The sequence below is a fragment of the Haemaphysalis longicornis genome, unplaced genomic scaffold (genome assembly GCF_048455015.1).
Source record: "Haemaphysalis longicornis isolate Haplotype H1 unplaced genomic scaffold, Haemaphysalis longicornis Haplotype H1 scaffold_43, whole genome shotgun sequence".
NCBI classification, from domain to species: Eukaryota; Metazoa; Arthropoda; class Arachnida; order Ixodida; family Ixodidae; genus Haemaphysalis; species Haemaphysalis longicornis.
Genome location: NW_027526371.1, coordinates 76,782 through 217,167, shown reverse-complemented (window position 1 = coordinate 217,167; position 140,386 = coordinate 76,782). Strand labels below are relative to the sequence as shown.

General features: G+C 45.9%; 2 protein-coding genes and 1 non-coding gene across 3 annotated transcripts; 2 read left to right on the top strand and 1 right to left on the bottom strand.

Moving 5' to 3' along the window:
* Positions 1-46,160: 46,160 nt before the first annotated feature.
* Positions 46,161-88,498, top strand: LOC144137644 (uncharacterized). The gene is made up of 7 exons (XM_077669583.1): positions 46,161-46,257; positions 62,329-62,389; positions 74,301-74,494; positions 76,346-76,423; positions 80,173-80,304; positions 85,255-85,368; positions 88,237-88,498. Exons 2-7 carry the CDS (start codon positions 62,329-62,331, stop codon positions 88,369-88,371), a joined length of 714 nt encoding a protein of 237 aa, XP_077525709.1. The 5' UTR covers positions 46,161-46,257; the 3' UTR covers positions 88,372-88,498.
* On the top strand, positions 49,875-49,946 carry Trnar-ucu (transfer RNA arginine (anticodon UCU)). The gene has a single exon. It is a non-coding gene; the product is annotated as a tRNA-Arg (tRNA).
* A 39,278-nt stretch (positions 88,499-127,776) lies between the features above and the next one.
* LOC144137625 (uncharacterized) lies at positions 127,777-132,453 on the bottom strand. Its single transcript, XM_077669567.1, has 2 exons — positions 131,059-132,453; positions 127,777-128,037 (listed from the first exon to the last, which is right to left on the bottom strand). The coding sequence occupies exons 1-2, from the start codon at positions 132,451-132,453 to the stop codon at positions 127,777-127,779; spliced, it is 1,656 nt and encodes a 551-aa protein (XP_077525693.1).
* Between the last annotated feature and the right edge of the window lie 7,933 nt (positions 132,454-140,386).

Here is a 140,386-nt window from a genome sequence, read left to right as displayed (position 1 = left end):
AAATTCAGACCATTGTCTAGTATGCATAGCATTGTTAAGCCGCTTGTCGAGAGTGTGAATTATTCCCAGCAATATACTGCCATGAGTAGCGAACGAGGTCGGAATATTGAATTATTTGTGCTATTCCGTTTATTTTCGCCAGTGATGTCAAAAAAAAATTAAGTTATTAGGAAGCTTCACTTCGTTAATTATGCTCTTTTTTCTAAAGCCGCTAGGCGTATTCCAAAATCAGTCTATTTACGCTATTTCTATTCCTATTTTGCACGTCCTTTCGCAGAATTTTTTTTTGTTTATTCTTTGTTTTTTGTTGGGGGGGATGCATAAGATGCATATTTTTTATTTTGTCGGATCAATTTTGTGAAAATTTTGTTTTCCATTTTTCTTATTTCTTAGTTTTTCGAATTTTGTCCACCCAATAATATCTAGTTTCGCTATATTCTTCTGAATGTGACATTCCCTTTAGGTATTATTAAATATTTCTCTTAGCTGTGCAAGCGCGATCAGTGTTTAGAAAATATTTTTACCGCCTGCTATAGCGCCAAAAGGGAGGGTCTGTATTTGGGGTTCAATTGGCAGTATTTGCGGATTCCCCGATAAACATTCTTTCGCAGATGTTTTTTTAACAGCCCAGCTGTTGTTGCTGGCCGTAATGTGTGCGGTGTCAAAAAAAACCTGGCGTCATAGTGTTACTTTCGCCGTTTACTTCGATCGTGAGCAGGCACTTTAATCGGAGCCCCCGCTGTCGTCCAGACTTGCGGGTGGCGCTCGCGAGAAATACCAAGAAAGTTGCTTTTCCTGCCACCCAACACCACTTCGAAAGCGCAGCCGCTTGATTTGGGGATAATAGGTGCCTTTAAGGCACCCTATAGGCCCCGCGTTGTGGAGCGCTTGGTCATAGCTGTTCACCGCCCGGCAGCCAACTTGCCGCTTCGAGATTCGCTCTATTCGGCTGTAGAGATAAAGGAGGCTGCCTGGTCGGAGGTGGCAGTCACTTGCGTGCGGAATTGTTTTCGCAAGGCCGGCTTCGTCGACGCACAACCTGAAGCCGAGCCTGACGCTTTCAATGGTAAGACCGGCGGCGATTTGTGGCAGCAAGTCATCGACTCCGACATGGTGGCCATGACCTCGGCTGGGACGATTTCGTTTGGGCCGATGAAGATGCTGACACTGCGGAACCATGCACGGACGAGGGTATCGTTAAGAAGTGCGAAGGAATCGTTAATGTTAGTTGTTAATGAAGCAATGCAGAGGAATAGGACGCGAACGACGACGAAACTTCTGAGCCTGCTCCTATAAGCGCGCCTGTTTCAATAGGCTACATAGGGGACCTTAAACAACTTGTTTACGCCAACTGCCTCGGCGAAGATCACGCGGCTGCTCTAAATAAACTACAGATCGCCCTAATCAAGTCTTCATCGCAGAAACAAACAGCCATCACGGACTTGTTTGCGAAAAAATAAATTGGTTTTTTACATTTTGACAAGGACTGCTTTAGTATTCGCACAAATCAGTGTTCGTTATAATCGCCTGCTCTGCTGGACTAACTGGCCAAAAAATTGAAGATGACGACTATTAAAGTAGCGCTTAAGGTTTTAAATTAAAACGGAAAGGAAAACTAAAGAAGTCATAAAAGGAAATAAAACGATAAACTTGTCGACATCGCCTTTTGTAGGCAGTTTCTAGGGATATAAAACTACCACTTAAAATACGCTTTTAGTGCCTTTAGTTATTTTTAAAGTTCATACACTTGTCTACGACGATATATTACGTCCTTGGATCGCCTAACGTTTCGGGCGAGTTGCTTATGCGATAGCAATCAATTCCTCTGCACTTGGTTTTATAACAGTTTTTTTAATCATAGGAACCAAATAAAGTGCCGCGGGAATTTTGGCTCTCACTTCTTTTACTGGTCTTTTGGACCACAAAATAGTCACTGAAATCTGTTCGCCAATGTGCGCGTTGACAATTTCTACCATGGGTGAACACAAACAATAGTGCAGTCTATTTTTTATGCATGAAGAAATGTGTGAGAGGCAAGCATCTACGCTTTGCTACCTTTTCAAAAAGATCTCTACCGATATAGCTTCTGAACAAAGCTTAAACGTGAGACTGTGTCTCCTGATGTTTTCACCTCAGGAGCATACATTTAGTTTTGAATATGAAATTTTTAAAACATTCATTATTATAAACCTTTCTCGCAAAAGGTTCAGCGGAAATTGTTTCCTTCGCTACCCTGTGCTGACAGAAAGAACAAAATGCAAATGCAGAAGGTTACCTAAAACCAGGTTGAACTGTGCTCTCCGGGGACACACATGCTGCTTGGCCAAAAAAATAACCACCAACTGCCCAAGGCAGAGGATGACGCAACATCTTTCACCAAGCAAGGTACTTGGATCGATATACAGCACAAAACACGCCGTTACGTTGAAGAAGATTTTTGACACTATTTATAAGATGCAGCCAGACAGTCAGTATTACGTCGATTGGAGGACGTTCGTTTTGTCTAAGTCGGTTTCAGCACCGACCAGCTTTCACAACTCATATATCTTACTTGTCTATCAGAAAGCATAGCGTAAGAATCACCTAAGGAATTTACCCGTATTCTCGCTGTCGTTTTAACCGTACTGTATTGATGTCCTGCTCAGAAACGCAACCATCAGGGTGGCTGAATGGAGAGCTCACCACGAGCCAGTTTTTCTGCATGGGTGTGGCACTGGGAGTACACTGCTACTTCAAGAACTTTATAATGCGTCCGAGGCAATGACTCTGTCTACCACAACTGCTATACTGAGATATTTGTTGCCAAGAAGCGGCATTAGGAGCACAAACCACCTAACCCAAATTATTTCTACCGTGTTCTATGATTTTACAGAACGGTTTTTGTGGCCAAGGTCAGGAATCATGCAGGATTTGGAATATTGTATTCGCTCAGCACTTCCACGTTACCTCTTATTACTGAGTGAGTGAGTAAACCGGAAAACAGTAATACGAGTACTCTAACCATAAAAACGGGTCGGAGACTAAGATGCCTTAGCTTCCTGCGAATTCGGGGACCAATGGAGCTGTAAACGTTATTATACAAAAGACGTGCAGACCTTATTGCATTACATGTTTTCACTCAGTAACGACACCAACAATGTCTTTTTTACTTGTATTTTGCTGATAAATCTAGCTGATCAACCTAGTCCTAACTGCAGACACATTGCTTGATAATGTAAAATTGTTGCAATTGCAATCCTAGGTGGTCGGATCGGCCTGTTCCCTGCCGCATAGCATGCCAAAAGCTCCAAACACGAAATGATTGTACTAACACCTTTTTTAAGTGCCACCGACATTGTGAGACAACGGCAGTACGGACAATGATTTGACCCCACGGTTCGCAGCCCACGCCACACGGGGGAGGCACTGCGTTCTTTCGTCGCCATCTCTGCCCCGTCGGCCTCGCACCGGTTTTCGCCCTTGGGCTCCAGAATTACGTGTCCACTAATCCTCCTACCCAAAACCCTCTCAACCAAAGGGCAAGAGCCTAGAAAAACCTGCAAATAGGCGTTCCAAACAAGTAAAAAATACAGGACGCAAATACATTTATAGGACGCAGGGTAGAAGCAAGTAGAACTACAGGCCAAAAGTCTCAGTCTTGCGGTGTGCACAAACACGCTGTAAGGTACACGAAGAAGAAAGAGTAGAAAAATACGCGTACGAGCGGTAGAATTACTTGCTTCAATGCGTTTCAACATTTGGGACTGTGCTAACAGCACATCCTTAAACGAACACCAAGCAATAAGTATTTCGTTTCTTCTTACGCCTTGCATGGATTATCAGAAATTCGCACTTAAATTGTAGTGTTCCACCAAGCCAATGAAAATAATGTGCCAATTGTTTACAAAGTTGTTTTTTCTCTAGTTGACGCCAATAGTTCCGGGTAAATGACCTGCGTCATTTACTCTGAGGGACGCCGATTTGTATGACATATTCTCGGAATATAAAACTGCACCGTTTGCCATTATTTTGAATGCGTCAGCATGTGACTCAGCATAACAAGTCTGCTCGAAACGTTCATCTGTTCCATAACATTTCTCCTGTAAACAAAAGCTACTCTCAAGGTCTGGGAGGAAACAATGTATGGCGCCACAAATCTATGCAAAAAGTGTCTCTTTAAAATGTTCGCTTTTGTTGGAGCAGCTTATACAAGTTGGTGTTTTATGTGCACAACCCCAAGCTTCCACCGCAAAGAACTAGCAAATGAACTTAGTTTTGCGCTCTTAGTCTTAGTCAATTTCTTGGTCTCTTGGTAAATTTTACGTTGAAATTTACTATTTAAAGCAAGGTTGCCATTCCAGGAAAGAAAGGAACGGACACGGCGAACGGAAAGATATGGGCCTTCAATGCTTGGTGATTGTTTATACTTCAGAGAACGGATAGTTGAGATAGTTGTATCTGATTCATAGTTAAAGTGCAGACAGAGGACACGCAAGACAACACGAGCCCTTTTATCTGTTTTGACTACCTGCTATCAAGAAAACAAGAACTGAAAAAGTGGATAAGGGCAAATCCAAGGGGCGCAGAATACACCAGTATTTACGAAACAAAAAGAATATAGTCGAACTTAAAGGCCGATAACGGCTATGGACATTGAGGATACGGCGACAACCTCGACCATCTAAGTGTCCGATCTGACTCTAGTTTTGGAGCTGTGGTCACTGACGCCAGGTGCCTTCGGCTCTTTTATACAGAACGACTTGGAAGTGGTGACTAGTGAAAGCAAGTGCAGCTGGTGACTAAGATCAGAGAAATCACACTGATGAAATAAACGGGCCTTGTTGCATAAAACCTTTCAATGGACAAAGGTTTTCGAAATTTAGGCAGTGGTTGCTAACAGGTAAAACTGAGAACAATAAAATCAAATCTGATGGTTCCTTCAACCGAATATTCTCACTTTAACGTACTGTATTGGTAAATATTACGCTGTTTAGCCCTCTAGACGTTAGAACATCCTCAAAACAAAACATATTGGCCGTAACAAGCGCGCTTAACTGGATAGGCGTTTAAAAACATGCTGGATATTTTTCGGACAAAACTTTACCATGCAAAAAACGAATTTTATGCGAAGAAATAATGGACACTTTGTGTCTAGAATGTCAGCAAAAGTTGCATAAACTACCTTAGTGAATGTATATTTTCTTGTTGCTGTTACGCTAAGACATTCTTGCAGTTTAACATTTTAGAGTAAGGCTATTCATGGCTACGGCATCATGCCTTTGTATCAGCTATGTGAACGCTCAGGTCTCAAATTAGATGCAAAATCGTTTTCTTTTAAGCAAGTCATTTTACGCCTCATACCTTGTATGTGCACTTTGAGTAGATTATTTATCAATAGGGGTAATATTGATTGGACATCAGTAGGCTCTCATGTAAATAATAAACGTTTCTCAGCGATTTTAGACCTTGCGATACACGTAAGCCACATCTACGTTCTCCCCACCCTTTTATTTGTGAAGTTCCTGGCGCTTTCCTATCTACTCTTGAACGCTCATGGCAATCACTGGCTGTCTCCCTCACGAACCGCCCAAATACAGGTTGCCCAGGAAGCCCTGTACGCATGTGTAAACTATATCCGCCCGAACATTCAACGCTACGTGAAGCCAGTGATTTGAAGACTACGATTAGGACCTGGACACAGATCCTTTGGACAATAAAGACCCTCTCCCTCCATCTATTTCTGTATTTTTATCTATCTTCATTTATCTCCTCTTCCTCTCTCTCTTCTCTCTCTCTCTCTCTCTCTCTCTCTCTCTCTCTCTCTCTCTCTCTCTCTCTCTCTCTCTCTCTCTCTCTCTCTCTCTCTCTCTCTCTGTCTGTCTCTCTTTCACTCTATCTGCCTCTCAAGGTCTTCGGAGATGAGGTCCCACCTTGAAGGGGAATTGCCCTTTTTCATTTTGAATTTCAGTTCTCTTGCGTCGTCGTAATGGGTGGGCTACACGCACGCGCGGCTCTAGGTTGGCTCGCCATCCACCTTCATTGAGCAAACTGGCTGATAATTTCTCCGTAGCATTTCATTTGCTATGCGCGTATTTATCCATGGAATTGCTAGGGCCTCAGTCGTCGGTTGCGCTGGAGCGAATAGAAGCCAAGGCGACACCTAATTATTTGGAGACCGGCGCAGGTAGCTACTACCTGGTCTCGAATGGGGTAGGTGCATCGAGATCCCCTTCACGCGAAACCGGCTATGACAGTATCTTAATACCTGCAGCCAGCAAAGTGTAGCATTGATAACGTAACGGAAGAAACAGCAAAAGATCACCAAAATTTTGAAAAGAGTATGAAAAGACCATTTAAAAGGCAAAATAGTACAGTAACGACAGGTAGACTGTAGAGAAACGTAACAGCCAATACGCCTGCGTGCCCAGATTTTCTGCTGGATAAATCAAATAAAACAGATCGGGATGTGGCCTGCCAAGAAGGCCATGCCAGCTACCTGAAGAATGTGCTTGGTCAAAGCTTGGTTTATACAAAGGTATATCTTCCATTGTACCCATGTAATTCAATCCAATTTCCCAGTTTGTGCACACACATTAAAACAGAGGATATTTAAGCACTTATGTACTGAACCCGAAAACAATGTCTAATTGCCGACTGCATATAAAGGTATTGTGGGCATTATTATTTTTTTTTGCATTGAAAGGAACAGAAGTAGCTGCAGCGCTACCAGTAAGTGCGCCAGTAGGTCGCGGAGATTTTGCTTTTGAATGTTGCACAGCTCCCTGAGGAACGAGGAGTCGCGTAACAATTTTTTTCAGGGAAATGAAATTAAAAAAAGCTTTAGCTGTAAGGTTAACTTAGGCTAGCTTAGGTCTAGATTGGCTTAAGGTTCGGTTGACAATAAGATAGCTTAGGTCGAGTTAGATATGCTTAGGTTTGTTTCATCCCAGCTATTTAGGGTGCTTGGGGTGCGGCGGAACGACCTGCAAACAAACTCTCCCTCAACACACTGCTTAAGTGAAAATCTCGGCGCAAGCATAGTGTCACACGTCACAGCCTCCCTAGAATCAGGGTTTTGCGTGGCTGGAGTGCAACCCCCTACTCACGTTCCATCAGGTTGAGGTGTCGAACAACACGTATTGTTCGCCAATTTTTAAGTTTAGATCCATTATTCTCATAAATTTGCGAAGTGGGCAAATCGTCTGTCAAAGCACCTGATGTCTGTCTAATTCCAAAAATGTGCACGTTAACGAAGAAGGGAGCAACAGCGACAAGTTTTTTTTTTAATTGTGAACTTCAGTCCATCAAACAAGTATTATGTACGAATTACTGTCCTGACCGACAGCTGCAGATGCTACTGGCCGGTCAAATATCAATATTACGAGCAATTCACAATCAATCAGGGGCCAGAGCGTGAAGGACTGAAGAAAAGTTGAGATATAAAAAGACTACTTATCATACAACTTTAACTGTACATATTCACAGCAATCAAGAAAAAGACATGGCCCTAAACAAGAAAATTCACGTAACAAGAGTTTCAGATATAACTTTGCTAGACTTGTAATACTGTTTATAATCATTTTAAAGTTCTGGATATTTTCACCGGTATTCGTAGATGGTTTTATACTTTCACTTACCTGAACTCGATTAGGCGTGCACCATATATTGTCACGGACAACCGAATGCAATAAACCAAACAACGTTTATTAGGGGCGAACTTGTGCCCAAAGCAAGACAAAAAGAACCAGCGTGGCGTTCACGTTGCGGAGCACTGCCGAACTGCACCCGCGTGATCCTCCTCTTCTTTTTCTTTTTCTCGACATCTCAGCGCGTGCTCACGCGACCTCCTTCGTCTCCGAGCGCTCGCGACCGCTGCGAGACTAGGAGCGCACGTGCAGGTGCGACTCGCATTGCGTCAGTGCATGTGGCAATACTCCCCTTCCCAAAAAGAGGCATCGGCTCGATGCCTCGGATACACAAAAGGCCATAATGGACAGCACATTACTAAACACCGGCGGGGGAACAAGGTGAGTGAAAACTGAAGGGAAGAGGGTTTGGAGTCATTATCCTATACAACACAAAAGTGGCAGTCCTATTCCAGGAAAAAAAAAAAAAACTGGAATTCACTTGTTCAGCAGAAAAAGTTTCACACTGTAGTAAAGTACACGTCACCGGCTGCCGGGTGGACTAGCGCGAAAAGTACGGTTTCATTCGCACCACGTGAACTATTTCACTTCGCGGTTTGCGCCTAGTTCGCACAGTCCCGTCTGGAATAACCTCATAGTTTATATCGCTGAGACGTCGCAGCACCTTGTAAGGTCCAAAATAGCGGTGCAGTAGCTTTTCTGAAAGGCCTGGGCGGCGGATTGGAGTCCAGATCAAGACGTGATCACCTGGGCTGTAGTTTACCTCCCGGCGATGCGAGTTATAGCGCGTCGTATCGGTCACTTGCTGGCGGTGGATGTGAAGTCGGGCCAGCTGGCGGGCTTCTTCTGCACGCTGGGTGAACAGTTCAGCTTCTGTATCGATTTCCTCGTCACTGTCGTATGGTAGCATCGCGTCCAGCATCGTTCGAGCCTCACGGCCGTAAACTAAGCGAAACGGAGTAAAGCGGGTGGTTTCTTGGGTTGCAGTATTATAGGCGAACGTCACGTAGGGTAAAACTTCGTCCCATGTTTTATGCTGGACGTCGACATACATGGAAATCATGTCGGCAATAGTCTTGTTCAGCCTTTCCGTCAACCCGTTTGTTTGGGGGTGGTAGGCTGTCGTTTTACGGTGGGTCGTGTGACTTAGTCGGAGGGCATCTTGCATCAGTTTCGCCGTGAAGGCTGCTCCCCTGTCCGTGATTACCTTTGATGGGGCACCGTGTTGAAGCACAACGTTATGTAGAAAAAAACTCGCTACTTCGCTGGCAGTACCTTTAGGTAGCGCTTTTGTCACGGCGTAACGTGTCAAATAGTCTGTCGCCACAACAATCCATTTTTTTCCTGATGAAGACAGAGGGAAAGGTCCTAGTAGGTCCAAGCCTATGTGGTCGAAAGGTGCTGCAGGTGGGGAAATGGGGTGCAAGTAACCCGCAGGTTTTAATGGAGGAGTTTTCCTGCGTTGGCATTGACGGCATGTCTTCACGTAACGCTTGACGCATGCCGCAAGTTTTGGCCAATGATATTTCTGGCGGACTCTCGAGAGAGTTCTCGTAAACCCCAGATGACCCGACGTGGGTTCATCGTGGCAGGCATACAGGACCTCGTCGCGCAGGTCTTTTGGCACGACCAGGAGATAGGGTATGTCACTGTCTTCCGTGTTCTTCTTGTAAAGAACGCCGTTCCGTAAGCAGAACAAATGCACTCCTCGCGCAAGGTGTCGCGGTAAGGTGTCATTTCTGCTTTCCAGGTGGTCGATAATGGCTCGAAGCTCAGTGTCGTCTCGCTGCCTCGTTGCCATATCAGAGGAGCTTATGGCACCCAGGAAAGCACTGTCTTCATCAGCATCCTCACAGGCCTGTTCGAGAGGCGCCCGGGATAGGCAGTCAGCGTCTTGGTGTTTGCGACCAGATTTATAAACGATGGTCAAATCAAACTCCTGCAGTCGTAAACTCCAGCGAGCCAGGCGGCCTGATGGATCCCTGAGATTTGCTAACCAGCAAAGGGAATGATGGTCCGTGATCACTTTAAATGGCCTGCCGTAAAGATAGGGGCGAAATTTCGTAATTGCCCACACGACTGCGAGGCACTCCTTTTCGGTTGTGGAGTAGTTTGACTCGGCACGCGAAAGGGTACGGCTCGCGTAAGCTATTACTCTTTCATGGCCTTCTTGCCGTTGCACGACCACAGCACCCACTCCGATGTTGCTGGCGTCCGTGTGAAGCTCAGTCTCTGCGTCTTCGTCAAAATGCGCCAGCACAGGAGCTGACTGCATACGTCGGCGCAACTCGTTGAAGGCTTCCTGCTGCTCATCTCGCCAACAAAACGGAACGTCGTCTCTTGTTAGCCTGGTAAGTGGCTCAGCAATTTTGGAGAATCCCTCAATAAACCGGCGGTAGTAGGCGCAGAGGCCAAGAAAACGCCGGACAGCCTTTTTATCTCGAGGTGCGGTAAAAGAGGCAACGGCAGCTGTTTTTTCTGGGTCTGGTCGTATCCCTTCGGCGCTGACGATATGTCCCAGGAACTTAAGCTCTGTGAATCAAAAGTGGCATTTTTCGGGTTTTAGCGAAAGGCCGGCCTTGCACACTGCCTCGAGCACTTGTCTCAGCCGGGAGAGGTGATCCTCAAACGTTGTGGAAAAAACTACGACGTCGTCTAAATACACAAGGCATGTCTGCCACTTGAGACCCGTGAGTACAGTGTCCATCATTCTTTGAAATGTGGCTCAACCAGTCTTCGGCGTCTTCAAAAAGATCGCCGTGGAAAGCTTGTGGCGTTCGTGGCTGATGAAGGACGAACTGACCTTGCGCGCTGCTACCGGTGGTCATGGTGGCCGAGCTGAGTGTATGTGCCTTCGCTCCCCTTGTTGCGGCGGGTAGAAGCCCGAACTCGGGTGTGGCACCTTGAAGCCGGCGACTGCTCCGCTGATGGACGGGCGTCAACTCGTTGGCTGTAGTCGGGCGTCCGGTAGGGCTGTCGTCTCGGGGCATGCAGGGGCTTTACAGGAGTCTACCCCGCACCTCCACCACAATTGTCACGGACAACCGAATGCAATAAACCAAACAACGTTTATTAGGGGCGAACTTGTGCCCAAAGCAAGACAAAAAGAACCAGCGTGGCGTTCACGTTGCGGAGCACTGCCGAACTGCACCCGCGTGATCCTCCTCTTCTTTTTCTTTTTCTCGACATCTCAGCGCGTGCTCACGCGACCTCCTTCGTCTCCGAGCGCTCGCGACCGCTGCGAGACTAGGAGCGCACGTGCAGGTGCGACTCGCATTGCGTCAGTGCATGTGGCAATATGTTCTTACATTTTGGGAGGTTAAAAGTTCAATTGGAGGTTTTCCTTGTACTACGAAAAGGTAAGGCGAAAGGGCTTAACGGAAGGGGAGAATTGGTGTTTAATATATTGTTGATCAAGGGCACAATTTTGTTGTTCCCCAATGATAAAAACGATAGCAAATGATTATCATGAAAATCGTAGCTGCTGTGATGATTTGAATTACTAGTCATGGTGGTCAATGCTTGTTTTGGCATACGAATTAAAGGCGATAGCTAGGTCTGATATGTTTGCTACCAAGATTCACCTCATTAACTGATATGTGAAAGACAAACGGCTAGGAGAGGGAGCGTTGTACTTTAGACGTAAAATAATATGTCGCCTTAAAGAGCGCGTGGCCTCCAAAAGCTACTTTTTTGGGGTACGTTAATAATATGTTCTGTCTAATGTAGATGTCAATCAAAAATCTAAAGTATTTGAAATACGGCACTTGCTGTATTAACAAGCTACCGAGAATACGTGTACGTGTAAATGAATTGTTGGTGGCTTGTACCTGGAGGGAAAAATTACGTACTTAGTTTTGTCTACATGAAGTATTAAGCGGTTTTCTAAAAACCAAGACAGTAAGTTTTTCAGCTGCCTCGTTATTCTGCTTTTAATTACCGGAAGACATGCTCCCGTAACAACAATAGCGGAATCATCTGCATGCATTATTAATTGTGAAGAGTGAACAACATTTGCGAGATCGTTCTTATAAAGTGAAAACAATATGGGACTCATAACGGAGCCCCATGGTGCCCCACGCGTTATGTCTTTCCGTCGCATATGGACCCATTAATAAGTAGCCTTTGCTTTTGGGAGGATAAATAGTTACGAAAGAATTTACGTCAACTCTCTGTAAAGCCATACCATATTCGGCTTCGCAGTAAAAAGGCCACTCCGCCACCGCACGTAGAGCTCCGGCTAGGCAGCGATAACATTTTGTAGCCCTGCATAAAATCATATTCCCCTCCCTTTAACCATAATTCTGTTGCGGCAATCACGTGATATCGGAAATAAAATTGTGCCAGCTACGCCAGCAAATTATCAGAATTTTTGCGAACACTTCTATCGTCGCAATGTAGAATAGATAAATCTTCAAGCGCAAGCCTGGCTTGCTTTGTTTCGTAAATGGTATCAGCCATCTCATTACAAAACTCTGTTCTGGACTTCTGCGCATGTCACTTGAAGTACTTCTGTTTTCTCTGCTTTCCGCATTAGAATTTTTCCGCCGGAAATCCAAGCATATTTCCAGTTTGTTTCTCGTTTCGCTGCTAGAATCTTTCCTAGAAGTAGCTTATTCCCCGGGAAGAGATATTCACTTATAAATATAGGATCATTTTCCTGAATTCCCCGCACAGGTGTATTTAGCCGGAACTTCTTGGCTGCCACCAGGACACAGTTTCCGTCCTTAAGGGAGGCAAAATTCGCAATGATAGTGAATTTGCTGTTATCATATTTTTATTTTGTTTTTACTTTTGTTCTACGCTACAATCTGCGGACACAGAACAGATTGGCGGGACCTAGTCTGTAACTTTGCAGAGCCGCGTACATATCCCCTTGGACCCCACGTCGTCTGTTGTATTCATTTTCTGTTTACTGTTCGACCATTATGTGCTCAACCAGACAATTGCGACAACGGCACCATATTGACGACATGGGGAACTTGAAGCTTTCGACTTAAAACTTGTACCTAACGCTTGTCCGGTATTCCCACAATTGCACACTGCACGCTGACTTCTTCACAGGCAAGTACTCCCGTAATACACACCAAACACAATCGACTGCACTTTAAATTTTCTAGTTTCACACGTGCCACGCACCTTCATTGATCCTCTTAAGCCGCGAGCTATGCCACCTGTGCCCAGCCCTTTAGCCGCTTTCCTTTCTCTTTTTTACTCCTGCTACTTTGCCTGAGCCACCAACCTTATAACAATAAAGTTTCTTCCTTGCTTTCTTCCGCTCCCGAGCCATGCACTACGGGGTCAGCCTCAAGGAACAGCATCAACCCTACCACGTCACTGCTCGTAGCCATCGTCGCCTGCAGTGTGGAATCTTTTACCAGCACCTACGATGAGCAAGAGGCCACGCCGGTGCACAAAATAACTGCAGGCATCGGACTTTGGCTTGGTATTTTTACGTTGAACGCTTACCAAAATGTCTCGTATTTAGCCCACACTCATCATTTCATCGCTCTACACTGATTCTTCCTCCGCGTGGAATTCGGGAATATTCATGTTTAATTTTCCTATCTATCACCTCACTCTCCAAAGTTGTGGTAACTCTAGGACATTGCAAATGACTTCTTCCTCTCGTAGCTGTCCCTAAATAAATTATGCTTAGTAACAAGACGATGGCCGGCGAGCTGCTATAGGAAGTGACAACAGTACCAGGCCATTCGGAGTAGTAGTACAACACCAGCCAATCACAAATTCACCGTCCTCCCAAATTACTGGGTGCATACTGTGCATTTGTTCCTTTACCGCATGCCTCAAAGAATGTTGCACTGCCTGGAAGACGCGTAAAAAGTTGCTGCAGAATTAGCTGTGGCTCAAAAACTGAATGTTGTCAGAATGTCTTGCATGCTGTGCGGCCAGGCCGCCAAATAGGCTTACACTGAGTTAGACTGAACCCTTCGCAAGGGTCATTTCCTGGTTCCTTTGTAGAGCTTTTGCAGGAACCAAATAGTTGAACGACCCTTTTCCAGGCACCACCGTGATCACGTCACTCCGGCTGCCATGCCGCGCATAAAAGTCCCCCCTACGGCCGCGCCCCACCCACCGGCATAGATTGTACCATGCAGCACCCAGGAGCAGCAGCAGCAACAGCGTGAGCGGCATCGCAGGAATCCAGCGTAGGCGCCACTTACATTCTCACAATAATATAAGTTAGGGAAGACACTGGCGCTCGTGGCTGTGCGAGCCTCCGAATGATGGCTTTTCCTTCCATAGAGGCGGCCATGCCTGAATGACGTGTGATATTTTAACTTGGCGTGACCCAGCCGTGATCTTGAGTTGACTGAAAGTAATTTATTTGAAATGCAAAAGCTCCAACTAATGTTGATAAGTGTATATTTCATTATTTTATTTTATTTTATTTTATTTTATTTTATTTTATTTATTCAATACTGCCAGCCGCCCTTTGGCAGCCAGATCAAGGAGTGGTACAGTGCAGAGTACGAACACAGAGTTTACACGCGACCAGTAACAAGCCCGCGGTTCACGGGGAAGCAATAATGCAGTAGGCTTACAGAGTGTTACAACACACAAGCGCACGCAATCAGTACACGGCCCACGATTCGCAAAGCCGCATTACTTCTCGTTATAAATGAAATGCCTACATGAATATACAATAGTATAATAGTCCCGTAAACAGTGTGTGCTTTACGGCAATTTTATATTGGAGTTTGGAAACATCCCTGTATTAGACAGGAAGAAATTTTTGAACTGTATAGGAGGTATTCACTGATCCCGATCCCCCAGGTGGCGCATGTTTCGGATCGGCTTCTTCGCCCTATTTTTGGACCAGTGCGTCCACTGTGAAATTTGGAGATACCAACAGTAGTTAAAACCCAGTGCCAGGAGTTGCAAGATGTGACAGCGTGAACACGCGTCGAGTGGCCACGCCGAATCAACCGCAAAACTTGGATCTGCCTGCGAGCTAGTACAAAATCTGCGGAAAGCAGTTCATTTTTTTGTGGGTGCTTTAGTGTGCGTGGGTGTTAAATGTGTGCCGGAATTATGCCCCTCGTCCTCATGCGGAGCTTGAAGCACACGCAAGATTAGCGGTGCGAATGTACCGCTATGCATCCGCGGGCGGCACAACAGCGTGGTTGTTCCGTCAAAAACACGTACCGCAAAGTTCCGAGAGAACGCCCTCTCCCTAAACATCACCCATCCCCTTTTAGGAGTAAAACATTGAAGGTACTAAAACATCCCAACGATCACCCACCCCCTTTTATCGCGCAAGCTTAGACGCCTTCAAAAGCCCGTTAAGCCCCCTTCGCGAAAACGTCCCACTTCCGCGAACACCGCCGGTGTCTGGGATTTCAACAAAAGGGGTGCACCGTGTCCAGCTTGTAGGGGCGAAGCCCTTCAAGAGCTGTGGCTGTTGGCGCCTTCTGTCGTCGTCATCGTCGTAATCGTCATCTCATGTGGTAATGGCGCTAAACACCGGAAAACGTATTTACGCCTCGCGCTAGAGCGTAACGTGTATAAAAAAACACCGCGACACTCGTTTGCGCCTCGCGCTAGAGCACTTCGCAACGGGTACTAAAAAGATACTAGGAAGCTCGTTTACGCCTCGCGTTAGAACGTAACGCATACTAAAAAAATACCAGGACACTCATTTACGCCTCGCCCTGGAGCGCTTCGTAATGCGTACTAAAAAACACCGGGACATTCGTTTACGCCTCGCGCAAGAGGGCTTCGTGTTTTGTGGTTCACGCATATTGTTTCATTTTTTTTTTCATTCGCCTTTTCTTTTACCGTGGTGTTATTATTTATTTGTTTTCCGTTATTCATCCTATTTTTTCTGCAGCATTTCTGAAGTGCTTTTTCAGGTATTTCGGCAGTTCTGGAGCGCTTCGTGAAGGCTGTAGTATTAATTATATAAAGTAAATAAATAAACACCAGAGTCTTTTATAGCAAAGCTGTTTACCTCTACCTCCGAACGGTTTCACCTCCGTTGGCAAAAACACTAAAGCGCCAAGAATAGACTCATACACGGCATGCTTCGCCCCTCCCCAGGTGTCATGTCCCTAGAAATGGCCTGGGATTTTTTATGGGCGAAGCCCTTAAGGGGTTGGGGATGTTGGCGTCTCCTGTCGTCGCTGTCGTAATCGTCGGTTCATATCGTCACTGTTGTAACCCACCGGGAAACTCGTTTACGCCTCGCGCTAGAACGTAACGCGTAATAAAAAACACCGGCACACTCGTTTTTGCCTCGCGATGGAGCGCTTCGAAACGCGTACTAAAAACACCGGGACACTCAATTACCCCTCGCGCTAGAGAGCTTCGTTCTTGAAAGGCAACAGACTTTTACAGCAAAGCTGCATACCTTTACCCCCCAATGGTTTCATCTCCGTTTGTGAAAACGCCAAGGCGCCAAGAATAAACTTATACACTGTATGCTTCACCCCTTCCCAGGTTTCACGTTAGTGAAGATGGCCCGGGATTTTCTTGCTTTCTATAGCCGCCGTTTTTGTTGGCAGTGCGGCCACTTTTACGGGCGAAGCCCCTTAGGGGCTGGGGCTGTTGGCGTCTCCTGTCGTTGTCGTTGTCATAATCATCGTCATAATTCTCGTCTCATGTAGTCACGGTACTAAAAGGGCGGAAACTCGCTTATGCCTCGCGCTAGAACGTAACGAGTACTAAAAACAACCGGAACATTCATTTACGCCTTTCGCTGGAACGCTCCGTAATGCGTACTAAAAAAACACCGGGACACTCGTTTGTGCCTCGCGCTAGAGAGCTTCGTGCTTCAAAGACTAGAGGCTCGTTCAGCAAAGCTGCATACCTCTACCCCAACGGTTTCATCTCCGTTCGCAAAAACGCCAAGGCGACAAGAATACACTTATACACTGTATGCTTTGCCGTTCCCCACTCTTCAGGTTCGTAGAGATGGCTCGTAGAGTTTTCAGGTTCGTAGAGTTTTTTTTGTAGATTTTGGAATCTGACCCAAAAGTTCTTCCAGCGCGTATTTTTCACTTGACATCTCTGTAGTTTGGGCGGACATTTTTTTCGGAAATTTACGGGAACGCTTGTCAAAACAGGGCATTGATTGAACAGCGCCAAGCCGGAACGAAGATAAGAGTAACAAACACGGGCTCTGTGGTCTCAGGAGTTCACATTATGCTCGCTGGAGTTCACATAAAGAGTTCCAGTTTCACCTGGAACTCTTGGAACGCGGCTGTTGCCGCGTTCATTTTGCCAACGCGCTTTCACAGCGCCCGGGCTTGTTCCTCTTCACTTTGTCCCGTCCGAGCGCTATTCAATACATGCAATGAGCCAATTAAAACCGCCACAAACCTTCGTGTCAAAACATCAAAACAGCGCGTGATACCTTTCAGTGGTGTGTGTACACAACCTGCAATTGAGCGGTTCATATTGTCCAAGAAAAAAATTGCTACTGCTAATAAGGTCTGCGAGTCCGTAGAGTAAAAAAACTAGCATAAATATCTCATGCACAGTAGCCTAAGATGCCCTTGCTAATCCATCAGCTTTAACTAAAAAGATTTTGTGAATGGTACCTTGCATTTCGCTGTGTACCTCATTTATGTTGATGCATAAGTTTAAGTAAGTAGGGGGGTCGTTTATAGTTTTTTTTTATTTGATTTGATTTGATTTTTATTTCTTGGCAAATACCCAGGGGAGGCTGAGACTACAGGCGAACGTGGCCTGACAGAGGCCTCAGCCACCCGATTTACAGCGTACATAACAACACGTCTGTTCACAAATTTAAGCATGCTAGCACAATCGTAATAGAGAAATAGCACAAAGCAGTCATTACTACAATTCTGATGTATTATACAAAGCAAAGGTCTGAAACTCACAAAGGTATCACAATGTACGCATAAACGCAGTAATTCGTACGCATGAACTTTCATCAGTTACACTACTATGTCACAATTACGTATTAATATGCATATTTTTGTTTGTAATTGTTTTTAATTTCTACCTTTAGGGGAACATGTAGACATATACTTCGAACGCTTAATTATACATCAGTATTGCAAGCGTTTTGCTTAAGTAACACTTCTTTGACCTGTTTTTGAAACGTAAGTTCACTGGCGTCGAAGTTTAATTTTTCTCCTAATTTATTTAATATTTCAGTTGACTGGTACAGAAAAGACTGCTCACCATAGTTCGTTCTTACTTTTGGAGTGTGCCGTATTGTATGGCTGAGATGGTAGCCAGACGTTTTATTGTTAACTTGATTGTGGGCCTTTTGCTTATAAATGGTGTGCAGAACCTTCATGTAATAGATTTGGTCAGCTCGAAGCATTGAATATACTTTAAATAAAGGACTTGTCCTCAAATCTGCATAACAGCCACGATAATCTAAATATATGCGCAAAATTCTATTTTGCAACACGATGAGCCTGTTATAATTAGTTTTAGTTGTGGTCCCCCACACCAAAATCCCATAGCATAGTTTGGAATAAATAAGAGCATTGTATAAGTTTTGTTTCAACCATAGTGGTATCAAATAGCCAATTTTATATGTGAGACCTATACTTTTAGAGAGTTCGGAGGACAGGTGAGCAACATGCGTATTCTACGAAAGTTGTTCTTGAAACCAAACACCTAAGAACTGTTCTGTCACTCGGTTTAACTTGATTCCGTTGAATATAATGGGGATTTCTTTCTCGACATTTTTATTGTACGGCTTAAATATCATGTAAGTGGTCTTTGTACCGTTAAGTTGCAATTTATTATCTAATATCCAATTTGATAATTGTTCCAAGCAAACATTTATCATTGAGTAAAGTTTAATTACATTATCAGATGTGAAGAAAACGTTAGTTTGTTGGTTTTAGTACTAGTAGCCATGGGACCATAAGGCAAACATTGTAAAAAACTCCCACCTGAAGGGGAAGTGTTCTACGGTGCTATTTAAAACATTGTAAAGAACTCCCACCTGAAGGGGAAGTGTTCTACAGCGCTAAATAAAATATCGTAAAAAGCTCGCACTTGAAGGTGAAGTGTTTTACAGTGCTCATTAAAAACATTGTAAAAACTCCCACCTGAAGGGGAAGTGTTCTACAGTGTTAATTAGGCAGAACTGTCCACTTGTGCACGCCGGCCACCGTACAAGATGAACGAGGCGGACACCGACTGGGCTCCATCCTTGCACCTTTGGTATAGGGGAGTCACTGACGCCAATGCTGCGGCATCTATGTAAGGTTGCTTGTGATGGTGAATGCTAGACTTCATTTGGTGTGTGGGTTATCATCATGCTACCGCTCTAAATTTAATCACACTGACTACATTGTCGCTGTCCAAATAAAATACCAGCTAAAATTTTGTTTATGTTCTGTGCCCCGATTTTTGCCTGATATGATATCTACAGATGTTAAATGTGGCTAACGAAATCTGTAACAGGTAAATATGGTAAATATGTATATACGGTAACTAAACGTGCCTAATACGTTAACTAAAGTTACCCCCTTTTTCTGCTTCAGACATATGAGAAGGCACCAGCGATCCAAAAAGGCGGCGAAGCCCCTTGGAAAGCTCGACCACACACTCCTGATGAAGCTGGCAGCTCACTGCACAGGGTGCAATCCCCAGAGAGCTTGACTGATTCACAGCAAGAAGAAAATGAAGAACCAGAAGCATCTGTGGCTGAGCGCATTAAAGGTATTCATGGTAAACTACAACGCAAACAACCAGATACAAAAGGAAGGTACACAGGGCAAGTGCCTAGTCTCAACAGAAAAGTTAGGGATCGAGTATTCTATTTGTACTAAAAGCAATCATCACTCGGCAAATGGGCATGGCTAGGCCGAAAGACACGAGTAAACAATACAAGGAAAATAAAGAGAAATATATATATCATGCTAACACATAAAATACATGACCTAATTGGCCCAAGTATGTTTTATAGCTCTGGTGACTTTTCCAGGAAGCCAGTTTCTGCTTGTCAAAGGGGGAAAGATGGCTTACCAATGCTCGCGTTCTTCATTCGGTGAATGGAAAAGGCCTCTGCAATTTCGGTGTTTTTGTTATCGATGGCGTGGTAGTACCTCCGTGTTGCACGATACTGGCTCGCTGTTATACTTCGTGTTGTTTGATCACTTATAGACAAAACGTTTGGGCGTCTCAAGCATAGAAAAGCAAGTGCTGTAATACAAGCTGCTTCCACAAAACCGAATGATGGTGACCAAAGCCATAAAAACGTCTGTGTCGGGAAGTGCAACTGTGTCGGAAATGTTCAGCTTAAAATGTAGGGTAAGAATATCAACAATTCCCTATAACACTGCTGTTTTCCCCTTTTTGCAGGCGAAGCTGACTTCTTACAAATGGCCGAACTGACCATGGCCAAAATTGAGCTTCTCAAAAAAACAACGAGCAAAGCCACATGCAGAAGACTGTCGGCAGGTATCAGATGACGTAAAGCACGCAAAAATAAAACGAAGACATTGTAAGTTTTTTACGCAGCAGAACCTCTTTTTTGCCTTCTTTGATCTGCTAAAGGGTGGTGCGCATCACTTCAGCAGCAACTGCGTGACTTAGTTCTAGTAGATGATGGTGTTCTTGATGTGCATCCGGCTGAACTCGCCCCTGCAGGATCTGGCCTACAAGTACTCGTCGTTGTATACTTAACGTAACATGCTCTATATGTGATGGCAGAAATTGATTGTATTATGCACGTACGCTTTTCCTTAAACTCGCAGGGTGCACTTGAGTTTGCTTATGTGATATGAGTGTAAAACACTTATTTATAAGTGTAAAACACTTATGTAAAACACTTATTCTGTCAGCCTCTGATACAGCCGTCGTCTTCAATGGCAGATCCCTGGGTGGTTATGGGGGAATATTGGTATGTTGGCGTTGCAGCAAAATGTGATCGCTTTCCTGGACCTAATAAATGCCAGAACGAGATTTTGCATAGGCTTTATTCCCTTGTGCGCAGTGAACAATGCTTTCTTCTATTGAAAAGCTTGGAGATACAAACAAGCCATGCTCGTCAGAGTGGACGCTTTTGTAAGGGAGGGCTGCTGCTGGTGGAGAGATTCGGCAGGAGGATAGACACAGCAGTGACCGTGTGGCTAAAATCATGAAGTGGGTACAGATGCAGCCCCAGAACAAATACCGTTACATAAAAACACGGTACCGATTGGCACCTCTGCTGTAGTATCTGAACGATTCAAGTAAAACATTCCAGGTGAATTCATGGTTTCACCAGCATTATATGTGACCGGCTTTATTTCAAGGCTCACTTTATCCCTAAATGAAAGCGAGGTCACCTCAGGAAATCAACCACCTTCTATAAATTTACGAATGCCTGTGTGATTCAATCAGTAAAATAGAGCAAACTTCTATTCAAGGAAGCATTCAGGAATAACAATGAGGGGAAGGACAGACATATCCAGCCTTATGGTGGTGCTCTGTTAAACAACCCATTTCAAAACATGCACCCAGTTGGCAGCGGTATACCAGATGCGGCCTTTAAGGTGGGATTGTTTTTGCGCACATGACATTTTCAAGATTTGTGTCGACAGACCAATTAATTGTCCTCAGCCTTTGGCGGTAAGCCATGTACTCAAAAATAAATACCATTAGGCAGGAATCGGCTTTTGCAGATATTAGTGAGCTTGACTTGATAGATGATGCTTCCCCGAATTCAGGTTCTGTTTTTCCAAAAGAAGCACGAAAGCGTAATGCTTAACAAAAGTTCTTAGAGTGAATTTTTAGGGGCAATAACTGCATTCCAAGAAACACGAGGGCACATACGTACTTCTACAATATTTCCGTCCGAGTTTTTCCAAGCACTGAGGTGATACCTTGTAAGGGCTCAAAAAATTTCAAAGACATTCAGCCCTGGAAACGTACATAACAAGCGTACTTGAAAATTCATCGTCAGTCAGTAGTGATGGTCGCAGCACCGCTATACTTTACACTGATAAACATATATAGAATGACGCGGGTGGTCGGTTGTGCCGGATCGGTGTGACCTAGCAAACCTAGTGTCCTCAACACCAAACGCGAAAATGACTGACTGCAGTTTCAGTGTCGACACGTCGTCATCGGAATCTTCTAGTACTAATTACCAGATAGGCAGCGTCATCGCAATTAATCCATGGTCCGAGGACACCCAGAATTCCTAAAGGTTCTGAACGCGAAAGCATAAATGCTTATTTAAACACCTTAGATAATTTGCTTTCGGCATGTGTCCACAAGGGCTTTGTCGTTTAGCCGCTTGGTACCTGCACAATTTGGTTGGCCATCCGGTTTCGCCACACGCTGTTGAAAGGTTTTCTCGTAAGCGTATCACCGCTTCTGGTTTTTGTTTGCTGATATCGTTGTTTATTGCTTCATTCGGAAATATTCACTGCAGATAATACTGTGCGCGGACATACGGCACACGTTCACAAAACGCACGAGGGTATTACAGGGGGTTGAATAGTATCGGAGAGGAACAAGTATATATGGCAAGTCCATAGTGTGTAGCGCCGCATAGCAGAAGTCAGTGATGTCGAGTGAGGGCATGTGTTATTGAAGCCCTCACGCTTGAAAGACAAAAAGAGCAGGATTATTAAGTTGGAATGAATGAATGAATGAAATCTCCAATTGACACAAGTGCTGTTAGGGCACTCGCTCAGTGGAGCAGATTCCTATTCCGTGGGTACTCTGGTTGTGGCTATTCGCGAGGGCTCTGGCCTGACGCGCTGCGCTGCTCTCCTACAAGGAGGGTGTACACCCGCCTGAGGCCCCTGTTGTGTGCCACACGTCATGTGGCTTCGAACAAAAGCATGCGGCACTGTAACGTGCCTATTGGGCACCCGATGACAAGCCGACCTAACTGTCCACTTTATAGAGCATTGTCATAAATCAGCACCTATAGCTTGACATACAATGAGTGTCACGTTTCTTGAGACCTAGTAAGACTGAAGGTAAGCATACGTAGTGTAAACGCTGAAAATATTTGTAACCGGATACCCCCTCAGAAAGACTAGTGTAATGCTGACAACTCCCTTGTAAGCGCATCCCCAGTGTTTTCACTGTAACGTCGACAAACCAAAACGCTAAAACGTGGATAGCCAATCATTGGCACTGTGAATGGTATGGCAGCTGGCGTAACAAATTAACGTCCGTACCACTAATTCATCTGGTGCCGCTAGGGTATTTCGAGTTCAAACTGCTACCGCAACTGTCGTAAAAACTTTAAAGAAGGACATCATATCACATCTCAGCCAACCGAACTGCCTGATACACCATTTTCTTACTCCATAGATCACGATATGTCCTTTACGTCGGTAGTCTGAACATAGCCTTAACATACACAAGAAAAACTAGCACACCGCCATTTACTCCAAGAAGGCAATGATGATGTTTGCTACCGTAAGACGTTGCGACAGATTCATACCTTGTCCTTGTCTCCCAACATACATAGCCACAATTCTCAAAAGCTATTCGACGCAGTGGGCCAGTAAGGTAATCTCGACTACAAGTATTCTGAATTTCGACTAAACAAGTATTCTGAAGTGGCCTAAAATTTTAATTAAACAATTGCTTTAATTCAACGATGTCCAAAGAAATATCGCAATCAATCTGAAACATGTGTTTTGAATGCAGAACAAAACCAAAAACATTGATATTTATAATTATGCGCTATTTTATATTAACACAGGAATCATCCTAAATAGAGGGTGATTTTACTGGGAAGGGTAAATGCAGCTAGCTGAAACTGAGCTAGCTGCATTGAAAAGACCAATACGAAGAGTTGCCGCTGAGTTCACTTCGATAATTTCTCTCAATTATTTTCGTCTTACTGCGCATTTTCTGAGCCTGTCAGCAAGTTATGCAGTATTTAGAGCGCCAGATATTCTTCTTTTGACGGGCGCGGCTTCCTTTTGTCACCGAAAACGTCGTTCACGGAACAACCGCCTGATGAATAATCAGGCCCAAGCATGGAGACGGGTTCCCCCGCCGCTTCGCTGTTCGCAGCCTCTTCCGAACCAAATGCAGCTACAACAAGCCTCTGCACCACCCAACTTGGGTCGTCGCTTCCCGCGGGACAAGTGCGCCCTGTGATGAATCCCGCTGATCAACCTATGCCGCATGACACGGATAACATGTCATAACTCACCGACTCTGCTTCCGAAACTGTCATCTACGTTAGTGACTCCAATCAGGTAGCAGAAAAAACTGAGCTATTTCAGCCCGTGCAATCCCCGAAGCGCTGCCGTGCATCTAAACGTACCTACCGACCTCTTGATCTCAGCACAATGGCGAGTTCCTTGAGACAAGGTATCGTCGTAGTCATAAAGTCAGTATATGCTTCCAAACTTATTACGCGGTGCAATCCCCTTGCTGGCAAAGACCGACTGGAATCACTGGCTCCCAGCTGCGTGCTTCCCGCCCAATCCCACACATGAAAATAGTGACCACGGTTCCCGGAAAAACACGCAAGGGGCATATTCCCCTGCTGCTCTACGGCTTTTTGCTCTTGAATCATTCTACACCACATATGGAGAACATACACACATGTACACTGAAGGATCGGTTTTATCCACATTGTCCACTATCGCGGTAAGCGTATCTTCATCACGCCCCACCCTCAGTGCCATGCTCAGCCATAAAACATCATCTATGGCTACCGAACTTGAAGCTCTGCGTCTGGCCTTGGCGAACATTATTCAGAAGCCGGCACGCATGTGGGTCATCTTCACAAACTCTCGGGCTGCACGGCAATGTCGGGCGTCTTTTCCGAAAGACCAGCTTGTACTTGATGTACAAGCTTTGCATCTTCGAGCTGTGCACGCGCACCATCAAACAGCACTCCAGTGGCTCCCTGACTATTGTGGGATAACTGGAAATGTGAAAGTGGACGTTGCAGCCTCCACAGCGCATGACCAACGTAGATCAAAATTACCGGTACCATTTTCTAGAAAAGCTGATTGAGCACTTGCATCCAACGTGACATGAAAGCTTTCAGCAATCGATTTGGACTGACTTATCCCGTCATTACGCGGCCCTCTGCTCTATCGAGCAGCATTGTAATTTTAAGATGCTAGTTGGACTATCCAAGCATGATGAAGCTGTACTCCACCGTATGCTGTTGAATGCCGCTTACACGCGATACTTTTGTTACAAGATCCACAAATCCACCTCACCTGCATTCCCACAGTGTGATATGCGTGAAGATCTGCTACGCCTCATTTGTGATTGTGCGCGATTCAGAACACAAAAGGTCTTTCTCGCAGCGTCTCTGAGCCAGCCGCCATCGGTAGAACTAGAACTGGGGGGCGAATTAGGTCCTAAGAATTCTTCCAAGCGCGTTCCTCGTTCTACAGAAGCCTTTTAGGCATACCTAAAAGGCAACAGGCACAAATAGTCAAAATCATATCTGTTCCCCTTCATTAAAATCATCATTGTCATCGCTTTCATCTGGCGTAACAAGCCAGGCCGCTTCGCTCGGCCGACATCGCTAGTTTTAAATAAATATCGTTCTCCCTCTCTCTCATTGGTTATTTTTTGTTGGGCGTGCTACAGTTATCTAGTCTTTCGAATGATGTCTTTCGCCTATTACTTTTAGCTAGTTGTACTTTTATTAGCTTGCAAAATAATGAGCCATATCATTAGCATGTAGGTTTCACAACAAACACCCGGAAGAGGCTTCCGAAATAGGTGTTAAGAAATAAAGATGCGCAGGCGGGGGGGCGACAGTAGGAGAAGAAGAAGAGGATCGGGGGCGCTCACTGCCTGGGTAATCGACTCCATCACCGTATCGGAAGCCAGACGCTGGTCTTCTTTCGTTACACATTTTCTGGTGCTGAAACCTGGGAACTGGAGGCACGAGCGAATCTACGTTCGACGGCGCAGCGGCTCCGAGGCACGCGAGGCTTGGATACCTTCGTACTGCTTTATCCTGGAAGCCTTGCCCTCGGCCGCCGCCCCTTTCGGCTCGTGCCCGAGCCCGCCCTTGACCCCTAGTATTCGAAACCCTAGCGTCTTGCTTCATCGGCTGGTGCCATGGATGATCCTCGTATTCGCCGAGATTTCCTGCGAGTGACCATCTCCGGGACCATGGCAGTCCTCGACGCCTTGCTGCGGAGCCAGGCAGCAACGGCCCTTGACAGACAAAATGTCCTCGACCTCATCTTGCGTGACCAGGTGATCCTTCACCAACTCGACGCTCAAGTTCAGGAGAACCTGACGGATGAAGAATTTGATACTGACGTTTTGGAAGCGATTGATTACGACGAGCGTATCTGCGCCCAGCGAACGCGCGTGCGCTTCTCCGCGAACCAAGACTCTTCCGCAAGCCCCGTTCTTCAACCTCAGGCGGCTCTGTTTACTACCCGCATCATCGCAACCTCGACTATTCGCTCGCGTCCCGAGGAGGCCCGGCGGACAATGGTCCCGGGTGACGTGCCGCCCGTACGGGAAATGACTGGTGCGCGGGTAGAACAGGGAAACGGCGACGGAGGCGCTTCGGCCTTTCAGAACGCCAAGCAAGACCCCGATGGGCTCAGCCCGGGAGAGTGGCTGCAGCGACCGCCCAACCCTGGTGTTGCCGAGATTTCCGAGTTGGTGAAATCTGAGGGAGCCTGCCGAGACCTCGCCGTCGCTGACACGACCATCGTTTCCGAGACGTCTGACCGGCCTTGCCGCAGCGCTGGCGTCACCGATGCGGCTCTCACGTCAGAGGCGTCATTACAGCCCTTCCGCAACCCTCGCATTCACGACTTGACTACCGCCACGGAGACGTCGGACCCGTTCTGCCACGGCCCTAGATTCGATGATGCGACTCTTGTTTCGGAGACCTCCGAGTTTCCCTGTTGCGACCCTTACGTCGGCGACGCATCTCTCTTTTCGCCAGCAGTTCAACAACCCGGTTACGAGTCAAATAAGTTTTCATTGTGTTCAGCAACAAAAACACCGTTCGTGAAGAAGATTGACTCGCGTCTGGGTATAACGAAGCGCCTGCTCCTCCGACGCTCCATGAGCGAGCTTCGACGCCGGAAGCGAGCTTCGGCCACGCTTGTCAAGGCCCGGTGGGGAGGTATCCTCGTGGCGAAGCAGAACAGATGCTTTTATGGTGACTACCCCTTCTTCAGCAAGCGCAACTCGATTCGGGACGAGCCTTTATACCTTGTTGGGCACGGCGAGAGCGAAGTCCTATTGTTCGCAGAGATAACGGATACGCCGATCGAACACACCTACTTCCTCATGAAAGCAGTATCAGACGTGGAGGCGACGGCAATGCCATCACGCTACCGTGACGCTCTCTGGAAATTTGGCAGTATACATCAGCTGTTCCCGTTTGATCCTGGCGGCTGCCTGGCGACTGAAAAACAGGAGCATGGTCTCTCTTTCCGGTTGACCAATTCGCAATCCTCACTTTATCCCCTAAGTCACTTTGATCTAGCAACTCCGCAAGCGATCGTTGCCCGTGACATTGGCCATGGACCTGTACTGCCTCGCTCGAATGACAAGGCCATTTACCGAGATCGACGGCACCGAGACACCCAGCCGAAGGCTCCACTAGATCGCCCAGCCAGCCTACAAGCATCGCAGCTAAGAAATCATGCGCCGCTATGGAAGTCGAAAAACTGGTCGTAGTGGGGCCCAGACTTCGCCACTGACAGTGCCGCTGCCAGCTAGCTCCTGACCAACTTGGCGGCGGCGGGAGTATGTTAAGAAATAAAGATGCGCAGGCAGGGGGCGACAGTAGGAGAAGAAGAAGAGGAGGATCGGGGGCGCTCACTGCCTGGGTAATCGACTCCATCACCGTATAGGAAGCCAGACGCTGGTCTTCTTTCGTTACAATAGGTACACATGACATGAAAATGAAGTACGTCATTACTTAGAACAAGAGAACATTACATCTGTCTCAGGACCTTTAGATATGTTCTAGAGCTTCTACTTAAAATGGGCACGGCTTTTAGATCAGTCAGACCACCGCCTCTGTGCCACTTAGAAGCCGACTTCCCTTGTTTAAGAAGCATCAAGAGCACAAAACTGATCCGCAAAACAAGCAAAGTGAAAGATTCACCAATTTGGCTGGTGAGGGAAAAGAACCTTATGTGTGCCCCTTTTTGTTGTATTTCTACGTTGAGTTCATAAGTTGCAGGTCAAGTGAAAGTTGACCCCGAAAATTCGAGTGCTTCATATTTTCTTGAAGTACCTTCCGTCTGGAATTATTTTCTTTTAGTGCGAAGAAACGTCGGTGACAAAGTTGTAAGTTGCATCCCTAAAAACTGCCTGTCGGAAAATGGAAAGACAACAAGGGTAGTCTTGTTACATTATATTCGCGTCACAGAACAGCTATGTACACACAGTGTAGCTACGTGAAGTACTCGAGAAACTGTATTTTTATCCTGCATGTTTGCTGTAGTTCTGCATTTTGGCATGCATGTCGGTTTTTTGTTACTGAATCCTTTATATCAAACTAGATCTAACAGGAATGTAAAAATGGTAAATGAGACTTTAGATCCTCAAGTTGTTCATTACTGCAGCTTTTTCCACGTGCTCCAGAAACTGTTACCTGAAACCACAACATTTTTTAGCACTCCTGTGAATTTTCCTTTTCAGATGACATTAGCATGATCAAAATATGAATTTACCAGAGATAGGGCGCGCACGGTGCGATATACTGCTTACATTGTCACCGCTTTCATGGTGCTCGTGGCAGCAGCGGCGCTACCTACAATCGCTACATTGATTTGAACTTGTCAGAGTTTGTAAGGAGTTTTATTAATTCTATCCTACAAGTGGAGATACCAACTCGCTCCTATCGTTTTACCACTTTTCGTTCACCAATTTCGGACATCAGTGAGTCAGCCTAGTCACGTGAAATCGCTCCAGCAATTAGCAAAGCAGCGTGTAGGGCGGTAGTGTATGAAGTCTCAGCCTTCGGTTTACTGCCCAATAGCTCAGAATCCTCTGCAGCAAAACCCTACGGGACTGAAAAATATAGTGTGAAAGTCCTGGTGCGTACCTAGCCGCATGGGGGAACACAACGAATTAATTCAGATATCCTGGAGCTTTCTACCTATGTCTATGTATGTACACGTGTGTTTTAGATGTCGCACCATTCAAAATGCGGCTGCCCTGGCCGGGAATCAGACTCACGTGCCAGAGAAACACCACCGCTTAACAACCACAATCATCTATGAATTTTTTTATAAAGCAACACTGCAAATATGACTTATGTAATAATTTTTGGCCGTATGCTTGCATATTGTCTTGTTCTTGTTCAACAATGTTGACAAGTTTGAACATTGACAGCGGACTTGGACGTTTAGATTTTTCTGTGAGTATATAAGGCTATTGCACAGCTTCTATTTCACTTTCGAGTCACAAACTAAGAGACACACATACAGAAAAAAACAATTGCTGTGTTTAAGTAGCCCGAGAAAGACTATCGTATTTAACACAACACGCCAAAGAGGAGCACAGCGACGGAAGGGCACAGTCACAGAAGCGCACGCAACAAAAGAGTACAGCGCAAAAAGTGCACAGCGAGGAAAGTGCGCGCGACAGAAGAGCACACCGACAAAACAGCATGTGACAGAAGAGAACGCCGCAGAAGCAGAGCTCTGAAACAGTTGGGCGAGGTGGCGTAGCTAGGTAATTTGACACGCGCACCTATAGGTCTTGTGCCACCCCTTTCCCTGGTAGCCGGGATGGCGAGACTTTCGAGGGGGTCCACAATATTTATTTTCTGTTATTTGTTAATATTTTGTGGCTCTTAAAGAGGGGTATAAAGGGTCCTGTGTTAGGAGGCAGCATAGTAGCCACTACCGTAGAACCCCGATAATACGACTTCCGAGAGACCGCCAGAAAGCGTCGTATGACTGGGTCGCGGGTAAATGCCGGCCGAGTAGACAGTCACATACGACAGGCTGCCTGAGAACTTATTTAAACTACTAAATATAGCACGTTCTCGCGTCATTTGGGGTCCTTTATCTGGCATCCCAAGTTAAAAAAAAAGCAGTAACAGCCCCCTGTTCTGTGCCGGGCGCTCCTCCAGGTGGCGACACGGATCCCGCATACGTCTCCGTTCCTTCCTCGCCTAGCTGCCTTTTCCCCGCCCTCGGGCCGCTGCTCCGTGCCGGGAACTTGCGGAAGGGGGTGTGGTTTGACCTCTAGCTTTGAAAGTCAAAACTGCTCACCCCGTGAAGACTGCCCGAGGTAGCGTAGTTTAGCTTTCGCTGCAAAAAGGCTTTCGAATTAACAACACAGTAGGCAAACCTATGTCCTTGCGTGCTGCCACCAGCGGTGGTACTTTAACAGGGAGTAAAAAATGTTCTGGGAAACCATAAAGCCGGGAACACCTTTTGGGGCGTCCCCTTTTCACTTGTACATTTCGGATACACGCCACAGCATCCGCTTTTGCTCCATTCACTGCCGTTTGTTCCGCCTGCCATTATCGACAACTGGATATTAGCTGATCCCGGACGCAGAGTAAAGACTCGGTGAGCCGGCTTTCGCCGCCGTTGCTAGCAGTGGTGGTAGTGCCATGCCACTTTATGTAACAGTGAATTCAGGGTAGAGAGTGGCGGAGGCCCAAAGGGTCCCCATTACGTCCAGGCCTCTGGCAGTGACGGTTTCTTGGGTTGCCAGGTCCTAGCTCCTCAGAGCCTGCTCCTAGTTAGAGGGAAGTAAAAAGGGGAAGAGGATCGCGCGGACACCCACATAGGGAGCCGCAGAGTGTGTTCAGCGCGCCGCATGAGGGGCACTGAGGAGGGACGAATTGGTGTGGGTGGGTATGCACAAGGAGAGTGTGGTGCAGGAGTATGTGTTTTTCAGAGCCACCACACACGAGCGACCGGCGGGGTAAGTGAATGGTGCGGGGAGGTGGGTTTCTGTGGAGGAGGCGGTAATACAATAAACGCACGTTAATTCGAACTCGCTTAATTCGAACTTCCGGATAATTCGAACTCATGCCCCGGTCCCGGCACAGCCCTGTAAATTTCAATGGGGGAAACCTCCCGGTAATTCGAACGCGTCGGTATCCAGAATGGTTATTAGAACTGGGGTCCCCTGGTTTCCATCGCTCCTCGAAGACGGCCTAGAGTGATTGCAGTGTGTTGCAAATTCAAACCAAATGAAATTTACTTGAGATGCAAAACAACGAACCAAAAAAACAACGGCGTAGCGCGCGCTACGCTGCTCCGACGCCTTATTTTGCTTCCGCAGCGGGCGCCGCCGGCGCCAGTGCTCCGGCGCACGCCATTGCAGGTTTTTTTTGTGCCGCGGTCGTTGATCTGGGCCTGCGGTCACGTGGTGTGCGCAACAAGCGTGCAGTAACGCATATTTCGCGATAACCAATCCAGAGGTGGCTTCTTCGTGTACTGCCCGTGCAGTGTGGCGCGATTCTAATTGATTCTAGCGCCCGCCTACTAATTCGAACTACCCGCCGCGGTGGCTCAGTGGCTAAGGCGTTGCGCTGCTGAGCACGAGGTCGCGGGTTCGATTCCCGGCCGCGGCGGCCGCTTTTCTGATGGAGGCGAAAAGCAAAAACGCCCGTGTGTACGAGATTTCGGCGCACGATAAAGATCCCCAGGTGGTCAAAATTAATCCGGAGCCCTCCACTACGGCGCGCCTCATCGCCTGCGTTGCGTCGGCGCGTTAAACCCCACAATCAATCAACTAATTCGAACTCCGCTTAATCGAACAATTTTATGGTCCCTTTCGAGTTCGAATTGACGAAGTTTTACTGTAGTGAGTTATGTTCCTGCACGTGAGAACCGAGCGTGAATTGCGGTATGCCTTTTGTAGCCGTAAAAGAAACGGCAGCCCGGGATATCGAAGCTCGGGCATGCTGGTGTGCCGTCGCATTACAACCTACGCCTTTGTAACCTACAGCAGCATCATGGGGTGGGCCGGGGTATCATGAAGAAGTATTTTGAGGGACGCAACAGAAATGACGCCCTTTATGTAATCTCGTGCGACGATTTTGGAGTCAGATAAAATTATATCATCATCATCACCAGCCTATCTACGCCCACTGCAGGGCAAAGGCCCCTCCCATTATTCTCCAATTAGCCCGGTGCGGTGCAGCGGTGGCGTAGAGGTAGAGCTACCGCCTCGCGTGCAGAAAGACCGTGATTCGAATCCCGCTGCCGGACAATTCCCACCGGAAAAAAAACCGGGCATTCATGGAATTGCAGATGCGGGCTTCGGTTGCGGCCTGACACCGGCGACCATTCCCGGTAACGCACTCCCTCACCAGAGCAGGATTGGCCACCCTGGTGTAGTAACGGCCACAACCATAGAGTTTCATACTAATATACATTAGTATGAAACTCTATGGCCACAACCTCCCATGAATACGTCAACTAACCAATTAAAATGATATGGTGGCAGGTAAATGAGTAGGGACAAGGGTAATGGCCGCTTCCTCCGCAGTTACTGAAGAGGTGGTGATTGTAGCTGAGGCCTACGATATGTTTGCCAGGGAACTCCTGAGAGCGGAAAAAGTGACGTGACTTCCTTCACACTTCTCTGAAGGCGCAGGTGACCAGAGGGAATCCCTTAAGCTTTCTTTTTTCCGTGTACCGTAGACACTGGCAGCGCCACCTTTCGGTGGCTGCGGGAGTGCATCACAGCTGCTAGAGCCGAATCCTAGGCTCTATAGTTTCGCTGTGCGCTATACGTTTGTAACCGTCACCGGAAGGTCTGGGCTGTTGCAGTAATCGCCCGATGTGGGTCTCGATTCTCGACAGATTGAGCTAAACCAGAGCCTGGACGATAACTATTTCGGCAACACTACTTTACTCAAATCCCACAGATTATATTTCAATTTTCCTGTAATGCTGGCTAGAATTTACACAGGCCCCACATCTACCCACGGAATAGAAGTCCGCACGTAAGCATGTGTGCATTTCGGGGCAGGTTAGGTGCCTGTTTGTGTCAATTACGTGGTTGAACATTGTAAGCATGAAACTGAATACTGTGTCGAAAAGGCGTGGTCTAAATTCGGGCAACGTGGTCCCTTAAACACTCTACAAAAGGTATCCGAACATGTTCTCCCGTTTCACATCTTTGAAAGAAACTTAAAGTTTGAATTGTTTTGAAACTACTTCAAAGCCCCCTTTGATTTAGTTCAATAAACCGCAGTGGGATGAAAACGTTTCCTTATTAAGAGTACTTCCACCACCACATACAATTGTGTTCACACACTGTAATTTATTCATATATAAACACAGTATGCCGCGATTTTTTTTAATAATGCCGTATGTTTACCATAAACTGTCAGCATTATTCTGACGCCAACTAATGCAAACGAGTAGGGAATGAAACGCTCTGCCATGAAGACAAAGTGCTTCCATTGTGCTAGGCTGTATGTTTACGGTAACCATCACTCACACGGTTCATAGCGCGGCTTAAGAAAACAGTTTCCAACATCGCCCTAACAAAACAGCGCGGCCGGAAGGTGCTGCCTATATCTTCCTGGCGAACGATCAAAAGAAATGCTTCTAGAAGCAATTCCTAAAAAAACGAATACGTTCAAAAACTTCCAAGGGACTTTCTATTTTGGTAAAAGTCAGCCTATATCGCACACAGAAATGTCTTTCCGCGAAAGTGTTTGTGATAACTGGTACTGCCAACATCAAAGAGCCTCGAAGTAAAGCTTGGTGTGTGTAAAACTGCCTTTCTCACGTTGCTTTTTGCAATAAAGCATAAAAATTTATTCTTTTCATATTTTTTTTGCACAAACTGCAACCCCACTGATGCTGCCTCCGGAGTAGGTGGGACAGTGAAACACGCAGCAAGCCACATGCAAAGTGAGCAGAAGGAAAAGATGTAGCCATAAAAAAATTGCACCAATCCACCCTGTGGATGTGGTTGGAAAGCAAAGCTGTAAACGGCACCCCCAACAATTACCCATGCGACGTCATTTGAATTCACTCACGTTGCTCTAAAAGTAGTGACACCAGAGAGACGTGGCATGCACTTAACTACACCCTTTATTACATAAAAGATATGTCTAAAACAATGCACGATTAATGAACCGTAGTTAGTTCAGTCGTATTGGTGTAGCAGATGAGTGGAAACCTTTTTTTATAAAATTAAAGGAAGCTCAAACCCGATGTTAGACGATCTCCCTTCTCCGTCTCTGCCGCCGCGGACGGAGGCGACGAGATCGGCGGCATAGACGGAGGACGAGGAGCAAATACTTCTATTTGGATTTCTGAACGGCCCAGAGTGCGGCCCAGGGGAGTGGTTCCTTCTTCACTATATCCCATATTCAGTCCGCGCCGCAAGTGCTCTGTCCACCAGCTGACGCTGGGTAGGCAGAGAGGGGCTGGACAGCAGCATCTCCCATTGCTGTTGTTCGGTAGTTGACGGAAAGGGAGGAGGGTGCTCAGGGCTTAAGTCACACACCCCGATTACGTGGCGGAGTGCTAGTACGTCTGAGCAAAATTTACATTCAGCGTCGTAGCGATTCCGCTGCATTAGGTGAAGATATATCGGGTGTGGGAAGGAGCCGGATTGTATGAGCCGTGAAGTTGTTTGTTGTTCTCCGGACAGGTCAGGGTAAGGCGAAAGTAGGGTCTGTCTCTGAAGGCAATAATGCTTGGTTATGTACCTGAACAAAACACGCGGGTGACTGTCCTCGTGCAGCTCCATAGCACGGGAGGTGAATATTCAGGCTTGTTGGTGGGCGTATTCGGTGACCTCCATTGAAGCGTTAGCGGGTGTTTAGATGAGCTGCATGGAACAGTTTGGTGAGTGTTTCCAGCCCCCGCAGTGCAGGTCGGGACACTCAACCCGACTGGTTATTCCGGTAGGCTTTGGGAATCGGTGACTACCTTCCGAACCCCTTGTTCAGTGATAGCCAAGGCGATGGCTGCCTCTTCTGCTGCCGTCATGTTTTGGGTCTTGGGTGAGGCACATGCAAGGAGGTTGGTTCTGGAGGTAGCCATGATGATGGCGTACTGCTGCCCTGGATTTTGGGGGGGGGGGGGGGGGGGCCTGTGTAGATATGTGTAGATTTAAACTGGGAAACAGCGCTTTAAACGAGGACAGCGAAGAAGAAGACACATACACTAGCGGTGACTATCAACTGAGCAATATTTTATTGCTTGCGGAAATATAAAGGAAGAATGCAATGACGTCACATGCGTGAAAAATAAAAAACAAAAACAAAAACAAACTACAGGCGCATCTGCTATGCCAAGATAACTCGGAATTACATGTTCAAGTGCACAAGTTCTTTCTGATACAGAGCTACGGAAGGGGTGCTCACGCATTCTTCGCCACGCTGGGCGATCTGCCACGCCTCGTAGATTTCGCGTGCGCGTGTGTCGCGGAACCTCTTGGCAACCTTAGTGTCTTCCAAACGCGGGGAGCACTTACAGGCCTTGCAGGCCTTGCAGTGCGTTGCGAAGTTGCTTCCTGTGCCGGTTTTAAGAGAGTACGCATGCTCCCTTAGGCGCTCGTTCAGGCAACACCCGGTCTGCCCCACATACACACGACCACATGCTAGGGGCACCTCGTACACGACGCTGTCGCGGCAAGCCACGAAGCACTTCGCGTGCTTTGTCATGCATCGCACATTTGTGCGCCCAGGCGAGTTCACCTTAGCACACAAACTTCCAAGTTTTCTCGGGGCCGAGAACACTGTCCGCACACCTGCTTTTTGAGCGACCTTTTTGATCCGGTGGGATACCTTGTGGATGTACGGTATGACGCTTAGGGGCTTTTTCCGCTTGTCTTCTTGGATCTCGTGGATCGAGCGGACTTTCTTCCGAAGCGCTTCAGCAATTCCAAGGACCAAGTCCTGTGGGTAGCCTGCCGATCGCCACCGCTCCACTTCATGATCCCCACCGGGGGTGGTGTTGAGCGCTTGAGCCCGTGCTTTCGCCGATCATCGTCGTGTGAGGGGTTTATATTTCTAAGCAAAAGTGGAATCTTTAGTTCTTGTCGCCAAGACTTCGTGAGTACATCACGCGGAGTGACATTCTGTGCTGCCCAGCCAATCTGGGGATGAATGCGGCGACCCGCCGCACTTATTCTCATTCGGAGCTTCTGGTTACAGAGATGGCCCTCTATCAGTTCTTCCACCGTGTTGTGGCGCCCCGTGCTAAGTAGCCTCTCTGTGGACGCACTCATGGGAAGACCAATGGCCTGCTCAACCGCGTTTCTAATCATTATACAAAGCATCTTAATGTCCTTTTTACCGAGAAGAAGACAGAGGGTCCTCGAGAGGACAAAAGCTTGAATTAAGCGAAAGGTATCGGATTCCTTGAAGCCTCGCTTCTTGGTGGCGACTCGCCTGATCATGTGTATGATTTATTGATGCTGTGTTTGAGGCGCGGCAAGGATGTCGATGCTGGGGCTTGGAGTGATGGCCTGGCCATCAATGAGTATTTGAATGGGTTCCTTGATGGGTCGTTTGGTGTGAGGGCGGACGACAAGGAGCTGGGAGTTTTTACGTGAACACTAGAGGCCACAGGCTTTAGTACATTTCCGTACTAGAAGTGAAATTCCATGCGTTGGTGTGAGCTTCTTTCAATTTTTAATTCCGAGAACACGCAAAAGGCGCGCACAGGGCCACTAGACCTGCCGTGGGGGGAGCGCGCAGTGGTGTGAGAGGTCGCGTGACGCTATTACGTGGCGTTCAGCGAGAATGCAGGAGGTAAATCCGTAGATGTGTTTCATGAGTGGACCACTTTTCTTGTCCGTCTCCGCATGGGCTCGTGGCTAAATCCGTAATGTGACAGGTTCTCGCTATGATACTCTATTACTTCCAGGTTCGATTGCTGGCGGCGCCAGTAAATTATTTTATACGTTCGCGGGAGTTTTCTGTTGACACCAACGGTCGCGAAGAACCCTTGGGGGGTGAGGTAAAAAGCTTTGCTTTAAAAAGGTGTAATGATGGGAAAAAGGTGTGCTTGCGAACAAGCTAAAATGGATGCGAGGCTGCTTGATAGCATAAAATATGGGTGTGGACAGCGCAGCTACTCGTGGCAGTGTGGCTCCGAAGAGTGCGCAACGTGATATGCAGACACCTTCAACACGCCGGAGTGGCACTTGGACCACAAATGAACTGAGCAAGAAAACCAACTTGATGTACAAGGAGAACGAGTGTATACTTACCTTACAAATACATCTCTTTTTGCTTTTATAGCCATTTATAGCCACCGGAGGAAACTCCTCTGACATAGTTGGTGGGCTTGTCGCAAAAATAAAATATTTTAGCGCAATTTTTGAAATATGCATTTTAACGTCAGCATATGCTAGTCAGCTTGCGGATTTGCGAAAACTTTAATAGTGGGGCGCTGTGTGCAAAGTTCTGGGGTGAATATGTTCAACATGTGGTGAAACTTTATTAAAAACCAAACATCTATTCCAAACCCTTTCAACACCCTCCAAGAACGCTTTTCAGTATTTCACCATTCTTTTCCTTGTGCAAAACAGTGTTAGCAGAACAAGTAATGTGACCACCTTGCAACAGTTTCCACACCTTTTGAAAAGGACTAAAGTGCTAAAAGTGTAGCGTGCGTATTCAACCTATTCATTTTTAAATATCGACAAGAAACCGAGGTGGTACTCGGTAGTACTCGCTAGCCGACATGTTTCGGCGCTTTCCTTCCGCAGCAGCTTCTCTCTCTTGTTTTCTCTCTCTCACAAACTCAGGGTGCTTTTATCGACACAGCCAATATGCCTTGTTCGAGCGCCCCCCGAGCGCTCATCACATCCTCTTGTGTAATTTTAACAGTGGAGATGTTGCTTATGAGTGGCGCGTGACACGTAACGCGTTAAAACTACCAAGAAAAGGCCGAGCGCTCCTCAGCGCGCACCTCATGCTGACCGCCGACCGCCTTGGCATGCGCAGTGGCTTTAGCAAAAAAAAAGCTGGAGAAAAACCCCGAAGAGTGCCTCATGTTGCCTAGCAACCAACAATGCCACAGCAGGCGCAACACCTCCTCCACGGAAGCTCCACCCAACTCCGGGAACGCCGCGCATGCGTCGTGCACGTACGCACCGCCGCTGTGCCCCAGTTGTCGTGAAGCGCTACTCCGCATGTAATGCTTGGCATAATATACACGACGATATCGATGCAAATGGCGATGACTACGACGAGCACACTGAAAAGCGACGATGGAACATATCAATAAACAATTTCAAACTTGTGCAAATGCGTGGTCATTGGTCCTTCAGTGCTGACGTAGAAAAAATCCTGCATCTTCGCTATGGTTCAAGCTTTGCGTGACTTAGTGCAAGCTTCGCCAGCTTTTCTTTTTTTTACTAGCTCTGAGCGTCACCATGACGCCTCGCCAAGCACGTGCTTACCTTTTACCCGACGACGCTTAACGGGTTTCAGCGCTCACAGTGAAGCAATACGGGTTGCACGGACTTCTCAACGAGTTTTGGTGAATGTTGTGAGTTCTTGAAGAAACGGGCGCTTCGAAACACCTCGAATGCACGCCGTCTCACCGCATGCAGCCGTGGACGCATCCGCCGGCCGCGACCACACGATTCCTGACTGATGTGCCACTTCCGGCTGGCCGAAATTGTCGCCATTTCTTTAGTTTCGTTTTGAAATAGAGCAATTTTTTTATCTTTCTTTGCAATGCAGTGACACATATTTGGGCCTCCATATTTGGCACTTATAATTTTTTTAAAGAAATAGTACAGGGAAACAGTGAAATGAGGCGCCCGAGAAATTCGTTTCAGTTGGCCTTTATGCGAGCGCCGCAACGTTAAAAAATGCCGCGATCTAAATGAAGCCGGGCTACGAAATAAGCAAGGAGCCCGCCACACAATGTATAAAAGCACATCCCCTTTCATCCTCACCCCCTGCCTTCATTAGCATTAAGGTGAAGTCCGGGCAACATCTGAAGCCCTCCCTCGCCTCCACCTTTTTTCTAACCCTTACCACCCCGTTCCACGGCGGTCATGTGAGTGCACGACGCCGTGCGTCCACGTAGATACAGCTCACCTTTTCGCCACACTCGCATCTCATTTTTCGTTCAGCGTGGTTACGAAACTTCCATTACAAAGCAATCTTCACAACTAAAACAGCTAAATTAGTGCTCGCATGCGAGTGAGACTTTTACGCTCCATCGACTCTAAAGTGTAGGCCCACGACATCACAACATCTCACTGTTATTATAAATTTCTCGGGGCACTTAATTCTTCTTCCGTTCTTTGAAGGCCATAAGCTGGAGTTGGTATATTACCAATCCTAGGGAACATTCGGAGCTTCGTACAAAGAAGCAACGAATATGTATTATGTTAGCATTATAAAACGGGGATTACGGACACGTGATTCTTCGCCGGATCAAAATCGCTGTCTGAAGACCGCAGAGAACTGTGTGCCGACAGGTCCGAGTCTGTTTTATTGTAGCTTAGTAGAATCAGCATGGCACATACGCGGTGTAGCATTGATGTATCGGAAACCCCCATACTTTCACATTTGAAGCACGTCAGCACGTAGATGTTTACCTCAAAAATCATGTTCGCTGTTGCGCAGGCGGGGCTCACTGACATCTCGTCGCACATAAATGACAGAATGGCTGCACGAAAATGCGGGAGCATGTTCAAAGCACAACTTAATTAAGTAGAGAAATGAGGCAGGCACATCTGGCTGATGAAAATTAAAGAATAGGGAATGCTGACGTTCTTCTCGAGTATGAAGGAATAGATAAATGTGCTTCCGAGACGATGTTCGCTATTTTGCGGGAATAAAATATTGGTCACCCAGCGTCCGTGGCTTCTGGTTCCACCTCTACGGAGGTTTTTCCGGTTTTGCACGCAAGCATCTAAACTCTTGTAGCCATCTGCAGCTCACCAGGCCAGGTTTTCGCCTCAGTAGGCACATATGGCTTTCGCATTAAACTTTTGGACTATATTCCACGTTACCCAAATGAATATCTTCGCTCACTGATGCGCATTTCTCGCTGAACAATTATCTATTGCGCTCTTCATGAGGGGTTGCCAAGTTGCCAAGTTCCACTTGTGCCTGCAATATCAAAATTGAACTGCATGGTAGTAACAACTCCTCCGTTGTTGATTACTCTTCTCTGGGATATTCTGTAAGGTAAAAGTGTTTACTTCTGAGGTGAGAAACCACGGTTTGTCAATGCTTTACAGTACCCGCAGTTTGGGTATAATTGTCGACCTTTATACCGTTCCCAATAGCACTTCACCGCACTACTACCGCCAGAACTATCTGGGACCTTAAAGGGTGTTCTGTTTTCATTCTGATACCTTTAATGTAACAGAGAGGAAGTTGCAAAATGGGTTTAGCTCTTGTTCTTGAGAGACGCTGCAGTCTTGAAAAGATAAGTTACACTTACACAAGGCAAGCGCACTCGTCAAAAAAGATCAGTCGGTGACGACGGGATCGAGGGTAGTACAGTGCCGCCGACAAATGGCCGGTCGCGCCAGCGAAGCTTACGTGGACGACCCTCAGTAGAAAGAAGCCAGAACCTACAGCTTAGTTGTCCCCACATATGGTTGATAGAAACTGTACAGGTGAAGTATTTTATCCTTAGATCAGCGTATACCAACCGCTTTTAGTTACAGATGCCCTTAGACCGGAATGTTAGCAGTCAGGCAAGTCAGCAATTAAAACAAATGAGTCAATAAACAAATAATTATATCAATCATATCATGAACAAAATAAAGCTTAATTAACGGATATGTTTTTCAAAGTGTGTCAGTTCATGCTCTTTTGCGCTGTAGATGCTTCTTATGATATTTCAATTTCAGATCGCCCAACAAGACAGTTTCCGCGTTGTCTTCTGTATGAGGGTCTTCACTTTGGCCGTAAACATGCATTGTAAACATGCCTGAGTCACTGTCAGCTGACACAGTTCTGAAGAAACGACATTTCAAAAAGGACGTTCCGGCGAACACATTTTGTACAGAATCCTGCACAAAGGTCTGGATTAATTTGTCAAATGTTAATTATCGCCGTGCCGCAACCCACATGAGCGGCAGGAAAGTACGCAAAAGCAAGACACTGTCAGCGCGAGCGTCATTGCTGTCCTTCTATTCTTTGGCGAAAACAAATTGTCCGTTGTTTTCCACATGGAGGAATTCCGCCTCTTCAAGATCAGAAACCCGCAAGAGGCCGTTTTTTAGCAGTAGGAACATCCCTACTGACCAAAATATCCCAACATAATCAAGTGCAGAATTTAGTTCTCGAGATGCAAGAACACCTAAAGCGGAATATTGCAAAGACTTAAAAAATACACACGAAACCTAAGTCTGCTTCATGGAAAAAGAAGGACGCTTATGTTTGCTTATTGGTGCGTGAGTGTAGTATCCATAAACCGTTGAATGCATAAACCGCTATGCATCAACGGTTAAAGCATTAAATAAATTCAATGCTTAGCAAACAGGATGTATCCCGCATTCGATATTTTAAAGATGAATAACAGCAACCGACACTTTGGAGGCAAATTCAGAAGCGGCTTTGCTTTTCACCTTAGCTGATTACGGGTTGTCTGCGCCGCCGTGAGCATCGCCGCTGTACGACTCGATAATAATTAACTTCTCTAGCCAGCGTAAAAACAAGAAACTATTAGCGAGTTTAGCTAACATCGTACCATACCGATATATTCTAATCGATGTGAACTAAGCAATGAACATCTGAAGCCTTTGTTACAAATGGTCGTTTAATTAAAATCTCTGAGGCCTTGACTGCCCCTTATATTTCACAAATTGGCAGTAGGTTTCTCATCGCTTTACAAGAATATACACAACTATTGGCAATCTTTCTTCGGCTTGCATAACAAAAAGCACTTTACGGAAACTTCACACAGAAACTTTCCCTTGTTCGAACTATTTTGTTCTAAGAACTCAAAAGCAGAGAAGGGGGATCACTTTATCCTAATTACGAAGGCTGTGCATGGTTTTATAAAAGTGTGAACATTTTTTGCCATGTACCCCCCGCACAAATCATGTAAGCCTCTTATTTGCCCGCGAAACATCATTAGATACGTTAAGACTATCATTTCAGTGTAAGTTGAGATTATTGGCGGAATTTTAATTGAAGTGAATTGAAATTTAGTGACCAAGCGTGAATGGAAATATAAAGAACACATTAAATTTAAAAATACGAGAACAGAAAGAGAAATTTAATTTTGGTGTGGTATGCGCCGGCCTCACGAAATGAAGAAGAAATAAATTGAGTTACGTCGGTTATTTTGCTAGTTGGTGCAGATTCACCGACAGCGTTGATTTTCATTCAAGAAAAACTAAAAACTGAACAACTAACCAGATGAACAAAAACTTGTTAAAAGAGACAGGAAAATTTGCAATGCATTTGCAGAAAAAGGAACAATCATGGAAGTTAAAAAAATATGTAGTGTAAGTAGACAATATCAGTCAGGAAAAGGAACAATCAGAAGTGATAAAAAAACTTCAACAATATCTATAATGTACAGTGCCCTCACGTGATGGACGCAAAAGTAATAAACAGCCAAAAACAAATGAAAGCACAAAGAATAATAAAAAAGAATCATTTATGTAAGGCCCTGCACTTTTACAAAAGTGCAAAATTCACAATGTTAACAAATTTGTATTTCTTTTATTAGTATATGCTTACATCACAGTGTTTAAAAAAAAGAACTACGGACAATGTAGCCGAACGAGGCGCGCAGATGCCAAATTTGGCCGAATATGACCCAATGAGATTTCATTGGGTCATATTCGGCTAAATATGGCTTATTGATCCATATATTGCCGGAGCCATATTGAGCCAAACAGCTCAATATGGATTCTCAGAGTTAGATGGGCCTGTGAAGAACCCACAACAGGACAGGCAGAATAGGAATTCTTAAGCATTAGCAGACAAGTGTAGGCATACTTCTTCCTACCTGGTCAATGTGTTGTGCTAGACATCGTTTTCTTGTTATGAAAACGTTTTGACGGCGTATTTCATGCCGAACAACCTATAGGCCACGAAGAATTTGTTTCTTCACACTACTCACAATGCTAAAAAAATATTTTCAGGCAGATAATTAATTATACAAGTGCCGGTATGCGCACGTTTGCTTCTTTTTATAATCTGTATTTAAGCAATTGGTTGGCAAGAACTGCCTCACAGACATGTTTTGTTAAGTATTGGTGATATATTTACTACGACATGAACATATAATTCAACGGAAATAACTCTAATGATACCATACGGAAGGTTTCTAAATGCTTCAAGTCTTAGCGGATTATGGTACGCGATGTGAACCAACGCTCCCACTATCATAACTAACTTTGGGAGGGACACTGCAATAAATTAATCATTTTAAAGAGCTATGCAACCCGCCACGGTGGCTCAGTGGCTAAGGAGTTGCGCTGCTGAGCACGAGGTCGCGGGTTCGATTCCCGGCCGCAGCGGCCGCTTTTCTGATGGAGGCGAAAAGCAAAAACGCCCGTGTGTACGAGATTTCGGCGCACGTTAAAGATCCCCAGGTGATCAAAATTAATCCGGAGCCCTCCACTACGGCGCGCCTCATCGCCTGTGTTGCGTCGGCGCGTTAAACCCTACAACCAAAGAGCTATGCAGCAGTACGTGCCTACTTGTTGTATGCAGCAAACAATGAACAAGCATCACAACTCCGACGTTTTTAACGCTATTACAGCTCGCTTTCTGCGCACACTTTCATTCGTGCGCTGTATAACGAGGTCGTCTTAGTGACAATGGCAGTCAAGTGAAACCATTCATACGATATCATATGTAGTTGCTCAAGTCGTGGTTGTTGGTTCAGTTCAGAATCAACTTCCCTATGCCAACAACGGGAGAAAGGATTCTTCCAAAATTTCTAACCACTTCCGTTCAACGATTTTCCGCAACCAATTTTTCTCGCGTTATTCTTGTAAATTTATTTCTCTTTTAACCATGTACAACTTTTCATGCCGCCATTCTTTAAGTTTGGTGACCGTGATGTCAGTGCAGCACACCATATTTCGTGTCTATCTTTGTTTACTCCACTAAATTCAGCTTTGATGTCGTTTGCACAAGACTCCTGTCGGAATAATATTTACAGTTTCTCGTGTTACATTATTTCTTCGGCAGCTTTTAATTGCGAGATACCGTACGTCTACCTGTTTCGCCAGACAATTTGCGGAGCTTCTTTCACACCCTGTTCTGTGAAGCGTACTGAACCTTCCAGTTTATAATTCGTTTGCGTAAAGGCTGATCCGCAGCAGAGGAAGAAGGCGACGCCGTTATGCGACAGTCCAACGTTACACCTAAATGCGCGTATTATGCCTGCACAGGAGTTTACTTAGAATGCGTATATCATTGCAAGGCACGATGTAATTATCAGCTTCATGGTAACCTAGCATTTAGCTGAAACGTAGTTTGGTTAAGCCTAATATTCCGCGTTGAGGCCCAGCGTCGTAAATCCATGGTCATTGAAACAAGTATTCAGTCTACTTTTACTCTGGAAGGCAGTCAAGTTTGTGTGGCCTCAAATCTGAAGGTTAGGTCTAAGCAGGCGTGTACTCGACAGTGCCTGCTGTTAGTAAATTAAGTGCGCATGCTCGCTTTGGTGTATGGGCCACGGTAGTATCGGCCAAGTTGTAATAACGTAAACAGTACGGACAAGATGGTAAGGAAGAGGAATGATACTGATGATGAGAGCACGCAGTTGCAAACATAACATGTGTGACGGTTTGCGCTTAGTTACGTGGCCCTACGAGCCCATATTCACGTTGGTGTGAGGGTCGGTCCCACAAATGTGGAGGTCAGACCATCGTCCACATCGCCATCAGTGCTAAGAATAACACGTCCCAGAGTGTGATTCCACAATGCAGTAAAATCGTTCCAAGCAGGTGTCACAAACGCTGAGAAGGGAGAACTCAGGAAGAATGTTCAGAATGGTACCGTATAAACCCGCCTGTTGAGGTCTAACAGGCGCTTAAAGTACAATTTGTATGACGTTGCCTCGGATGTGGTAAGGTTCCACTCAACGGCTACCTACGTTGAGGCGAAACATAGTACAATAGGCCTTGCGTCAAACTTTGAGGTTGAAGGTCAGGAAGCTGCACCCTTTGGAAAACGTACGCAATGCTCTCAGTCTACGTACGTCGGCGGATACTGTTGAACAGCAAGGGCCGGAAGACGCCACGTTAGGCCAAGGCCGGCACATAGGAAAGCGAGCAATGCCAACAGAGCAGCCCATACCGTCTGTCGAAGATTGGCCAGTGCAATATAAGATGGCTAGCTTTCCTGTTCTCTAAATCTTCCTCGCCTACTCCGTAGGCAATCAAAATGTACCGCACCTACCGAGTAGCACATTAACGCTCTCATGTATTGGTCTACATTGTGTATTAAGCAATGTATGTTTCTTTCACGTATCTTGTTTTCTCTTAGTGCATATTTTTCTACGCTCCGAACTGATTTCATTTCCTTCTCCCTCTTATTGTTTCTGCGTACTTCTTCCCCCGTTTTCCTTTCTTTTTTCGCCCCACTATGTTCATTACATCTGAAGTAGCAAGCCCCGCCGGTTCTGGGGCCAACCTCTATAGTATTCATTAAAGCTTTCTCTCTCTCTCCAGGCGTCCTATTTTACACTGCCTATATTGCACATTGCTACCATGGCTGTAAAAGGCGGCAAGTTGTATCTCCATTATAAGTTGTTGCTGTTTCATTTTGCCTTTGCACAGATGCATAGTACGTGTTTGCTATAAGATGTTAGGAATTTCCCAGATAAAGTTATAGTGCGGTTACAAAAAAATTGTTTGGTTTAGAGGGGACCATGGCTTTCTTTATTTTTTAAATGTGTGAGATAACTTTCATTTTTTAAGCCGTGCCTCCTTAAAATCGGCGTTTAAGGGATCCTTCGTAACAGAATTACTCACCGTGGATAAATATTTAACAAATAATAAATAAATGGCAGTGAGCAAGCAACACCGGTTTAAACAACCTCGGCAAATCCTGAGTCAGACAAAAGAGTTAAACGAGCCGTTGTCCCTCACGCCGCGACAGCGTGATTTTGCCACGCACCAAGAAAGTGGTGCAGTTCCAAGAGTTTCCGCGTAGCAGTCACCTCAGAGTTCGTTTGGCTGTTTCGCGTTGAGTTGTATGTTGCGGGCAGTAACACAAGACATGCCGTATGCCTTCTTTGCGGGCACAACGGCGAGTCCACCCAGTCTATCTTAAAAAGAAAACCACGAGTGAAGGCAAGGTTCAGGCGCAGTCGTTGAAGAACACCCTCACTTTGCTTTTGTAGGCCTCGCGGAAATAGGAAATTGCACTGAGGGTCAATCGCATGGAGAGACAAGGGTATCAAGAGGGCCAGCTTTAGTTGCTCGTTTATTATACCCATTACGCTACTCCTGTTATACGCTCAAACTCTATTGTGGTTTTATAGTACATTTAATTTTACCAACTAGTCGCACCCTGCAGCGCAGCGCCATTATTTTGTTTCAAAATTGGGAGAAAGGTGACGTGAGCCATTAGGAAAACGGCGCATTTCCTAGAACCGTAAATAGAGACAAAACATCACGCTATTTTTAGAAATCTAAATATAATCTGTTTGGGGAAATTCAAACTTCTTTTTTTGTTGTTCGAATTCGAAGCACGACAGGACTTTTAAAGGCCCGCAATAAACAGCTCGGAACCACTTTTATGACGGGACGAGCCAAATAAACAGCTTCTTCACAGATTCAGGTAAGAATTTTGGAACTTTACGGCTCTTTTACTTTCCTTAGAATGATTCCTTCTTTGGGCGCCAAAGTTTACTTTGGAAAAAAAATGTGACCACAAATTTCCGTTTCTTACGGAATCTTTCATCCCAACAAACATTGTTATAACCCAGAAGACGCACTTAAACTTGTAATTTTCTTTACAACAACAATGTTCTTACACAAGTATGTAGCGGCAGCGCAACGAGTATTGCTATTTAGCGTTGTGGTGCTGAACTGTAAAGTGTTATACTGAGTGTCCACGCGACACTACAGTGTTGCAGATGACTGCTCAAGAATATAATCGTTTCTAGGACACACACTGTGCGATGAACAGGTCCTCTTGGAACGAAAACCTGAACAGGAGGATAAAATTGCGCCAACAACGTTAATCAACTTCAATGTATTTCCTTTCGAGAGTTCCTGTCGCCTATTGTAAGAATTGTTTACGGTGGCCGTCAATGCTTGTTATCCGCGTTCCTATCATATAGGTGACCCAATTATAATAAAGCACCAAACTTCACAAATGTCGGGTGCACAGCATAGGATTTCCCTTATTCTTTCAAAGATAACGTTATAGTAGCGGTGCTGACCTAAATATTTCTGCTGATACCTCGCAAGATTATGTAGTGTCAATTTTTTCTCAAACAGCAGCCCACCATGGCAATCGTAAATGAAGTTAGTATTATCAATAAATCAGCTGTATTAAGAACGCTTGCGAGAAGACAGAAAAATCGTTGACTGTGCGTATGCTCCCAACCTGTGCGTATGCTCCCAACCTGTCTGTACACTGAAGGAAACGAACTGTACAAACAAAAGTGCAGGCTTTTACTGTTTCACTTACCACAAAAGTAATAATCTGCATCACCTCGTTAACTCGAAGAAGTAACACCCGGGAAATATTTCGAGATGCGCGAATTTTTTAGATAAGCAAAGCTGCGCGAATTGTCTGAAATATTGAGTGCTTTGCAAAAAATGCTTCAGGAGATTTCTTTTTTGACTAAATCCTTATTTGTTACCTCTAATAGTCTTATTTCTTTATTTTATGGCATAAAGGTTTATAAAACCCTTCAATTTGCTGCTTAGTTTGATTTAAAAACTTATAGGTGGCGCTGGCTGCAACAGGAGTTCTCCGAGGAACGCCTGGGCTCCATATAATTTTTTCATGGCAAAATGAACCCGCGCTCTCAGTTGGGTTTTCCCACGCATGACACACCTCTATCACGGCCGTTTGATTGCGCGCACGGATCGAGCAGTTCTGCCTCTATCTTGTAGTACACTGGCCCTCTGCGCATGTCTCTGCCACCACATGACATGCCACAAGGTTGCTTGACGAAGTTTATATGCCCCTAGGCTGAGAGTTCACGTTCGGGGAAAACATCGTATTTGTGGTAGCGCGGTTAAACGAGTAAAAAATCGAGGGACATAGTCGTGGCAGCATCGCGTGAATCTTGTGAAGCGGTCCGCGGCGGCTTAATGTTTGTTCCACTCTCAATCAATATTTCGAGATATCCGCAGTTTGGCCAAAAAATACTTCGTAATAAAGGGCAACAAATACATAGGACGTGTAGGAAATGGTTCGGTGCCGCGCAAAATTTCCACTGAGCCGATTTTACGAGATATGCGAGTTCGAGTTAACGAGGTTTTAATATATATATAGTCTGAAAAGATAAAAACTTACACAGAGCGCGAAAAAAATAAGGTTAGTAGAGACAGAGACAAACGAGAAAGACGTAGAAAATAGAAAAACGTTTAAAAACGTTTACTGACGTTTCAGGGAAGGGAGTTCTCTCCCTGAAACGTCATTAAACTTTTTTCTATTTTCTACGTCTTTCTCGTTTGTCTCTGTCTCTACTAACCTTATATATATATATATATATATATATATATATGTCTCTACTAACCTTATATATATATATATATATATATATATATATATATATATATATATATATATATATATATATATATATATATATATATATATATATATATATATATAGAAAGAAAGAAACGCCGGCAGTCTACAACGCCAAAGAAGGCATAGGGGAGTGGTTAGACTATTTTTTTTACCGTTAGTGATGTTACATTATATATATATATTTTTTTATTACTATTAATTAGGTGAGAAAGAAAGAAAAACACGCGCCCAGAGTGGGGACCGAACCCACGCCTTTCGATTAGATCTCGAATGCCTTACCAATTCGGCTATCTGGGCGACTGTGTTCTGCTTCACTTTCTGGGCTATTTATATTTACTACAACTGTATCTGACGCTTGAGGGTGGTAGCCAGCGCCACTCAGACTACACGGGGAGAAGGGGACCTTCTTTTTTAACCCCCGGGGCGTGACGCGAACGTCTACAGCCTGTCATGGGCGGTCAACTGGCGGGAAACCCTCTTATGCTACCTTGGCATCAAGGCTGCCAGAACCGAGGCCCTCGCTAAGCTTTCGCACGATAATAGGGTTTGGAAATGAGGGGCTCGTTAGGAAATACAGAAAGAAACGCCGGCAGTCTACAACGCCAAAGAAGGCATAGGGGAGTGGTTAGACTATTTTTTTTACCGTTAGTGATGTTACATTATATATATATATATTTTTATTACTATTAATTAGGTGAGAAAGAAAGAAAAACACGCGCCCAGAGTGGGGACCGAACGCACGCCTTTCGATTAGATCTCGAATGCCTTACCAATTCGGCTATCTGGGCGACTGTGTTCTGCTTCACTTTCTGGGCTATTTATATTTACTACAACTGTATCTGACGCTTGAGGGTGGTAGCCAGCGCCACTCAGACTACACGGGGAGAAGCGGCGTTTCTTTCTGTATTTCCTAACGAGCCCCTCATTTCCAAACCCTATTATCGTGCGAAAGCTTAGTGAGGGCCTCGGTTCTGGCAGCCTTGATGCCAAGGTAGCATAAGAGGGTTTCCCGCCAGTTGACCGCCCATGACAGGCTGTAGACGTTCGCGTCACGCCCCGGGGGTTAAAAAAGAAGGTCCCCTTCTCCCCGTGTAGTCTGAGTGGCGCTGGCTACCACCCTCAAGCGTCAGATACAGTTGTAGTAAATATAAATAGCCCAGAAAGGGAAGCAGAACACAGTCGCCCAGATAGCCGAATTGGTAAGGCATTCGAGATCTAATCGAAAGGCGTGGGTGCGGTCCCCACTCTGGGCGCATGTTTTTCTTTCTTTCTCACATAATTAATAGTAATAAAAATATATATATATATATATATATATAATGTAACATCACTAACGGTAAAAAAAATAGTCTAACCACTCCCCTATGCCTTCTTTGGCGTTGTAGACTGCCGGCGTTTCTTTCTGTATTTCCTAACGAGCCCCTGATTTCCAAACCCTATTATCGTGCGAAAGCTTAGCGAGGGCCTCGGTTCTGGCAGCCTTGATGCCAAGGTAGCATAAGAGGGTTTCCCGCCAGTTGACCGCCCATGGCAGGCTGTAGACGTTCGCGTCACGCCCCGGGGGTTAAAAAAGAAGGTCCCCTTCTCCCCGTGTAGTCTGAGTGGCGCTGGCTACCACCCTCAAGCGTCAGATACAGTTGTAGTAAATATAAATAGCCCAGAAAGTGAAGCAGAACACAGTCGCCCAGATAGCCGAATTGGTAAGGCATTCGAGATCTAATCGAAAGGCGTGGGTTCGGTCCCCACTCTGGGCACGTGTTTTTCTTTCTTTCTCACCTAATTAATAGTAATAAAAATATATATATAGATATAATGTAACATCACTAACGGTAAAAAAAATAGTCTAACCACTCCCCTATGCCTTCTTTGGCGTTGTAGACTGCCGGCGTTTCTTTCTGTATTTCCTAACGAGCCCCTCATTTCCAAACCCTGTATATATATATATATATATATCACGCATCATTGAACCCATAAGGTTGTCTCGGTTTTCTTATCGCACAGGAGAAAACCTAACGCATGCAGAACCGTCCATACATTTGCGATGTCACGAGGCTCAACTTCAAGTCAATGTAACCAATTCGGTACCTCTTTAAAAGGTAAACGCCACCATCTTGAAAACATGCGGGGGAGCACCAAATTGAGGGTTTTGTGAAGAAAAAAAATTGACTCATTGCTAGTACATAATATATACGAGAGCTCCTCTAGTAGCACAGCTAATCTTCTGTCACTAGACAAGGTGCGTGCGTCGAACGTTGACAGGGCCAAGTTCTATTGGTGGCCTTTCCGGACCCAGGGATGCTTAGCACTCTCCGTTGTATCGGTGTTATGACCGCCGCCGTGCACAGGTGCTCTACAGCTGCTGGAGACTAAGCACCGAGAGTTGAGTTGATTAGTGATGGAAGGTGGCAGCCAACTACTACACCAGGGGGGCCAGATTCTTCTCTGATGAGGGAGTGATGTTTGTGTCCCTAAGACACTTCGTAGCATGGCTGAACCTTTCTGGTGTAGCCCTTAGGTATCCGGAATGATTGGTATTCCCGGAGCAGCTAGCACTCCATACTTGCATGGGTTGGGTACAGTGAGCCAGACGAAAAAGAGGTTATACGCGCGGTTCTGAAAGAACAAGCTATGGCGCTGGCTTACTGGTGAGATCCACTGACGTTCGGCTGTTGGAAAAGTAAGCAAAAATGGTAGTTTCAAGCTCAGCTGGCCAAAAAAGGCCGCTGATGTTATACTAGACTCCTTCCTCGCCTTTTAATACTTTACTAAGCCGAAAAACTGTTTTTGTGCGCTGCGCCAAAACGGCGGAAAAGTTAGGCCACCCTATGCTCTAAAGTTCGGAAACATTGTGACTGTTATGAATGCTGGGCCGGGCCACGTAGAAAGTCACGAGCCTGGACTACGTTCTCGCAAATGCACACACAACAAATAAATTAACGTGAGATACGTACAAAGCCGGAACAGACACTATCACACGAACGGACTAGATGCGGCAACACTCAAGTGCGGAAGATAGCAAAAAAAAGCCGCCAGTCGCGCGACGAGACGATCGCTGATGCGACGACGCGGAGACGTACTTCTCTGGCTGGCCATGGAGCAGGTTGCTGTAGTTGTTGAGGTGGTATCTCGCTGGCAGGGACGTGACGGTGGCTGATGGCTAGCGACGGCACGGAAGGCCTCGCCGTGGCCTGACGCCGAGGCCTTGCCGTGGCCTGCGCCACGGCGAGGCCTCGCTGCCCGCGCTCCACGCCACCGGAACATCGCTCACTCCGACGGGCGCAGCCCGTCTTGTCCCGTTGTCGGCCGTCGTCTCGTTGACAGCCCGAGTGGTGGCTCGGACGGAAGAGCCGGCGACGGTCCTCGGGCCTACACCGCGTGGGTGGCCGTCTTGCTGCCTCCGAGAACAAACAGCTTCTCTACCTCTTCTCCTTTCCTGCTGGCCCGTGGTCTTCGGCAAGCGCTACACCACTGGTTCGGCGGATTGGCCACGAGACTGCACTGGCCCTTAACTATACTGCCCCCCTCTTCAGAAAGTTCTTAGAAAGAACTATTCTAGAGAAGTTGTTGGTGGAGAGAGAGATAGAGTAAACGTTTATTAATACGACCCATGTCCGGGTCCGCGCTCTAGGAGGTTGAGATCAAACGACCTCCCCCCTGATGGTGAGCAGGTGCTGAAGTGGTGATGGAGTCAGTGTCGCAGAGGGGGACTGAACACCAATCCATCTCGAAAGAACAGGCATGTCGAAATCCATCTCGAAAGAACAGGCACTAGGTGCGTGTTCATAAAAAGTAAAAACAGTGCACGCACCAAAAATGCATGCAAGTCACTATAAAAAGTTCTCATGGCATAAAAACAGTTCATGCTGTTCATTCAAGCTAGCTCACAAGTACCGTTACGCATTAACTCGAAAATGTTCCTAGCTAACGAATGGGAACGTCTACTGCAGAAAATGCTTAAGTGCAAGAGCAAAAGAAAGCACACGGAGCTATATACATCGAGTAAATGGAGCTTTCAATAGCTCCCCGGTACCACACGAAGTACAACCGGTTATACCCAATTACAACAATTCAAAAACAGGCCAACCGGCAAAGAGAATTTTGTCCACACGAAGGTGGAGAGAAATCAACGGGAAAGACTTTCTTGCGACCCACCGCCAGGGGGACGACCCCGGGGGGACCCCTCTTGTCCCCCCTAGGAAAAAGCCGGATAGGGTGGGTTGCTGGAACGGGAACTTGGAAATCGGGATGGGTTATGGGAAAAAGGGTGGGAATGAGGGAAGCAATTTTGCCCCAATCCGTTTGTCTGACTCTCTTCCAAGACTGATTGCTCAGCGAGGGCATCAGACAGTGCCAATTGCCAAATATGCGGCCCCTGCCACGGGTTACCGCTCACCCATAGGGTCCGATAACTGGGCCCCAACTGTCGGAAACAGGAAGTACCCTATTTAGTGGCGACGGTCGGCCCCCCCCCCCCCCCCCCGACCCCCAGCTCTGCGGCCGATGCGTACTAACGTCCTCGATCAACTGTCCCGCACAAGGTACTCATGAATCACCAGTGAAGCTTTCCACTATACACGGGTACTTGCAACACCTGCTTTTCACGGTCTCCGGACACCAGAAGTTTGTACGTGAACGTTAACTGAAATCCATGTTGGCAAGCCAACCACGTTCGCAAGGGTCCCACAGGGCTGTTCTGCAAGCCCTTTTCTTATGTCCTCCTCTGTGCCTACTCTTTCGCTCAATGGAACAAGAGTCTTGTGGCATTGCCGCTGGGCTGGGCGGCTCGGCAGAGGAGATCGGTCCGGGCCTACTAGCCGTTATTAAGCCAGGAGAGTTTCCCCGGTCGGTGTACTAACCTCACCTTTCCTCGTTTTCCCCGTGCGGAACACCAAGTAGCTCCTGGTAGCACGTCCCGTGGCAGCCAGAGAAGATCAGTCTATAGGCCCCTCGCAGCAAGGTTACAGGGGGACGCGACCCCCCCCCCTCGGCCTCATACGGACTGTACAACATCTAGCCCCCATGACATTTGGTTACAGGGGTATGTCACTTCCCCCGACTTATAGCGATCAGGTCGCTGGCCCCGCCAAAGCTTGCGGTTACAAGGGTCGCCAGTCCCCCGGCCCGTAGCGGTTTCCCGAATTTAACCGGTATTCCCAATACAACGACTGTACGCTTGCGGCACTTGCTACTTTCGCAACTTGACTCGCCGGCCTCCTCCCACGCTGGATTACAGGGGTGCGTTACTTCCCCCAGCCAAAGAAAGTCATAGTTGATCGATCTCGACACGCTTTCCTGCTTCAATCGCATTGCCAAGTGCCGGGTTGACACCCGACCGCCCGACCTCCGCGTAGGACCTGATTCCAGTTGTACCAGGAACCTCCGCAGTGGCGGCCGTTTTGCACGCTCCCTGGGCAGGGATTGTGCGGCCTCCCCGATTCCTCGAGGAGGTCTCGTGGAATTACCGTACTTCCACGCTCTGGCCCCTATGACATTAGGTTACAAGGGTTTGTCACAACCCCCGGCCTGCAGACCAGTTCGCAAGTTCAACAGAACGAGCCCCAAGCTATGGTTACAGGGGTGTGCACGCCCCCGGCTCGGTACTGGTCTACCCATTGCTTCAGCAATGGTACGCCAACACTACGTGCGAACTGTACCGCTTGAGCGCAGTGATTACGTCGCAACATTGACCCGCTGGCTTCCTCTCACGCTGGATTACAGGGGCGCGTTACCTCCCCCAGCCTTTGGCCTCCTCCCACACTTGATTACAGCGGCTCGCTACTTCCCCTAGCCAAGAGAGTCATAGTTGCTCCACAAATACCATCTTTCGGGATAAAAGGGATCCTCTGAGGAACTCCCAGTGGCTCTGCACTCTCGCCCCCAAGACTGAAGGTTACAGGGGCTCATCAAGTTCCCTCGGTCAGCAGACCAGTTCGCATTAAAGGCCCCTTCCATGCTCCGGTTACAGAGGTTCGCTACACCTCCGGCCTCATTGTGTGTACCCATGCTTCAGCATGGCACGATAAAACGAACTGTACCGCATGTACCCCTATGACTTGGGTTACAAGGGCTCGTCACCTCCCTCGGCGAGCAGATCGGTTCGTGTTTATGGGCCCCTTCCTAGCTGCGGTTACAGGGGCTCGCCACTCCCCCGGCCTCATAGTAGCGCTCACATTGCTTCAGCAGCCGTGCGCCACTATAACACAAACTGTACCGCTTGGTGCAGTTGCACTTCGCAACATTGACCCCCCGGCCTCCACCACACTGGATTACAGGGGCGCGTTACCGCCCCCGGCCAAAGAGAATCATAGTTGATCCACAGAAATTTGCGACCGCAAATTTTGTTCGTATTACCATTCCAAGCACCAACCTCGGTAGCCACCCAGGCTGTCCGGGCCTGCGTCCGCATCACGCATCGGTGTTCTTGGAAGGCACTTGCCCTCAGAGTGCCTGGGAGTTGCTCAAGCTCCCATGGGCGTTGAATACCCAATACAGTGGGCCTGGCACACCACTGACTCCTGCCATTGCGACGGACCAAAGCAGGACAGCCGAAACCGACCGACACAGCCCAGTCCGCCGGCAGGGGGGGCCACGTGCAGGCCGGCAGTAAGATTTTCCCCCCAAGGAGCTATATACAGTCGGAAATCGTTATTCAGAGTCATTTCCATGTCCATGCATGCGTGTTTCCCGGAAAACCCTACGGTTTCCTAAGAAATTCAGCGCCTCTTCCGCGTCCGGCAGCATGACCCTCTGCTGTGAAACATCCCCTGATTTCATTTTCTGCGCCTCTTAGGAGCGTGTTTGTGTTCTGACGATCCGGTAAGAAAAGGCCTGTCTTGAACTCTTAGCAACATAATACGCTGTTTGCGCCTTTGTGGCCTTTTTCTTCATTTGTGCCTTCTTCTAACCGGATCGCGCAAGTGCTTGGGTAGAGGGGTTTTAAGCTGAATGACACTTTGCGCCGAAAGGTGAATAGCGGTTGTTGGTCCTGCGTAACAGATGTCCAACCTCACACTCCTACGGAGTAATGAGCCTGTTGAAAATCTCGCCGCTTGGCGCGTCACATGACATTTGTTCTTCCGGATCAACTTAAGCAGACATCTATTCTCGCAACGTTTAACAATCTCATGACACTCTCGCTGTTGGGATAGGCTGCTATGCGGTGCACAGACAGATGCTTCCGGGGACAAATGCATCGAAGACTTTTCCGGCTCTTTCGTTTCCGCGATAGCGGTTGTGAGAACGGGAACGTCTCACTGATGGTTGGGAGTCCTTTTTCACTGTTGGCTATAAGGCCACTGTTGGAATTCGTTTCTCGAATAAACGAACCCTGCACCGTGTCGGCTTCAGCACCTTCTACATTCTCGCCGTGAGTTTAAGATGCTTGTAAATCAAGCTCTCTTTGTGCAGGCACTGGGTTGCTAGGTTCGAAGCCTGGCACATGTACGGGGGGAAGAGGTAGCTCGTTAGGACGAACGAGACATGTGCGTGCTTCCAGAGCGGCGATCTGCTTCTTGCGGGCGGCTGTCCTTCGTTCATCCTCGTCCTTCCTCTTCTCATACTCCCTGAATGCCTCCCTTTGCTCTTCATCCTTCCTTTTCTCATATTGCCCCGCGACCTCTTCTTTGGGCAAAGCACTTTGTCCTAGTACAGCAACATCGACACCTGGCCTCTCTGTTCAGAGCTAACTCCGCTTGAAGTTTCTCGCGCTCGGAGTCGAAGTACTTCCGAAGCTCTTCTCCGGTCAAGCCTAGCCCCTGTCCGGCTTTCATTATTTTTTCCATTCCGGCTATGTACATTTTGGTGTATGGCTAAATGCGAACAGAAACAATAGCAAGGATCCTCTCTACAGATGTTAAAATGCGGATTCTGGCAGGCTAGCCACTTTTGTTATGAATGTTGGACCGGACTGCGTAGAAAGTCACGAGCCTCGACTACGCTTTCGCACATGCACACACAACAAATATATTAACGTGAGATACGTACAAAGCCGGAACAGACACTATAGCACACGAACGGACTAAATGCGGGAACACTCAAGTGCGGAAGATAGTAAACAAAGTCATGTAGAAAGTCATGCGCTCACAGCCGCCGATCGCGCGACGAGACGATCGCTGATGCGGTGACACGGAGACGTACAGTCGGTAAAAGGCTTGTCTATAACACAGCATTCGTACTCTCAGCCCTATCCTGCCTTGCCGGAGCGGGATTTGAATAAAACTACTGCGGAATTCTGAAGTCCTAGCCCGTCGCTTTTGCCTCCGACATGTTTGGAACGAGTATATTTCGGCAGTTTTCGGATGTAGCTGGTTGAAGTTGAAATCGCTGTTATAGACAAGCATTTTACCGACTGTACTTCTCTGGCTGGCCACGGAGCAGGTTGCTGTAGTCGTTGAGGTGGTATCTCGCTGGCAGGGACGTGACGGTGGCTGATGGCTGGCGATGGGACGGAAGAGGCTGCCTCCGAGAAGGAACAGCTTCTCTACCTCTTTTTCCGCAAGCGCTACACCACTGGTTCGGCGGATTGACCACGAGACTGCACTGCCCCTAAACTACAGTGACCGCTACAGGGTCACGAAGACTCTATTTCTCTATTTTCTACATAAAAACAGTAGTTGCTAGGTAGCCCTTGCTCCGGCGGTCATGGCAAGTGGTTGCACTTTTCTGTGCGCCCAGGGGTTGTCCAGTTAATCAAGTTTCAGTGATGCTTTCTGTGTGCCTGAGTGGTCCTCTATTCCCAGTCCGGAATAGGCGCGGCGTTTCTGGAGTAACGCTGACCTTATTACGAATTTTTGCCTACGTTACTTAGTATCCTATGCTGCGGAAGGTCTTCTTTAGTTTTGCCAGCAGTATTTGACCCCTACCTAGCGAATAATTTCCTTTTTTTTCAAATTTAACCCCGCTGGCTGGGCCAGTTCCGCTTCTGGTTACTGCGGCTTTTTTATATCGCGCTTCAACGATCGGTGTTATTGTATGGCCTTTCCTTGTTTCTTTTTTCCTGTGCGATGCAGCGGAATGGCGTTTTAGTCTATTTCAATTAAAATGCCCCGCCGGTTTAATTACTTTCTCATTCGGCGATTTCGCACAGGCCGCCAAATAGGGCTACGGTGACTTTTGTTTTGGCTGTAGCGTTACCGAAAATGCGCCTAACGAGCTGATCCAACTTGTCAAACTATCAGAGAGCAGTCCCGCGTTAATGCCAGCGTAGCCTTTAAGGGGCCACCTTTTCGAGGAAGTTAGCTAGGCTTGTTTTACTTGCTTTGACACTAGGTGTGACTCAACGCGGCCACCCACGCGCTGCACAAAGAAAAACGTTTATATCTGTAACACCATTGCTGCTAGGAAGTTCAAAAGTGCTACAAGGGATCTCAGAGCTTTATGACAGAGAAGTGCCAAAGAATCACAACTTACATTGCAGATTTCGTGTCAAAAATTTGAAAATTCCCGCAGCTCCGTCTAAACACGTCCGCCACGACGAAAAACTTCTCGGCTAAGCGAACTTTGATGGACAAGAGAAGGCTTTATAGTGCTCACCAGCAGGCATATTCTTTCCTATGGTGGACCCCAAGAAAAGAAATAACATGGGGTAAATCTGTAATCCAAAGAGAAAAAACAGGAAACGTGGAGGAGTTTTGCAGCATTAGTGGGGAAGTTGCGGCTGCTGTCATGAAGCTTTAAGAAGCGATACAGGTTGAAGATAGTACAGGCGTACGCTCCAGCAACAAGTTATGATTGTCGAAACCGTAGAAAGATTCTAGGAGGACGTCGAATCAGCAATAAAAAAGGCTACAACTTTGTTCACGATTGGGATGGGAGACTTCAACGCAAACATCGGTAGGAAGCAAATGGGAGAAAGGTCAGTGGAAACCTCCGTAATAGACATTCGAAACAGTTGAGGAGATACAAATGAAGAGTTTTCCAGAGAGAAAAAAACCTGATGTTGATGAACACACCCTTCTATAAACGAAAGATTAGTAAATGGACATAAAAAAGTCCCGATGGCACAACAAAAAAAAAACGAAATTGACTTCAGTTTAAGTGACAACCCAATGTATTGTGCAAGACGTACAGGTGTTGAGTGATATTAGGAGCAGCGACCATAGAATGGTTAGATGCAAGCGGGGGTTGAATCTCAAAGGAGAAAGGAAGACACTCGTAAAAGCTAAGAAACCCCGCAAAGAGTCAGTCTGGTCGCAGGAGTTAAATAACTCTTCAAACCATACTTGCGCTTCCGAACGAGCAGAAGCATGTAAGTGTAGACAGGCTAAATGTCAACCTAACAGCAGCCCTCAGTGAATCAGCAGATGCTGTGGGAGAAACAACATGCCGGGACAAACCAGAAAACTAACAAAGAAAACGGAGGAAGTAATTGCCAAACGTAAGAACATGAACGTTTTAAGTGCGGCGAATCGAATTGAATCAGCCCACCTCTCGAAACTGATTAGCATAAGTAAAACAAAGGGCATTCGTGCATATAAAACGGCAGTGATTGAGGACACGCTGCAATTAGGGGCAAGGTTGAAAGCAATTTAGAGAAAGCTAGCTATCGGCAAAGACAGGATGTACGCACTCAGAGACGAGCACAGCAACATTACGCCCAATTTGGACGAGACAATAAAGGTAACAGAACTCATTCTACACCATGCTGTAGGCCAGCGACGCTAGACCAGGGGAAACAACTGAAAGTACAAGCTTAACTTATGATGTCCGATTACTAACTAAAAAGCAAGTTGTAAATGCTCTCAACGGCATGAAAATAGAAAAGCTGCAGTTAACGACGCCATAACCTTACATTTTTTAAATGCGAATGCATTTCTTAGTCGGGGGTTGTCGTGCGTTGGCCGGCGTGCGCCTAGCAACAGCTGTGGAGCGCCTAGCAACCGGAGCACCTGGTAGCTCGGGCGGGAGTAGCGGAGAGTGAGTGGAGAGGAGGAGCGCGCTCGGGCGTGTGAGGGCGCTCGCATCGCGGGTCTCTCTCTCCTCTCCGCGTACCCTCTCTCCGCTCGCTGCGCTCGGAAAAATATATATAAATGCAGTGGAGCGCACGCCTCTCTCCGTGACTGCTTGCCGCAGCGCACTCATCGGTGCACCCAATGCATTCGCATTTCCGCACGATCCCCTTCGGGGAGGTGGGGGGAGTTTTTTTTGATGAAGGGAGGAGATGCTTTACTGTAGAAGCGTACTGTACTATTTTCGGAGGGCTAGAAGGCTCAAAAACTGGCCATAGCCTAGAAAAACGCCAACATTATTTTTATTAGTCAGAAGGGAGACCTCAAAGGCCTCAAGAATTACACACGCATCAGCCTACTCTCAGTTTTTTTAGATGCTGTTTACTAGAGTCATAGTTAGCCGCATAGGTGACAGCCTGGACTCCCAACAACCCAGACAGCAAGCTGGATTTAAGAAAGAGTACTCAATCACGGTTCACATCCATGTCGTCAATGAAGTGATAGAAAAATCCGCAGAGAACACTAAACCCTTTTACATGGCATTTATAAAATACAAGGAAGTGTTTGATTCCGTGTTCACCGGAGCCGTGCTAGAAGGCCTAAAACAGCAGGAAATAAAAAAACCCTGCATAAGACCTCTAGAAGGCATTCATAAGGAATGCACGGGCAGGATAACACTCCTCAACGAAAGCGATAAATTTCCCATCCGAAAGGGAGTAAAACAAAGAGACACCGTCTCGCCAAAACTATTGACAGCTTGTCTGGGGGTATTTAAAAAGCTTGACTGGGAAAGCATAAGATTAAGGATAAACGGGAGATTGTTGAGCCATTTGAGGTTTGCGGACCACATAGACTTGCTGTGTGAGACTGCAGAACACATGCAAACCATGCTTCATAAACTACTATTAGAAATATGATGAATAAATATGATGAATCTAACGCAATGAGGAATAAGCATACAAAAACGTCATTTTCAGCTTAGGAAATGAAACGCTAGAAGAAGTGAAAGAATATCGTTACCTCGGACAGAAGGTTAGTGCTGACCCCAACTACCATTCAGAAATTCGGCACAGAAAAGGTATGGATTGGGGAGCCTTCGGCAAGCACTCCGAGAGAATCAGAATTTAGCTTCCTGTGTCACTGAAAAAAATATATACAATGACTGCGTACTCCCGGTGAGGACATACGGAGATGAAACTTGGTACCTAACTAAACAACTAGCAAGCAAACTGACGTCGACTCAACGGGCGAGGAAACGAATAATGTTAGGAATAACACGCAGGGACAGGAAACGAGCTACCTGTATCACAGAAGAAACTAGAGTAGACGATATATAGTTCAAATAAAGAAAGAAGAAATGTACTTGGTTGGGCCATGTAGTGAGGCAAACCGACAACCGGTGGACCATTCAAGAGATGGGAATAGAGGGTCTTGGTTTCAAGCTATATGGAGGCTTTGCGTCAAACAGGGCTTCAGCGCGGGCTGCATGACAACCCTTTGAACCAGCCAGAGCTGGCCATCAAGGCCAATGCAGCTAAACTCCATTTTCTAGGCTCTGTAGTAGAAACGGTAAGGTTTATGAAAGTTTAATGTGGATGGTTTGGAACCGTTACTGAGTGTCCCACGGTTCCGAGTTCTACGGAAAATTGGCAAAGTGGTGAGGGCTAACTAGGGGAAAAAATTTGCAGCAGGGTAGGATGTCAGAATGAATTTGTATGCCGGGCGCTCAAATGCGGTTCGTGCTCTGCATGTAGGCGTTTGGGGTGAGGGGGTAGTGTTTCCTGCGACGGTCTATACATCTGCGTATAGTCAGCTCAAGAAGCTCACGACGGCATGCGTTTCGTGCTCGGCAACGCTGCTTTCTGCGCGCGCACGGTAGATAAGTTCTCGGACGATGTGGCAACCACCACGTTTCCAGGGTCCGTGGTGTTCTGGAGCTTATAAGGAACTGATTGGCATCTTCCGGGGTTGCTGGTGCATGACACATCGCGCCGCGGTATATAGGCGTTGTTTAGCGAGATTCCGGCAGACCCGCAAGAGTCCCTTACGATATCTGCCACAATAGTTTCTACAACAGCTAGAGCGGTCACTGCTTCATCCGCTTGTGTAAGATTGTAGCCGGCAAGAGAGTATAGTGGTGTGTGTTGTTGACGGCTACGGTGCACACTGTACAACCCTACGTGGATAGGACGCTACTTAGGCATACGCTGCATTAGAATGTTTTTCATAGTTGTACTTTGTAACCCTTAAAAAAGTTAGAGGCACTTAATAACAGAATACTAACCAGTTACTTGTCACATTATCAACCAGGAACTTAGTGCTTTCACTAACTTGCGATGTGTAGCCTAATAAAAAGCAACGGGTGACAATGTAGATCGGCTGAGCGCGCCGCACGACATAGAGACACATTCAACACACACATGTCACACTTTGACAACAAATAAATGCAGCCAGAAAACCAACGGGATGCACACGGAGCGCGAGTATAACCTAATTGCCTTAGAAATGCACCTGCTCTTCTTGATTTTATAGCCAGCCGAAGGAAGTCCTCTTGTAGAGTCAGTGGGCTTGCCGCAAAAATCAAATAGTTTCGCGGTAATTTAGAATTATGCATTTTAATGTCAGCAAATACAAGTCAGCACCTGGATTTGCAAAAAAACCTTCAGTCGTGATTTGGAGTGGGAAAACTGGTGGACATATTTGTTCAATGATTTATATAATTTTGTTACTATCAGTGAATATTACTATCAAGCAAGCTGCAGTTACTAAGTCTACTGTCTAGACTAGTAATGACAGCATTTAAATTCTATTCTAGTAGCAGGACCTACGTGCCGTTCAAGGTAAGTAAAGTTCGCAAGGAGTTAGTAAATACAACCCGTTTCTACCTTTTTAATGGAGTTTCTGTTAAGAGTGTTGCTTATTATAGCTACTGCTGGAGCTTTTCTTCCGCCAACGTGATGCCCGGGATGCAAGGCGCATGCCTGGTGGAATAAGGACTGTAATTTAATTGGGTGTGATGCATTTATCTTGCCTACGGCATACCTGGATGTTAAAGCCACACTTTCGCTGTTTCTTTATGTCGGAAAATGTTCTTTCTCTGTCCTGTTGACCACCTCGATGAACTTTTTCTCCTTTAGATGCCATTTTTGTCTGTGTTTTAAAATGTATGTTGATTAAATTGTTTTTATAGATGGCGAATATAATTTCGGCGTTGATATCAGCTTCATCCCTATGTCTTCTTTTGCACATCGGTGAGTACTTTAATTTAGTCCTCAGCTCGAGGTGTTTTAACACTGTTGACTTCAGTTTTCTCTGATGGTATTTATAGTAGCTATAAAAATTGTAGCTAAAGCACAACTTCTTTTAATAATGAAAGCAACCATCATTTTTATTTCGGCTTATTGCAGAAAATTGATTAGAAGATTCAGCGTTCACAAAATATCCTCAGCCACTGAAAAAGTAAACAAACAACGCACTCATTTGCAAAAGCCAAAAAGCACTTGCCTTTGCACAGTCGCATATTTGAAATTACTGGCGTAGGTTTAAACCGGAGAAGAAATCGATCATCGAAACATAGCAGTAATACTGGAACGAAATTCAGTGTTTCAACGTAAAATATTTCTCAGGATGTTCATTTGTGGCGCATGTATGGCGCCCAGTTGCAAAACTAAAAATCGCGTTAACACAAATAAATACTGTTGCTTCTACGCGTAAGAAATTCTCGAATAATTTTTCTAACATTCCTTGGATCAGTAAGCATCCGTGGCTGCGGTACTTGGGAATACTTAGAAATACAGCTATAATACACCCATTTAAAATTTTGAGCTGGTTCCCAATCGGTAGCGTCGTTTCCAAATGAGAAACCAACATTTATGCAAGATGTAGGTCAAGGTATTATCAGCCCCAGAGTGGTTATCTTAACGAAAGAAGCGGGAATCCACATTTTGAATTGACTGATTGATTGATTGATTGATTGATTGATTGATTGATTGATTGATTGATTGATTGATTGATTGATTGATTGATTGATTGACTGACTGACTGATTGATTGATTGATTGATTGATTGATTGATTGATTGATTGATTGATTGATTGATTGATTGATTGATTGATTGATTGATTGATTGATTGATTGATTGATTGATTGATTGATTGATTGATTGATTGTGAGGTTTAACGCGGCGACGCCACACAGGCGATGAAGCGTGCCGTAGCGGACGGCCCCGGATTAATTTTGACCTCCGGGGGATCTTCAACGTGCGCTGAAATCTCGAACACATGGGCGATTTCGCTTTTCACCTCCGTCAGAAAAGCGCCGCCGGGGCCGTTTTCCTTACTAGTCCAATCTTTTTCTAGAAAACCTATAATAAAAATCGGCGCAGCTTTCAGTAGTAGCGCAAGGGTGGAGGCCACTCTCCCTTGGCGGCCCCTCTCCCTTCGTCAGAGAACCAGCTGTTGCACCTCACATGTATTTCCGAACTTGCCGCTGAAAGTTCTCCATGACTGGCAGGTCCGGATTGCTTTGTCCGCAGGCTTTCACATCTCCCCCAAATTGGACCACGTTAGGACCCGCTAGAACGGACAGCAACCGGTATCGCGAACTCAACGTCTGTAGCGCGAGCTGTTCTGTGCTCCCCCATTCAGGCGCAAATGCCCGTGAACTGGTGAGGAGCAGAGGACGCGAGAGGCCAAGCCATGAACACTAAGCAGACTATTCTAGAAGGTCTAACTGGACGACGCTAAGCGCTCATCACGAGGCGCACGCTCACGTGTGCTCGCTATTTTTCTTGGTATTTTTTGCCAGCTCCTCAAGTGGCTTAAGCGGGGCGCAAGGCTGGACGACGCCAGGCGATCCTCACAAGTCGCATGCTCACATGCGCTTGGTTTTTTTTTTTATATATTTTTTGCGAACGCCAGCGGGCCAACCTCAATATTACATTTGAAAAATCACAATTTTTTGTTCACGCCGCAACTTTTACGTTTGTTTTTTATCTGCCTGATACTCTTAGTTTATAACTCTCTGGAGCGGCGTTACAGTTCTACAATTACTTTGTTTCAGTATGTGAGGGCGGGGCAGGGGGCAGCATTTCATTCTAGGTATTTTACATGCTCGACGGACGCCAATGTGCCCAAAAATCAAACTGCCTGCGGAGGCCTACATGACGGCAGCTCACAAACAGATACAGGTCGTAAATAGAGTAGGTAATTATGTTGAAAGCCCTTGAGTAGCGCCACACGAAGAATTCGTCCATTCTTCTAAAAGTATTATGTGTATTGTGTTGCACTCAAGCTTTAAATAAAAATTTTACTTCACAAATACTGTCCATGGCATGTATTCGTAAAGAAATACGGGAAAATGGCCGCGCATATGCTCCTTTTGCTGCAAATGTCGACCGAAGAGGATAGTCGACATGGCGCCCCTCAAAGTCAATGCCTTCCTTCTCTTTCCCACTCACCTCTTATGCTGTTCCTCTCCCGTCTCTTTCCTCCCAAGATAACACACTAAACGTTAGCTCAATTCAGTTTAAATTTACCGCGTTCCACTGCTCCAAGTCGCGCACCTCGATGCCAGCTCCGCCGTACGGCGGAGACGCGCCTGAATCGATTCACCTTAATACAACGTTTATAGAACCACTTTACCTTACTGCACAAGCGCTCCCAGCGAAACGTGAACCTATCTAGTGGAACCTTTCGTTACTGTTTCCGTTTTATTCCTCAAATGCCGCCAGGAGCTATAGTAGAGCCGGTAGCAGGAGGCGACGGTTTTCTGCAGTTGATGCAGTATTTCATTATTTTCGCAAAAACCCAGCATTCGTAAATTTTTTAACAAAGTAAAACTACAAATATCATTCATGTATTGATTTTCTGCCTTATGTTTTCGTAAAGCGTTGTTGTTGCTCAAAAATATTGACAAGTATGAACAACCACACCGGGCTTAGACGTTAAGATTTGGCTATAGGTAAATAAAACGTTTGCGCAGAATCTATTTCACTTTTGCCATGTGGCTGAATTGAGTGACAGACAGACAGACATCCAGACAGACAAAAAATTCTGCGTTGAAGTAGCCCAAGAAAGACTATCGTCTATAAAATTGAACAGGCAGTTTGGCTGTTCCAACCAGGGGATGTGCCCACCAGAAATGTGCCAACCAGCCCTCATTCTTGCTGTTAAACGTGTGACGCGTTGGCTTGCTTGAAAGCGCGCACACTGTATTCGAAACAAGTGGCCGCTGGTCGAGTAAACCAGCGGTCGAATAAAGCGGGCCGCTAGTTCTCCGATTACAATTTGTCGTACTCTCTGCGTATTACTTTCCTAGAATAACAGCAGCAACTATCCTATATCCGCAGACCGAGGCCTAGCATTTGCTTTTTGGATTTTGTGGCGTCTATCGCTACCCGCCGCTTAACGTGAAATGAGATCAATGGGCACTTTTTTTCAATTGTAGCTGGTTCACGGCGCTAGACCTAGCGTTCTATGCTTCGGCGTACAGTCAGGTAACCCATATTCTTGACCTTCCGCTGTGCCAAGCAACATCCTTCTCGTTACACTGAAATACGGGTATGAGTCTGTCATAGCAAGACGTTAAGCCTAACGTTCCTAATATATATATATATATATATATATATATATATATATATATATATATAGAGAGAGAGAGAGAGAGAGAGAGAGAGAGAGAGCGGGAGGGAGGGAGGGAGGGAGGGAGGGAGGGAGGGAGGGAGGGAGGGAGGGAGGGCAATGGGTCGCATTAACAAGGCAGCTCTCAAGATCTCAACACGACGGGGCAAAGTACGTGGCGTTGAGTGCTGCAAGTTCAGACAATGCGGAAGACTGGACAATCGCGGTTTCAAAATGAAGGGAAAAGTATAGAATAAGGCATTCAGTGGGTGGGGAGACTGGTTCGGACGGATCCATGCAGGCATGAACGAATATCGTATTTTGGGTTTGCCCTCCGCGGATGGCGGAGGGCAAACCCAAACAGATAGTGTACAAAAGAGAATTGCACAGTGAGCTAGCAACCGAACAGGAAATAGGTAGGGTCCACAGATAACAAAGGGTTAAACGTTTCTAAAAGGTAGGGGGAACGCGGCCTTCTTCCCAAGGACAAATGGCGTTGTTAAGTCGCATTAGGCTTATAAAGCTGCTGTATTTGGGCAGTTTCTGCGAATTCTGATGGGAAACTCAAGGGTAGGGTTAATGAACAATATGACAAAAAATATGAGGTCGCCAATTTTATTCGAGAGATAAGCACGTTAGTTTTCGGTAACTTCCATTAATACCAAGCACCGCTGACCCAAACTTATAAATGACATAAGATTCCCGAACCTCGCGGTCGTGGTGGGTTTTGAAAGAGGAAAGTCAACTTTCTCTAACGATGAGGATGAATGATCGTAGGTTAAGTGAAAGACAAACGAGCTTCCGGTGGATGGAATCAAAACTCGGTCCCTTGCGTTATGAAGCCGGCGTCTATCCAGTTGCTCCATTTCGGCATGGTCGAAACAGTTTGGCAAACTCGCACGACAACCAAAGAATCCGTCACAAGAAAGCTTCGCGTTCAACCATCGGCGTCGTTAGCCGGACGGGTGCATGATTTGTTTTTCCTTGGGCAACTGTAACTGCAGCTGTCTTACTTTTGACTGGTAACGTGCCTATGACTGATTGCCGGTGAACGCTTGTTGGCATCGGTATGCAGGTGCCCTGCTAGGTGTAGTCTCTACGTGAAAGCAGCCACGTAGGCGTAGTAGTATGCGTAGTATTGGTAAACGAAAGAAACTCACAAGACAAGGGCTGTAGGATTTTGAATAGATACGGTAAGAAAAAATGCGGGCCAATCCACCCGGTGAAGGTGGGTGGAAAGCGCAGCTTAAACGACACCCGCAACGATTACCCATGCGACGTCACTTGAATTCACACATGTGGCTCTGCAAAGAGTGAAACCAGAGACAAGTGAAATGCACTTGACCGCACCCTTTAATAGTTCAAAGAGATATTCCTTACTGAGGTTAAATCACTGCATGATAAACGAATGGGGGCTGGCTGAGTTGTTTTGGGAAAGCACACGAGTGGAAACTGTTTTTTATAAAATTAAACGAAGCTGAAACCCGGTGTTACACGATCTCATTTCTCCTCCGTCTCTGCCGCCGTTCTGGGCGCCTCCTTCGGCGGCGGCAGAGACGGTGGAGTAGTGAGATGTCATTCATTTGGTGTGAGCTTCTTTCATCACCATCATCATCAGCAGCAGCCTGTCTACGGCCACTGCAGGGCAAAGGCCTCTCCCATAGATCATCGATTATCGCGACCCTGTGGGAAAAGCGACCAATTTATCACCGAAACATCTTGATCTCATCTGCTGATCTAAATTTCTGCCGCCACCTGCCACGCTTGCCTTCTCTAGGGATCCACTCTGTTACCCTGAATCACCAATCGTAATCTTGCCTTCGCATTACATGCACTGCTCACGCCAATTTCTTCTTCTTACTTTCTAGTATGTCCTTAACACGAGTTTGTTCCCTCACCCACTCCACTCTCTTCCTGTCCCTTAATGTTACACCTATCATCTTCCGTTCCATTGCTCGCTGAGTCGTTCACAATTTAAGTTGAACCCTTTTAGTTAACCTCCAAGTTTCTGCCCCGTAGGTGACTATCGGTAAGATGCAGCTGTCATACACTTTTCTCTTCAGGGGCAATGGTAGGCTGCCATTCATTATCTCATAATGCCTGCCGAATGCACTCCACCCTATTTTTATCCTTCTAATTATGTCTGTCTCATGGTTGGGATTCGGGGTGACAACTTGGCCTAAGTAATTATACTTGTTTCTCACTTCCACTGCCTCGCCACCTATCTCAAACCGCTGTGCTTTTCCGAGACTATTTAGTATTACTTTAGCTTTTTGCATATTACTTTTCAGGCTCACAATTCTAATTTGCTTGTCCAGTGCGGTAATCAGGCTTTTCAATTCGACCCCCGAGTTACTTAGCAAGTCAAAGTCATCAGCAAATCTAAGGTTACTGACTGTTCCCAATTCAGTGTTCTGAATATCCATTTCAAACGTGCTGTGAGTAACATTGCAGAGATTGTGTCGCCTTGTCTGACGTCCTTCCTTATAGATATTTTACTGTTCTTCTTACGGAGTATTATGGTAGCTCTGAACCCATTGTTAGTATCTTCCTGTATTATTACGTAACGCTCGTCTACACCATGACTCTACAATTCCTGCATGACCGCTGAAGCTTGGACCGAGTCGAATACATTCTTGTAATCACTGAAGGCTATATATATAGGGGTTCAGTATACTCCGCGCACTTCTCTATCACCTGATCGATGGTGTGAATATGGTATATTGTTGAATAGCCTTTATAAAATCCTGCTGGTTCATTAGATTGATTGAAATATAAGGTGGAAGAAATTCGGTTAGCGATTACCTTGTTAAGTACCCTGTGGACGACTGACAGTAAGCTCATCCTTTAATATTTCCGTCCTTTAATTTTTTCTCCTTTAATTTTTCATTCCTATCAAATCTACTAACTCCTAGCGCATGCACAAGGCGCGCACACGGCCGCTACACGTGCCACAGGCGGACGCACAGCGGCGCGAGAGATCGCGTGCGATATCACATGACAGTCAGCGAGAACGTAATGGGTCAACCTATAGATGTGCTCGCTCAGTCCGCCGTCTGTCTCACGTTTCCGCGTAGGCTCGTAGTTCGATCGGTAAGAGAACGGGCTTCTCTAAGAGCTTTCTCTATTCGTTCCGGATTCGATTCCTAGCGCTGCCAGCAACTTCTATTTGTTCGCGGGAGTTTTCTGTTCACACCGACGGTCGCAAGAACCCTTCAGGGGGAGAGGTAACAAGCTTCGTTTTTAAAAAATCACCTCGCGTTATTAGCATCTTGTAGATAGCTCACCCTTCTTGAGTAGGGTAGTGAGAAGGAAGAAAAAAATATTCCGTCAAACAGCTTCATGTTGCAAGAAATGCGTTAACTGCAAATTATAGCAACGGCTGCCAATCAAAATACCGCCCAAAAAAACCTTTATGTATTGTTTTGTTATAGTCACCTGTGAAGCTTGGCACGCAGTATGTAGTTCGGTAAGTACCAACTCACAGGGCCCGCAAAAAAATAATCGTACAATTCGCCTATCATGCCGTCGTGGAGCTCTCCAATACCAGCGCGCACCAGCGCAAACCACGGTGAGGAACACGTTATAAATAGCGACGATGAATAGCGAATGACCTCACGTCGCTACACACACTCAAGTCATCAAGGTCGCGCCGAGGTCAGCGCATTGTTCACGGTCGGCGAGTGCCATGTGTGACGCCCTAATTGCGTGGTAGGATTTTTGCAGTAAGTATTGACATGAGCACTGACTTCCCTGACAACATAGTTGGACTTATCTGTTGTCGCACGAACTTGATAATCGTTTGTTCCCTTTCTGGTTTCGAACGATGGAACACCGCATGGAAGGGAGTCCTGTTCATTTGTTTTGTTGTGTTGTGTTTTGTTTTTGTTACGCTTACGGCGTTAAATTATGCCAGGACGCAATAAGTTGGGTTACTTTCAACCACTCCGAATAAATGCGCGTGGCCTGCAGCAGACACAAGCAGATGGTACGTGATACTGCCCGTTTTACATTTACCCGGACACGGCTTTCTTAGAACGTGATGCATAGTAAGATGTGTTCATACCTTGCTTGGAAAGAATTGCGGTAACTCATGCAGCTTGTACAAGTACCACTCACAACCGCCATTTTTTGCGTGAAAAAATCCTGCGCATCCAAAACTCTTAAGAAAGGCTTACAATTTCTCCGACTGTCCTCGAACCGATGTTAGTTGCGATGTGTTACGAATCGGCCAGCGCTGCCGTACTTTCCCGCATCACTCCTCGGCTGTGCGGCGAAGCCACTGCGTGCGCTTTTCAGCCGTGAGGCGCCCCCATGTTCATTCAAGTTTCGACAAGCCGGGCCAGATGCCTCGCTTTCAACGCGCTTCAAACGCCGGTGGTTGCCAGCGGCACGTCGAGACCCACCCAAGAACACAGAGGCCCCGCGATCGCAACGGGGTCCTCCTCTCTCCCCTCTCACGGACTCAACGTGCGCCGAGGCTGCCGACTGTCACGAACTCTGGAAAGAGCGTTGTGCGTGTCTGTGACGTTCGTGGCTTGTTGCCGCTTGTTGGCGTTTTGACTGTGATCGCTTTTGGGTATAAATAGAGCTGCCCAAGCGCTGTAATCCATTCCTGTTTGAGCAGCGAATCCATGATGTCGCTCTGCTCGAGTCCTGTATTGTAACCTCGCCCGTCGGGGCATTGTTTTTTTTTAAATGCAGAGCATTTCTTTAACTCACGATGTCACCCGTTCTAGTTGTCCGCAGTAGTCCGCACCCCTCCCCCTACACTATATAAAAAAATAATACTTTCCGGCGCCTGGTTTTGATCCCACGACCCTGCGGGCGGAACGCAAGGTACATGGTGCTCTACCCACTGCGCCACAAAGCCGACACAGAATGGAGGGCTACGAATGCGCCTTGTATCCTTGACTCATTCAACACCTAATCCTGGTGGGTGACTTTAACGTGGACATTCGCAAGGACGATTGGCTCGTTCGGCGGATGAGGGAGTTGCACGGTTTGGACTGCGTGTCTGATCACAACGACGTCAACAGCAGAACGCCCACGACGATTCACGGATCATGCATCGATCTCGTCTTCGTGTCGTCGTCGTCGTCTGCGTCTACGTTGCGCGTTCGACCGTTGCTTCCCAATCCCTTGACGGTCCACTTCAGCGACCACAAGGCCGTCGTCCTCGGTGTCGTGCAACAACACCAACAGCAGCAGCAAGAACAAGAACAACTTCAACAATGACGTCTCCCATCAACTCCCTCGAATGGGGGGACTAACTCAACCAGAGGCATCTAGACGTCGACGACGCAACAACAACAGCCAGAGAAGAAAAGAGAGGGAAGAGAAGAGAAGAATAATAATCATACCCACCTGCTAATAAATGGTGTCACGTGACCACGTAATTACGTCTCCTCATTTAATTACAATACAACAACTAACAGCAACAAGTGCAACAACATTAACGTAACGCAAACTACTTAACGTCGTGCGCCCCCGGAAATGCTCTGCATTTGATCGTGCCCCTCGCGAGGAGGATGTTTAGTTTTTTTTATTTGGCTTTGGCTCACCTCTCGCTATGAAGTAAACAGTTACGTTAGCCTACGGCTTTTGGACTTCTTCACGGCTGCAACAGCGGCTGGCCGCTCACATCATACACGCTACCCCTCGTATGTCGGAGGCCACGGAGCTCGGATCGGGTGCCCCCGCCCGGTCCCAACAGATGTCACTACCCCTCTGGTCGTATTACATAATTTCGATGTGTGTGTCGCAACTGAAAACGAAGTGGCCTACACGTTTCGTGTTGTAAACTTGCGGCTTGTGATATTATACTGATCCGAACGACCGACCACAGCGCGTCGTGTGTGCATCAATTTTAACAATATCTAAGAATACATTTATACCTCTGCAGTTGAGAATATGCTGATAAGTGCTTATCACAACATCAACAAAGCCATTGTGGCCGCCGTAGTTACGGAGTGGCAAACCACTTCATAGATTCACTGATCATCCACATTTGCAGGGCTGCATGGGCTTGAATTCTTTAATGTATGTCACACAGGTGTGCACAGAAAACTGCACACAATATCAGTGCCGCTTATTGACAGCACGCCATCTACAAACACAGGTGCGGAGCAAAGCTCGACGATTTAGTTTACAAAACTCGAAGCTTGTGTTCTCCTCTTCATAAATATAACTAAGACGTTATCAGGGATTTTTGGTTTTGGAATATCCTATCCGCGTGCATAAACGTTTTATCCCTTAGTTAGCACTTTCTCTTTGAATCATGCTCATTTATACGTCAACAGTGACATCGTAAGTAGCAACAGGAAAATCCAGGTTCAAAGACCTAATTACGATGACAATGTGGATGCAGAATCCTTGCTCTCTGGCGGTTGGCATTCATTCAGCGAGGAATGGGACGCCCCCTCCGAAGTTCCGTGTTTTACAGAGCTGTAGCCACGAGCGATAAAACGCAGGAATGGACTACTTAGCAAAAGAGGTTACGTCACATTGCGTTAATTATCCACAAAGTATTTGCAAGTGGCTTATATCCGCAGATATATACGAGTAGGCAGAGCAACTCCGGGGGCTCGAAGGCCCAAGAACTTAATCTACCGAATTGTTCCCAGGCGTCCCATTCATCCCTTCCTTCGATGAGGCATCTTGGTGGATTGATTCCAGCGGAAACACATGCAAGATAACGGCAGATGATCACGTGCACAGTGCATTTTGTGTCGTTTCTGTGTCCCGAAAGAATATTATCATTATCAAGCAGTGGCAAAAAAAAGAATATTAGCGAGTCAGAGGCTCAGCCAGGCTACCAGAGTATTTACTGCTTATGTTTTGTTTTCTAAATTTGTTCAATGACAGTAGTTGATGACCCGATAGCACGTTGGGGGCGTTTGTAATGCTCGGTTGGTGACGCCCTCTTTCATTCACGCACAAAATAGCACAAATGAGAGAGAGAGAGAGAGAGAGAAGCTAGGTTTTATTATTCATGAAAATTAAGGCCTCGCTTGTCATCCAACCCCTGCGTAAAGAGCAGCGAAAGCCTTTTTTTTTCTATATTGTAATAACACGTTATGTAACCTTTACATTACATTTTTAAGTGCGAATGCACTTCTTAAGCGACCCTGAACCTGCGTCCACCGGCGATGTCCGCATAGCATACCCACGTGGGGGATTGGCCAGGAATCTCCTCGTCTTCCTTGGCAACGGGGGGAGATGGGCGCGCGCTGCCTGGCCGCTGACATGGCACATACCCACGTGGGGGATTGGCCAAGAATCGGGCGTGAGAAGGGCTAATGCACCTGCTTAAAGGAGTACTGACACGAAATTTCAAAGCTGAGATCCGCTCTAGCAATCAAGTACAACGACAACACAAATAGGTGTCTGTGCATGGCACATACCCACGTTGGGGATTGGCCAGGAATCGGGCGTGAGAAGGGCTAATGCACCCGCTTAAAGGAGTACTGACACGAAATTTCAAAGCTGAGATACGCTCTAGCAATCAAGTACAACGACAACACAAATAGGTGTCTGTGAATAAATGCATCTTTCTTTCTTTGTAGTTGTGTGTGTGTGTGTGTGTGATCTCTCTTTCGCGAACATTACCGAACCGCGCAAATTCAACTCGTGCATTCGCACTTTCACATTCTTCCCCTCGGGGAAATGCGGGGAATTTTTGCACCTTGAAGTCGTGTTTTGCTTGTCACTGCGGATGATAACAGGATTTTACAGGTTTTATCAAACTAAACGTGATTAAGTAAAACGTGCGCTCTAGATGACAAGAGATCAATTTAAAGGAACTGCAACACATCAACAGTTATTTGCGAATGTGTATATTATACTTTGTTTTCCTTCAAATTACTTTCCAATACATTGTATATCTTCTGCTATTGAATCAAAAGGCTGTAAACGTAACCCATGAGCAATTGCTCTTATGATGAAATACAAAACTTCTATGGCTAAAAGTTGAGCAATTGCAACACTCCTCTCACGAAAACAGTGTATGAAAACGGGGAGAGCAATCACAGGCTGGAAAAAAACTTTTTACGTATACAAATGAAACTTAAGCACGCAAATATGAACAATACCACACAATAGGCGCGATTTCTTTGCATGCAAGTCAGAATGACGCGAGGTTTACTTACAAAACAAAATTGGGCAAATGTGGCTTTCCAAATATACCAACACCAGGCCGTTGTTGGACCTCAATGAACAATATTTTCCAGTTCTATATGCTCTCGTTTATATTTGCTAGTTCACATTTCATTTTTTATGACTGTGAGTGTCCCTAAAAAAATACGCGATTCACCCTACACAAGGTATTTATTTCTCCAGAAAGAAATATTTCCCGGTAAAGGTACCCTAGTACGCGTAAAGGAATATGATGATCGGGGACGCAGAATTTCCCTATATAGGGATAGCTACGTACTCGAACAGTAAAAGAAGATTGTCCGTAAAGCACGTCCACGTGAATGCAACGAGGGCTCGTGTGCTAATAAAAAACTAAACCGCGTTGTTTTTACCCGAATTATTTCTAGGTACAGTAGACCTGGTGAACATGGCTTCAGGTGCCGCACCAGAAACTGAAACTTCAGAAAATGGAGCCGGTAAAGATCAGGTGGTGGCAGCACCAGGTACTTCCAATTCAGCACTACCAGCTCCGAAAGACGCAAATGAAGAACATCCAGTGTGCCCATCACCGACAGTTCACACGGTTAAGAATTATAAATTTGTGAGTACGTTTCTTGCTTAAGAACTACAATTCCCTCTCCCGAACATTTTGACTAGTACTTACAAATATACTTACGGGCAAAAATTATAGCTCCACGCACTTTCGAATATGTACAAATGACAATTGGTTTCACTCTTTAAAATTTTTCTTACGTGGCTGCAGAGTTAAATACTCCAGGTGAAGCAAAAAAATGAAACGTGTGAGTTCAGCAGTTTCTTTAACTCCAAAAGACAATAAAAATTGCAAGCTCAATGTTATAAAAACGCAGCCTCCCACACAAAAATAAAATTTAAATGTGTTGCCTATTTTCAAATCAAACCTCTCATTGAATAATTCAGATTCAAACGTTTCTCCTTTCATCTGCACACAAAAACATGCTCCCTCTACAAAGTCGAAACGTTTTTTGCTATGGCTTTGTTCCATACCCAAAAATTACGGAGGCAATTAAGACTGCTGAGGAGGCATTGCAATTTTATATAATTATTCCGAAAGAATTACATTTTTGTTTAAGCTCTGCGATCCTCTACGTGTAATGGTAGGTTTTTCGGGATTTTGCCCTTTACTGTTGCGACAATCTGTTCAGCATTAAAGGGATACACGTCTGGCGTGTAATATCCGCGTAGTAACAGTTGCGGAGGCTATGATCCTGGCGGGTTTAGCTGGATCGCCTGCCTCTTTGTTTGCAGTATGGCATTCATTTTCCCTTCTATCTTCTTCTTAAATGGACACTAAAGAGTGGAAACAAGTTGGGTTGTATTAGTAGGTTACGGTGCCGAGAATCTAAATACACCATTCTCGCAACTAGAAGTTGTTTATTAACGTAGAACACGTAATAAACGTGAAAACGGGCGACGACACTGGGGCACGCTTCACGGGGCGACGGGCCGCGCCCGGTCAAGCGTGCTTCCTCTGGCTACGGTCGTGGCGAGTAGCGTTGTATCCTCTTGATTATCCAACGCTCACTGTAAGAATCCCCAAAATTGTCGTGAATTCTGGCTGTTTTTCCGTAATGACACCCGCACAGCATGGTTTCATTACGGAAGAAATATTTAACTCGGTAGGTCGAGAATATTGCGTCCCTGGAACACAGGTTGTACAAAACATGGCCGGCGAATGTCACACAGAGTGTAGAGTAGCGGAAACATAAAAATTTGGTCCAAGGCTGCGAGTATTGAATCGAGATTTTGGAGGGAAAACCAGTAAACAAAGGTAAAAATTAATTTCCAGGAAGAAGTCGATAGATTTCAGTCTCAGTGTGATTGGAACCGCGGTGCCTTCAGAATGCAATACTGGCATCGATGGTCCATGCCACCAAACATCGGTGATTCGAGCTCACTACGGGCACACCTAGTGATTCGTTGTGGCCTAAGACGGTTACGCGAGTAATGTGAGCACGGTAAGTGCAGAAATGCCATGTAGGCGAGTAGCTCAGTATGTGGCGCATTAATTTCGTATTTGCTTGGTGTTTGCGATGCGAACGTAGTTTGTGCCGAGGCATAGCAATGTGGGGAAGAAATGGCGAAGGGAAGAAGGGCAAAGGCAGACAGTAAATTTCTTGTGGCGTCCAGTATTAAAACGCGTGTTAAAACGTACACATGTGTAGCGTTCATAAGTAATTTGTTTAGAACAATATTTAGAACAATATTTGTTCTCATTAGGCGCCCGTTGTAACAGTAAACAATCATCGTACTATAGTATCGATTCTTTCACAATGCGTTCAGTGCACGGGGGAATGAAAATTTAATGGCCGTTTTAGGTGCGGCAGAACCAGCGTAAACAAGTAGAAAGAATGCATAATTTTGGCCCACGGCTACGAAATATACTAAAATGACTTTTTCTCTGTATTTCCAGGCTGCGTCCGTATCGAACTGTACATGCGAATGTGCAGAAGGGAAACTAGGATGGTACCGAAATGGGACGGCGTGCTTTGTACGTATTTCTGCCTTAAGCTTGCCGCGAAGATATGTGTTTTAACTGCGTTGGGTAAAATTTAATATTTTTATTCAACACAACGAGGCGGTACGAAATTTTTCATTCGGAGATTTAGCCACGTTGGTTACTTTGTACCAAAAATGGCCGCTCGTGACATGCATGTTAGCAAAGAAATTAGCAGCTTACAATTTTCCAGAACGTTATGAACGCTTTCGAAGGGCTCCAGCGTTTATCTTGAATCGTCGACAGAAGAGTGCGCAATATAGTTTTATTGTTATTTGTAAAGAAAGGTCTTTTTACAATGTCAGTCGTCACGCTACTCTTTAGGGATTCGCATTTGTTTATTATTGAACTCGAGAGAATAATTAAGCAGCATCCTTACTCGCAACCATACCGCAAAAATTGTAATTCTTCATCTGCGCTCAGCTACGTTCAGTTCGACCTCTCTTGTACTCCTCAGAGCTCAGTTATCTCGCCCATTTTGTTTAATCTTAGAATGCAGGATGTTCCCCTCTATTTCGGAAAATGCCCCGCCTCCGACATGCAATCTGCGCGGATTATCTCACGTTATGGGCACGTACAGGACTCACGGGAGAACAACAAGAATGGCTTCAAACAGAGCACAGAGCTACATTGAACACGAGGCTTCGAATCCACGTATAAAAATGATTACCTGTTTACATTCAGTTCTAGTACAGCAAAACAAAAAGAAAGACCACAGTCGCCGACCCGAACCTACTAAAAAATGGACAATCCGTTCCCATTGTACCACATTTGCAAACTTTGGGGACCATTGTCTCCAAAAGTGGCTTCGGAATCAACACAATCGCACCCTCCCCCCCCCCCCCTCCCCCACGTGCCAAGAATCCTTTTAACCCGCTTATGCACATTATTCAGCGCAACGTGGACTGCCGGTACGGCCTCAAGGAATGGGATACCCATAAAATTACACGTCATCCTGATTACTAGAGTCGCATTGAAACGCCGTACCTGGCATTTAAAACGACTGAAAAAGCAGGATTGAATACAATTACCCGCGAGACCTAAAAAATCACCGTTGGTTTGCCCTTGAACATGTGGACTACCTGCAAATAGGCGTGCGTAACAGTTGGGAAGATCTGGAGGAAGCACACATCTCTCAAACAGGACGCATGACGAGACGTGTCGGCGGGGCGCGCGATGCTTCACGGATTGAGTTATGATATGCCATCGGTTCAGGACCAAAAACAATGGTGGAAATACGTCCGTGCATACGCGTGGTTCCCTTAATGAGAAATGTGCACCCTGAGTACAACAAGGACCAATGAATTGGCCGAGCACAACCCATGTCCGTCAAACATAAACATGACTAAATTACCTTCTCCCTGGACTCATCTCCCCATTCGTATCATACTGCCCATGTAGCCGGAGCAGTTAATGAACAGGGACACGAAATAAAGTTGAGCACACTCAATACCACACCATTAGATACTGACGCAGATGTCGCCACAGCTAACGCAATCGCTGGTGCCAAGAGGCAATCGCCATAATCACAGGCTCTCAGGTAGCTTGTAGGAAATATAAACGAAAACGAATTTTCGAAGCGGCCCTTCATGGCCTTCAAACCAGCCTGAGCATTTTTGAAGTCTATGTAGTTTAGGTTCCTGGTCACGAATCCACAGAGGAGAATGAGGCGGCACAGGCCATCGCCCAAGCCTACTACACCCGGTCGTTTTCAAGGCGAGCGCGCCATCACCTTTCACACCTAACCCGAACCTGTCCTGCGCTACACAGACATATTGGCCCACCATCTACATCAACGGCAATTTTTTCCCCTTTCACACTACTAACTTGTTAGAAATAAAGCCACCTTGCTCAGACGACTCCCAACCAACACCAATACGCACCGCACCCACTCGAATTCTATGTATCCAATGCAGTATCAGGTCACCTGTGACTCCTATCACTCGGTGCCCTATACCGTTACGCATAGAAGTTCCAGCAAATACCAGGACTGTAACCCATCCCCAATTCTCCCATTCAACCATGGATAACGCGCTTCACCAGAAAAGACCCTTGCATCCTGCATGACTTGGTTAGAATGGCGCCAGCAGCCAATAACGCCTAAGGAATACCTGAATGAGGGTTCCCCTCTCCGGGTGGGCGCCCTAAGAGCAAAAAGATTATCACTTTATTTTTAAGCCTTCTACATTTAGTTTTATTTCAATAAATGTCCAAACATTTCTAGTGACGTGAGTAAACTTTTTTTGTTCAGTGTTACCGAAATCAATATTGTAATATTTAGAATTCTCTGGAATCCTTTGAATGACAGCCCAGTAAATTCCCCGCGATCTGCACTCTAGAGGCTTTTGTGACTACACTCTGCTCATTTTATCGCAGTTTTCAACCTCCTTTTCTGTAGGAGCACATTTTCTGCTATTTCGAGTGACCGCTAGTCGGGCCCACTCATAATGACTAGCTTGTGGCGTGTGGAATTTTTCGAAGTACAGTTCTTTTTATTTCTTTGAACTATGATATCGTCAACTCTAGTTCTTTTTCGGATCCAGGTAGCTCGTTTTGTTGTCCCTGGGTGTTATAGCAAACATTATTAGTTCCATGGCCCAATGAGCCGAAGTAAGTGTGCTTTCTAGCCGTTAAGTTAGGCGCCAACGCCAAGTTTCAGTTCGGTATTTCATCACTGCCAGTACGCACTGGTTGTAGAGTTTTCGTTTGACTGACAGAGGTAGCTTCTTTTTGATTATTTTGGAGTGCTTCCCGAGTGCTTCCCAACCCATACCTATTCTGCGCCTGGCTTCTTTCTCGTGGTTGGGTTCTCCACTAACCATCTGTCCGGGGTAGTTGTATTCTTTTGCTTCTTCTGGCGCTTCGTTTCCTAAGCTGAAGAGTATGTCTTTCGAGCGCTCATTTCTGATTAATTTAGATTTATTTGTATTTATTTTAGCCCCACGGCCAAGCTTTCTGATTCTAGTTCGATTAATTTTAGGGTTTAACGCGCCGACGCAACGCAGGCGATGACGCGTGCCGTAGTGGAGGCCTACGGATTAATGTTGACCACCTCAGGATATTTAACGTGCGCCCCGAAATATCGATCACACGGGCTTTTTTTGCTTTTCGCCTCCATCAGAAAAGCTGCCGCCGCGGCCGATAATTTAACCTGCGACCTCGTTCTCAGCAGCGCAACGCCTTAGACACTGAGCCACCGTGGCGGGTAATCCTAGTTCCTCAAGCATTGTTTGGAGGTGTTCTGCAGTCTCGCTCAGCATTACTATGTCATCCGCAAACTCAAATGGCTCAAGTATTCCCTGTTTATGCTTAATCCTATGTTTTCCCAGTCAAGCTTTCTCAAAACTCCCTCCATAGATGTTGGGAATAGCTTTGGCGAGATGGTATCTCCCTGTCTGACTCCCTCGCGGATCGGGAATTAATCCCATATATGTTTATTTTGTCCGACTACGTGGTTCGTAGCATACTGCTACCGTGCACCAAACAATCTCGCTTGGGCTTTTTAATCCAAGAAGGCAAAGTTGACTAAGACGCGGTGGAAGAATTTCTGTTGAAACAGATACAAAAACGCCCCGCTGGAATTTTTCCCGGCTGCGTTCATTAGCTCCAGATGCTATAATAAGCTTTTGAGTGTCAACTAATGCGGGTCTCATAGCACGCATAGTGCTTTGGACATAACAACTCGAAACAGAAAGAAAAAGAGATACGTCGTATAAACGAGTTTTCTTCACTGCGAATTACAGACACTCCACTTGGGCTACAACAATGAAATGACTGCTAAGAATGGGAAGTGTTACAGCGGTAAGTGCGTGGTGGATTACATTCCCTTCGGTTGCAACAAAGACAAACATCAAAATCTCAGCATTCCCAAAAATGTAAGTGCAACGAAAAGCTTCGTTATGCGACTGCTTTTAGGATAACCTTTGCATGCTAACACTCATTAGAATTTTGAGCCTGAGGTGGTAAGGAGAGTCTTATTTACGACCGCGTCGTTTAGGGTGAAAAAAATGTCTTCTTATAAGGAATTGTTGTAAGTCCAGTGACTGCCATTCTGTTACTTTTTTCTGCTCTTCGTGCAGCGGTATTTTACTGGTTTGTGTATTGAGTAAACATACAGCAGCAGGCCCAGACGTCCACATTACTTATGCATTAGAGAGTATTTCTCTGCTCGTCTCAAAATTGTGTCAGACAAAGTGGAGGCTTGGTGAAGGCTGACTCGGCTTATTTTTTTTCTGAGTTGTAAATTATTACAGCAAGGAAGCTGTCTTTAAAATGAGGCAAGGAATTTGAAAGGTACGTACGACATCTCCAAAGGTGCCTTTACCAAGTGGTACAAATCTACTGTAGAATATTCACGGACCAGAGTATATTACACATAGCCATAATGTTTTTACAGCAAACGTTTTACCAATAAAGACAGTCGTATCTTGAGGCTGTGCCACCATACACCTGGCACTAACCCAGGTCAAGTAAGCAAGAAAAAATAGGAGCACATTAATTTAGTGGCACTCATTGTTGTCTGCTGAATAGTGTGCCCGAACAATTTCAATGAACACTTAAACTGAAATGTACCCAGTAGGTGATATCCCAAAACTCAGTTGTACCAGTGAAATTCCTGAGTAAAGCAAGCCATAATATCGAAAAAAATTTCAACTACTATGACAATACATATCGAGATTCCCAAGTATTGCAGAAATTAAATTCTGAACTTCATGTATTGTGCAGTACAGTGGGAATCAGAAACACTGTGGGAGTGTATGGCAATCTGGGACACTACTTTATTCTTTTGAATGAAATGTATGCTTTAACAAGTGTACTGAAATTTTAAATAACTAACGCAATTCTTTCTGGGGACTGCGTATAGAGAAGAATTGAAAAAAAAAACTTTTTATTAAAGAGGTGCGGCACTACTTACAATATTTACCAGCAGTGGATCCATTGGATGCGATTCTTCGCTGTATGAATTGAAATTATGCGGGTTGTAGAACTGCTAGCTGGAAGCATGAAGCATAGGATTTTGTTACAATCAGCAGAACTTCACGCAAGTTTTTTAGAACTCTGCGTGGGTGGATACAATTTATAACACTTCTACAAACCTGCTTATACTCATTAGAGCCGGTTTTTTAAGGTTTAAAAGTGCACACATGAACACATGGTGACTTTTTCGGCTGTTCTTGTACTCAGAACTAAACGTGGATACAGCGGACACTCATGAGACACGGAAGCCCTGTTTGGTTTTAAGTTTTTTCAGGCTGTATTTTATATAAACAATAATTTAAATTTCAATGGTCGTTTTGTTTTTCCCATTGCCAGAACCGTAATGGTGCCCGTCAACAAGAAAACAAATTCACATTGTGACCCCACAGAATTGCATGGTCAGCTCTACAGTCAATGACCTCTCAGTTATTGAGAATGCGTCCTCCTTTAAAGCAGTGTACTGGGGTACTAAAAGAGGCTTCATTCTAATATTTTCAAGCAGGAATAAGTCAGAAGAACACCGAGCCGAATACACGTACCTCGTATTATAATCAACACAACGATGCGGGTAAACTCACGACTGCTAACGCCTGCCCGCGTTGTCACTCACTGCGGCGTGTTCTGTATTGAACTACGGCGATTTGTTTTCGGGGTGGCGGCGTGTCAGTGTACTGTCGTATTGGAGTTCCGGAAAACGACACCCGGTGACGCTGGCTACCATGCTTGAACAACAGTTTGCTCGAATTCGTTTAGCGAATATTCAACAGAGCTTATGATACAGGAGTACAATTCGCATTGGCGCTATACTTACCTGCTCGTTCGGCTGGTAAGGTGAGTACCACCCGGTAAGGTAAGGTACCACCCGGAAAGCGCTTTTTGGGTCGACACCGTTTCCGCGTAAGCTAGGCTTATAACAATTATTGAAGATTTTTAGTGGAACACGTATCACCTGCACAATGTGCGATTGATGACTGTCAGAGAAGGCAATGGTCCTCTAGGTCAATTTAGACAGGAAGCGGGAGAATGTGCAAGATGTCCCGTTATTCACAGGTTAACTCAACTGTAACGCAATTGGTCTGTGCACCAATAGAATAAACTGAAATTTAAAGGATTTTCCAAAAAGCACCTACAAAGTTTATTGTGTTTCCAAACAGGAAAAGAGCTACCGCTTACTTGAGAACTCTAACAATTGCTAATTTCGCACTACTACCTACTAACAACCGTTTTTAAGCTTAAAAATGCTCAGTGGACGCTCAACCTAAAAGGAAAATTCGTTTTGTGTAATACCAGTGCACATCTCTGGGTCCCTTCGTAAGCAACAACGAAGTACGCGCTAACCCCGAGAAAACACTGGTACTCAACTGTCTTTCTACGCATGCTACATAAAGGCCATCAGGAGATTCATAAGCCTGAGTGATTACAGCCGATGTTTCGTTCGCAACTTTTCTCACATAGCCGCGGCACTAGTAACACCTATAACAAAGACGTCACATTTCGATGAACGCTTGACCAACAACTGCCTTTGAAGAATTGAAGAAAGCGCTACTGACGACACCAGTTACTGGGGAAGTTCTACCCTGATTCTGCGACAAAGATTCATACTGACGCGAGCAACAAGAGGTTTGGTTTAGTACTGATTCACAAAAAGTATGGTGTGGATAGAGTAATTGCATATGCGAGCGTCGTTGTCTACAGAGCGGACAGCAACTCCTGAACTACTGAAAAAAGTCCCTCGGCGTGATTTGGGCCATTAGGTAGTTTATTTCATATCATTATTGGCGCCTTTTCTCCGTGGTTGGGGTCCACTACTCGTTAAGCTGGCTCGCCAATCTCAAGGGACATTCGGGTCAGCTAGTTCTATATAGGCTCAGATCGCAATATTTTGATGTTAATATAACGTACAATTCTGTGCGCGAGCAGAAGGGTGATGCCGATTGCTTCCAGCGTGCATCCATGGAGACTGCACAGACTGTTGCTGACGACAATGAGTACACGTTTCAGAGAATAGTCCCGAACTCGGTTAGCTTATCACCTACTTAGACTGTCAAGCAACTGCGGTACTTTGATCTTTTGAGTCCGTTCAACACGCTCTCGTATGTGAGACAGCGTTCTGTACACAAAGAACTGAAAGGCCGGACAGAACTTGACAACCTACCCTTGACAACCTACCCCAAGAATTGTCTCATCCCCAGCTTTCCCCCTCAATATTCGGACCACTCAGGAACCTAGAAAAACCACTTCAGGAAAATGATATTTGTCATAACGCAAGAAGTCAACGTGGAGATAAAAAGACTAAAACAATATTCCAGGATTCTGAATGTTTTCTGTAATTTGCTGTCAAATCTTACCCCCATTCATTTGTATGGGATACTTTCCATGGCTCTGGAGCTTAGTCACGCAAACGGCTAGACTTGAACCTGTGCACAAAGCAAGTTTTTACTCCCAATATTAGCTGCGCGAAGGTATTCTAGATGTCGGTAAATAACTACAGAGTAATCAGCTTTGATAGGACTGCCATGAGCGGGAAAGCTGCACATTCAGACTTTCAACGATGATCCGACTTCCAGACGCCTCAGTTACAGCCGCACGCTAGCACGATTACGGGAAAACACGATTGGTGTTATCTTTCTGAAGCAGCCAGTCGTCATACCAAAGTATCCCGAGAATGCCATTGGCGATAAAGGCAACCAACCAGCCCTGCCGGAATTCTGCACCCGCTCGAGCCGCCAAAGCCTCCGTTTCAACAAGCGGTAATGAATAATCTTGGTCCTTTCCCAATATCAAACGCAAGTAACCGCTAAATCATTCTTGCGCCCACCTAATTGGCCAGGTACACCAAACCAAAAGACCTCTCATCCATAACATGGCAAAAATAGCAGCATTTATATTGAAAACATAGGTCGACGACCCGGGGGACCCGGGGTTATAATAATCACCGACTACGGTTATGTGTTCACAGCCAAGCGAGCTCATGATATACTACGCTTAAGCCACACTGCTGAACTACTGCTTGCTAGCCGCCAACTAATGGGCTGAGGGACTGTCCGAGCGAGACGGTTACAGATATGATGGCGATGCACGTCGAGGTAGGGCACCGGACGTAAGACAAAGCGCTACCGCTCATGACCTTCGCATATAATAGAGTCATCCAAGTGACAATGGGGTTTTCTCCGTTCCAGCTGCTGCAAGGCCGGCAGGTAACTACACTGATGGATGATATTTTGCCATTTCTTCCAAATGACGACACTTGAGAGGATGCTCAACTAGTTTCTCAACAGGCAGACGCGATTCGACAACCGGTCAGAATTATAATGAAGACTCGGCACTGCGCAGAGGCTCGTCGTTTTAATATTCGCAAATGTGAGGGATGCTTAAGTCTTGGAGGCGAGGCTTGCGTGTGGTGACTTGTATGCAGCAGTGGACTCAACGAAAAACTTCGTAAGCTCTATTTTACGCCATATACAATACTGCGTCGTGTCGGAGACCACTTTCAGCTAGGACGTACTTTGAGGCGGGGAGCGCTCGTCGATTCGCAAACGTTTACAGCCGGGCGGGGGTCATGTCTGTGACCCAAACATTATTCTCGTAGCCAGCATGCATATATCGCTGCCCAAGGGCTGCAGAATCATTTTCTCTGTTCGGACGCAGCGGTACGCATAATCAGTTTGCCCGTAATTTTCTTAAGACATGATTGGCTCCAGCATTTTTACAGGATGCATTGTTCAGCTGTCTATTACAAGTAAAAAATACCGGCAAAACACGGAAATTATTGAGCAATACCTGCTAATTGCTCAGGTGGTTTAGATTTGTTCTATTGCTCCCAACTTTATATCAAAATTTGTTTCCAGGAATCCGACGGAGGACCTCCTGTGGGATGCGCATTCTTATGTAGCGTCCAAAACAAAGATGAAGGGCCATTTCATTACGAGTACGGCCATTATCCCCTTGGCACTGTTTGCAGGGTAAGAAAGTTTTCATTTGTTCGGATTGGGATGACGATTCCCTTCTGGCAATTATTTATATTCGTAGTTATCCATCTTATTTTCGGGAGACTAAATGGGCAATGTTGAAACACGTTTCGGTCTTTGTTGCTCAACAAAAATTTCGAAACACTAAATGAATTAGCATTTCGCCCTCCATTATTTTATCCCACCTTTTGGAACACGATCCACCTATACGTCCTAATCTGCATGGTAACCAAAGTAGCGCAATGTTTAGCTTAACAAGCGAAGTCTTCACCTCCGTTGCGGGCAGCAAGCCTACGCTAGAAACATTTATCCTAACTGTAGGAGATAAGGTGTCATTTTGCAGCACACCGCTCAAGAATGCAATATCTGGAGGTGTCATGAGCTTATGACGATCATGAGCTTCTGACGATCTTCTGACCGATGCTCTTAAGAAAGTTCTTCTCTCTCTCCTCGTGTGTTGCAAACTTGTGCGGGATAGAGCTTGAAATTATTCCGAGGTGTCAGAAGCTAACAAATTACTGAATTACTGGAAAGACGCTTTTTAATGCAGTAAACATCACATCAAGCGATTTCTAGACAGGCACTGATGCCCCTCAGAATCGGAGTGTAGCAGACCACAGCGGCGCAAGTCCCAAAGGTGATGTCAGGAGCCAGGGGACGGCACTCAAATATTGCACCGCCAATAGGTATTTAGGTTGAAAAGGCTAGTGAGATTTTTTGTTCCGAAATGATTTCTATGAATGTATACAGGCTCAAGCATTTTTCGCCCTTTATGAGAGGAAAATGCATTTAAATCTGCAGCGAATAAATGTAGATGACCGTAGACCGTAGATGACACCCTGTAGATTCCTAAAGACCGTAGATTCCTAAAGACCGTAGATGACACCCTGAGTTCTGTATGTCGGCACAGCCGTGCTCGACCCCGATTAGTATGTGAATTAAACTAGTCACCATAGCATCGTTTAGAGCAGGCGTTGATCTATCTGTCGATATTCAACGCAGACTGCAGCGTACACCGGCCTGATATTATGAAGGACGGTAACCGTTAAGAACGTAGGACTCAAACTTTGCGTAAAAGCTTGTGTACATTGGGTAACCTCGTATTTTCATAATAGATCACATATTTATTCTTGGCCGACGAAGATAAAGCCTACTTTGTATATACAAGCTTTGAACGATCGCTGAGCAGGCTCCTCCCGTCGCCGGAAGGTTCACAATTGCTAGAACCATGTTGCAGCGAATGTTAGTTCGGCACCTGCTTGCAGTAATAGAAATATTTGTTTCGTGCTAGCGCGAAAAGTTCTCTAAATTATCGCATTGTGCGAGGCAGCGTTTTTTCTTCTTGCACGCATGTATTAAAAATGCGGAAAGGGTTCCATCGTCTCCAAGAACACCCAAGCCCAATGTCCGCTCATAGAAATTCACTGCGTCTTTATTGCAGGAAGGTTAAGCAGCCTACACATTATATCGCTACTATATGCTCTAAAATAGGCTAAATCAAAGGACGATATGGCTAGTTATAATTAAACTCGTAAAGAAATCCTCCACCGTGGTCTTTTAGGGGAGCTTTTCCAAAAAGAAAGCATGGTGGAGATCCGCATCCTAAAATACGTAGTTGTTATTGAAAACTGTGCGGCTTACGTTTCGCGGTACATCGGCATTTTCGGAGCAGACATCTATTAGTGTTTCAAACTGCATGTACTCTACATCTGCACCACGGAGCACGCGCCAGCCGAAGTGTTAAGACGCAGAGGACCGTGCCTAGGTGAGGTGGCCGCAACACCTAAGCAGCAGAGGCGATGCCACTGTCAATACATCAGTGGTGGCGCAGCTGAACAATAGGCTTTTCATCTTAGTGTAGATGGAATGCCCCGTTCCGGAAATCACTGGGCGCGGTTGCCGGTGAGGTTCGTAAAGCTGGCAGTTGACACCTGCATTTTTAATCCAGGCATGTCCCAAAAAACTGTGCCTGACCTGATGGGGGTAGTTCTTGGGTGAAGAAAATTGCATGGCTGAGACCAAAGTACAGATCTTACCTAGTTTTGGTATAAATATTTCAGCCGTGAAGACAAAATAGAACTTTCTCAAATGTGAAGGAACAAAATTTGATAAAATGACTCACTTCCATCTCAGAAACTAAATAAAAACACTTCTAGTCCATATAATATGTGTTTACATGTCTTCCTTCAAAGCAGTTGGATTGAAATTCACATTCTCACCTACGCTAATGCATCGCTGCTTTGCGGCGATAGGAAGTAGTACGTGCGAGTAGGGACGGGAGTGGGTGTTTGTGCTCGGAGGTAGCGTATGACAATTCACATAGGGCCCTTCGTTTGTTTCTTGCTAGTGATCGGCCTGACCATCAATACAAGGTTTTTCACTCATTGCATACCACGTCTCCACCCCTGGCTATCTACAGTAACCGTAGCTTGCCTGCTAAAACGGTTAGGGAATGTTTTGTAAATGAAATGGAATGAATGAATGAAAAAAGGTAGCATTAAGTCGGTAATTGAATATCGAGTCCCAAGTGTGTTCAGTAAATAACAGTAATGTGCTTCCTAATTACTCTACATACAGCGTCAAAAGGTATTCAGCCGTCTGGCACGTTTCTAAAAAATGGCAAGTCGAAATTGCGATAATCTCCGTCACAAAACGCTGTTCTTTGCGTCCCTTGAAGCACCTTGCGATAAACAGTGTTCCTTTGCAGTATTCCACGATACAGCAAAATTGATTGCGTGGGCATACCAAGGATTTATTCACCTAGAGCACTGTGACCCACGAAATTTTCAGCATTTGCCGTATATTCACCAGTATTATATTGATTTGGCGCAGACTAAATTTTTTGGTGTCGCTCCTTTTCAGCATGTAAAGAATCCCGGAAATTACACAGATGGGCCTCCTCGAGAGTGGACGGGCATAGAGTATGTGAATGCGACGTGCAGAAGCATACGGAATGAAACGCTTTGTCGTGAAGAAGGAGAAGTGCCTGAGTGTTAAACTGGATGTGTACTTTTTTGGTATTGGAAATATGCAGAACTCACAGCAGATACCACACGAGCCACCACATTGCTCCGGCGGACAACGATATCTCTATTTCGACCATGGAATAAAACAATGTTTTCAGAAATAACAAATACTCAAACGTCGCTCACGGGGTGCTTAGTTCTGTTTGGGAAAAACCGGTTTCCCGATGGGCGTTGCTAAATAGGCCGCCCGTAGTCACTTGGGAAGCATTTTTAAAACAAGTACATATACTCGGGAACAAGTTGATAGCGGCAATAGCTCATGAACGTTATCACTGCGCCTAAGCGACGGACCCGGATATCAACGGGCGCGCACGTTTTGAAAGGAGATTGCTATGTGCGCATGATATCGTCTGCCTTTTCTCACGTAGTTTGTCGTCGCTGCAGTAATGTATAACCATATTGTTACGGGACACCTAGGCGGCCAATGCCCCATCGTGGCTCATCACAGAAGACGACGAGGACGACGAAGTGGATGGCTCGCAGCGCGCGCTGTTATGGCCGCATTGTAAATTCTGTAAATAGATCGTTCCTCCTCCTTCAACCATCGTTCGAGTCATTGGCTCTGCCACCATGTTACAATATTAAGTCCGAAAAATGAAGGAAATGGCTTGTTCCACGTTGAAAATATTCCCAGTAACGCAGCACTTGCGCCGCGCGGAGTAACATCTGGCTGTGGTGATGAAGCATAGCGGCAACTTCCGTTGCCGTTGTTAAGTCTTAGCCGAGTATAGAAGCAACGAAAAAATTTCCTTATGGTGGTTTGAAGAAACTTATGTGAGTTTATATTTGTATTTTAGTGCCTGTAGCGTAAACTCAGTAACATATTTTTAGGAAATCATTTCATGTGTGAAGCCAAATATGCAGGGACTCAGTGACTGATTGGTTGATTATTATTGACGCCTCGTCTTCTTTGTAGCGTGGTCTAGGCGTGCTTCATTTAAACACGAAAGGTAAGGTATCTGCGTCGTGCAAGTGCTCAGTTAAGCTCTGCCATTAGTGGCAGGATTAATGTATATTTTGGCAGTTACAGGTGGTAGCTTTCCTACGTTATATATTCCTGTCTGCTCTTCGTACTCCCCCATTTTATTCCTATCTTGTCCCCTCCATACCTTTTTAGCTTACTTTCTTGGTCTACAATTACACTCCTCAGCTTTTGGAAGACGATTATTTTATCCTTGTAAATCTACATAGAAACAATCACATTTCCACCCAAAGAGCAAAATTGTTTGTTTCCTTACCGCAAGCCCCATGATTTTGGCTATTCAAACACGCAAACGATCTTTCGCTCACCGGGCTTGATACTATCAAGCACCTCCCCATTTGGGTTTTTTGTGTCAATGGGCTACATATTATTGTGACCCGTTGTTTTTCCGTGGCACAATTTCACCCTGCGAATACGTTCACTGCCGTATAAAACTTCGTATAAGCAAAAATGTTTCGTCGAAGTAGCACCATTATCAAAATCCTGGGCGTTCTCCACTAACGTGAAACCTAGGGAGGGTCGAAGCATGTCGTGTTGAAGTGTATTCAAAGATTGTAAGTCTCTCTTTCGCCACACAGCGCGCACTGATTGGGCGCCGGAGAAACGCCGGTGGGAGCAGCAATCGCGCGCCTACTGAGGCGGTGACGTACCCTTTTGTGTTAAACCGGATTTAGGAAGTAAATCAGAGACGGACTGGCCGCAATTTTGCCCACGGAGATAAAACCGTTAGTGGCTAGAGGTGTGCAGCGTTGCTGTAAAAGTCTCGTGTCTTTGAGGCACTTAGTGTTCTAGCGTGAGGCGTTGGAAAACGAGTGTCCCGGTGTATTAGTACCGTCACTACAGGAGACGACGACAGGAGACGCTGAGTGCTCGAGCCGCTAAGGTGCTTCGCGCCTAATATCCACTTTTTTTTTTCAACATTCTATAGCAGAATGAAAACGTCACCGTCATTTAAAGTGTTCTGCTTTGAGTAGGTCCGTATTCCAGTCTGCAGACGGGGGCTTTAAATACAATAAGTATTTATGTACTGTTACATTTTAGTCTGCTCGCAGTTTAATTGCAGTCTACTTTTAGTCTACTTGCAGTCTTCAAGTCTGTAACAAAGGTATGTTGTCTGTTATTTCCAGAAAAATAGATGATGCATGAAGATGTTTATGCATATTGCGTCATTCAGGACAGCGAGGGCTACATAAAAATAGAAACCCGCCAGACAGCAGAAATCACGTGCCATACCACTCTATGAAGATAGGCAACAACCGATTTCGAGCTATACATGACATTCCCGTTGCGACGACAGAACATAAGTGAAATTGAAGGTTCAGAACGCCACCTTGAGAATCTAGGAAACTAGGCATACCTGCAAGCGTTTGGAACGCTGACAAAGAGAGGGCAATGCAAACGTTAAGAACTACCGAGTCAAATCACACAGCAGCAATTTAAAAAAAAAACATTTATTATCTACATCAAAGCATACTGATCTTAAACCTGTTCACTATACATAACTGGTCTACTTAAAGTGCCTATCCAGGTGATAACACCTGTACGCTTTTGCACAGAATAGAAATATTTCAACAAATTTGGGAGCTCTGTTCTGGCACACGCAGACGAAAAATGCACGGCGCCCTACCTAAAAAGAGCTGTGCTGTAAAATGCGGGTGACACGCAGGCATTTTTTAGGTTTTCAAAACACTCTATAAACATTCTCCTAGAGCTTCAATCTATAAAAATGCATTTGGACACAATTAAGAGGGAAAACAGCGCGTCGTGAAACTGTGAATGGATACGTTGGGCTGCGAGTGTGCTATACTGCATTGCGTTAGTTGACACTTCTATACTAAAGGCTATTGAATGCCAAAGTGCGGCAGTATTTTGAAGAGGCTAGGTACACGGCGGTGTACATGAAATTGAGTACAGTATTGGGGGGTAAGAATTAATTCGCCGTCGTCGGTAGGTGGTATCATTGAAAGTCCACAAAAAACACGGATGCCCATAGCGGCAGCCTTTCAAAGAGTTTCTTGACCGGTTTGCGGAGCAAAGCACCGGCGGTTGTCTTTTTCAAAGCTTCTGCGTGTCAGTGTGACTGCAATGGTTGCGGCAAAAGTGACTCATGGTATCTCACAGTGAGCTTTTTGACCTGTGTGCCCTAGAATAAAAAAATGTCTGAATAATGTTTTTTTTTTTTCATTTCTAAATTTCCGCTAGTATTTGCTTGTAAACACTGTCTACGAGAAGGCTATTGTTTTATACGGGAAGGCTGTTGTATTAAACATTTGAAGCGCGCGGCCATGAGCACCAATAATTTGTTTTTTATCACGCTTCAATGGCTCAGTATAGTGGAAATATTGAATGCCAGCTCTCGGAACTCCTCCTGTATTGTGAGGAACTGCGCCAGAACTAGAACTACGTATTTAAACCGTATCGGAAGAACTACGCATCGGTAGTTCCAAGCATCGGTAGAACTACGCATTTACACCGCCCAGCTTCTTTTAATGCCTGAGTCGATTTTCTTAGAACCATTGGGCATGCTTTATTTCATTTTGAACAGAAATAATGCCTCCCATAACGGTACCTGCGACTACTGCCAGCCTTACGCCTTTTTCAAAATATCAAAAAAACATGCCACGCATTGTATACAGACAGATTTACCTATCTCCCTTATCTCTAGTGAACGGATTCACATGTTAAGGAGCATATCCATTGACGCTGGCGACATTTAACATTGAGTGTTGCCGTGGCAGCATAAGATATTGGCCTGTAATCTACATCATTTATTCCCGTATTTCGCGTTTCAAAGATAAATAGCTGGATCCGTCTGAAAATCAAAGGTGGTACTGCACAAGCAAACTCGGTAAAAAGAAGTACCATAGCTTTCGTAGATCACAGCACACGGTGAGGGGCTAAAATTGATTTAGAAAGGCCAAGACTTCCATGATACATACCTGTGCTGTATTCAAAGTGGTTCGGAATGTTTAAAAGCGACTTTGATGTTTCAACGCTGTACTCCATCATTTCACATGAATGTGTTTATTACTCCTACCGGGAAATTATGTCTTCGAGGTCTGCTTGTACCGCCCTGCCTAGTACGGTTTCGTCGTGGAACTGCTCTTCTGGTGGCACAGAATGCTTCGACCCAGACTATTTTATTACCTGAAGGCGCGACCATTGCTTCTGTTCCGCGCAACGAAACAGTGAGTGTAGTTTCATTTGAGCCTATTAAAGACGATAATCTTTCTTGGGCTACTTAAACCCAGAGAGAGAGAGAAAGAGTAAAGGTGTTCATTGCGAAAAGCAATGGGGAGTTGTCCTCAGTCCAAGACCCCTTGAGCTTTTTCAGCCACAACAGCCCTCAATACCAGCAGGCGCTGGTCATTGAGGTCGGAGCTGGTTAGAGCAGTCTCCCAAAGCTCGCGAGAAGGAATGGAGGGGTTTCGCGAATGTAGTGGGGCGTGCGCGCAGCCCCCTACCATGTGAAAGATCTTCCCGGAGGCTTCGCAGAAGCGGCACAGCGGGGAATATACAATGGGGTGCAATATGTGGCATTTAGTGGGAAGGGAAAAAGTGTTCGTCTGGAGTGCACGGAGCTGTCGTTCCTCCTCTTTCGTTAGGTGTTTATGCGGTGCTGGGTAGGGGTTACGTCCCAACTTATAGTGCTGTGTTACCTCGTGATACATGATCAGCGGGGTTAGCCTCTCCTGCTCACTTTCCAGAGACCGAGAGGGATAACTCTCGGGCCAACAGGTGGGCGGTTTAGTTGCCCGGGACGGCAGAATGGGCGGGTGCCCAATGATCATGACGGATCCGTCTGGTGGACGCTGACAAAAGATTCGGTGGGTTGTCCGGTGACTCCGCCCAAACGAGAAGTTACGGCACGCTGGCTGCGAATCTGTGATGATTACGCTGGCTGTAGTTTGCGTTATGGCGAGAGCGATGGCCGCTTCTTCCGCTTTGAGGGCTCGTATCCGGGTAGGGTTAGGCTGCTGACGTGCTTATTGAGCTGGACAACCACGGCTGCCATTGCTCTTATGGCGGGATAGGAAGACGCGTCCGTGTATACTGTGGTTGGTTCCCTCCCGTAGTATGTGTGGATGGACTTGGCTCTTGCTTCCCTGCACCCGTTGTGATGCACGGGGTGCTTGTTTCAAGGGGGCGCTGAAACTTACAGCTGTTTCCTGGTACTCTGCTCGAGATTTCTCATTTGAGATGTCTGACTGCTTCAGAGGGGATGTGAGCCCCAGATGAGAGAGAACAGTCCTCCCTGAGCTTGTGACTCCCAGCCCCAATCTTTGGCTCGAAAGATGGGCGTCTATGAGTTCCGCGGCTGTATTGTGCAGGCCGAGCTTAAATAGCTTGTCGGTGGCCGTACAGATGGGAAGTCCGATGGCCTGTTTGTGGGACTTCCGAATGATGACATCCAGCCGTTCCATTTCTGACTTGGAAAGAAGAGCATAGGGTATGGCGTATGTAATTCTTGAGACTATGAATGCTTGGACGAGGCGGAGGGTGTCTTCCTCGCGCATTCCCCGTATTTTGGTGGTTGCACGCCTGATCATATGTGTGACTTGGTCCGAAATATGCTTCAGCCTATTTAATAGGATGGAGTATGTTCGATCGGTTTGAAAGGTCATACCAAGGATCTTAATGTGCGAAGAGGGAACGATGGTGCGGTCCTCCATGTGGGTGGTGACAGTGGGTGGCCTCTGGAGGAGTTTCAGAAATTTTGGTCTGTCTGTCTGTCTGTCTGTCTGTCTGTCTGTCTGTCTGTCTGTCTGTCTGTCTGTCTGTCTGTCTGTCTGTCTGTAACTCCATTCAACCACCCAGCCAAAGTGAAACTAAATCTGCACAATAGCTTTATATACTCACAGAGAAATCTAAACTTCTAAGTCTAGTTTACATGTTCATACTTGTCAACATTGTTGAACAAAAACAAGACATTACGCAAACATCAGACAGGAAATTAAGACACAAGGGATATATACTGGGTTTCTTTATACAAATATTCATAGATGCTTGATTTTTGTGGAATGAAATACCTACATCTACTGCAGAAAAAAGTTAAAACTGTCGCCTGTTGTCGCCCCTCGCCACTATAGCTTCTGGCGGAATTTTAAGAATTCAAGCAGCAACAATTGCGAGACGTTCCAATAGATAGGTTCCACGTTCTGCTTGAAACGCACTTGGATTAGGGCTACGCGGTTCTCTAAACGTCCAAGTAGGGCGCCTCGATTCACGCGCGTCTCTACCTTACGGCAGCGCTGGCATCGATGCACCTGGCCTGGAGCAGTGGAATGAGGTGAATTTAAATTGGCTTGAGCAAACCTTTAGCGTGTTTACCTTGGGAGTAGCGCGACGCAAGAGGGACAACATGAGAGGTGAGCGGAATAGCGAAGGGAGGAAATTACGCGGCAAATGTCGACAAAGACTGTCGTCTTTCGTCTACATTTGCGAAGAAATGAGCAGGTACGCGGCCATTTTTTTCATCTGCAGGTTGATCGGCCGGTTATAAATCACGTTCGCTTGCATTAATGATACTATCAGTCCTGATATCACACCGGAGCAAAAGAAAACACTTCTGGATCTTCTGGCCAAGCACAAAATCTTATTTGGCTCCTCTACCTCCTCCGCTCCGCGGCAAATATCAGTAGCCAACCAACCGAATAGAAACAGATAGTTCTTGCATAATTCGGGCCCGCGCATAAGCTGTCTCACCAAAGGAGCGAAAAATCATTCAGGAACAAGTCGGCGACATGCTCAAAAAACAGGATAGGTAGACGTTCAACGAGTTCACGGTCGTCACCTGTTGTTTTAGTCCAGAAGAAGGATGGTTCCCTGCGGTTTTGTGTGGTTTATCGGGCGGTAAATAACATCATCCGCAAGGATGTATACCCGATGGCTCGTACCAATGATGCTCTGAATACTTTGCAAGGTGAAAAATACTTTTCGAGTGTAAAACCTAAGATCGGGGTATTGGCAAATACCTGTGCACGAACAAGACAAAGAAAAAAATTATCCGATTGATAAGTCAGAAATTATTTTATAAATCCCAAAACAACAAAAACAACCATGCGCGGTGGCCGCACCAACTAAAGGCTGTGACGTCGGGAGGAGGTTCACCGTGATTGGACGATGTCCAAGATTAGCGTTCAAACAAGTTTCGGTTTCGGTTCTGTAAAACAAGATGCTTGACATCCGACGGTATTTTTGGATGGGCATTCTCGATACCTCAATAATCGCCATACCTCGCTTCTACCATGTTGTTGGCTGTAAATAGCCTAAGATAAGCCTCCCAGGATGGCTTGGAATCATAGCAATCACTAGCCGAGGCCTACACAGTTGATGAACGCCCTCCGCGTCACCGCAGATGCTCAAATGCCATGCGCTTTTTCCCCATATTTGGAGCTTGCCTTACTCATGCCTGCATCGTAAAAAGCGCGTTCGCACCAGGACAAGGGTCTGCTGATTCTGGCTTGTGGCCCGCAAGCAGTCGGTGCTTATGACAACAGCACGCCAACGAGAACACGCGTTAGCGCGTCAGTGTCAGTCTGCGCGCGTTCTGCGAACTCGCTTGTGGAGCAGTGAACGTACGGCCCAAAAAATGGTGAACTCAGTGGAGAAAACATCAGCCGCAAACAAGAAAATGAACTTGCAGAAAAAAGGAATGTACCCTTGGGGATACGAACTTGCGACTTCCGAAATAATATACCTAGCGCTCCAGACCACTCGGCCACGAGCAATCGCTGCCGCCGTTGGAAATATAAGGTATATAATGCATAACCAGTTTACACTTTTATTTAGCTTTAGCATTTCAAGCAGCTTAGTTGACTATTTGTTGTATAGCACTCATGTAGTAAGCGTCCCCCAAATCTCCACAATATCTCTCGTCTAGCAATTGCATTTCTTAGACGGAAAAGCGTTCGCAGATGTGTGGTCGTGCTGGTGACCGCTGTGCTTCTTCACCCAGCGCAAAACAGTGTTTTGTGCTCCCAACGGTTTCGCTGTACGGTAAAAGTTTAAGTTGATTTTATTTCCTTAGTACAGATAATGAATACGCTGACAGCCTCCTGCCTTCAAGTGGCCTTACATTTTCCTACTAGCGTACCAGTCAGCGAAGCGTCGCATGTGTGCTTGTGGGGCGCTTGTGTGGAGCAGCCTGCACTTGGAGCTTGACACAGAGTACAAATTAACAAAGTAAATAAAGGCAAATTCTCCGATTCACAAACATGTCGTGGCTTAGTTTCAACTGAGCGAACGAACTGCGACGACCAGTCGGCGGCCGGTGGACTAAACGCACGGCCGACTGACTCTGTCGGAAGGTCGGCGAGCCGTGCAGAAGCGCAGTCAAGCCAAGTCATTTCCTCCTGACGTCGCACGAAAACGCCACAGAAAATGGGCGAGGATGCAGAGAGGACAGAATTTTCGAATTGCTTTTTCTACTAAATAAATTCGCGTAAACGCACTGAGAGTGGTCGAAACATGGCCTATGGTCTTCGGACTACCATTTGCGCTAGTGAACCCGCAATGTTTAAAAATCACTTCAGTGTCCCTTTAAGGAATGCCGCACGTACATCCATTAAAGTATTGGGCCATCTAGTTAGCAACGAAGCAATCCGTCCGGACCCCGATAAAGTGAATGCCGTGCTCAATTTTTCGCGCTCAGACCGCCAAAAAGAACTCTGCAGCTTCTTAGGATTGCCATCCTAGTTTCGTCGTTTCATCCGCAACTTCGCTTCAATTGCTTCGCCCCTACATAAACTCCTGACATCTCGTACCCATTTGTGTGGTCGGAGGGCTCTGAAATAGCTTTTCAAAAATTAAAGCACGCACTTACTTCCGGTCCTGTCCTCGGACACTTCCATGAAGAAGCACCGACCATCCTTCACACCGACGCCTGCGGACACGGAATCGGGGCTGTGTTATTACAGCGCAGATTGACCTCCGTAGTGCAAGTGATTTCCTACGAAAGTCATACTTTGACACCTGTGGAGAAGAAACTCTGGCCATACTTGTACGGGCGGGATTTCACTGTGGTCACGGACCATCACGCTGTTTGTAGAATGGCTTCCCTCAAAAACTTAACTGGGTGGCTTGTATGCTGGGTACTTCGCTGGGTACTTCGTATTGCTGGGTACCCAGCAATAGCCGCCCATGACGACAGCTAACAAATTTCGGCTTATTAACGGCACCCTTCACCGCTACAACTACCACCTAACCGGTGACAGATGACTGCCCGTCATGCCCCGTCTTCCTCAACACAAAATTTTGGAGACATTTCATGACGATGCTGCCGCATGGCATCTCCCCTTCCACAAGACATTCGACCGCATAAGAAGCCGATTCTTCTGGTCTGGCCTATCCGCTAGCGTGGCGAAATACGTTGCGTCGTGCGCCGCGCCTCAGTATCGCAAACAACCGACTTCCAGCCCCGCAGGGACACTCCAACCCCTGACTTGTCCCTCGTCTCTATTTGAAGTCGTAGAGATTGATCTCAATGGCCCTCTCCCCGTTACCTCGGCAGGACATCAGTGGATTGTTATTGCCGTAGACCACATTACTCGCTTTGCGGAAACGGCTTCTGTTCCCACAGGCTGGGCAACTGAGGTGGCTGAATTCTTTTTGAAGAATATTTTCTTACGCCATGAACCGTCCCGAGTTCTCTTTAGTGACCGAGGTCGTGTATGTCTTTCTGCCGTGCTTGGAGAGGTTCTCCGCGCATCCAAGACTATTCACAGAACCACGTCCAATTACCATCCTCAAACTAAAGGCCTAACCGAACGGTTCAACCAAACCCTTTCCGACATGATTTCTTCTTACGTTCAACCGGGCCATAAAAACTTGGACATTATTCTTCCGTGCGTCACGTATGCATATAACACCGCCGTTCAACTAACTACAGGAGTTTCACCATTTTTCCTTTTTTGTGGTCGCTCACCAGCTTCTGTTCTTGATACGTTTTTCTTCACCGCACCGATACTTCCCAGATCAAAGCACCTGATGAGTTCATTTCTCGACTGGATCATAGCCGTCATCCAGCTCGTCTTAGTACAGCAGCTGCTCAAGAAGAACGCATGCAGGCCAATTATGACGCCACGCATCGCGTTCTCTCCTTCAAATCTAGTGATCAAGTTCTACTTTCTATTCCTCTTTGTGCCCCAGGACTGTGTGACAAGTTCTTGCCCCGCTACATCGGACCTTACACCATTGTACAGCAGTCTTACCCGGTGACTTACTGAGTGACCCCCAGCGCTAGTGTCACCGACCGTCGTTGTCGTGGACCTGAGATCGCGCACGTTCTCAGGCTCAAGCCATTTTAGTCTCGGTCTACTGCCTAGTAGTGCCCGATTCGGTCGCTCCACGAGGAAAGGGGGGGGGGGCAATATTTTAGGCGCTCGTTAGGACCACGACACCAGAGGAATAGGCATCCGGACAATCCCCCGCTGGTTACATACAAACTCTGCGTCAACTACTAGCCCTTGCTGACAACGGACCCACATGAACAATTTGTCCAACTAATGGAAGATCTGCGTCGCGCCACACGCGCTCTCATCCCACCGCGTGGAACAGACCTTCCCAGTGTGCTCGCTCGTTGGGAGGAGGTCCTGCTGCGCAGACTTCGAGTTGGGGTGGCCATCTCCTGCGGTAACCCGGGCGTGGCCACCACGATACCATGCCCCGTTTACCAACTCCTGCCCTTTCTGTACGGTTCCTGCCGAAGACGCCGACACCAACCACGTGCCTATGGACGCGCCCTTCTCTGAGTGCAGCGAGATTCTGACACCTTCGTGGCACAGGCCTGCATCATGGGAGACCCCCTCATCTCCAACTATGGCTGTGGGGGCCCCACCACCGCTGTCTTCTGGATTTCCTCCGGGAAACGGATGCCAACTTGTACCTCTACGACTTTGTGCCAAAGGGCATACTCTCGCAAAAAAAAAAACTACGAGCAGAATGCGCCTGTGGACTAACTTCGCACGCTTGGTCTTCCACAAGCAATCATGCGTTGTCGTCGTCATTAGTTCATTATCATCATCAATGCCCCTATTGGTTGTTCTCTAGGGCTCCCTGTCAGGCAGACAATGCTCGCCTAATACAGACGTCTTCCAAGACTACTGGTGTGTTCCTTATAATGTATATATATATATATATATATATATATATATATATATATATATATATATATATATATATATATATATATATATATATATATATATATATATTTATATATATATATATATATATATATATATATATATATATATATATATATATTGTAAATGGGAATAGCAGTCACGACGGCCCTTAGCGAAAAGTAATACGTTTGAAATACGTACGAGTACGCTTGAAGTGCACTTCAAATATGTTTTGTATTTGTAAATGTATTTTAAGTGCATTAAAAATTGCATTTTCACAATTTTTAGTAAATATTGAAAATACATTATTAAAAATGCGGGAAAAATACAGTGCTTTTAAGTACCCTCCAAATAGATTAAAAATGCACTGAACCTCACGAATGTGCGCTTAAGGCATTCAGAATATATTGAAAATGTATTTCTTCCCGCCAAACGATCATGGTGTAAATGCACTGTAAATATTATAAAAATACACTTACCTAACTACATTTACAACAGCACTCTGAGTATACTTTAAAAGTGTGCTGAAGCATGGAAATATACTCCGAATATATTCGAAATATATTTCAAATGCCTTTTACGTTTGTGGAACGAACATGGTAGAAATACACTCTCAATGCATTAAAAATACTTTTTGAAAATACATTTTAAATGTATTCATAAAGCTTTGCCGAAATACATTTCGAGTACACTGCAGGCGCTGCTTCAGTTGCTGAATTGTAAGATTCACGTAAAGCATATCTGAAGTGCCGGATAAAATACATCTCAAATGAATAAACGTACTGAGAATTTCTCCTCGATGTTTCCTTATAATAAAAAAAACTGAGAGAGATACTTTCATTTACTGCGCTGTCTACATAACTCTGCGTATTAGAGAGAAACTCGGTGTACAAATATGTAAGCGGCGGTGTTCCAACGCAATCGGCAAAGCAAAAACATCGAATTCAACGAGTTGTACGAAAACATTTGCACTTTGCCAGCGTTGCTACGACGGTATCGCTCTGGAGGCTTGGAAAATTTTCTTTTTCTGAAAGATATTCGCCTTAGATGGACAACCCTGGCTATGCTTGCGAGGGCGAGCAGCTCGGCGCCTCTCACTGTCGCTCACTACCTCCTTCTCTGTGCCCGGCACCTGCGGCGCGAGTTGAGCGGCGCACCCCTCTTTCACGTTTTGTCTGCCTTCGCTGCGTTTCTTTTGCCTGTCCTGTGGTGTTTTCGGACTCCTCAACGCGCGGTCGTCGGGTGGACGCAGTCTCTGCTTGGACGACGCGTTGCAGCGGCATTGGCCGTCTAGCCAAGGTAAGCACGATATACCGGCTATTTGCGTTTACGGTGTCGCACTACAATTAATGGACGTATGTTTGCCTTGCAATCGAAGAGTGCTAATGCCCTTTATGAAATCCGCACGTGGTTGTTAAGCTTACCTCCACCTGCGAGCAAGATTTCCTACCGTAACTACGCCGTGCAAGGGAATGTACTCACAAATCAACGACAGCAAGAAGACGTAAAAAAATGGATTTTAGTGCTTTCCTTTTTGCGCCTAATTTTTAGCTCTGGCCCTGCTGAGTGGACGGGGGACTGTTGCTACGAGTTTCCTTGTAGATCGAGTTATTCCGTTCTTAACTTATTGAGGACTAAAACTTGCATTAAACACATAACAGCCAGGAACGTTTTTAGCACAGCCTGTTCACAGAAAGTCCGCCGTCCATATTTACGCGCTTGAGAAATTTGCGAAGTGTATCCAGGGACGCAGTTTTCTTTTGTTTTCTGTTCGCAGCAGCTGCTCACAGCTGCGCATGTTCACAGCAGCCGCCGTACGGGGAAATAACCCAGTTTGGGGCATACATGCATTCGACTGATGCGCATTGCCGGGCCTACGAGAATCCGAGCAGCCTTCGCGATTTTTGTCGGCCGCATGGCGCCATTCTGTCAACTAAAGCCATGAAAAAGTTTATGCCGTCTGTTTCGAAGTGACCAAAAGTGTTAAAAGCGACCCACGTAATCTTCGGTGCAAGTGGCAGTAGCGAAAGTGCTTCATGCCCAGGGACTACAAATGATTTGTCCATCTAAGACAAACTGTATGAGAGTAGCCGCTAAGTTACAATCAGTTTCTGTTCCTACCGCCACCCATAACGAAGAACCAGCAAAAGAAGTAAGGAGAAGAAAGGCGGGTGAGGAGGGGGACTTCGAGAGAGGCAACCAGTTCCCCCGCACGAGACCCCTCGGTTCTCGGAACGGGTCCCCCGGGCGGGTTCGTCTCTTTTGTTCCTTGGATTGCTCCCCCAAAACTTCGCGAAACGTCAGGACGTTGGACCCTTCCTCTTTTGTGTTTCCTAGCAACTTTTTCCCTCCTTCACGAACACGTGTGCGCGTTCCGAGAGGCCCTTCGGCGCGCTCGTGGTCGAGTGACAGACACGCGGAACCCGACGCGCTACCGCTGGACCACGCCACCTGAGAATTCCAAAAATGTGCCCAAAGGCGCCGAAAACAGCGTGGGCTGCTTGGCGGTTGTGTGTGTTTAGAAGCGGCAGTTTCCCATTTGCGTCTAAAGGGTGTACTTAAACGAGTTTCTAATAGGTGTCACGAGTATTTATGAAGGAAATACTTTTTACTTGATGGTCCCTGACGCTAACAGGTGTTTATCTCTTTTTTGTATGTTAAAGACGCGAGCATTTACAATTATTTTCCGCGTTGCTCCCTAATTAAATGATGACGTTGTCTGTGTACAGCAAAAAGTATAAAATTACCTGCCGGTGATGTGCGGCGGAGAGCAAAAAAATTACATGTGTGTGCAAGCACAAATACACGTTTTCTGGCGTTGCTTATTTTAATCGCTTCGGTGAGGTGCCTACGATATGAGAGCTTGTTATTTTAAGGACGGCGTGAAATTTTTCTTGTTTTTCGAAATAACCTTGCTTTGCCGTTCCTTTGAAAGCATTGTTGAGTGCACACGCCAATCTAATGACATTTATGTAAGCTTTCAACTGCAATCCTGCCCATGCATTTTTAAATTGTTTCGCTGCGCACTATTTTTTTCGAACGTAATCTCCGAAGAAGGTGACGCTCAAATATGCAACACATAACAATAATTGTAGTTAATAAGATTACTGCTTATCTTATTTTATTAGCGCCCTGTGAGGTCACAGACCAGTTTTGTCCAAGTTAGTTGAAAAACTAGAATTGCCACCATTTCAAGTTAACTCAAGCGCCTAAGTAAGAGAAGCAGCATAACTTTATTAAGAACTCTGTTGCATGTTTGGTAACGTTGTTATCTTAGCTCTGTCTTTTTTTTCCTAATTTTCGCTAATTTTTATCCCTAGACAATGTCCAAACATAAGCCTCCCCCCCCCCCTTCTACCAATCTTTCTTAAAAATGGTATTGAAGATCCGATGCCCCATGACAATATAAACTATGCTTACCATTACATAAATTGTCTTACGTCCTTCAAAGGGGCATTGTTCTCACGGAGGGCTTTTTTTTTTCTCTGAAGGGGAAACTAAAAAATTCTTGCTCGCGAGGTACGTTGGCACGGCTAGAGAAAAGGCCTGATTGATTTGACATTTATTTGCCTCTAAAAAAAGTGTTTCACTAATATTTTCGCATTTTCTTTTCACTGCAGGTGCTGGTGAAATTTTCCGCGTGGAGAATACGAAGTACGAAGACTCTGATGCACAACGCTTCATCTGCGCTGGCTGCCGAGGTGGCTGAAGGGCATTCATTCCTGCTGCTTAGTAATGGCGAAATTGGCCGCTCGACTGAGGTGTACAATAAACAACTTTCAAACTGCCAATTTGTGCGCATACATGTTGTTCTTTTCAGTCATTTCCTGGCCCGCATTCCGAGCATGGCCGGTTTACATTTTCACAATGGAGTATATCTTTAGTCTAATGCCTATTAAACTTTTTTTGAAACTACAATATGATAGTTTCTAGTTGAACGGTAACAATTCCCACTAAGACACATTGCCATGGCATCTCTCAATGTATTTAGGTTTTATTTAGTATACACTAGTAACACATTTTGAGTATATTTGAAGCAGTATTTATAGTGCATTTAAAATGCATTACTAATACATTTTGCACGTATTTAAAATTACATTTTCTGAGCATTTATAATGCATTTCAAATGCATTAAATATATATTTTTCATGCACTGCTTATGTATTTTTGAGGTACATTTTAAATACATTGTAAATGTATTCGAAATGCATTTCGAATGTGGACAAAATAATGCAGAATAAATACAAAGTTAATATATGTATTAAATGCATTCAAAATACATTAAAAATACGGCATCTTTTCGCTAAGGGGGTAGTTGATTGTGGGGGTTTATTCCAGGCGTACCGTAAGGCAACGGGCCGAGCGCAGGTCCAGCCGGTACGAGCTCGTGAGCATGAACGTCCGAGTCGGGCCTTCGTCGTCTTCACGATAATTCTCGGGGCATACCCGATTGGGCGAATGGCGCTTCGGCAACTACTATTGTTGTGCCGCGCTAACTCTTCTTGCTACAATATATATATATATATATATATATATATATATATATATATATATATATATATATATATATATATATATGCAAGAGAATAAAAACTTCGAACAAGGTAAAAGCACGATTGTGGCCTACGTTTCAGCAAAGAGAACTTGCTTTCCTCAGGGGGAAAGCAAGTTCTCTTTGCTGAAACGTAGGCCACAATCGTGCTTTTACCTTGTTCGAAGTTTTTCTTCTCTTGTGTTCTCTACCATCTTCAAAGTTCTACTACTCCCTATAAATATATATATATATATATATATATATATATATATATATATATATATATATATATATATATATATATATATTGAGAGACAGAGCTCCGAGGTGCTGAAGGACCACTTTTAATTAGGCTCCCGAGCACAGGCCACCGAAAGACGGGACTGTCCGGGGATGATGATGGTTATACACAGATGACAGTGGCGATGGGTTTGGATGGGTAGAAGGAACAGAGGGATTGACCCACCGTGTTCCACACTGGATATAACAACGGTCATGTCGCTTCCAGGCACAAATATCACAACAGTACACCCCCAATGCCCACAATATATATATATATATCTTTTGTTTTTGTTTCCTGCACTTTGTGCACTTTTGGGTGGTAGCCAGCGCCGCTCGGACTACTCGCGTTGAAGGGGACCTTCTTTTTAACCCCCGGGTCGTGACTCGAGTGTCTACGACATGTCGAGAGCGGCCGACCAGCGTTGAACCCTCTTAAGCTACCTTTGGCACCAAGACTGCCAGAACAGAGACCCTCGCTATGCACGTAGCGAATCAGAAATGGGAAATGAGGGGATCGGTGAATTAATACAGAATAAGGGTTGGCAGTCAAGAAAACCTCGGAAAGCAAAGGGGAGGGGGGGGGAATGCGGTAGGTCATAGAAACAGATGAAGAATTTTTTTGAGTCAGAAAGTGGTGAAGAAATGCCCGTAACATAAATACCCAGGGAAGTGGTGGGGAAACAGCCCCGCCGGTAGCGTAGTGGTTATCACACAGGACCGGTATTCTGGAGGTCGCGGGTTCGTATCCCACCAGACGGGCATTTTTTCACCACTTTCTTTCTGACTCAAAAAATTCTTCATCTGTTTCTATGACCTACCGCATTCCCTCCTTTGCTTTCCGTGGTTTCCATGACTGCCAACCTTTATTCTGTGTATGTATGTATGTATATATATATATATATATATATATATATATATATATATAGTGAAAGAAGTCGACTGACACGTTTCCCGTTTTTGTTGCCAACAGTTTCGGAGTTAAAAACTCCTTCTTCAGAAACTCCTTCTTCATCAGCCCTGAAGAAGGAGTTTCTAACTCCGAAACTGTTGGCAACAAAAACGGGAAACGTGGCAGTCGACTTCTTTCACTATTTTTATACTGGCCCATCGAACCTCATGATCTATATATATATATATATATATATATATATATATATATATATATATATATATATATATATATATATATATATATATATATTCTGGAAGCGTAAAAAATCACACAGAGCGCGAAAAAATAAGGTAAGTAGAGACAGAGATACACAAAAAAAACATTCAAAATAAAAATAAAAGGTTAGTGACGTTTCAGGAAGAGGACTTCCTTTCTTCAGAGTACAGAATAATTAGTTTCAGGGTTACATATATACAGAAAATGTAGCAAGGGCGAGGGCAGTGCAAGGGAAGGGAGAGTTTGTACAATGAGATCATGGTTGGTGGTCAGCAAAAGAATGACAGAAGTGGAAGAGGGAGAAAAAAAGAAAAAAGAAGTAAAAGAAAAGGATAACAAGAACCCACAGTCACGCGGTATGAACATGAGAAAAAAGAGCCAAATAAGAAAAGAAACAACGAAAACAAAAATTTAGCAAGGTAATTTACTAATTTACCCTTTCCCCCGTGGCAACAGGGGTGAAAGAGGGGTCAAAACAAGTTATACCCATGCACGTATTTGACATCGGCAAGAAAATCACAGTCAGGCGGAACGAACAGGAGAAGACAACTAAAAAAAGAAGAAACAGAACAAGAAAAAAAATTTGAAAAGGTAATTACCCTTTCCCCCTTTCGCAATATGGGGGGAAGAGAGGGGTGAAAACAAGATATGCCCTTTCACGCATTTGGCATGGGCGTAAAAAAAGATAACAAAGAAATCACAGTCCCTTGTAGGAACATGAAAAAGAAGTACGAAGAAAAAGAATTTAACAAGGTAATTGCTATTTTCAGTGTCCCTTGGCAGCTGGGGGCAAGAGAGTGGTTTAAAGAAGATATGCCCATGCACGCAAAAGGCGACATCTGCCCATACACACCCGTTCTAATAATCAGTGTCAGGTGACTGAAACACGAGAGTACTATACCTGGCTTCTGTTGGTGGGAGGCAAGGGTCGCGCCCAAAAGCAGTAAGACAGGCAGTTTCGGCAGGAAATGAGCCTACATTCGTATACAAAGAGCAGAAAAAAGCAGGAAAAAGAAAAGGAGAAAAAAAGACAGGGTCAAGCATGTCATGAAAAGAAAGATAACAGAAGGCAGGAGCACGCGTAGGTATACGACGTTGGCGGAATCACAGTTAAAGTTCCCCTTTACATTAACATAATAGTTAACAGTTAACATAACGGTTATTATTTATCATAACAATACATTAACGTAAAGGGTAATTACCTTTTTAATTTTTTTCCTGTTCTGTTTCTTTTTTTTGTTAGTTGTTATCTTCTCATGTTCGTTCCCCGTGACTGTGATTTTTTTGCCGATGTCAAATACGTGCATGGGTATAACTTGTTTTGACCCCTCTTTCACCCCTGTTGCCACGGGGGAAAGGGTGAATTACCTTGTTAAATTTTTCTTTTTTTCGTTGTTTCTTCTCTTGTTTAGGTCTTTTTTCTCATGTTCGTACCGCGTGACTGTGGGTGCTTGTTATCCTTTTCTTTTACTTTTTTTTCCCTCTTCCACTTCTCTCATTTTTTGGCTGCCCAACAACCATTATCCTATAGTACAAATTCTCCCTTCCCTTGCCCTGCCCTTGCCTTTGCTACATTTTCTGTATATATATATATATATATATATATATATATATATATATATATATGTAACCCTGAAACCAACTTACTGTGTACCCTGAATAAAGTAAGTCCTTTTCCTGAAACGTCAGTAAACTTTCATTTTTATTTTTAATGTTTTTGTTGTGTGTCGCTGCCTCTACTTACCTTATATATATATATATATATATATGTGCTTGTGTACTACACTTAGCAAGTAGTTACTGACTGCGCATGCGATCTTTCAGCCGCGGCTGTTTCAATGCACATATTCTAACCTTGTGGTTCATTAAGACAAGTATTGTATATTTTTATGCTCCAATGCTTGGAGTAGCCAGCTCCTGTTTGGGTTGGAGGGAAAGTCTCCAATAAATCATTATTTCTCTCTCTATCCCCAGGACAGTAGCAAAGCAGTGGCCGCCGTCACGACCATACCCAAGCTCGTGTCCAGCGCGTCGCTACGGACGACGGACCCAGCCAAACAGAAGAGGTGGGCATCGGCCATCGCCCTCGCCCTCACGCACGGAAACGTGCAGACAATCATCACAGACTCCAAGACGGCTTACGACAACTACCGCAAAGGGATCGTCTCCCACGTGGCACTAGCAATTCTCGCAAAGCGCAGCCCACCGGCACGAGACGTAGTGCTCGTGTGGGTTCTGGCACACTCGACAGTGGAAGGCAACGCCCTCGCCGACCACTACGCCCGCGAACTAGCAGACCGCGCCGAGGACGGGTCGGAGCTACAGCACCCAGTTACGAGCCAGCGGGAAATAATCTCGGCTGCACAGGAGCGCCAGGTGCAGGCTTCCCGGGCCGCACCGGCAACTTGAACGCAAACAACAGGCGACCCCATGTTGCCGTTCTGCAAAAAGACTGAAGGCACTCTGCCGCACATACTGGCGGAGTGCACTCAGCTCAAGAATCCCCTACCTTCCCCACCCCTCCACCTTCCCCCTCTACCCGAGCGGTGGGAGATCTTGATGACCAGCCCCGACCTGTCAACGCAGCAAGAGCTCGAGTCCAGGGGCCAGGAGCTATGGGACTCGTATGGGACTCATGTATAGGGCTCCACCCCGTCTTACGCCTGCGAGCGTCACCGGAAATGGGCTCAATAAAAGTTGTTTCTCTCTCTCTCTGCTTTTTCCTTGTTTCGCCGTCGTTTTTGCGCCGCGGTATGCTTTCGCGCAAACCTCAATGATACGCTCATGCGTCCCAATAGCAGCATTAAACAGGAGTCAGGTCGTTAGGTACATCCTGTACAAACGTGTTCCCCGCTGCGCCTCCACACTTGCGCACCAGTGGTTGCGGCTGTCTGCACTTGAGCTACCTTTCCTGTGCACTTCGGGTTCGTTTATCCCCTTTGCTTTTGTGCTTCCTTCAAATTCTTCTGTGCCCCTGGCCTTGCTGCCTTTTGTGTTGATTGAGTATCGCATGAGCAAAATTTGCAATGCCGCCCACTTGCACTGAGCTCGTTGAAGAAATAGAAATGCTTAGTGTAATGCATGATGCCACCCCGATGGGTGCTACCACCTACCTGTTGCTAACTTCTGGAGGCCATGCAGCCCCCTGTTCCGTAAAGGCTCAACATTCTGGGGTCCTTAGTTCATCGTCTCAAGCCGACCAGCTTTACTGATAAGCAATATATGCCGGACAACAGGAAAACAGGAAGAGTCATCTACAGTCATGAAGGTCTCTGTATTTTTATCGCTTTTTCTGAACAGCATTGTCGCTACGTACCATAAATCCCAACCTCAAAAATGTCTGTCTTTTCACCCTTGTGGAAATAACCGAGAATCTTTTTTAATGAGGTGTAGTGTTTTCCTTCGCGACAAACTTCCTTCTTTCAGGTAGTAGACAACCTCATATAAATGCCTTTTAACCTTGGTTAGATAGCAACTTGCTATCTCAGCAGCGTTATTGATCGCTTGCATAGAAGTGCTATAATCCATCGTTACCTTCCCTGTTGCAGCAAAACATCCATGTGTGGACAGTGGAGACTTCACTTCTCGCTTCGTTAGCCGTGAAGAAGCCAAAAGATCACGAGCTCCAGTGTCTTTGCGTGTCTTCCGCGCAGCTGGGACAGTGTACGGCTATGCCGATCGAAGAAAGTGGGTGGAGCCGCGGCACGCAATTTTCAGATGCTACATCCGGGAGCATGGTCACTTTCTGTGAAGTGTTTGCTGCCCTCTACAGTCGATACACAACTGTAATTGGTGAAAAGGCTTTTGCGCGAAATATTTGCCCCCCAGTTAGAGTACAGTTCCCTGTCGCCTGGAAAATTGGTGGTACAAAGCACCCGGTATTTTGCATCGTTGAGAGTTGCAAAGCGGCCCGCAGCAATACATTATGGGGGCGCTATTTGAGTGACACGTCTCAGCTGTCAAAAAAAACAACTGCGCTTTCAGGCTAGCAGGAGCCCCACGACAAAACTAACGAAGTGAGCTTTGAACACGTATTTCCAATGGTTGTCATCCCAGAACCTCCTTGGTTGGCATTCGCGGCAGCGCTTTACCCGAGGCCATCGACCGCATTCAAGTAAAGCCATCAATCACATCTTACGCAGGGACGAACAAGTCTGCGATAGTCATGCGCACAACGAGGTCGTGCTCTCTGCAGCAAGAAACATACATCGCCACAGCCGTCACTCCACGACCGAACAGCTGCCGACGTGAGAAGAACGAAACCCTCCCGCCAGCTGCAGTCCAGTAGACGCCGGCATGGGTGAGGTTACGTTGAGGCGGTGCTGGCCCCGTGCGATGAGACACTCAACTATGGTTCATCTCGAAAAAATTCCATTCGCCGCGCCAGTTTTGAACGGGCGTGAGGAGAGCGGAAAGGTAGTATCGTATGCGGCCATGAAATAGGACAAGCTTCTTAAACAGAATAGTCTTTTTTGGGTACTTAAACAGGAGAATTGTGGACTGTCTGTCTGTCTGTCTGTCTGTCTGTCTGTCTGTCTGTCTGTCTGTCTGTCTGTCGATTCAGCCCCCCTTGAAAAAAAACAGCAGTGGCTTAGCTCGGCTATGCCAGGAGCTAAGGTTCAGCTGGTTGTTCTTAGGTTTCCTGGTTGTCTAGGATTAGCTGATTATCATGCTTACTGTTGCTAAAACGATTTCCAATCCAATTCAATACAATCCAATTTAATCCCATCCAATTCAGTCGCGGCGGTGGCGGCTCCGGCGCGCCAGCTGTGCGCCGTGAGACGTCACTGCTCCTCACGCATACGCAGCACGTCTCTCCAGGAGCCACGCGAAACTGCTCAACCTCGCCCAGTGTAGCCCACGGTACAAAAGTTAAAAGAATTTTAAAGGAGTCCTTTATATAGGCAAAACCTTTCTATACCACTAAAGCTGGAAGCACACTTCGTATTTGTCAACACTGCTCAGCAAAACGGAAACGTTAGGCATATTTAAGGCGAAATTTCAATACGTAAGGGGAATTTACGATGTTCTCATAAGGTAAATGTAGGTACATGGCTGCTTGCTTTTCGCGATAGCCAATATATACTACGCGTTGGAAACAATGTTTTTCCGAAAAGTACAAAACACGCTCGAGCGCGTGCCTACACCTCCTAGCAGAATTACAAGTAACGAAAGCTTACTATAGATGATTTTCAAGCAGTATAGCGCTGAAAATTTGAGTTTACTCGACCTATAGGTTGTATTCACTGGAGTGGCACTCATGCCAGCAACCATGTGTGTCGCCTTAGCAACGCGGACGCGCAGGCTACGGCATGGCGGCGCACGCATGAGGCCGCCCCCATCGAGCTCAAAAGCATTACCTCGAGGTAAACTAATAGTTGCAGTCAGACTTGAAAGTGGTAAATAATCATTTAGACATCTAATCACTTTTACCTCCCCATTCAACCGTTACCCGGTTATGGCATAAGGGACATGAATAAGCCCGTTTGATTTACTCGTTTTTATGACACACGAACCGCACTTCTTATAAAATTTCATGCGGTCATAACGGTTCTATGACTCGGCTGTGTGAAATCCTTTATTTAGTGGGACTTTCACATTACAGCACACAAGGAACAAGTGATCAGACTTACGGCACCGCGTGATATCTCGAGGTGCAAAATGTGTACCGATCGTAATGAATGTGGTTACATATTCTCCATGTTAACGGCAGCGCGAACAAACGAAAAGTTGTCTTTCATACGATGCACATTCAACGCGACTGATGTTCTGCATGGCCTCTTTCGCGGCGTTCACAAACATGGAGTGCAAGTCCTGTTCTTTTTTTTTTTTTTTTGTCACACCTGCTGGCGCGTTCAGGAGCGCCTGTTGTTGTTCCTCTAGGTAGGCCTTGACGATGAACTTCGAAAACACCTCTTCAGTCGGATTGAAGAAAGCGCTGCAAGGCGGCAGTCTTTGGATCGTGATTTGGCTCATGGCGAAAGCCGCCACTTCCGCCCGTCGATGGGCTGGAGCATTGTCAAAAATAAAGACAGTCTCGCCGTCGGGGTCCTGCTCATGTGCTTGCTGCGACGCTTCTTCGAGGAATTCGTTTAACCCGGCCCAGTGTACTTTGTTGGCGATACTCCAGTGGACGATGCCGTTGGCCGACATACAGAGCAGGATGTTTACATTTGCCCCTCTGGTGCCCGTCACACGTTTTACAGCCGGAGCACCTCTCTTCGCTCTGGCAAAACTCCGCGCACACCACACATTAAAATTGCTCTCATCAATGTAGTAGTGTGACACCATCGTGCCCTCGTTTTGCAGCCATTCTGCGTACTCCCGGCGCTTCGCCTTGACCTCCGGGCTGTTTCTCTCTACCGGTCTGAGCGTGGCCAACTTCAGAGAATAGCCGTGGCCATCTAACATTCGGTCGATGCTGGAGAAACTAATGTCAACGTCTGGCATGGTTTAGGCGAGGGCAGACCCAATCTGAGAAAGCGTGAAAGAGGCGTTATTTTCAACAGTCTCGGTCAGCGCGTGTACGACGGTCTTGTCGAACTTGTTTTGACGAACCGCCACGCTTTTTCGCGGTTCTGCGGTCCGTTGCTGCGATGGATCTAGCCGTCTTGACGTTCATGCCAGCGTCTCAGCGAGACGTTTCAAGGCGCCACCGCGCTGATAAACCACAACTACATCGCTCTGTCAATGTTTCAAACGGCGTTGTACTTCTTCTTGCCTTCACCCCCGGCGCTTTCTTCGGTCTTCCTCAGGACACTTTCTAACACGTGCAGGCAAGGAGAGCGGTCTTTTTTTCCGTCGGGGCCGTGTGATGATGGCCTGCGAATTCGTTAGAAGTATCGTCTGCTCTGGTATTGTTACGCCACCAGACTTGGCAGCGTAGTGTAACTCGCATCAGAAGTATCGTCTGCTCCTTGCGTGACAATTCCTTAAGACGTTTCGTTGGTAAAAACTCATTAATGCTTTTCTGCAGCGTTAATCATTATTTCCGGATTATAATATGACCTGCGAGATCGTCAAAAATATCGCCTGCTGGCAACAGAAGTGTCATGTGCTCGCGTAAAAATACGCTGGCAAATCTTCTGGGTAACCATAGAGTTTTATACTAATATATACTAGAGGTAAATCTGGCGCTGCATTCGCGGGCCGCCGTGGGCGGCGCCATTGCAGTTAGCGACGTTCCTCGCCTCCTTGGCTTGGTTAGCCACATGGCTTCTATTTCGTCTTGAAGCCAAAATCAATAAAAACTGGTAACATCATTTTCTTGTTCATCTTGCATGAGGCTTCTAAATATTCCCTGACGAGTACATCTTTCTGTAGGTTTAATTTTATAACAATAAAACAAATTCGATTAATCCTCTGCAGTAATACTGTTGCATTTTTGCAGCCAGAGGCAACATTTCAGCCTGTTCGTGAGCCATGCCAAGGACAAATGGAACGTGCCTGCCCGGTACATGACGGAACGCTCGCCGGAACGCGGCTCCCCTAGACAGTGGCGCCAGATTTCCCTCTACTGTATATTAGTATGAAACTATATGGGGGTAACTATAAGCGAGCAGACGATACTTCTGACGATTTCGCAGACGATCACCACACGACACCAACGGATCAAACGAGACCTTTCTCCTGGCCTGCGGGTATTAGTAAATGTCTATTAGGCTGCGTGCATATGATATTTTGCACATAAGGCATCAAGGAACACCTCGTTTTCATCACACCACGCGCATCTAAGCCCGCAAAGCTGCACCTTATTCCGCACAAAACACCCCTGAACAACCTTCTGACATCTGGATTAAATTGTTTGGCACTAGGATTAAAATTAAATTCTGTGAAGGAAAGTTTGACATCCACCTAAATGCAGCCATACGGCTACAAAGGAAAGCCTACAGTTTTCTCAGAAACTTCGCAGTTGAAAAAAATTCGTCCTGGTCCAGGATTCGAACCCGGGACCACTGCTTAACCGGAGCACTCGCTCTACAAACTGAGCTAACCAGGAGGCTAGTGGTTAGTAGCGCGAAAGCGAACTCATCAACAACTCGAAGTGAAGGACAGGTGTTAATCGACCAGATTTAGGGGAAATCCCCAAGGTGGAGTAAGTTTCTGTGAAGGAAAGTTTTTTTTTCTTCAACTGCGAAGTTTCTGAGAAACCTGTAAAGCTTTCCTTTGTAACCGTATGGCTGCATTTAGGTGGTGTCAAACTTTCCTTCACAGAAACTTACTCCACCTTGGGGATTTCCCCTAAATCTGGTCGATTAAAATTAAATTAGATGGCACTTGGATTAAATTTGTTGGCGCTTGGATTAAATTTTATGGCTATTGGCCTAAACTGAGCGGGAAAATCTGTAGTTTAACGCAGCATCCTACAGCCTACCTGTCGCAAAACTCGAGTGAAGTCGTCCGCACAGATCAGCTGATTGCCAGATGCCGTGTTTTGGTATCGGCCACAGATTTCTCACCTGTCGGGGAGCGCCCTCCCTTTAGGTCGCTTGTCGATAGATGTCGCTAATCTCCTAGCTAACAATTCGCGCACCGCTACGCTGACCCGTATCTCAATTGGCGTGCGTGTGAAAATTCGCAATTTCTTCGGAAGCGTTATTCGGCTTTTGCACTGAACGACCGTGGGCAAGGTGGGGCGCACGTGTAGATATCTGTGTTTGCAGGCAGCTTCGCTGCAACGTAGGCTTTTCGTGCATCGCGCAACTTCTTTTCGCAACCTCGGCTCCATTCTCCAGTGGTTATGCGGAGTTTTCTAGGGCAAGTAGGGCACCAGTGTCAGTGCTATAATTCATATCCGTTGACGCCGCGGTCGAGAATGGGGTGGTAACGCCGCAGACGACGGACGCCGGGGCGTGTCCCTTTTTTTGCGAGATGTGGATGCATGCGCATACACGGTGGGTACTGTCATGGAGGTTTAATTGTTGCCAAGAGAAGATGTCACCAGCTAGACTTTTAAGTGAATACCATCTATACTCACCGTGTTTCGTGGGAGGAGCGAAACGGTATAGGAAGAGCTTGAGGGGTGGGCGGGGAAGGGAAGAGAGGCGTTTATGTGGCAGGGACGGCAAAAGACTATCGTCTTTCGGCGACATGCAGAGCAAAGTGAGCAGATATGCGGCCAACTGGTTTTTAAAGACGGCAGTAAAATTTGGCACGTCTGCATGTCTGTGTGCTGCAAGTTCTTCAATTCAGCCACCCTGCCAAAACGTAATAGAAATATTGAACGGGAAGTTTATGTAAAACTTTTTAAAACCCCAAATTTGAAAACATTGTTCAAGCAAACATTGTCCAGAAAAAAACAATACATTAGGCATATTTGAGGCAGAACTTCAACACATAAGGGGTATTTGCAATGTTCTTTTAATTAAAAATATATGGCTGTTTCATTTTTGCAATAAAACCCTACAAAATAAGCGTTGAAAACAAGGGTTTAAACCAAAACTACAGGAAATACTTGCGTCCGAGGCTAGACCTCGTACCGGTATTTCAGGAAGTGACAACACTAACTGAAGGTTGCACTAGATGGCGTGCGAGCATTGGAGCGCGGGACAATTGAATGGAATTAAGGAACGCTCCACCGTATTTATCGTGGCAGGAGCGAGACGGAAGGCGAAGAGCACGAGAGGTGCCGAGAAAAAAAGGAGAGGCATTTACTTGGCAAGGGGGCAGAAGATTACCGTTCTTCACCGACATTTACAGCAAAATGAGAAGAAACGGGGCTTCGATGTAGGATACTCGTGGGGTAGTGTCTCAGGGGACCGTATCAACGAATATTTCTCTATCGCGGTGATGCACATGAGTTGTTTAAAATATCTTTCCAAGTCTTAAAATTGCTAGGTTTCTATCAACAGCTGAGGTAAAATATATTTCTGACAAAGTTGCATTCCCAGAAAATTATTTTTTTTTGTATTCTGGAGGTTGTTCCGAAAAAAATTACTTAGATTTGTCCTTGGTGCTCATTGGTGTTCACTGAGCGTTCTCATGACACCTGTTGGAAATCTGTGCTAGCACAACGCGATATAACCGGAGATTTTTAGCGCATAATGTTCGAGCTAGTGCACTACTTATATTAGGTCGCTCATAAATCATAATTGCGCAGGCGTGTTTAAAGCAGCGTCCTTGCCATGTAGTGTGTTTGCCATGCGAACACTTTTGATTCTCCCGAATAGCTGAGAAATACTTCGTGGTCACTACATCCGCTCCGCGGCGCGTGGGTGGCCTGAAGCACCAACAGAGTTTGCGAGACAAACTTCACCCTGTGTTTCAAAAAAGCGATAGTTGAACTAAGCGGGAACGAACAGTTATCCCGGGGGGACCCAAATACATATCCTTATTTAAACACCGGGCATTTTGTTTGTGTTTTTTTGACGTCACATTACCGGTATTCATTAAGAAAAGTGTAGGCGTTGTGATTTCTACGCATAAACATGATTGTCATATCTTATCCCGAAAATCCCGTTGGATTCATGACGATAACCCTTGTGAATGTTGATTAAAAGGAAATCACTGTGATTTTAGGAAAATTATAACAGAATGACGACAATACTTATGGGTCACTTCAAACGTGGTATGTTTTGTGCAGTTGCACAACGTATTAACCTGCCACTTTGTCGCAGCGTGAAAATTCCTGCAGTGAAGTTGGAGCAAGATTTTGAAAGCGTATCTCACGAAGGTTTTTAACGTCGATAGTATTTCTTGGGCTTCCTAAATGCGAAAATTTTGGTATGTCCGTCCGTCCGTCTGTCCGTCCATCCGTCTCTCTGTCTGTCCGTCTGTTCGCCTATCCGTCCGTCTATCCGTCCGTCCGTCTGTCTGTCTGTCCGTCCGTCCGTCCGTCCGTCCGTCCGCCTGTCTGTCTGTCTGTCTGTCTGTCTGTCTGTCTGTCTGTCTGTCTGTCTGTCTGTCTGACACTCGATTTAACTCCTTGCCAGCCGGCCAAAGAATTAGCCACTTACCTATTTCCTTCGCGGCAAAGAACTGTTGCCGTGACTTATACATGTATAAACTATTCATCCCAAGAAACCTTCGCGAATATTTTAGACAAATGTAAGTACAAAACTGACAGCAGGAACGTTCTTTTTAACACAAGAGTGCTTTATTCCTGGATAAGCGAAGATTTCGCTGACGTCATATCAGTCACAGAAGTGGCGCCAGCACAACGAAGCAAGCGGCCTGTAAAGGGTGCACCCCTGAACACAAGGAGTTCTTGCGGGGAAGCAACCTACGTTATACTTAGGGTACTTAGGGTTGTTCATTTTTAGGGTTTTATATTTTAACACAAAAGTGTTTTATGCCATAATACCCCAAAATTTCACTGACGTCATATACGTCACGGAAAAGACGCCAGTACAGCTTTGCCGAAACGACCCGCCAGCGGGACGTCGCTCACCGAGCACACCCACAACACAGCCGCAGACCTGCAAATCACGCTCAGCTGCAGATTTCCCTGCACTTGACGTGTTTTAGTGATTCCTGTGACAGAGGAATCAACCATAGTTTTTTATTGTATACTGTGTATGCGTTTTAGAATATCGAGCAAAAAACCAAAGCCCCTTTTTTTAAGAGGAAGGTGGTAAAGATGCGAAGCTTTTTCTCTTGCAACCTGAGTCAAAGTTCAAAATCTAAACTGCTTCGACCGTGTCGGAATCGCCTAACCTTAATCCTAAAGATCCTAACCCTAATCCAAAATTTAATACTAAAAACAACAAGTAGAATGCTGAACATTTTAAAGCGTATTTTTATGTGGCTCCAGCATTTACCTTGTTTCTGTGTATTGTAATGCTATCCCGAAATTGGAGTGTTCCGGCGTGTTATGGCCCCCTCAATTTTTGTACTTACAAGCGTTCTTCAACCTTGTATAGAAATCGGTCGGCGAAATTTGTTTCCGGGGATTACTTTTGCGACTGCAGCACGATTTTGCTCAAAATACAGCGTGGTAGGGCCGCGCTATGTAACTGGCGACTTAGTGACAAATTTGTTTTGCTCTGTTACTCATAGCAAAAGCATCGGAACTGTCAGAAATACATTTCTTCCTTCTCCGCACTTTATACCTCACCGACGTTACCACAACTGGAAGACCTCCCCTCCACCTCATTTCATGAAAGTTCCCTCAGCTCGATTTAATTCTCCCGCGTTCGCATAGCTTGCGCGCCATCTCTTGGGACCTCTGTATTTTTCTTGGAACACCTCTAGAAGCTTCAGTTTTTACTATTTAGGGCCTGTATTTTACTATGCCGGGTTTTTCTAATTCGCTTTGACAAAATCCCAATTCCACGTCTAATAATGAAAAAAACGGTGCTTCTGTCAATTATGTATGCGTGTTTTGCCTGAAATGTTCCAGATGTTTCGCTTTGCTGAACAGTGTTGATATGCATGATGCATGCCACCAGTTTTGGTAGTTTGTAACGCTCTTGCCCATATATATACTTACTTCTCGTACAAACATTCGCAAGCTTTGGCAGGGCGTCTGATCTGAGTGACAGAAGTATGACGTAGTCTTCAGTACTAAAGGTTGCTTCCCCGCAAGAAGACCTTTCGTGCAGGGGTGCACCCTTACAGGCCGCTTGCTTTGTTGTACTGGCGTCACTTCCGTGACGGATATGACGTAAGTGATATCTTCGTGACTCCCGGAATAAAACAATTTCGTGTTAAAATTGTCGATGCTTGCACTAAGTCTCGCAAGGCTTGAATTTCTTTCTATATAAGCACTGAAGGACACACCACCACGCATTAGGTTTGAAATTGTTTATTTACAAGAGGCGTAGTCACTTTTCACCGTGGTACTATAGTCATCGTCCTACACATCAATATCGCCGTCTTCCTCGTGCATGACTTCCGCGCCCGAGTCGTTTTGACCACAGGCTTTCACATTCCTTCAAATGTGGAACGCGTCAGCACCCGCTAGAAACGGTGGGAACCGACTTCGCGAGCTGGGCGTCTGTAGCGCGAGCTGTTTTGTGCTTCCCCTTGAGGTGCTTACGCACGTGAACTGTTTTCTTGGTTTTTTCCTGCGAGAGCCACGCGCAAGCCTGGACGACGTCGGGCGCTCCACGTAATGCGCGCGCGGTAGACGGTGGGAGTAACTATGACCAGTGGTTATCTGACGACGCGGCACACATTACGGCCAGCAACAACAGCTCCTCTGTTAAAAGTGAGCTCCTCGGCTATGCTTCAGTATTCTGGTTCATAGTCCAGTCAACGGTCTTGCAGAAGGTTGAATGTCTACGTCGGCTTCTGAAGAGCCTGCTAGACGACTCCGAAAGACACCCCTGCGCTGATAAGGGTAGCTTCATTGTGTTCAACGCACCGAGGTCTGCGAGCGTCGCTATCTTCCGATCCCCATATCGAGTGGCCCACGAAGCGTTGCGTCGGTCGCAATCTCCAGGCTGGATAATTTACAAGGAAATTTGACACCTAGCTTTAAGGGACATTTGCAAAGACTCTGGCGTTCCGTTTGGGGTTGTTAGTTTGTACATAGCGCACAAATATTCTTTGCTTGGTACTTGGGGCAGTGTAAAGCGTGAACATTCGAATTTTCGTTTTGTTTGTTGTATTGTCTGCAACGTATCCAGCCAGCACGTCATAGTTTGTGTTCTACCGCGGTTGTAATCTGACAGTGTGCTCCTTTTTTCACTAGCCTGTCGTAAAGATTGTCTTGTCGATTCGAGACTTCGATTGACTCACTAGCTGGCAATGTGAAATAAAAACGTGAAACAACTACGGCATTAGAGACTTACGCCCTGCCACGGATCATTGGGGAGGACTCCGCTCCTTAACACGGGCACACTACTGAGTGGTGACACTTTCCCATCGATTGTTTTCCTGTTCATCCACACACAGAAATGTGTAGTGTCACGATAGGTGACATTTGGTTTCGAACTTTCCAGATATTGTACAAGCTTGTCACTTCCTTTACGCAACCGGTGCCGTGTGCTGGTACACTTGGAACCTCCCTTCATTCTTGTGAGCTACTGCTAAAACCAACGCCGCTGTTCGGCTTCAGTAGCTTAGAGGTATAGTACCGCGATTTTAAAGCGAACGTATACGTTCACTCCAAAATCGAAAAAGTCGAAAAAGCCGACGGGGAAAACTTCTGTAGTATGTAGTATTTTCGCGTGTTCTACTGTCGTCTTGTCGTATTCTTGTCTTGACGTGATTCTGATGCTCTGTCGTGTGTAGTACTCCTGTCCTGATTTTGATGTTCCGTCGTGTCAAAGTCTCGTTTTGCCGCGATCCTGATGTTTCATCAGTAGTTGCAGATGTTTTGAATGTACTTTTCCATTGTGAAGAGTAGCGTAAACGGCAGTTCTGTTGTGACTGCAGAAATGTTTGTCGTTGAGAAAATTCACTTTGTGGCTAAGACAGAAATGTGTCGTAACAACAGATGGCTTTGTCGTAACAGCAGGACTTCTGTTGGCACAACAAAGTTTTTTGTCGTACTGCAGGAATTCTTCTTAGCTGTTCTGCAATATTCCTGTTGTGATTTTAGACTGGATTTTAGAGTTTTGATTTGTCATGATTTTAGATCCCTAATAATACAATGTTTCAACAGCAGAGCTGTTGAGGCCGACACAAATCCAGTGTAGACGGAAAACGCCGAGCGCACGTGAGCGCGTGCCTCGCGGCGACCGCCAAGCTAGCAAACAAAAAGGCCTGTGAATGAGTCCCCCAGTGAACTGCAGCACGTGCACCAGTGTACTATCGCGGTCACACTTAGTGGGAACACGGGAGCGCGTGGCCCGAGCTACTACTAGAGCTTCCTAACGGCGCCACGCGGAAACTGCACGCATGCACGTTGTGAGGGTCCGGAGAGTACAAAGCTCATCGCGCGCATTGCGTCACCGGGCGGCAGCACGTCGTCTGCTACATGCGAGCTGCAGGCACTAAACGATCAGCAGCAGACGATGTTAGGGACAGTGAACCGCAGTGATAAAAAACTGCAGACGTCTAGAATTTTTTTTTTTTCAGATAAGAATTGTCACCACGAGCTCCGCAATAGGCAGAACCATAACTTTACGAGTTTTGTTTGAAGTTAAATATATTTTGTATGCTTTTCAAGGCTAAACGGTATCAGCGACGGGCTTATCGCTGACGCGAGCGCGCAAATTATTTCTCATGGTAATGCCAGTAACAAAGGTGCTGTAGAGTAAATGGCCGAGAAAAACCCTTTATTTCAAGCTTTTCTAATGAAAGACAGTCGTCTGGGCCGTTAAAAAAATGTCTGCGCAGGAGGCCGCCTGGTTCTTGCTGCGGCAGGAAACTAAACATCCCCCTCGCGGGGGGCACGATCAAATGCAGAGCATTTCCGGGGGCGCACGACGTTAAGTAGTTTGCGTTACGTTAATGTTGTTGCACATGTTGCTGTTGGTTGTGGTATTGTAATTAAATGAGGAGACGTAATTACGTGGTCACGTGACATCATTTATTAGCAGGAGGGTATGATTATTGTGGCGCAGTGGGAAGAGCACCATGTACCTCGCTTTCCGCCCACAGGTATTGAATGCGTTGTATCAGCAGCTTCTTGACGTAGTTTGAATGAGTCAAGGATATAAGGCGCGTTCGTAGCCCTCCGTTCTGTGTTGGCTTTGTGGCGCAGTGGGTAGAGCACCATGTACCTTGCGTTCCGCCCGCAGGGTCGTGGGATCGAGCGTCCGACGCGCGCCGGAAAGATTTCCGGCGCCATTCCGACGGGGTTGCTCTCTGGTGGGGTCTCACGATTGGCTCGGAGCGGTTGACGTCAGCTGGCCTGCGTCACGCGGCTATATTTTGGCTATGTTTTGGTGACGTCACGTAGCCAAAGGCTCCCGCTCGTTCTCCCGCGACCGGCGGGTGAAATCCGGCGCGGTTGAGAGCGCATCGGATTGTACGATGGCTGCGTATACGCCGCCTGTGTTTGCACTTTTGTAGGAGCTGGTGGAAGAGGATCCCGTGCCTGAGCGTCGGCTGAGCGACGGCGACTTCAAGCGCCGTTTCCGCGTGAACTAGGACACGGCGCGGATGCTGTGCGACGCACTCGACGAGCATGCTAGGCCTGGAGGTGCGACGGAGCTGCCTACGGAAGTGACGGTGATGTGCGCGCCGAGGTTCTTCGTTACCGGCAGCTTTCAACAGATTGTCGGTAGCAGTGATACTCTCGGCATGACGCAGCCATCGGTCAGCCGCAGCATTCACGCCATTTCCGAGGCGGTGAAATTGGAAGCCCTTATCGGCCATCGAGGTGCAGCGAAGTGTCAACAGATTTATTTATTTATTTATTTATTTATTTATTTATTTATTTATTTATTTATTTATTTATTTATTTATTTATTTATTTATTTATTTATTTATTTATTTATTTATTTATTTATTTATTTATTTATTTATTCATACATACTGCAGCCCAATTGGGCTATCGCAGGAGTGGGTTGGTACATAAAATGCGAAACACTTTTCTGCACAGAATAACACATATAAAAACACAACACATTTAAATTCACTTATTCATAAAGTTTAGACATAATAGATAATAAGTACAGCAAGACATTGAAATTATGCAAAACTGACATAACAGAATCAATTTAAATTCTGCAGAAATTTTTCCAAAGGCAATGACCTAATTTCACCTGGTAGTAGGTTCCATTTTTCAATTGTTCGCGGGAAGAAGCTGTTCTTAAATAGATTAATTCGTGGAGAAAAAGTTGCAAGGTTGAGTTTGTGGCTATTTCTGGTAGATTTAGGTTCATCGGGCGACAAATAGCTATTCTGTTGTAAGTAGCGCGGAGTATATTCGTAAGAATATGTAAAAGCTTAAGACATTCGTGTTCACGGCGCTCGGACAGATACGAAGGTGCTGTGCGCGCTGTGTCCCTCTTCGCAACTGACAGTTTGCAAAGCGTTTCCATGAAACACTGTCGCACCCCGCCGCCAGTCGCAGCGTTCAGACTGTGGTGTCGGCACTGACGGAGCTCCAACACACGAGGGGTTTGGATACCCCGGCGACGTAAGCACGATTGTAAGTACTACTTGTTTCTGGCTACGTTTGTTATGGAAGCAAAAAAATGATGTAAGCCCATTGTTTTGCATCGAAGGGAAAAGGAGCGCGATGTCTGAAAAGCAGTCACTGAAATGTGTTTGTTTTGAGCGGTGTCGTATGGTGGCAGTGATCACCCATAAATTTCGCAATCTGGATGATCAAATAGTGCGTAAAAAAAAAGTTAGCAGATGCATATGTAAATAACCTTTTAACTCTTCGGCCTATGTTCGCTTAAGTGAAATAATATCGAAAAGGTATGTCGATAAATATAGCTAAGATCAACACGTTCAGAGGTATCGAATAGGGTGGCGTCTTGAAAGAAAAAAATCTTATGAAGAAAGATAAACAGGTGTATCGTGTTGGGCGTGCAACTGACTTCATAACGAACCGTGGAATATATGCGTAACCTATATCGCCCTCGCCCTGCCCCCATCGTGTGTCAACTGCTTCGGCGCCTTGTCACTTCGGCTGACATGTTTTGCCCTCCTTCACACATAGTGAAAAGGTGACAAGTTCAGCTTGTCGCCTCGTTTTAAGGGTTTATCGATTTCGAAATGCGGGGTGGGGAGGGGAGGTTGTGTTCCCCAGTTGTACCGCATAGATGGGTGGGAGGGCCCTTGTCTATAGTTGTAAGTAACCAATTTTCCTCTCAGGTAGCCTGCATGATCTAATTCCTCTGCTACGCGAAACAACGAAGAAAAAAGAAAAGGCGCATACAACACGGCGACGTCGTTCGTCGTTGCATGCAGTTGCGGAATGAATCAGTTCCACGTAACCCAGTTCTTTGTATTCTTGCTCTTTTTTATTACCTTTTCCTTTTTTTCAAACTGTGTACTTGTTTAATGCTTTAGTACATATTTGTGTTATGTATTTCTTTCAGGTGTGCGACGCCAGTATGAAGGCCCTGCCGTGACCGCCGACTACAGTGCCTTTGTGTGACTGGCTGTTCACTGTTGCCCGCGACGTGTAAAGCCCGGCGAGTTCTGGGGTTGATGGTGGCCACCTGCTCAAGTCGTGGCTCATGACACCCCCTGCTCGTCATCCAGGCCCCAGACACCTGAAGAAAAGTACAATGCCGCACATGCTTCGATGTGGTCTGTCGTGAAGTGCAACATTGCAATTCTCAAGGGCTGTTTTCCTTGCCTGCAGTAGCACCAGCTTTTCTTCATAGGCCTCTTATGGCAGCCAACATTATCAGTGTGTGTTGTGTGGCTGCCTGTTGGAACGACTGACGACAATAGCTGCAGCAGCAGCAAGTGGACGAGGGCAGTGATACAGACGACACGGCTGAGGAGGTGCCTGACCCCGACATGTTGATTCTTGCTCCCGAAGGACAGGCAGGTGCAGAGCAGGGCAACCAACGCATCTTCAGACAGCTTGGTGGCACTTAAAATGTCATTTTTAACTTTCGTTTCTGATTGTGTGAGGTGTGCGGTGTTTATTTTGTCAAGAGAAAGTTGTTTTGTTGTTGTTTCGTTGTTGTTTCAAGAAGCATATACTATGCCCTGGCGCGGCATTGTTTCCATTAGAGAAGCTTCTTGTCGTTTTGTGTTTGACATGGTTGTGTGAGGATAACAGAGAAAGTTGCTTTGCTTTCGACCACTATATACTTTGTCTTGATACGGTGTTGCTTGATCTGGGATAGCCAGTGACTACTGTTTTGATGGGTCGTGAGGCCTTGTGATTATAGAGACCGGTCAAGATTCTCTTGAGAAAATTCTGTTTATTACACTGTAACCGTCATTCTGCTGTGAAGCAAAGAATGACGATGCATGTACCACAAACAAAAAAAAATAATCAGTATACTGTGGACTCATCTGGACACATTTAGTTCAGTCCTGTCAAGAGTTATATTATGACATAGCACAACCATTGCACGGTGACTTTGTTTGGCAATCTCTGACAGATCATTTTACTTAAGAGAACACGATATGTAAGTATGCATCTCCACTGTTGATACGAAAAAAAATTAACATGCCTAAAATGTTGGAGGCTGTCTCTTAACACAGAGTTCACTGTCATGGTTTACTCTGACATTCTCATGATAAGTGGAAAAATGGTCACAAAAGTTTCATTTACCCCACCATTGCCTGTATTCTAGCACTCAGTGCTTTGATGACTACATGCTTAGGGTTGTGAAGAGTGATATTGCGATTATTTTATCATGAAGGACACCTGCTTGTAAAAAATAATTATGATATGCCAACAGCAGCATCTACAAAGGTGTATTGGATTTTTCCTGAATACATCAGAGTGTGAAAAGTTATGCTGAGCTGTTTCCTTTTCCCCTGCATGCAGCAGCACCGTCCAAGAGTAACCAACACTGGGAAAAAATAATCGTGACAAAATCAACTATAGCATTTCTGTAGTGATTGTACACAGCCTCATTTAAAGTGCACAGAAACCAATGCTATCTTCATTGCAAAAATAAAGAAGGGAACATTGATGTTTGTGATGCAATGCCAAAACTGCTTTCTCTACGCCAGCTAGTTGAAGTGCTCATAGTTGGCACCTATTCTTGTTGAGGCCAACAGTACTGCTTGTTCGTTCAGGGCCTTCCACGTCCAGCAGCTCTCCAGATCCCGTGTGTTTGAAAATGTGTTCATTATGAGCTTAACGACCAAAAACAACAAAGGGTTAAAATTCGGTCTCTATCTTAATTAACGAAGCGTATAGCGATATACTTTACCTACTTAACCCTTTCGAATAGATGCATTAAATAGAGGAGTGGAATTACAAAATATGCTGTCGTAAGGATACATTGCAGGTGCTCAATTACAAAAATTGCACCTCATTGCACAGTTGTACATATATGCTTGTAGAAACAAGTGATTATCGCGGATGGAAACAATACCTGCGGGAAGGCGGTTTGATTCTCGGGATGTTTTAAGAAAAAAACTCAGCAAACTACTTCAAGTTGCATGATTAAGCATCAAATTTGTGGGCGTTGTCAATGTGACGTGATACAGGCTGAGGCTGTTGGAGCAGTTCGTCACGCAGAATAGCATATTAATATAGCTAATGAAACAAAGCTAGGCGGGAAACGTATCCTCGGGACGCTAAACATTGGAGGTCAGTACTCTCTTCCATTGACGTTGCACTTGCAGCCCTGCTTTCATTGAAAAAATTAAAACGAGCTTGCCATGATATTACCGCGAACCATGTAGGGGTTTGTTTATTTATTATTTGTTTTTACCGCCCGGCCACGCCTGGCTCTGTTATCTGTGTCCGCGAAGCGCGTCTTCCATTCTTTATTTTTATGCCGCACGGGCTATCTCATTCAGATAAGCAGACTGTTTCGCCCTAACGGCACTAGCCCAGAATAATCTTCTCTGATCTATGGACGGTTCGAGAAACACTTGCGCCGAAAGATAAAAGCGTGCAGAGCAGACGCCGCGGCATTCGATTCGACGACACTCGCCTGCACAAGTCACTTTGTTGACCGCTGCTTCGCCGCCTCTGTATTCTTTTGAGTTGTTAGGGGAGCACAATTTTGCTACAATAAACTTGTTTTTCCTTCAAGACGACTGCGTCATCCTTGGCTTCGTGACAATATAAGTACGCAATCTGATCGTGCGCAAAACGCGCACACATACGTTTTGAAAAACGGTTTTAATTCACTGCACAAGCGGGAGTGGCCGAACAATGACGTGGCGTTAGAAAATCGATTAAAATATCGTACTCACGTCACAGTCCTCTTATATATAACTGCCGGGCAACAGCGCCCACTCCCACTCGGGAGTGGGCGCTGAAGTCTCTAAAAACGATGGAATGGTCCTCTACAAGCTGCACGAGAAAGTGCACTACCGTTTACGTCGCTTTTCGTCCCAAGAGAACGCCCTTGTGGGACGAAATCTTTGTGCAGCAACTGTACAATCCACACGTGGAGACAGCCAGCGGACCAGCTGACGAAGAAGTTGAGGTCTACTGAGGTGAGGGCGCACTACAAGAGGATTTGCCCTACGCTGCCATGCCTTCGGAAGACGACGACGAAAGGGGTGACGACGGTTGCTTCTGAGCCTCCTCGTTCTTCTTCTTCTTCTTCTTCTTCTTCTTCTTCTTCTTCTTCTTCTTCTTCGTCTTCTTCTTCGTCTTTCTTTCTTTCTTTCTCTATTTATTTTGTTTCAATTTTGACTAATTTCCAATCTCGATTCCTCAAAAACAAGAAGAAAAAAGCTTCCAAAATTTTCTAACTTTCCTTGAATCATCCACCTAGGCAGCAATCTCATTCGAATTAGCAACTGATGTTTGGCCGATCCCCTGATTGGGTATGCGCCATTTTGTGAAGGAACAACAACAACAACAACAACAACAAAACGGTGTACATTATTTAATTATTTTTTTTACAGAGCCGTCCAAAACGCCTTTGTACTGGTGGGGTCCGGCTGCTCCATCTCCCCTTGGATCCGCTGGTGGTGTGGGGAGAAGCTAAATCGACCCCCAGCTCTGGTGTTTCCCCAGACGTGCACAACTATGGCGAGCTGTGCCAAATTTTTGCAAGACAATTGATTTTTGTACTGTAAAATGCACGTTAGATGAATTCTACGCCTCCTTTTCGTGAATGGGGTCGTTTGGTACATTTTAGATCGGTTCATGAGTGACGCGCAGCCTGTTAACACGTTTGACGTTCTGCATTACACTAGAAGGGCCGTGCTTGTACCAATCCCGGTATGAAATATCGCTGGGGCAAACTTGACCAGCCACTTCCCACTTCACTCGCATGCTCACTTCCATACTTTCTTGCTTCTTCACTCGGAAGATTCATTTTCGCATTTCGTGCACTCGGCGACTTTCTAGTAGAAAGGGCGACTATCACCCATTCTCGTTATTGTACCTGGCTAAGCATCTGGCTTCCAACGACAGATCAGTCTGCTGAAGGTTCCCACCGCGCAAGCGCCCTTAGAGACTCGTAGGTGGGACACATCAGCACAGTGGTCGGCCTTTACTTAACCTAAAAAAGTCGCCCATTCAAGTCACATAGGCGAATAACGTGCTGCAATAAGGGCAGGTAAGTTTAGAGCGCCATTTTATTGTCCATTCATTGCATCGTAATGCTTCACATCGTTCCGCGGGGATGGTTAAGTTTCTTAATCTAACAGTGTTGAGGCACACTTTAAACCTCCATGCTCCGTGCATGCTTAGAGCATTGTAACAAAAATTCTCACAAAGAAACTTTCAACTGCAATATGTCCATCTTATCTATGAAAACAAACTTGCCGCAGTCATTCGAAACTACATCTGAAAGGATTTAATATTATTAGCAGTTCAATCCCTATTGCAGGAATTTCAGGTGAGGCAGGCAGGCTGACAGGGTTTGTCTTCCATGCTCAGTGATCCCCGGGCAACCATTGACGTCAACGGCCCTCAGGTTTATAAGGTCAAAAGCCGCGGAACAGAGGCCCCCGTCGGTGATGTAGTAGCACTGCGCGAGCTTGAGTGTGTGCAGGCGACTCAGCTTTTGCGCGATCAATGACAGCCCGATGTCGGTAATTGGGCATCCGCATAGGCTGAGGCTCCGCAGTTTCTCCATGTGCTGCGGATAAGAAACAGCAGGCAAAAATTACAAAGTTATTGCACCCCTTTCCACTAACAGTGAACTTCAATGCCCCTTCTTGATGCATTCACCGGGTGGCGCTCAATTTCAAGGCCCGAACATATTCCCAACATTAAAAACATGCACCCATTCGAGCCTTGCACCCGACTGAAATACAAAATAAAAGTTGCCGCGTATTTGCTCCTATCGTTGCAAGTGTCGACGAAAGACGATAGTCGTCTGGCGCCCCGGCAAAGTAAATGTCTCCCTTCTCTTTCCCGCTTGCCTCTCCTACTGTTCCTCTCCCGTCTCAATCATCCCAAGGTGAACACGCTAGAGGTTTCCTCAAGTCAATTTAAATTTACCGCGTTCCACGGCTCCACTTCGAGTTCCTCGATGCCAGCGCAGCCATACGGCGGAGATGCGCGTGAATCGAGGCACCCTACTAGAACGTTTATAGAACCACGTTGCTTACCTAGTCCACGTGCGTTCCAAGCGGAACGTGGAACCTATCTACAGGAACCTTTTGTTACTGTTGCCGTTTGATTTCTTAAAACTCCGCCAAGAGCTATACGCCTCGAGCACTGCCTGTAGGGGTGCCACTGAAATCCCCCTAGCGGCCTGTCTCGAAAGCAGCCGCGGGAGCCTCCAGCCCGCTCCCCCCAGTCGCCGTTGCTTTTGGGGCACGTTCAAGACTGCGATTTACCTTATGTACGCGTTCGAAATACATAATAATATGAAGCAGTCACTCTGTTTGCAATTGTGGTGTGTTTACGAGAGTTTAAACGTTTATGACGCGATCTTAGTGTGGTACATTCGGTCTGTATGAGCGCCAGGTGTGTGTCACAGGCCGGCGTCGCGAAGCTGGCACATGCACGCAGCTGATTACAATTTCACTGCCCCGAAATTTAGTAGGAGTGTCTCCGTAAACAGCGTTTCCTTCCGATGGTCATGCTACGGCCATACACTATGATTTAAATCGGCATTGTGCGCTTACATATTTCTAGCGGAGCACTCATACCTGACAGCGCGCCAGTTACGCTTGGCAGTGTCATAACTCAGATATTGATCCCTAAACTGGACAAACCAATGTGGCATAAGCTTCACGAAAATTTTATGAGACAAGTGAGATAGATAATGCAAAATTATACTCGGGAACCAGCGCACGGCGAAAAATTTAATGCTGGATCGTTATTTACTGTAGCAAGGGATCCGGTACATATTGGGCAGATATCCGCCAGAGGACAATCGTTCAAAGCGAGAATAGGTGCAATATTTATAAAAATGTGTGTTTAATCGTTTTGTGGAAAAACAAATAGAAATTCTGATTAATAAACTGTTGCGGACGCAGGCTCGATGATAGCAGAACAAAAACAACATAAGCTAAATAAGTTGTTTGTCCCTGTCCATCGACGGGCGCCAACATCCGTGTTGGGTGGGTTGAAGTACGCAGATATTCAAAAATGGTGAAAGAATATACAGATCGATCATGTGAAAGATATCGGCACTTGATCAGATGAATTTGTGATACAACCAATCATGTCATGCAGCCGAGAAAGTATACGCTCCACTATTAAACTCGCCCGTTTCACGTGAAGATACACAATCCCTCCTCTTTAAAATAATAATGCATCTAGGTATTACCATTCAGTAAACTTCCCCATATAATTTGCCCATTTGATCGTCCCCAGATGCAAAAAAATAGCTGACCTCGCGGATGGTCATCGCTATAATTCGGAGACATATTCCATGGTATAACTGCGACTTTCACTTAGTAGAACGACAAAAAAAAATCTGCGCATATTCAAAGCCCACCACAAGATCGGTTTCTCTGCGCGCGAAGGATGTTGCACTGCTGCGCTCTTAATTACGAAACTGTGTGAACGTCGTTATTGGTGCGTTTGTGACATCCTGGCATCGAACAAATCTTCTCGATTAAACGATTGGGCTGTAAGTGAATGCTTGGTGCTGCTGCACAATACCTATCAGTAACAATGTGTTGGCGAAGCGGTAATCTACAAGCGGCACCGGTAGCGCATACGAACTTTGTATGAGAACAATACGAAGAAGCTGAAGGCGTCGACATAAAGGGTCCAACAAAGCGAAGAGAAACGTTTTGGCTACAAAAACATTCTTTGTTTCCTCAAATTTATGTCAATGCATCAGTTGGGTAGTCCGAATCCGCAGGGCCCTTTTCACGTACATTTTTCTTTGCTTCTTTTCTCCGCTACCATCACAACGGATTGGCCGTCACACCATGATGGTGTATCCCCAAACGCCTGCTTCAAACAACCAGTCGCGGTTGCACATTCTATTCAGATCCTCCTAACCCTTAAACTTCCACGATGTACACACTATCCCAACTTTCCGTGTTCCTCCAACAGGGCACACTCATCCCTTCCACAAAGGTTGCACTGAGGTTTTGTGCTACGTGGCCTATATAGTGACATGTTGATAAGCAGCAGCATTTTCAAGCCTCCGCGACAGCGTCATCGCAGTACAGCATATAAAGGCGGGTGGCCGCTGTTTGATCTATCTAGTTCAAATGATATGGCGGGCCTCTAATCGGGGAAGATATAGAAACTTTACGTGTCTTCATCGTTGATGCTCCTACATCATCATCTGCAGATCATCCCGCGGGCGGCTTTGCCGAGCTGCTTCATCCTTCTTCAAAGAGTCGCCATTAAAAGTCGTTGCGATCTGCAAGGTCTCTCTTCTTTTCGTCGAGTTCTTTGTGCCTTAGGCTTAGATTCCCACAAATTGATGCCGTAATATCTGCAACTAATTTTCTGGCCTTCCATGGCACCAACTGCGCATACACGCATATATCATGACGCCAACTAAGTATAACCCCACAGATATGCACGTAGATGCATTTATCTTTCTTGATAACAAAAGTGTCAGATTTATTTTCCTTTTTATGCAAAAATTCTAGTCCAGGAAGAATTAGCTCGTAAGACGAAGCGTTTTAAAAGTTGCGCTTCCAAAAATAGTTGGCGACAACCCTCTTATTTTGGTTACCTCTGTGATGTAGCAAAGTCCGCTGTCTCCCACGCTGGTGTAGCCCAGGTCTAGCTCCGTGAAATTAACTTGGGTGTGGTCACCGGAAGCAAGAGAGACGTCTTGGCCTGTTATTTGCCTGCAGTTCTTCAAGCTGACCGTTCGCAGGCTGGGCATCCGCGACAGGTAGCTCAGCGCCCGGTCTGTCAGCTTGTGGCACGAGTGCAAGCTAATACGGCGGAGCTCTCGCATATAGGTCGACAGCGCCGCGATCCCGTGGCAGGTAATCAGGCCGCACTCGGATATATCGAGCTCAGTGAGGCGCAAAAACGTTCGCGCCAGGGTACCCAGGACTTTGTCCGACACACCGCTACAAGAGTGTGCGTAGAGCTTGGTCACTCCGACGATACCGGCGCCCTTGAAGATGTTCGTGATGCCTTTGCCGATGCGTCTGCAAGACCCGACGTCCAGTTCGTCCAGCGAAAATGGCCGAGATGCGAGGTGCCGAATTCCTTGTCCCGTTACGAGGATGCACCGGTGGAGGATGAGCCGCTTTAGCGTCGCTATCTTCGCTACGTGTCCGACTCCCTCGTCGGTCACGCCGCCGCACCTCCTCAGGTCCAGGCTCACCAAGTGACCCATGCCGAGGCTTATACTCTCCAGACCGGCGTCGGTCACGCGCAAGCAGAACCGCAGGTTCAGCTGTTCGACCTGGGGGACGCCCATCTCGTCCGAAAATTGCCCGTCCTCGGTGAAGCCCGCGATATGCTTGAGGCCAGCGTTGGATATATCGCAAGCCCTGACCTCGAGCACCTTCAGGTTCCGCAGCCTCGTGCCGATTAGCCACATTCCACGGTCGCCGACGGAGCCGCAGCCGGTGAGGTAGAGCACCTCTAGGTTGGGTAGTTGTCTGGTGATGCACTCCACGGCGTCGTCAGTGACCTTCGAGCACCAGCTCAGGTTCAGGCTCGTCAGTGACGTGCACAGCCGGGGTCCGAACGTTTTTCCGACGCATTCATCGGTCAAGTTCCTGCAGTGAGACAAGTCAAGGGACTTGAGGCATGGAAGATTTTCGAGCAGGCTTGCCAAGAGGGTGAGTTCGTCAGCGGGGTTTGCCACCTTGACCCTCTCGACGCCGCGCCTTCTGAGGCTTTGCAGCACTGGTGTGCCAGGGCTGTGCGAGAGAGACAGCAGGACCTCGACGTCGCTCCAGATGCGTGGATCGTCGGCCGCGGATCTCCAAGCGCCGCACACCTGCGCAGCGCTGACGCGGTCATCTTGCTCGAGCTGGTTGAATATTAGCCGGATGATGTCAGGGTTCCTGATGCTCGCAGACGCCTCGGTCGCTTGGAACGACCCCGATCCTGCCAGCCGGCTACCTCCATTAAAGCGGCTAAGACTGATAATTCCGCCCATAGCTGTTGCCCCCCTAGTTTTTCTTCTTCTTCGTCTTTATCCCTTGTCGTCTTTCTTCTGCAGATAGTGGCAAAACAAGGGTTAGGCTGCTTTCTTCGGTGTATGCTGATAATGGTGGGTATGCCCTCCATGATAATGATGCCTACCCCTACCCGTACCAAAAAAGATCAGAATATTAACCGATTGCTACGAAGCATTTCAAGAACTTCAACGACCATTTTCAACGCACCCTTCCGTAAACCAAATTATCAGGCAAACAATGGCCCTACAACTGTATGGCATTCAAGTCCGCATAGACTGGACTCCTGGCCAAGATTTGGCGGCACCGGGGAATCAGGCATCCCACGAAGCTGCGCAGGAGGCTTGCTCCTTTCTCTCCTCCGCTGACACCGCCGTCGCCCGGACTTCAAACCTTCCTGAATGCTTGTACTCAACCGAAAATACCAGCGTACCCCCCGCCATCCGCAAACACCGGTACAAACACGAAAAGAAACTCCGACTCAACGAACCTACGCCAAGGGATCACGTTTCCAACAGACCTTTCCTTACAAGAACCCAAGAAATATTTATTAACAAATGCTATACACATGCATCATTTTCACCGGAAACAATTCGCAAATGATACTCCCCATCGACCCGAAATGTCCATACTGTCAGCAAGCCGTCAAGGCTGATTTGCACCACCTGGTCTGGATATGCCCCAAATTCTCTCGATACCGGAATTGCACTTCCCCCAACCCAGACCACTCAATTCATATCAATCCCCTCGCCTTAACCTTATCATACGGTTCGCCACTAAGAGCGGTCTAGCGCGAGTTATATAGGGATGGCCTAGACCAGTGAATGGACCACTCAATGCTTGCAATTGTCCTGTGAAAAACTGATGCCGCCCCCCGAAGATCACGAACTCATATGAGCCCTCTTCTACCAAGAATCCTCCCCTCCCAACTCCCCCACAAGGCATCCGGCCTTTCCTTTTTGGAATAAAAGATTTAACAACAATTAATACCGCATGAATTGATACTCTAACTTTCCATCAACCTATGAACAGGCTTGTTTCAGGAATGCCTAGTCAACAATGACTGACATGCCATAAGCAAGTGATTGACAAATCTAAAGACAATAACAGACCTCAGTAGGTAGCCTTAAAGGAATATCAAACAGCATTTTATTCAGTGGACACAACACTATCACGGAAGCATCACAAAACCTCGGAGTTGGAGTGGGCAGATTGAGCTCTATGACGATCCCGCAAGGAATGCATGGACAGGGTAATTCTTCTAGTAACCTGCTGATCATTTCATGAGGTTGCTTAGAAACCTCAATCAAAACATATTGGAAGCGTAATTGTTAATGGTAAATACCTGAGATAGCGAGATTGGCCTGTGACAGTGTCTAATTCAAATTTTCTGCAAAATTCCTGAGAAAAATTGACTCTGGATTTCCATTGGGTCAGCCTAGCAGTACTTATTTATTTATTTTATTTTATTTACAAGTACCTTACAGGCCCACTGTGTAGGGCATTGCGTAAGGGGGGCAGAAAAAGAAAAAGTGCACGTTTGTCTCGAATATACAGGAGTAATGCGTCAAAATTACTAACAACAAGGAAACAGTGCAGAAAAAATAAAATACATAAACCAGCATATCGCTTCAAAAAGAAAGTAGAATGCACAAAGAAATAGTGTAGTAAAATAGAATACATAAGTCAGCATATCGCGACAAAAAGTTGAATGCAGTTTACAAATGATACAGGATGCGCAATGAAAATGGCTAAAACTTTGAGAAAAGGTAAGGAAGTCAAGAAGATAGGTACCGTAACTTTCGAGCGAAAGCATGTTGACAAAATAAGATAAGAATTCAATCAACAACAAAGAAAAACGAATCGCAAAACGTGGTTTTTAGAAATTCACGGCGTACTGCACGCACCATACCTATACAAAAACAAAAACAGACTATTGAATTATGAGACTATCAAGATAGATGTAAGAGTAACTTTCGACGGAACGAATCGAGGTCAGTGTCAGATGCTATGTTATCAGGGAGGGCATTCCATAACCTGATTGCACTGGGCAATGCGGATGCGTTAAAAGAATTTGTTTTCCCATATATACGCGAGAAACTAAATCGGTTGTACAATCTATTTGATAAGTAGGGGGATCGTAGAATGGGTAGCCTGGTTATTTTACTGGTGTGTACGTATTTGTGAAAGAGGCATAAGAGAGCGATGTTGCGGCGAGTGACTAAGAGTTGAAGCGAATGATCCTTTTTAAGTTGTGTTACACTGGAGCCGTAATCGTAATTGCGGGAAATGAAACGGACAGCCCTGTTTTGAATTGCTTCGACCATATTTATAAGGTAGTTGGGGTGAGGTGACCAGACTGCAGAGGCGAATTCAAGTTGGGGCCGGACAAATGTTTCGTACGCTAATTTGCGGATGTTAGACGGAGTAGAACGTAGGTTACGGCGTAGGTATCCTAAAGATCTTGAGGCACTGGCGCAGATGTTAGTGATGTGAGTGGCCCATGAAAGGTTATGGGTGAGATGAACTCCGAGGTATTTGTAGGTGGACACCTGCGCAAGCACTTCATTGTTTATGCGGTAAGAGAACACAGACGGGTCATGCAGACGACTAAAGGGGATTGTTTTACATTTGGATGCGTTTAACGTCATTTGCCATGCATCACACCATTTGTTAACTAGGTCAAGGTTTTTCTGCAAGGTATAATGGTCATCAACGTTTTTAATGGGTTGGTATATTATGCAATCATCGGCAAATATGCGTATGCAGGATGTTAGGCCCTTTGCCAAGTCGTTAATATAGATGAGAAACAGAAGTGGAGCAAGGACGCTGCCCTGCGGCACCCCAGAGGTTACATAAGAAACAGGTGACGAGTCGTTATCGATGACAGTGAATTGTTTACGGAGTGATAGAAAATTCCGAATCCATGATAAGGTTAGCGAATCTAATTGGATAGCAGATAATTTGGAAATTAGGCGGCAATGAGGTACGCGGTCAAAAGCTTTTGAAAAGTCTAAAAAAATGCAGTCTGTCTGTAGATTGTTATTCATATTAGTGTGAAGATCAGTTGTGAATTCAAGTAATTGCGTTTCGCATGACCAACCCTTCCTAAACCCATGCTGATTAGGAGAAAAGAAATGGTTTGTTTCAAGGTGTTTGAATAATGGGAGGCGATGATGTGCTCCAGAAGTTTGCAACAAATGGATGTAAGTGAAATGGGGCGGTAATTTTGCGGCAAATGTTTGTCTCCAGATTTAAAAATAGGTATTACTTTGGCAATTTTCCAGTCATCTGGTAATTTACCAGACGCTATTGATTGTTGGAAAATGAGGCACAATATTTTACTTGTAATGGGAATGGTATTTTTTAGTATTTTGGAATTAATATCATCAACGCCGGCTGAGCTGGACACCTTCAACTTATTTATGAGGCATGCAATATCTTCTATGGTGATTTCGATGGGTTGCATGTATTGGTAGTCATACTCCGGCACGTCAGGAAGAGTAGATTGATCTTCCTGAGTGAATATGGAAGTGAAAAATGTATTAAAGGCAGAGCAGCATTGACTGTTTGGAAGAGGTTCTTGGTTATCATCATATAGAATTATACGGTTAGTGTCACGACGACAAGATATCTCCCCCCAGAACTTTTTAGGATTACTTTTTAGAAGAGAACAGAGGTCTTTTGAAAAATACTTAGATTTGGCAGAGCGTATTGCAAAGCAGTACTCCACCAAACATTGCTTGTAAGTGTTCCAAGAAGTGAGTGTGCGTAGGCGTTTAGCTTTTCGGTACAGACGTTTTTTCCTATTTCTTAGCTGGCTGAGTGATTTAGTGAACCAGGGGTTAGTTTTGTCATTAGAAATGGAAATCAAGGGAACGTACTGGTTAATCAGGGCGATCATCTGTTCACGAAAAAGTACCCAGTTATCCTGCACGCAACGGTTATGAAAAGAGGGCAGGAAGACCTGATCGAAGAATATTTCAAGGTTATTGTTTATTTCTGCGTAGTTAGCTTTATTGTAATCTCTAATTTTTTTGGTAGTTTTACCCGCGAAAGTCGAAGGAAATTTAAGAGTTATTTCAAGAAGTCTGTGGTCACTGAACCCTTCATGGTGTAGAACTTCTGCGACAGTTTCAGGTGCTCTGGTTAATACTAGGTCTAAAATGTTGCTTCCACGGGTAGGTTCAGTGACGACCTGTATAAGGTTAAAGTCGAGCGTTAGGCTGATAAATTCGTTAGATGCGTTACAAGGGAAATACAGAAGCTTCCAGTCTATCAGCGGTAAATTAAAATCACCAAAAAGAAAGATATTTTCTGTTTTACACAAAGAAATAGCATCGTCAACACTTTTCCGCAGTTCAACGTTGAAAGAACTATTTGCGTCAGGAGGGCGGTAACAGTTCCCGATTAAAACAATATCATTAGGGCTAGGTTTGCATGCTACCCAGATAATCTCAAGTGTGGACCTGGTGTCAATAATGTAGGACGATAGTGTTTTCTTAATTCCCAGAAGAACGCCACCACCTCTTCTGTCAGTGCGATCTTTGCGGTAAATGTTAAAGGCGTTACTGTTAGGCAAGAGTTCGCTATCATTAATTTCGGGGTGCAGCCACGTCTCAGTAAGCACAAGAACGTCTGATTTGTTATCGTCGACAAGAGAAACAACTTCTTCTCGCTTAGGCATCAGGCTTCGGATGTTTGTGAAAGTAAAACACAATGAAGTTGTGTTAGAAACTGGATTATCGCGGTGGCGGTCTTTATTGCACATGTTATTTCTGTTCGTGACATAGGCTTGCGTAGTGCATGCACGATTCTTGAGCTATCTCGTCGATAGAACTACTTCGTTAGTAGCGCTATCAACGACATAGGTTTTTTTGTCGATGCGCAGAGAGTCGACGGCTAGATAGAATTTGACATTTTGGGTTTTGGCGAAGTCGTACAACTTTTTTCTTTTTTGTCTGGTAGCTAATGAGAAATCTTCGCTGATTGAAAAAGTCGTCCCTTTAAGTTTTCGCGCAGAGGAGAGAACTTCCTGTTTATCTTTGAAGAACGTGAATTTAGCAATTACGGGTCTGTTTGAGCCTTCTTTGTACCTGCCTAGCCTGTGCACGCGATCAAATTGAGCGCCTGTTTTTTGTAATCCCAATTTTTGGGAGCAGAAGTTGATTACTTTTTCCTCAGATTTGGCCCAGTCTTCTTCAGAATCATCAGCTATTCCAAAAAACAGCAAGTTGGACATTCGTTGCCGATTTTCTGCGTCATTGCACCTTGATTCGATTGTGGTCATTTGATCGGAGAGATCAAGAATGGCTCTATCAGCAGTGTTAGTATCAGATGCACTTTGGGACGTAATTTTCGATTCCAGTGTTACAAATTTTGCTTTGAGCGCCGAAATTTCGTTTACGTAGGCTGCCTGTCTCTCTTTGATGCACTTAAGTTCGGCCATCAATGTCTCGTTCGACTCCTCCAGCTTACGCATTGTTTCCAAAGCCGCAGAAAAGGCATCAGCCTCGGCTTTGCTCATCGGGCCAGGGTTTGACTCGATGTCTCCCGAAAGCATCAGTAAAAGGCTGAACAGGCATGAACACATGTTATGCGAGCACAACAGCAATCGCTTCAGCGCTTCAAACCACTCTGGGGGGCACGACACCGAGATTATGCAATAATCCCGACATGTTACTGTGGGAGCACCTTTCAGGTAACTAACCTGCAACAACAGGGAAGGTGAGCCGTGCATATTCGCTGCGGTGCCGTGCCCGAAGTGGAAGGGTTCTGGAGGCCTTTTGTATCCCCCGGGTTGCGCGCGGAGCGTAGTCGGTGAAGTTCCAGGTTGCCGGATCAGTGGGCTCGCCGTATCCAAATTCGGCGCCAGGAGCACCGAAGCAGGCCAGTTGAAAAGTTCGTCATATCGAAACCGCTCGCACGTGCCGGGAAGAGAAGCGCAGATAACCCAGGTCACTGTAGCCTGCAACAACAGGGAAGGTGAGCCGTGCATATTCGCTGCGGTGCCGTGCCCCCTGAAGATTCTGAAGATTATTATGACCAAGCATAGCCCAGTGAAACAGGGATTTATTTTACGTAATGGAAGCAAGTTATTGAGCATATTACTTACCTTGTACAAGTTGTCAGTCTTGATTTAAATCATTGAAAGGAATTCGGGAATAGAATTTCGGTCAAATGAGTAATCTCATGAAGCACTCTAAGGTAACGCAAGTTATCTTCCCTCTATCACCATAACAATGTATGAAGCTCACACTAACGCGTAAGACTTGAAGGTAGCGAAGCTGTACGCAGCCTTCGCAACCATCAGAACGATTGAAGTCCGATTTGCTTTTTCTTCGCTGCCGCAACGACTTTTGTGCCACCATTGTAGTGTCAGCTTTCTTTTTTTTTTTTTTGAAGTAATAATTATTCGACATCACCTTAGGGGGGGGGGGGGGGGGGCGTATGCTATGACGTGTCTTTCTCGTTCCGAGCAAGTGTTTGTACGATAACGGCGAACGCTGGGGTATTTTTTTTTTTTTTTGCCAATCTTGGCCAATCTCCCTAAGTGGGTATGCTTGGCTTGACAAACGTGCACCGGTGGCGCTGGGCGGTAGCCGCGAGGCGCGCGGTCACGTGCGCTCGGCATTTTCTTGGTATTTTTAACTGCGGACACGCAAAATAACAATTTGCTAAACAGCTTCGCTGTTAAAAAAAATCACGCACCCCTCCGTCTAATGACAACGATGGTTGTACGCGAAGCTTTCTCGTGATCGAATCTTTGGTTGGCCAATCCCACACTGCGAGTAAGTGCTACTCTGGAGGTACCAAATATAGAATACCCACTGCAACTCTCGGGTGTGCAGTACGTAGGCTTAACGTTTGGGTTTGGTGTGTGCGGCGTGAATCGGTAAATGCTGCTTGGCGTTAGCTTCGACAGTGTCGAAATTGAGCAATCCAATAAAGAAAAAAATGTCGACATGGAGCAATCGGATAGACGCCGGCTTCATGACGCGAGGGACCCAGGTTTGATTCCGTCCACGAGAGAGAGAGAGAGAGAGAGAGAGAGAGAGAGAGAGAGAGATAAACGTTTGAAAAGGAGTAGGAGCCGAAGTGGCCAGCCTCCCAAGTCCAGGAGGCCGCGATCCCGCGCTGATTTCAGTGCCCGCTCTACCAGAGCTTGTTGTTGCTCCGGAGCCGAGCTGGTCAGCGCAGACCCCCACTGCTCAGGTGATGGGTTGAGGAGGGGTTTAGGGTTGTCTGGGCACGAGTGCACCAAGTGGTAGGCAGTGAGAGGGACGTTGCAAGTGCGGCAGTCATGTCGGAAGAGTGATGGAGAAATGTGGGAGAGAACCGTGTGGTCTGTAGCATATGAGACTGCTGGTTGCTGAGAGTAGGGTGGGGCGGGGGTAGATTTTTTTGGAGTGCAGATAGGGAGATAGGATGACACTGTATGTAAAATTGAGGGACCCCAGGCCACCTGAGTGGCCTGGGGTCCATACGATGGCGATTTCAAGATCTTCGGGAAAGGTCCGGAGGAGACGAAGGGCGCTTGCCGGTACCCTGACGTACTGATACAGTCGGCAGGCCTGTTGGGAATCGGTAAGAACTGTGACTTGTGGTTGGTTCTGGTGGGTAGTTGCAGCATGTGCAATCGCGATCTCCTCAGCCGATCTGGGAAGCGTGTTTTTTTTTTTTTTTCATTTCGCCTACGATCATTCGTCGTCATCGTCATAGAAATTTCGCTTTCCTGGAGGGGGTACTAAAGTACAATGGCATAAGGACAATAACGTTTCGCTTTAAAAAAGTGTCAATTTACAACCAATGCGTTCCCTCACTTCGCAATGGACCTCTTCTGGGGTACGTCACGCGTAGGCAGTGACGTCACGAAAAGGGCACGTGCTGGGTCTGGCCGGGAGGGTGGTTGGC

What these genes read in the sequence shown, in the direction of transcription:
- LOC144137644 (XM_077669583.1), top strand. Translation starts at nt 62,329, where the DNA reads ATGGCGAATATAATTTCGGCGTTGATATCAGCTTCATCCCTATGTCTT. An exon ending in CGGTTAAGAATTATAAATTT is followed by an intron (nt 74,495 to 76,345) that starts GTGAGTACGTTT and finishes CTGTATTTCCAG; the next exon opens with GCTGCGTCCGTATCGAACTG. An exon ending in ATCTCAGCATTCCCAAAAAT is followed by an intron (nt 80,305 to 85,254) that starts GTAAGTGCAACG and finishes ATTTGTTTCCAG; the next exon opens with GAATCCGACGGAGGACCTCC.
- LOC144137625 (XM_077669567.1), bottom strand. Translation starts at nt 132,453, where the DNA reads ATGGGCGGAATTATCAGTCTTAGCCGCTTTAATGGAGGTAGCCGGCTG. An exon ending in GACTTTGCTACATCACAGAG is followed by an intron (nt 128,038 to 131,058) that starts GTAACCAAAATA and finishes TCTTATCCGCAG; the next exon opens with CACATGGAGAAACTGCGGAG.